General features: G+C 37.1%; 1 protein-coding gene and 1 long non-coding RNA gene across 8 annotated transcripts; one reads left to right on the forward strand and one right to left on the reverse strand.

Moving 5' to 3' along the window:
- Nucleotides 1-42,346: 42,346 nt before the first annotated feature.
- LOC126933201 (uncharacterized) lies at nucleotides 42,347-52,776 on the reverse strand. Of its 2 annotated transcripts, XR_007718453.1 has the most exons (6): nucleotides 52,690-52,776; nucleotides 49,263-49,358; nucleotides 49,082-49,151; nucleotides 47,456-47,524; nucleotides 45,115-45,495; nucleotides 42,347-42,709 (listed from the first exon to the last, which is right to left on the reverse strand). It is a non-coding gene; the product is annotated as an uncharacterized LOC126933201 (long non-coding RNA). The 2 variants fall into 2 exon arrangements; XR_007718452.1 differs by having other exon boundaries at nucleotides 49,082-49,358.
- Nucleotides 52,777-53,033: 257 nt separating this feature from the next.
- Nucleotides 53,034-111,369, forward strand: SLC38A11 (solute carrier family 38 member 11). Of its 6 annotated transcripts, none has more exons than XM_050752908.1 (12): nucleotides 53,034-53,202; nucleotides 53,667-53,781; nucleotides 55,639-55,713; nucleotides 62,693-62,827; nucleotides 63,779-63,844; nucleotides 68,976-69,082; nucleotides 71,129-71,208; nucleotides 92,050-92,120; nucleotides 92,761-92,922; nucleotides 96,345-96,457; nucleotides 99,322-99,453; nucleotides 108,870-111,369. In XM_050752908.1, exons 1-12 carry the CDS (start codon nucleotides 53,107-53,109, stop codon nucleotides 109,161-109,163), a joined length of 1,446 nt encoding a protein of 481 aa, XP_050608865.1. In that variant the 5' UTR covers nucleotides 53,034-53,106; the 3' UTR covers nucleotides 109,164-111,369. The 6 variants fall into 6 exon arrangements, with proteins under 6 accessions (XP_050608865.1, XP_050608870.1, XP_050608866.1 ...); XM_050752913.1 differs by lacking the exon at nucleotides 108,870-111,369 and adding an exon at nucleotides 105,195-105,555; XM_050752909.1 differs by lacking the exon at nucleotides 55,639-55,713.
- Nucleotides 111,370-144,179: the final 32,810 nt, after the last annotated feature.

The following is a 144,179-nucleotide window of genomic DNA, read 5'->3' on the forward strand; positions in this document are numbered from 1 at the left end:
TAAGAAAGTTAAAACTAAGAATATTTAGTTTATTTTAGTAATATTCCAGTTCACCCCCAATAACAACAAAAAATTGATATCTAATATCTAATAATTAAATATCTAATTGAAAATGAATGGTAAACAAAAATCAGTGTTTAGAAGTAGCTAAGCATTTTTAAATGCCTCTCAGAAGAAGAAAAATACACAGCCTAATAATTTTTTAATCGACATTTCAATAATTACATAGTCTCTCCCTTTGAGCTCTTAATCTCATAGTTAAAATTTCTAGTCTTTCTCTGAAGCTTGCCTATTGCTTCCACACTCATCTCAAGCCTCCCATGTCTCTGTTCTTTTCTAATTCTATGTTCATGATCCACAGAAATATATTTTCATGTGTATCTCTAATTGAAAACTTAATTTCCAAATTTTCTAGTTTTAAAACCTCAAATAAAAATAAGAGTGTATAAAATAAAAATCCCTGAGTGCATAGAGAGCATTCAGGGCTTTTTCTGGTCTTTGTGATTTTTCTACATAATTTTATTACATATCTGAATAAAATAGGACACATGCTCTTTTCTCCCTGATGAGTTGAAATGCACAGAATCTTTCTTCATCCCATGTTCATACATTTTTCTCAAAAGTGTATCTGTGCACATTCCTTCAGGATATATTGGTTCAGAGCAATTATGAAGACTACAGGGAATATCTCACTTGCCCTTATGCTGATTGTTCAGATTTTAAATTGGTTTTTGAACTATGTTAATGTCTTTCCTTCACAAGAATCTTTGCGGTATGATCTTAGAGATGGAAACTAACAGTTCAAACATCTGTATTAGACCTGCAGTCTTCTTACAGAATGACAGAGACTATTCAGGAAATAGTTTTAAAATCACAGACAATTGTTACCAGAATAGACTTTGGTTCCAAATTATGCAAAATAATTAACTACACAATATGAAAATCTCAGTGGATTTCAGAAGTTATAATCGGTCAGGGCAAAGAAAAAAATAAATGAGGCAATATTTCCTGGATAGGAGTCTGGGACTTGCCTGTAGGATAATTAATTTTCAATTAAACAGAAGGCAAAGAAGGGCTATTGAAATGAAACTAGGTGAATAAGGAAAGATTTCCAAGCTAAAATAGTTTATGGTCTTGAAGAATGGGTCAATTATGAAAGGGTCATTTTGTATGGTCCAAGATGCAGATATTTCATAAATAAATAATTTTTTATCAGTCTCCGTGGAATGGATCTATATAGAAGTCATTTTCACCCTCTCCTCTTGTATCAAATGACATATTAATCTCTATAACTCTGTGCTTACAATGAAATAGGCGTGGTTTTACTCCCATATCAGAACAACATAAAACTTACCTAGTAGGTTTAATTTCCTTGGTTCCCCCACTTTAAAGATTCTGTTTCAGCAAATTATGGTGATATAAATTCCTCGTTTGGGTTGTTCTTATTTATTTTTCCTACAAAATTGCTTTGTGGAAATTGTCTGGTGTAGAGAGACTTTCAGCATGCGTCCTTAGTGGAAATAAGCATTGCCCTTTTCAATTCTGCCATACATGCTTTTTACGGCAGAAATGAACTTTGAACAAATTTCATTTCTAGCAAATGTAATATCCCTCAAAATACATTTTAGCACACCAAAAGAGTTATATTCAAATAAATGGCATTTTAAAATCTTGAAGATCAGATAATCTGCCTACTACTTAAACTATTCCATACAACAGAAGAAGAAAATTCTCTAATTATTTCATAAAGTTATGACAGTCCAAATTTTAAAATCCTGACAAAATAGTTTCTAAATTTATAGATAAAATTATCTTATGAATACAAATGCAAAAATTATAAATGATGCAGTAACAAGTCAATTCAGCAGTTATGTTGAAATAATAATATGATAACAAAATAGAATTTTCATTAGGAATAAAAATATTGTTCATTACTGGAATATACAATATACATATAACATAAATATAAGCAAAAAGTCATATGATTCTATAATTAGACATCCAAAAGTCCATTGAAAACAATCCATCAGTTAGCCCTGTGTAAGAAATTCTAAGCAAAACATGACTAGAAGGAAAACAAGTATGCTAAAGAATATCTAACATAAACAAACTGGCAGGCCGTAGTGGCTGTAATCCCAGCTACTCGGTAGGCTGAGATGGGAGTATCTCTTGAGGTCACGAGTTCAAGACCAAATTGTGCAAAATAACAAGACCCCTATCTCTAACATGACATTTTTTTAAAAATTAGCTGAGTGTGGTGGCATATACCTGTTGTCTAAGTTAATCAGGCTGAGGCAGAATGATGGCTCGAGCCCAGAAGCTTGAGGCTGCAGTGAGCTATGTTTATGCCACTGCACTCCAGTCTGGGCAACAGAGCAAGACCCCTTCTCTAAAAAATAAAAAGTAGCAAAGGCAGAAAGGTAAAATACTGATATGGTTTGACTGTGTCCCCACCCAAATCTCATCTTGAATTGTAACTCCCACAATTCTCAGGTGTCATGGGAGGAACTCAGTGGGAGGTGATTGAATTAGGGGGGCGGGTCTTTGCTGGGCTGTTTTCCTGATAGTGAATGAGTCTCACAAGATCTGATGGTTTTAAAAAGAGGAGTTCTCTGCACAAACTATTTTTGTGCCTGCTGCCAATCATGTAAGAGGTGACTTGTTCCTCCTTATCTTCCATCATGATTGTGAGGCCTCCCCAGTCATGTGGAACTGTAAGTCCATTAAACCTCTTTCTTTTATAAATTGCCCAGTCTCGAGTATGTCTTCATCAGCAGCATGAAAACGGACTAATACAAATACTGAAGCCATTTTTGTTCAAATCCAGAACAATGTAGGAATACTCACTCAGACTATGGTTATTCAACATTCTTTTGGAGTTTCTAGTAATTGCAATACTATAAAAAATAAAATATTTGCTATGAATGTTGAAAAAGAAGAAACAAAATCATCTGTATTTGCAGATATAATTATAATGTTACTAGAAAACTAAAGAGACTCTACTGAAAAACTCTTAGAATTAATAAGAAATTTTAATAAGGGCTGCCTATGAGTTAAATTACCAAAATCAGTAGGTTAACTTTTCATCAATACAGTTAGAAATGGAAATGAAATCAAAACATTCGTATAACAATAAAAGGTTGACATTCCTGGAACATGCAGGGGCTATACAAAGAAAACAATAATATATTATTAAATGGAGAGGCACGAAATGATACTGAAATGGAAGACACCATATTATATTCATATCTTAATCATTCCAAATTAATATATATATTTAATATAATTCCACAGCCATTAAAACTTGCTATGAAGCTGTCAGAATAGTATAGCACTGGCACATGAATAAGAAAATCTAGAGAAGAGAGCGGGGAATCTAGAATTACATCCAAGTACACATGAGAGCTTTATATAAGACAAAATGTACGTCTCCTTTAAAAACCCCATGTAAAAATGCAAATGTAGACTATTACTTTATACATTTTTTTTAAGTCCAGGTGAATTCAATATTTTTAAATAAACCTATAAAAATTCCAGAAGGAAGCCCTTGGTGAAGATCTTCTCACTTAAGCAAGACAGAAAACAAACCACCTATTTTATAAACAAGAGAAGTATATCTGGCTATGTAATCCATAAGCAGAAAGACAAACTAAAGACTGGAAAAAATATTTACAGTATATATAATATCCAAAAGTTGATCATTTTAAAATGGACATATGCAAAGGCTACGAATTGCCAATTCATAGTAGATGGCATGCAGACCCATCATTTGAAAAGATGCAAGTAGAATTCCTTTTTCTTGTTCCAACAAAATCTAGATATTCAAATTAAACAAAAATGGCTTCATTTTTAGCCTTCAGATGAGCAGCAACAGAAAACAAAATATTAACTCAGTGCTGGCAAGAATACAGGGAAATTTGCACTCTTATCATTCTAAATCACCATAAATATTTTATAAATAAATTAGCAATTACCTATTAAAATTAAAACTGCATATACCTTTGACCCAGAAATCCTATTTTCAAAAATGTATCTGACAGAAAAAAAACAAAAGCATCAGCATATAGTGATATTTCTACAATGTTGTTTACTGAAATACTATTTATAGTGACAAAAATAAAAACTGAAGACATTCAGATGTCTATTAGCAAGGAAACGCTATGAATAATGTATATTTCATTTTACTTTTTTCAGGCAAGAAAACTTACATATGTTTATTTTTGTTTATATATGTTTGTGTGTGCCAGAAAGGATGATAGAAGGGTGTTTGGTGCATATTAAATTGGTTACTCAGGAGGGTTGAGGGGGTAAGGGGATGCTACTAGTTTTTCTTATATTTATCCTGGTAATATCTCACTTGTTAAAAGGAACATATACTGTGGAATCATGAAAATTCATGCCTAGAATAGACTTTAAAGATATCTTGTCCACTCATCTCATTTTGCAAACCAGTAAACTAAGCCAATATTAAGATACCCAAGGTTATGCATCCATGGCTCAAAATTAAGAGTTTTTGACTCTCAGATCAGCCTTCTTCCAATTCAAAATACAAAATCAAATTCTGAAAATAAGTAGCAGCTAACTCTAGAGTGAACTCCTACTTAAGCCTAGTAATTTATGTACTGAATGCTTTTCTTTCAGTCTGTGTGGTTTACATGCACAAATATACATATTCTTTCCCTAAAAGTTTTGTCTAGCATATGATGTGTTTAAATTCAAATGAATTAATTTTTAAAATCAGTACCCCTTTAGGTAAATGAAGCTATCTCCGTTGTCAAAAGATCAAAGACAAACTACATATTTAAACATTATATATTCAAATTATTTAACAACTGTTATGATACAGGCACCAAACAACCAGCCCTCAGACACTGGCCCAATCAAAATAGGCAACAGCCATTCTGGTGTAAACATCTGTGGGAAACAAAAATGTCAGCCCAGGCCGGGCGCACTGGCTCACGCCTGTAATCCCAGCACTTTGGGAGTCTGAGACGGGCAGATCACCTGAGATCACGAGTTCGAGACCAGCCTGACCAACATGCAGAAACCCCATTACTAAAAATACAAAATTAGCTGGGCATGGTGCCGCATGCCTGTAATCCCAGCTATTTGGTAGGCTGAGTCAGAAGAATTGATTGATCCCGGGAGGCAGAGGTTGCGGAGAGCCAAGATCCTACCATTGCACTCCAGCCTGGGCAACAAGAGTGAAACTCTGTCTCAAAAAAAAAAAAGGAAAAAAGTCACCTTGCCCAAAGCTTAAATATGCTGTCATATCTTCAAAAAGATTAGAATATCTTACCTGAAAATCTCATACTACACTAAACTCAATTTCCTACTAATGAACTGTTTGAAAAATACATTTTCGTTTTTACTATGGCCTCATTGTTAATGAATATGACATTATAATATTAATCTGACATAATACTGACATCAGAGTTTAACTGATTTGTATAATAAATGGTTTTTTCACATATAGAACAAGAAATATATACATTCACTCCACAAGTATTTACTGAATGCCTTCTACTTCAGGTATTTCCCTAAATGCTGGGTGTGCTTCAAAACAGATTTGATTCTTGCTTTCATGGAGTTCACAATCTGTGAGTGAGATAGACATTAATCAAGTAAACAGGTGATAATACAATTATAAATTGTGAACAGAACAAGGTTCTGTAAAGTAGAATCACAGGATGAGGGGTGTTCAGTCTATAAATTAGATGGTCAGAAATGGCCTTTCTGGTGAACATGATATTTTCATTTGATCGGATTAAGAAGTCAACCTTGTGAAAGTAGCGAACAAGTTCTCCAGCCAGAGCAAGCTGTTTCTTATTAATGCGACTGGCTTGTTTAATCAAAATGAATCACAATGTTTAATTAGTACTTCATCAGTACTCAATACATATTTACTTACTGAATCTAATGATTAGATTCTGCATGCTATTCCATCTCTCTTATGAAAGGGCTTCGTGTTGGACTATGGTACAATTGGGCACTTTAAGAAACAGCAGAATATTTTGAAAGTAAGTTCCACATATTTATTTGCCACTAACACACTGAATGTAAAAGATATGAAGCATATATACAAAAATTACATAGCCAAATATATATGCAATCAACCTTTTTTATAGCTGTGTCTTTGTGGTTTCCATCTTTTCTCCCCCCACCTCTGAAAATGTTTATGATTTGTAATCTCCCTCTCAGGACTGCCTGTAATGATATGGAATGATATCCATCAGGAAGGGGAGGTTGTAAGGGGTCACAGAGGTTTGCATTAGAAGGAGTAAAGTTTGAAAACCTTCCCCCGACGTTCAGTTACACCCTCTTCTAGGGCATATCCTTCCCCTCTTCATTTAGGAATTATTCTGGTCTTTTTAGATGTCATACTTCCATAAATCTGCAGACTATATATTCTATTCATTCATCTCCACTAGCGAAAAGTTCCACAGTTTATATTAATATATATATATTTTTTTTAGAGATAGGGTCTTGTTTTGTCACCTAGTCTGGAGTGCAGTGGTACAGTCACAGCTCACTGTAACCTCAAACTCCTGGGGCCAAAAATGATCCTCCCACCTTAGCCTCCCGAGGAGTTGGGACTACAGGTGCACACTACCATGCTCGCCTAATTTGCTAACTTTTTATAGAGACAGGGTCTTCCTATGTTGCCCAGGCTGGTCTCAAACTTCTCCCCTCGAGGGATCCTCCCACCTTGGCCTCACAAAGCGCTGGGATTACAGGTGTGAGCCACCACACCCAGCTTACATTAATTTCTTCAAATTAAAACATATTTTCATAGGAAAAAATTATCAATGGGTTTTATTGATATAGGAGTTACGAAGAAATTAGTTAAGCAGATAGTGAGGGTAGAGGAGTCCTAGGTAAGGTTTTCCTTTTAATTAAAAGCAGCCCTCAAATCATTTTTTTTCCTAACAAAGAGCAGACTGTAAAATGAAGTTGCAGACATAGGCAAGCAAGGTGGAAGCATGCACAGGCAAATGCCTGAAATTATGCCAATAGGAAAATACTATCTGGAATTACATGTTCAAAATGAGAGCTCTATCTTCCCTTCTCTTTGCCAGCCGCGTGTACAGTAAGGAGTAGACAAGATGGCGCTGAGCAAGTGGAAAGCCCATTTGCGTAAGATTAGGGTGGGGCAACCAGCGTTCCCCACACCGTGTAAACTTCACACCTGATCAAACCAATCTGTGGCCCCCACGTAAATCAGACACCAACTCCTCAAGCCTGCCTCCCTGCTGCTGCCGCCTTCTCCCTTTTGGTCTCTCTCTGTCTCTCTTTGTCTCTGACTCTGTCTCTGGGTCTCTCTCCCCTCCCCCCTCACCTCTCTCTTCTGTCTCTCTCTCCTCTCTCTTCTCTCTCTCTCCTCTCTCTCACAAGAGAGAGATTGCAATACCATCCAATGCCGTTCAAGAAGCAGACCGTTTATTGTGTACCTTTTACAAGTTCAGCACTGTGCTAGCCTCTGTGGGGATTCCCAAAGCAGAAAGTAGACGGGTGCCATAGGATGCGCAGAAGGAAGCGCTGGTGTAGGTGTGATCCACAGATAACGGGGAAGGGAAACGGAGCTTGCAATGGTGTCATTACCAACAGGTTTGTGATATGTATACATTTCTGGATGCAGTATGGTTAAATAGGGGCATTTAAAACAGCCCCCACCCCAGAGGATGAAAATATAGCCCCCCCCCAAAAAAAAAAGTTAATTAAAAAGCAAATTTTCACTAGTGGCTCTGTAGCTTTGAATTTAAATTTTAAATTTCCTGATAACTTCTCAACCATGAAGACTAAGAGCTTGGCCAAATTATTTGGTTCTCTGCCCAAAGATTGGTAATAGAGTCACGTAGAATGATTTTTTCTCCTCTTTAACGATGAATCAGAGGATGCTGGGTTTCACTGAACGTTTCTGAAGATTTTCCACACCACAAAGCCCTCCAGGCACACACAGCTCAGCATTTTGTAGACCAGCATTAAATCTTAAAAGAGGTAAAATGCTGCCCTCTCGTGGCCCATGTACAAAACTGATGAAAACAGTATTGTTCTTCCTGTTACTGAAAAGCAGCCAAGTCCAAAGAAGAGAGCAGTATTTAGATTTTAAATGAGTTTGCAAATAAAAAGACTAGAGTACCTTAATATGACGTGAGTAAACCTTTCAGGAAGTAAAATTTTGAATCAGATCAGATTAGAGTGTTCCAAAATGGGGCTTAATATTGTAATTACCACCATGACTCTGCATATATGCAGATTTTCCCCAAGGAGTTCAAACTTTGACTCAAAATCCAGTAATCTTGAATCCTGGTCTAATCCTTACCATCTAAAGAAAGCACACTTATTTAGAGTAATTGTTCAAGAGAAAATTCATCAGGTCCTTCCTCATCCTGCCCCCAGCCAGATGTGTTCTCTTCCTGCTCTGAATTCCCATAAGACATCATGCTACATGTATATGGGTCTCTGTTTCTGCTGGCAAGTAATAGTTTTAGAACCTTTGTGACCTCTAAGATGGGCATGACACATGGTGCATGCTTAAGAAATGTCTGAATAAATGAATGATAAATAAATGGGAATTAAATGATGAATAAATGTATATCTATGATAAATATTCCCTATTTCCCTTATTTAAGAAAAAAAAAAAACTATTTGTTGTGCAAACACCAATGCCTGCAAGCCTTGTTGCACTGGCTCAGAGGTCATGCAACATATCTTTGAAAACAGTCGGGAAGGCAAGAGTGGCTCCAAATCAAGCCTGGGTGCATTGCTATACTTTGTGGAAATCAGGAATGGGTACTGTGGCTCTGCCTACTCCTGGATAGGCCCTACAAGGATTTTACAGGTTCTGACACGTAAAAGCAGGGAAGTAGAATACCTGAGAAGCAGATTAAGACAGGGTTCCTCACCCCACTGCCCACAGGAAATTCTCTTCAGTGGGCCACAGAGCTAAATGTACAAGCCAAATGCTTCCTGAAAGGTTGGTGCAGATGAAGTAAATAATAGCCTATGTAAGCACCACTGAACCACACCAGTCTAGAAGTTTCTGTTTCTGATTCAGGCACTGTTCCCAGGTCAGGTGCTCCATGAGTGCTAACTGGGAGTGATGATGGTGGTGGTTGAGATGTAACAACACGTAACAATATCAGATGCCTATTAGGTTCAGGCTCTAAATGACTCCTGCTTGCCCTTGGACAAGCAAGCTGGGAATGTGTGAATGTCAGCAGTGGGTATTTACACTTGGCTCCAAACTTCTCCAGACAAGTTCTTACTTGTTCCCCTCCACCCGTGGTTGTTTGAGCCTTTCTGCTGTTTAGCCTCATTCTTTTATAAGCTGTGAACCCAGACTCCTATTTTGGGTCCTTTTGTGGGTAACTTGATTCAGTCACAATGCAACAGACTCCAGGACAACTTTTTTTGTCTCTATCTCTGGCTCCCAGCACCACAGCATACATTTAAAAAAAAGAAAGGAAAAGAAATAAAAGACTCCCTGCTGCGCGCTTCTTGGGCACTGTGACAGCTGAAGGACAAGCCTGCCTTTCAGCCAGGATTCCACTTCCCTAGAGAATATTAGGTATTGGACGAGATATGAGATGAGAGGTAAAAATGATGAGTGGCGCGCGCGCGCACACACACACACACACACACACACACACACACACACACACACACACACACAGGATTGTAATTGCCAAACTTCGCTAAAGGATACTTGAGACCTGTCCCACTTTCTTTCTTTTTTTTTTTTTTTTTTTTTTTTTTTTTTTGAGACGGAGTCTGGCTCTGTCGCCCGGGCTGGAGTGCAGTGGCCAGATCTCAGCTCACTGCAAGCTCCGCCTCCCGGGTTCCCGCCATTCTCCTGCCTCAGCCTCCCGAGTAGCTGGGACTACAGGCGCCCGCCGCCTCGCCCGGCTAGTTTTTTGTATTTTTTAGTAGAGACGGGGTTTCACCGTGTTCGCCAGGATGGTCTCGATCTCCTGACCTCGTGATCCGCCCGTCTCGGCCTCCCAAAGTGCTGGGATTACAGGCTTGAGCCACCGCGCCCGGCCTGTCCCACTTTCTTTAGCATTTACTAATTCCTTGACTTCCTCTGACCACAATACCCAGGCCTCTCTCTTGTGGAGCTCTAGCGGCCCCCTTGCTGCACATCATGGTCTTCTCTCAGCTCTTATTCTCTTTGACATCTTGCCAACATCTGACTTTTCTGACATCCTCAATTGCCTATTCCTGGAATAGTCTTCTAATCTTCCTCCGAAGACTAATCACAAGTTAGTAAGAATCTAAGCAACTTTTATTTCTTTTATTTATTTATTTATTTATTTATTGAGACAGAGTCTTGCTCTGTTGCTCAGGTTGCAGTGCAGTGGTGTGATCATGACTCACTACAGCCTCAAACTCCTGGGCTCCAGCAATCCTCCCATCTCAGCCTTCCAAGTAGCTGGGACTATGGGCATGTGCCACCAAACCCAACTTTTTTTTTTGTAGAAACAGGGTCTTAATATGTTGCCTAGGCTGGTCTCAAACTCCTGGGCTCAATCAGTCCTCCCACCTCAGCGTCCCAAAGCACTGGGATTACAGGTGTGACCACTACACCCAGCCCATTTCTTTTAAAACATCCCAACATTTCAGTATGTTTTAAATATTTATTGCTTCTAAATTAAAAGTTTAATACATATTCACAAAATATAGAGACATGATTTCATTTAGAGATCCAAATGTGAAGCCTAGGTGAAGGCCCACTATGATGGGGCCATTGTAATAGGTTTCTCTTACCTCTCTACCTGGCTTTCATATCTCCTTCAATAACTCTCTTCCTCTTCCTGCGGCAAGACTGGGTCCTCAATCCCAATCCCAATCTCTCTCCACTTACTTCCCCTTTGCCTACCAATCCTGCCTTCTAGCTCCAGTTGCCGTTTTTGGTTTTTTTCTTTTTTTGGGGGGGGATGGAGTTTCACAATTTTGTCCAGGCTGGAATGAAGTGGTGTGATCTCGGCTCACTGCAACCTCCGCCCGCCGAATTCAAGCAATTCTCCTGCCTCAGTCCCCCGATTAGCTGGGATTACAGGCACCCACTACGACACCCATCTAATTTTTTGTATTTTTAGTAGAGATGGGGTTTCATCATATTGGCCAGGCTGGTCTCGAACTCCTGACCTCAAGTGATCCACCCGCCTTGACCTCCCAAAGTGCTAGGATTACAAGCATAAGCCACTGCACCTGGCCCAGTTGTCATTTTTATACTAATGACTGCTCAATTGGTGTACCAAACCAAACCTCTCATCCAAGCCTGGATTCCAATACCACTAGTTGTCTGCAGAACATCTAAATCTTACCATTTGGAAACTGAACACATCATCCTCCCTCTGGTTGGCAAACTAGCTTTTCTCTTTCTCCTATCTCAAATCTTATCTCAGCAGAAGCCAAGGGATCCATATAAGGCTATCTGTAGAGAAGAGGGTGCTCATCCTATTTCAGCTTTCAGAATTATGATGGGCACGGTGGTCTGAGACAGAGAAATTAATTTAAATCAATTTGAAGGAGTTTGACAGAATATTACAGCTAGTTATAATGGGATGGATAGTAAGCTGTTAGACCTTTCCAGAAAAGAAGTTCTCAAAGTAAAAGGCAGAGTTCTGACCTTTTATACAGAAACTGGTGCAATGGTTATGGGTGGAGGGGCAGCTGTTAAGGATGCCCAGTTTAGACACCTCTTAGCAAACTGGGAAGCTATCTCCTTCATGCCTATACCCAAGACCCATTTGTTAATTACATGTACGTTGCCTTAGGCCCTTTGTGCTCCTATAACAAAATACCACAGACTCTTTTATAAAGAAAAAATTTACTTTCTCACAGTTTCAGTGACTGGAAAGTACAAGGTCAAAGCTCTAGGCATTTGATTTAGTGAGGGCCTTCTTGCTGCATCCTCACATGGCATAAGGTGGAAGGGCAACTAGCCAAGCACTGCGTGATGCCTCTTTTATAAGGGCCTTTTAACTCCATTAGCCAGGACGAGACTGTAAGGCCTAATCACTTCTTAAAGACCATCTTAATGCCTATCTTAATCACTTCTTAATACCATCACATTGGCAACAACTGAACTTTGGAGGTGACACATTCAAATCATAACATATGTTGTAATAAGCTGCAAAATATAAGTTTTAATAGAATAAACTTTTTTTACCTCTATGATTTGTTCACTCTATGAGGTTTTTTTTGTAGTAAATTTTTACCCCAATATTATAATGATCTCTCAGGAAATCTCTTTATGGTCTGAGATCATCTGACAGCACCATGTGCAATCTGTCCTTCTCATAAAAGATGAAATCAACCAGTGGTATTGATGGTTATCTTTTCTTAAGCCGGTTATTGCAGGCATCTGTCTGACTGTTTGTGGAAGACTCCATGCACATTACCACAGGAAGGAGATCTTGTGATGTAGGCAACTTCCTGGTTAAAGCTCTTGTCGGTTTAAACATCATTACTTACTTTCTGACGTTTGCACTAAGTAGAAAAATATGCTCCTTAGAGTCCTAATGAGTATCAACTTTAAGCTACCCCAAATGAGGTAAGATCATTGGATATAAGAATTGGAACACAATTTATGTCCTGAAGAAAATAATGAGAAAGATCGAATAAGAGTCATGTAATCTTACTGCAAAAACCTAGCTGTAGGAAATAGACACCCTCTATCATCTGCCCCAAAAGATGGAGTGGTCTAAGCCACTAATCCAATTCTAGGGCTCCAGATGATTCAGGTAATTCGTGAATCCCATCTTCAGACAGAAGGCAAGAGCAGTGCATGACATATCTCAGGATAGCATGATATTCCATTTTATAGGACCTAAGGGAAAACTGAAACTCTGTGTAGATCTCTGTCTCTTAGTGTACTGAAATTTCTCTTTCACTGTAATAAAAAAAGATCTGGCCCAAAGGAAAAAAAATTGTCACTTTTTTTTGGTATTTCTCAAGGCCCCTGAACAAATATACTAGAGCCAGCTGGGGTTATATTGTCACCACTAGTTGTGTAATTAAAACAAACAAAAAAAACCTTTAAAATTAAGTATCAGCAAGATATAATTAAGAAGAAGAATGTCCTTTTATGTATGACAAATCAGTATGTAAATACTTAAAGACTATAGCTAAGTTATTTTTAAACTATTTATTTTTAAACGATTTGTACAAACATTCCTCTAGGATATGACATTTAAAAATAAAATGTGATTCTATTTATAAAGTCTGTATTAAACAGAATACTGTATTAAATAAATATATCTAATATGAATGGAATTGGAACTAAATTTTAGTTTTGGACAATAGATATTTGTCCAAAAAACTTAAGATTAGAGAAAAGGCTATAATGGCTGATTTCCTTTGGCAAATGGTGGCATACTGCAAGAACATTTTATCAGAAAATTTTTGTTTTGTCCTTATTTTAACCTGAGAAACTTGTAATTCAATTCCCCTTACAGATATAATAAAGATTAGGCGAATTTACCTTGTAAGAGGAAACTTGGAAAAGAGGAAATAACTCAATATCATGTAATTTATAACAACATTTGCAAGGAAAATTCTATAATGAATATATGCCAAATATATTTAGTGAAACCAGAGTTTATTGTTTACCATGAAGCTAAAAGTCCTAATACATCTTTCTTTGCTTTTTTGCTATTTTTAATATTAATATAATCTATTCCTAAAAACTGCCCAAGTCTTCACCAGCCAACTTAAGTTGGTTTCGTGACACCCCATTAAATTGCCACTTATCCTCATTGATCTCATCACCTGCAAACTTTTCAAAGATACTGATACTCTACCTGTCCTTCCTGAATTACCATAGTCCCCTTCATCCCAGTTTCTACTACTACAAGTCGTTTGAAACTTACTTAGGAAGATTGTTACTAATAACCTAATCCCCAAATTGAACCACCTTTCTCTCTCTCTTTATCTCAGTCAAGTTAATTTGGCCCTATTAATGTTCCTCTTTTTCCTTGAAATTTATTCTTTAGGTGTTTTATTCTAGCTTATCCCTTACATTTCTTCTTGACAGCTCATTTTCAATCTCTACCTCTTCTACACTAAGGGCTTTTCTTCGGTTCTGACTTTTCCTCTTATCCACAGTTGACAGTTGACATGACCTCGTTCTGTATTTCCCTTCTCTCATTTTCCGGGCTTAAGCACTTGGAGACATTTTCTCTTACCACTACCCTAAAAATGTGAGTTTATCTAACGGAGATTTGGTAAAGCAAATGCTCTCTCCACAAAGAGATATCGTTGGACCTCCAAAAATTCAACACTGCTCTCAACTAAATTTTCTCCATTTGTATTATTAAGGGAGACTAACTAAACCCCGAATTCTCCATAATGACAACTGGCCTTACAGATTTGCTTTAAAAAAGTGGTCCATATATTTGCTAAAATCTAGGGGATATTTAATAATACAAATATGAGTGCAACTCTTTTCTCCTTTAGGGTATGGACAGGAACTGTCATTCAAAGTCAAGGCAGATGCCTAAAACATTGCAGTAAGACAATCTTCTCATTGTCTGTAGTAGATGCAGACACTGCTGACTTTTTCCCAAAATTCACTCATATGATACTGAACTAATGCTATGTTAAAGCAGAAATATGCAAGAATGTACTCTTAATAAATAAGGTCCCTGCTTAGTTGTAGTGGTATAACGTGAAGGGAAACTCAGGCAGTAAACAGGATCAGAGAGAAAAAGGAGGCAAGGCAATCATAGTTGACAATAGATCTGTTCTTAGTTTCAGTTCTGTCACCAATATCTCAGAAACCCAGAAGCAAAGGATGTGTGGCTAATTCTACCTGAGAACTTCAGTGTAGCTCCATTTTGATGCAATCAAAACTTGAACTCATCTTCCAAGATTGGAAGCAATAGTCCCCCTACATACTACATACGGCTGTCATTGTCAGTGTCATTTCCCCTTAAAATCATTTCATCCCCCATTGTATGTTCTATTTGTGAAGACCTTGCTCGGTCCATGAATCTGCCTTCACTCTCGATATTCTTCTTCAGACCTAGACAGTAGGCTCTTAAGAATTGAGTAACTTCATTCAGGATATGGCCACTACTACGAATGACTTTTGGACAAAGGAATGGTTTTAGGAATCCTGAAAGTTTCCAGCAGACTTTACCAGTCTTCTTTCTGCAAGTCATGATTACCACACATTGTGTAGCTAAACAATTACTGTTCCTACACTGTAAGATCATCATCTTGGTAAGTGACATTTTCATCAGTATGGGTTATTCTTTTCATTCCGTGATATCCTATGACCCAGGATTTTATTAATAGACTAGGCCTTCAAGTTCTGGTTCACCCTTAGATATTTATGTTTTATGTTCTCCTTTGATGGTTAATTTATCTTGAGCATGTCTCAGTCCCAAAAAAATGCTCCAATTTTTAAAATATTTTTAAATGACTGTCACAGCAGCATTATTCAGAATAGCTAAAATGTAGATGCAACCCAAGTATCCATCAGTGAATTAGGAATAAAAAATTCCGCAGGCAACCAAACTTTTATTCAAGTGAGAGGAAATCAGAAAATGCAAGGATCCATTTACCATTCATGGGGGAAACAATTCTTTGATACTTGAGAAAATACCACAGCTGACTAAAAGAATAAATAAAACTATTAAATCTCAAGAGGTAATAGGCTATTAAAAATTGATTATGTGTACTGCACCCATTAAAATTCACATTAATAAATAATTACTAGTTTTTAACATAAATATGTTACATAATTCTTGTATCAAATACATTCCTTGGAAAAGAAAATACACAAAATTAAAACATAATATTTGTAATACAAAGAATTTGGCCTAAAAAACTAATTAACTAATACCTATCGAGCAGGAGTAGAGAGGAGGCAGGTAAGAGTGTGATAAGTCTGTTATAAAGGAGAACCAGTAACAGTCGTCTATTCTTATAATTGGTTGAAAATTACATATATATGTTAATCTGTGTGTATATGGTGTGTATGTATATTTTATATACATATAATATGCATATGTGAATATATGTATATATAACTGTAGAACAAAAATGTGTATTCTACAAATGTGAATATAGAATAAAATTTGTAGAAAAAATAAGTAATAGGAAAAAAGAAGAGCTATAATGACATATAATGTATAGGGAAGAAGAAAACAGTAAGTATAAACCACAAAGAGTAAAATAAAATGGCAAAAGAGACCATACCTGACTTAGCATAGTGAATATAAATGACTTAAAAGGTAACAATAAAAGGCAAATACAATCAGATTATATCAAAAGGTAAAAATCTAAATTTACTAATTATAAGAAGCACATATATAAACAAGTTCACAAAGAAACGTTGAAAATAAAGGGGTTCAAAAGTTTCCCTAGTCAAAAGTTAGAGGAATAGAGGGGTAGAAATATTAGAATCAGACATAGCATCATGTATCATGGCAAAAAATATGAAACGGATAATGATTATTATATACCTGTAAAAGTTACAATGCACAATGCAAACATAAGCATCACAAATAATCCATACACTGAGGAAATACATAAAATAAAAACTGTTAGCAAGGAAAGGAAACTTTACATAAAACTTAAACATAACTGTAACAGATACATCGAGGAGATATAACAGAATTTCAAGAATGACAAAATATCTTTAATAGGCATAGCTAAGCTTTACGCTATACAGAGAATATGCCTTTTTCTGTAACATTCACAGAACAAACAGTAAAATTCACTATAATGGTTCTTTTAAAATTTGTTTTATGTTTTATTTATATATTTTTATTATACTTTAAGTTCTAGGGTACATGTGCACAACGTGCAGGTTTGTTACATATGTACACTTGTGCCATGTTGGTGTGCTGCACCCATCAACTTGTCAGCAACCATCAACTCGTCATTTATATCAGGTATAACTCCCAATGGCATTCCTCCCCAATCCCCCATCCTAATAATAGGCCCTGGTGTGTGATGTTCCCCTTCCAGAGTCCAAGTGATCTCATTGATCAGTTCCCACCTATGAGTGAGAACATGCAGTGTTTGGTTTTCTGTTCTTGTTATAGTTTGCTGAGAATGATGGTTTCCAGCTGCATCCATGTCCCTACAAAGGACATGAACTCATCCTTTTTCATGGCTGCATAGTATTCCATGGTGTATATGTGCCACATTTTCTTAATCCAGTCTGTCACTGATGGACATTTGGGTTGATTACAAGTCTTTGCTATTGTGAATAGTGCTGCAATAAACAGACATGTGCATGTGTCTTTATAGCAGCATGATTTATAATCCTTTGGGTATATACCCAGTAATGGGATGGCTGAGTCAAATGGTATTTCTAGTTCTAGATCCTTGAGGAATCGCCATACTGTTTTCCACAGTGGTTGAACCAGTTTACAGTCCCACCAACAGTGTAAAATTGTTCCTATTTCTCCACATCCTCTCAGCACCTGTTGTTTCCTGACTTTGTAATGATTGCCATTCTAACTGGTGTGAGATGGTATCTCATTGTGGTTTTGATTTGCATTTCTCTGACGGCCAGTGATGATGAGCATTTTTTCATGTATCTGTTGGCTGTATACACGTCTTCTTTTGAGAAATGTCTGTTCATATCCTTTGCCCACTTTTTGATGGGGTTGTTTGTTTTCTTCTTGTAAATTTGTTTGAGTTCTTTGTAGGTTCTGGATATTAGCCCTTTGTCAGATGAGTAGATTGCAGAAAGTTTCTCCCATTCTGTAGGTTGCCTGTTCACTCTGATGGTAGTTTCTTTTGCTGTGCAGAAGCTCTTTAGTTTAATTAGATCCCATTTGTCAATTTTGGCTTTTGTTGCTGTTGCTTTTGGTGTTTTAGACATGAAGTCCTTGCCCATGCCTATGTCCTGAATGCTATTACCTAAGTTTTCTTCTAGGGTTTTTATGGTTTTAGGTCTAACATTTAAGTCTCTAATCCATCTTGAATTAATTTTTGTATAAGGAGTAAGGAAAGGATCCAGTTTCAGCTTTCTACTTATGGCTAGCCAATTTTCCCAGCACCATTTATTAAATAAGGAATCCTTTCCCCATTTCTTGTTTTTCTCAGGTTTGTCAAAGATCAGTTGGCTGTAGATGTGTGATATTATTTCTGAGGGCTCTGTTCTGTTCCATTGGTCTATATCTCTGTTTTGGTACCAGTACCATGCTGTTTTGGTTACTGTAGCCTTGTAGTATAGTTTGAAGTCAGGTAGCGTGATGCCTCCAGCTTTGTTCTTTTGACTTAGGATTGTCTTGGCAATGCAGGCTCTTTTTTGGTTCCATGTGAACTTTCAAGCAGTTTTTTCCAATTCTGTGAAGAAAGTCATTGGTACCTTGATGGGAATGGCATTGAATCTATAAATTACCTTGGGCAGTATGGCCATTTTCACGATATTGATTCTTCCTATCCATGAGCATGGTATGTTCTTCCATTTGTTTATGTCCTTTTTTATTTCACAGAGCAGTGGTTTATAGTTCTCCTTGAAGAGGTCCTTTACATCCCTTGTAAGTTGGATTCCTAGGTATTTTATTCTCTTTGAAGCAATTGTGAATGGAAGTTCATTCATGATTTGGCCCTCTGTCTATTATTGGTATATAGGAATGCCTCAGATTATTGCACATTGATTTTGTATCCTGAGACTGCTGAAGTTGCTTATCAGCTTAAGGAGATTTTGGGCTGAGATGATGGGGTTTTCTAAATATACAATCATGTCATCTGCAAACACGGACAATTTGACTTCTTCTTTTCCTAACTGAATACCCTTTATTTCTTTCTCTTGCCTCATTGCCCTAGCCAGAACTTCCAACACTATGTTGAATAGGAGTGGTGAGAGAGGGCATCCCTATCTTGTGCCAGTTTTCAAAGGGAATGCTTCCAGTTTTTGCCCATTCAGTATGATATTGGTTGTGGGTTTGTCATAAATAGCTCTTATGATTTTGAGATACGGTCCATCAATACCGAATTTATTGAGAGTTTTTAGCATGAAGGGCTGTTGAATTTTGTCAAAGGCCTTTTCTGCATCTATTGAGATGATCATGTGGTTTTTGTCTTTGGTTCTGTTTGTATGCTGGATTACATTTATTGATTTCTGTATGTTGAACCAGCCTTGCATCCCAGGGATGAAGCCCACTTGATCATGGTGGATAAGCTTTTTGATGTGCTGCTGGATTTGGTTTGCCAGTATTTTATTGAGGATTTTTGCATCGATGTTCATCAGGGATATTGGTCTAAAATTCTCTTTTTTTGTTGTGTCTCTGCCAGGCTTTGGTATCAGGATGATGTTGGCCTCATAAAATGAGTTAGGGAGGATTCCCTCTTTTACTATTGATTGGAATAGTTTCAGAAGGAATGGCACCAGCTCCTCCTTGTACCTCTGGTAGAATTCGGCTGTGAATCTGTCTGGTCCTGGACTTTTTTTGGTTGGTAGGCTATTAATTATTACCTCAATTTCAGAGCCTGCTATTGTTCTATTCAGGGATTCAACTTCTTCCTGGTTTAGTCTTGGGAGAGTGTAAGTTTCCAGGAAATTATCCATTTCTTCTAGGTTTTCTAGTTTATTTGCGTAGAGTTGTTTATAGTATTCTCTGATAGTAGTTGTATTTCTGTGGGGTTGGTGGTGATATCCCTTTTATCATTTTTTATTGTGTCTATTTGATTCTTCTCTCTTTTCTTCTTTATTAGTCTTGCTAGCGGTCTATCAATTTTGTTGATCTTTTAGAAAAAGCAGCTCCTGGATTCATTGATTTTTTGGAGGGTTTTTTGTGTCTCTATCTCCTTCAGTTCTGCTCTGATCTTAGTTATTTCTTGCCTTCTGCTAGCTTTTGAATGTGTTTGCTCTTGCTTCTCTAGTTCTTTTAATTGTGATGTTAGGGTGTCAATTTTAGATCTTTCCTGCTTTCTCTTGTGGGCATTTAGTGCTATAAATTTCCCTCTACATACTGCTTTAAATGTGTCCCAGAGATTCTGGTATGTTGTATCTTTGTTCTCATTGGTTTCAAAGAACATCTTTATTTCTGCCTTCATTTCGTTATGTACCCAGTAGTCATTCAGGAGCAGGTTGTTCAGGTTCCATGTAGTTGAGCAGTTTTGATTGAATTTCTTAGTCCTGAGTTCTAGTTTGATTGCACTGTGGTCTGAGAGACAGTTTGTTATAATTTCTGTTCTTGTACATTTGCTGAGGAGTGCTTTACTTCCAATTATGTGGTCAATTTTGGAATAAGTGCGATGTGGTGCTGAGAAGAATGTATATTCTGTTGATTTGGGGTGGAGAGTTCTGTAGATGTCTATTAGGTCCGCTTGGTGCAGAGTTGAGTTCAATTCCTGGATGTCCTTGTTAACTTTCTGTCTCGTTGATCTGTCTAACATTGACAGTGGGGTGTTGAAGTCTCCCATTATTATTGTATGGGAGTCTAAGGCTCTTTGTAAGTCTCTAAGGACTTGCTTTATGAATCTGGGTGCTCCTGTATTGTGCACATATATATTTAGGATAGTTAGCTTTTCCTGTTGAATTGATCCATTTACCATTATGTAATGGTCTTCTTTGTCTCTTTTGATCTTTGATGGTTTAAAGTCTGTTTTATCAGAGACAAGGATTGTAACCCCTGCTTTTTTTAATTCTCCATTTGCTTGGTAGATCTTCCTCCATCCCTTTATTTTGAGCCTATGTGTATCTCTGCATGTGAGATGGGTCTCCTGAATACAGCAAACTGATGGGTCTTGACTCTTTATCCAATTTGCCAGTCTGTGTCTTTTAACTGGACCATTTAGTCCATTTACATTTAAGGTTAATATTGTTATGTGTGAACTTGATCCTGTCATCGTGATATTAGCTGGTTATTTTGCTCGTTAGTTGATGCAGTTTCTTCCTAGCATCGATGGTCTTTACACTTTCAGATGTTTTTGCAATGGCTGGTACCAGTTGTTCCTTTCCATGTTTAGTGCTTCCTTCAGGATCTCTTGTAGGTCAGGCCTGGTGGTGGCAAAATCTCTAAGCATTTCCTCGTCTGTAAAGGATTTTATTTCTCCTTCACTGATGAAACTTAGTTTGGCTGGATATGAAATTCTGGGTTGAAAATTCTTTTCTTTAAGAATGTTGAATATTGGCCCCCACTCTCTTCTGGCTTGTAGAGTTTCTGCCGAGAGATCTGCTGTTAGTCTGATGGGCTTCCCTTTGTGGGTAACCCGACCTTTCTCTCTGGCTGCTCTTAACATTTTTTCCTTCATTTCAACTTTGGTGAATCTGAGAATTATGTGTCTTGGAGTTGCTCTTCTCGAGGAGTATCTTTGTGGCGTTCTTTGTATTTCCTGAATTTGAATGTTGGCCTGCCTTACTAGGTTGGGGAAGTTCTCCTGGATGATATCCTGCAGAGTGTTTTCCAACTTGGTTCCATTTTCCCCCTCACTTTCAGGCACACCAATCAGATGTTGGTTTGGTCTTTTCACATAATCCCATATTTCTTGGAGGCTTTGTTCATTTCTTTTTCCTTTTTTTCTCTAGACTTCTCTTCTCACTTCATTTCATTCATTTGATCTTCAATCGTTGATACTCTTTCTTCCAGTTGATCAAGTCAGTTACTGAAGCTTGTGCATTTGTCATGTATTTCTCGTGTCATGGTTTTTATCTCTGTCAGTTTGTTTATGGCCTTCTCTGCATTGATTATTCTAGTTATCCATTCTTCCATTCTTTTTTCAAGATTTTTAGTTTCTTTGCGCTGGGTACATAGTTCCTCCTTTAACTCTGAGAAATTTGATCGACTGAAGCCTTCTCCTCTCAACTAGTCAAAGTCATTCTCCTTCCAGCTTTGATCCGTTGCTGGTGATGAGCTGCGTTCCTTTGGAGGGGGAGATGCACTCTGATTTTTTGAATTTCCAGCTTTTCTGCCCTGCTTTTTCCCCATCTTTGTGGTTTTATCTGCCTTTGGTCTTTGATGCTGGTGACGTACTGATGGAGTTTTGGTGTAGGTGTCCTTTCTGTTTGTTAGTTTTCCTTCTAACAATCAGGACCCTCAGCTGTAGGTCTGTTGGAGATTGCTTGAGGTCCACTCCAGACCCTGTTTGCCTGGGTATCAGCAGCAGAGGCTGCAGAAGGTAGAATATTGCTGAACAGCAAGTGCTGCTGTCTGATTCTTGTTCTGGAAGCTTCATCTCAGGGGTGTACCCTGCCATGTGAGGTGTGAGGTGTCAGTCTGCACCTAGTGGGGGATGTCTCCCAGTTAGGCTACTCAGGGGTCGGGGACCCACTTGAACAGGCAGTCTGTCTGTCCATTCTCAGATCTCAACCTCCGTGCTGGGAAATCCACTGCTGTCTTCAAAGCTGTCAGACAGCTGTCAGACTCCACTCAGAGGTGGAGTCTACAGAGACAGGCAGGCCTCCTTGAGCTGCGGTGGGCCCCACCCAGTTCGAGCTTCCCAGAGGCTTTGTTTACCTACTTAAGCCTCAGCAATGGCGGGTGCCCCTCCCCCAGCCTCACTGCCACCTTGCAGTTAGATCTCAGACTGCTGTGCTAGCAATGAGGGAGGCTCCGTGGGCGTGGGACCCTCCGGGCCAGGTGTGGGATATAATCTCCTGGTGTGCCGTTTGCTAAGACCCTTGGCAAAGTGTAGTATTAGGGTGGGAGTTACCCGATTTTCCAGGTGTTGTGTGTCTCAGTTTCCCTTGGCTAGGAAAAGGGATTCCATTCCCCCTGGTGCTTCCCAGGTGAGGCAATGCCTCGCCCTGCTTCAGCAATCGCTGACCAGCACCGATTGTCCAGCACTCCCCAGTGAGGTGAACCTGGTACCTCAGTTGAAAATGCAGAAATCGCCCATCTTCTGTGTCACTTGCACTGGGAGCTGGAGGCTGGAGCTGTTCCTATTCGGCCTATTCGGCCATCTTGCTCCAGACCGCCCACTATAACAGTTTTAATAAAGTGTGAGCATTTTGTCTCATCCACCTCAAAAGGGCATATTCTTTCCACACTCATTGTATAGCCCAGGATGTTAGGAATTAACCAATATTCTTCAGTCCTTGAAAGATCTTAACCTTGAAGACACTCAGAGACAGCATATAAATAAAACTCACACCATCCTCTCTATGTGCTTTATCTGACTGTAGTAGGCTGAATAAAGGCCTCCAAAGATGTCCCCATTCTAAGCCCTGGAACCTGTCAATGTTACTTTATGTAGGAAAAGGGACTATGCAGATGGCAGATGTGACTAAGAGTCTTGAGCTAGGGAGATTATCCTGGGGATTATCCAGGTGGGCCCTAAATGCAATTTCAAGTGTCCTTATGAGAGGGATTGAGAAGGTAACTTCACCACAGAACAGGAAAAAATCAATGTGACCATGGAAGCAGAGATTGAAGCGATGTGGTCACAAGGCAAGGAATGCTGGCAGCCACCAGACACCCGAAGAGGTGAGGACCAGATTCCCCACTGGAACTGCCAGAGGGGAGATAGCCCTGCTGCCACCTTGATTTTAGTCCAGTGATGTTGATTTCAGATTCTGGCCTCCAAAACTGTGAGTAAATAAATGTGTGTTGTTTTAATCCATTAAATGTGTGTTTTAAGCCACCTACCACAGGAAACTAATACTCTAACCTCCAGCTAGTTTCTCTCTCTGGGACTCTCCTTGTATCAGCAATGGTACCATTACTTTCCTTGTCACCCAATCACCATGAACTTCTTCCCCTCTCACACCCATACCCAAAGTAAGGGGTGGTGGCAATAGGGTGGATTTTCATCCCACCTCTTTTTTTAATGAATAAGTTAAATAAAAGAGCATCTATCTCCACAAGTTTGCCTACCTATCATTTTAAAGTAAAACCACTTTAGTTTGATTGTTGACCTCTCTGGTGAAATTGCTAGAAGTGAAGAAAGTATCTTACCAACCTAAAGGAAATGGAGATAAAAGAGTTGGAGAAGAAGCATGATGCCTAAGTCAAGTCTTTAAAAAAGAGTTTTTTACATATCTTTCTCTTACCAAACTATAGGTTGCTAATACATTTATCACTGTAATTTTATTTTTAATTAATATTCCTGGAGAAAAAATGACACATTTGATAGATTCAAGACTGTAATAAAGTCATCTATCCTAAGAACCAAGAAGTACACACAGTGATGTAGTTTACTAAAGATTTCCCCCACCTCGATTTACATGGGCCTTAACTTTCAAGAGAATCAACATGGCAGCTTTAATAATAATAATAATAATAGTAATAAAAGAGGATCTTGTGTGTTCTTCAATAGTTGACTGAATGTATTGCAGGCCAGGTCTCACTAACAGCTGAACAGGCAGGCCTCCCTGACAACTGTTTGAGCACTGACTGAGTGGTGAAGTTAAATATTAAACACTGATGGGACCAGTGTCCTAATACAAAGACTGGAATGTAACAAAGCCCACCAAGATTTTGCCTAGGTCTTTCCTGGGCCTTGAAGCATGGCAAGATAATGAAGGAATTCTTAACAGGACCCATTTGGGATTAAACAAGTTTTATTAGGGGTCTAAAGGAACTCCATAGACCTCCACAAACAAGTTTTATTGGGGACTAAAGGAACTCCCCAAACCTCCATGATTTAGCAGGAGACAAGATAAGGTAATACCCCCAGCACCTGGACCCATTTAGATTAAGAAAATTTACTGAGGCTCCAGAGGAAGGTCTTCAGTACTCAGATCTTAGTTATAGATTAGAAGTTGATTACTTGGCTGAACGCAGTGGCTCATGCCTGTAATCCCAACACTGGGAGGCCAAGGCAGGTGGATCCCCTGAGGTCGAGAGTTTGAGATCAGCCTGACCAACATGGAGAAACCCCATCTCTACTGAAAATACAAAATTAGCCTGGCATGGTGGTGCACACCTGTAATCCCAGCTAGTTGGAAGGCTGAGGCAAGAGGATCTCTTGAACCCAGGAGGCAGAGGTTGCAGTGAGCCAAGATCGCACCATTGCACTCCAGCCTGGGCAACAAGAGCAAAACTCCGTCTCAAAAAAAAAAAAAAGAAAGTTGATTACTTATGTCTTTAGATGAATGCACATTTACACGTAGACATATAGCTTAGAAGGTATATAAGCTCTGGAAAACTTTGTAATTTTGAGTTGGTCTGGCAACATTTCCCAGCCTTCTCTCTGTACCTAGTTATAGAAATAAGCTCTCTTCTATCCCAGTTCATCTGCATCTCATTATTGGGCCGTGAGAATAAGCATAAAACAAACCTTCCTTTGATACTGGTATCTAAGCACCAAACAATAGATGCCAGCATCAAAAGAAGGTTTGCATACAACCTTCTTTCGTTTTGTTTGGACATAACGAACTAGTTTGGGTCTGCTCAGTTAATGTATCTATGCTCATATTTTCCTTCCTCAATTATAGAATAAATGAGAGGTGAACACTGTAGTTAGCCATAGAGTAACCAAGACAGCAGAAATCATCTCAAATGTTCACAGTAGAAGGAATGGAAAGCAGAGGTGGGTCCATGAAGAGTGGAGAGGTTGAGAATTAAACAGTGGGCTCTAAAATAATCCTGGGAGATTGATGATAGCAGGAAGTCTTTATCATTCTTGGGCTGGAGAGACAAAAGGAAAACATGCAATTACTGGTACCAAGAGGACCACTCTGGGAGACTGGCTCTCTGGTGGCCTTGATACAATGGGGGCTGGAGTCACAGAGAAGATGAAGCCATTGGAGAGGCCACCTTAGGTTGAAAACAGGAGGGAGTGTCTTGATGTCTTCCTATCTTAAAAACCACTCCTCACCCTGCCCTCTAATTTCCCATGGTTGATATAATCCTGCTGACCATTGACTCAATCCTACCAGAAATTCTCTGGAGCCTGAAAAAGTCACTCTGCCAAGGATCAACTGCTTCCCCCCAGAACAAAGCAGAACAGAAGGATGGGTCTGAGTGCAAACAGGTCCAGGACCAGCACACTGTATGTTACAGTGTTTTCATGGTGTTATATAATAGAATATATCATTTAATTCAACTATTTCATTTTACAGAGAGGAGCTAGGGTCCAGGGAGATTAAACTGTTTACCTAAATGCACACACAGAGCAAGCTTTTAGGTCTGAACACACAGCATGCTTTTATTACGATTGTGTTAGTTATGACACTGCTTAAGCCCTATTATAAAGTGCTTGGGAGCTGAGTCATTTCATAGTCATCCCTAGTACCTGCTACAGCATCTGGTGCTTAGAAAACCCTCAATAAAACATTTATTGAATTCATACAGATTGAAAGAGAAAGCATAGCCTATCAACTGATCTAAGGTAGCTTTAGAAAATTTCCAGTCATACAAGAGTTATTAAGCCAGTTAAACAAAGACTGCCAAAATTATGTCTCTTAAAAGTTTTAAAAGGAATCATACATTCTCACTGGCCTGTGACGGTTTAAGTTTTATACGATTCAAAACAAGAACAAAGATATATTCCTTTTAACTATCATACTAAACTATCATTTGAAATAATAAAAAGGATGTCAGCAATGCAAAGCTGTACAAGTTGTACAGAACAGATTGATACAAATAAAAAACTAATAAATATTTATGTGGCCACATGTGGGAGGTGTTGCCTGGAGTGTTTCCCCCACAGCCCTGACTACGGAATGAAAAAGGAAACTTAGGAAAAAATATACCCAAAGAGGGAGATTTAAATAGCACAGTGGGCAGCGGGGGAAGTGATGACTAATATTGCTGTTAGTAGTGGTTTAGGAACAAAAGAGACAAGTCAGCTGGAAACCTTCTGGTGTCTTCTGCTAAGGCTCCTTGCTAGAGCTGATGCTGGAAAGGAGGAAGGAAGGAAAGAAGGAAGGAAAAGAGAGAGAGAGGGAGTGAGGAAAGAAGGAAGGGAAGTCATTAGAATGTAAGCTGAACACCCATTTCGTGCTTTCGGCCAAACAATAATACACATGTTTAAAAGGTCATTTTGGGCCGGGCGCGGTGGCTCAAGCCTGTAATCCCAGCACTTTGGGAGGCCCAGACGAGCGGATCACGAGGTCAGGAGATCGAGACCAGCCTGGCTAACACGGTGAAACCCCGTCCACTAAAAAAATAGAAAAAACTAGCCGGGTGAGGTGGCGGGCGCCTGTAGTCCCAGCTACTCAGGAGGCTGAGGCAGGAGAATGGCATAGACCTGGGAGGCGGAGCTTGCAGTGAGCTGAGATCCGGCCACTGCACTCCAGCCTGGGCGACAGAGCAAGACTCCGTCTCAAAAAAAAAAAGTTCATTTTGGTGGGAACCCAACTTAAGTAGAATTAATGAAATTCCTACAGAACTTGAAATTCACTACCTAAAATTATTCTTTAAAAATGTAACATGCGCCAGGAGAATGGCGGGAACCCGGGAGGCGGAGCTTGCAGTGAGCCAAGATCGCGTCACTGCACTCCAGCCTGGGCAACAGCGTGAGACTCCGTCTCAAAAAAAAAAAAAAAAAAAAAAAATGTAACATGCATTGAATTAATTTAGCAGCACCTGAAGGAAGTCAAAGAAACTCCAGTTTGAATTTTGGGAGAAAAGAAAGTATCATTTAATCTGAAATAAATGAAGAGAACCTAAAAGAGCGAATGGCTAAATAAGTAGAAGAGGTTTTTGCAACCTGTAATTACTGGGGGATTTTTTTCAGGAAGCTTCAGGAAAGAAGCTCTGACACTCAGATTAGTCATTCGTCACCCAATCACTGGCTGCTAAATTAGAGATCAAACATATGCAAGAAGAAAGAGATCAGAAAGAGGAAAAAAAGATCAAACATGTGCAAGAAGAGATCAAAACATGTGCAAGAAGAAAGAAGAAGAAGGAAGAGGAGGAGAAGGAGGAGGTGGGGGAGAAGGAAGAGGAAGGGAAGGAAAGAGGAGCAGCTGTCGCTTTTTTGTTTCAGCGAAACCATACAGGGCAAAATCCCATTAGAGCTTTCTGAGAAGTTATGTCTGGGACAGATCTGATGGTAGGCTTCAAACTTCTGACAGAGTCCAAGAAAAATCCTTTTTTTTTTTTTTTTTTTTTGGTTTTATAGAATTTAGAACTATTTTTCTAGTGGCGGAAATAAAATAAAATTTTAAGTAGTTGAAATGTTAAGTAAATTGTTTTCAACAACTTGCAGATTTATGTCAGAATATGTATTATGGGATTAAGCAGATAAAATAATAATATTAAACATCAAAGTAAGAATAGTGTGAGAGGTGAATAATTTAAGGCAATTTCAGTTGCATCAGGGTTTTTTCTTTTTCTTATGAATAAGAATGCTTTATTACTCTGTAGAGAGGTAAGTAAACTAGGAGAAATTCAAGAGGAGAAATGCAAAGCATAATAAAATGGAATACATTGGATTTTAAAAGAATGTCTCTATTTCATTTGAGTACTGGCCAAAATATAATGACATTTCTTGGATGAAAAGCAGTTATCAGAATTTAAAATTTCAAAAACCTGTATTAGGAAGACACATCATCACGTATGTAGTAGGTAGTATTCTTGTCACCAATATTTTGTCTAAATCTAATCATGATGAAACAATCAGAAAAATCCAAATTGGGAACAATCTGTAAAAGGAATGGTCTTTGTTTGGTTACATATATACATATGTTATATGTGTAAATATATATCCCCAAAGCTGACCTTGAGAAGGAAATTCACTGAGCCATTCCTTACGAGTGTTCCCAGGAGAAATAGGAAAGGGAGGAGTCAAGTCAGTCTAAGAAGAATAAAGAGGCCAAGCCCAGTTGCATATCAGCAATCTCACAGAGAGAGCTGCCTCAGTCCCTCAAGGCAAGTAGATGACCTCAGAGTTGTCCCATCAGTTGGTGCTTGGGAGCCACACTTTCAGCTCATCCTTGTACTTCATGCAATCTGTGAGCCCCACAGGCAGAGCAGGTCCTGGCTGCCTGAAGTTATTCCCTAGGAGAGAAGCAGATCTAGGTTCCCACAGCAGAGTCTCTGCTGTAACTAAATAGAAGGCTTCATTCATGATTGGATTAAGGATGGGGGAAGGGCAGGTGGCTATGAAGGTTATTACTCGGACAACAAGGACAATTTTTAAATGAGCTGTACATTAAATATTTAATTTCATTGTTGTTAAATTTTGAATGTGATAATTATGTCATGTTTATGTAGAAGAATATCCATGTACTTATAGGATACATACTGAAGTATCTAGAACAAAAATGCCATGTCTAAACTTATTCTCAAATAGTTTCACAAAAAAAGTAATAATAATGTGTATGTGTGAGTATATGAATATATATACAAACATACATGTATACATACATTTAGTATGTATATGTATACATTTATGTAGACAGATTAAAATAGAGGAAAAAATGTAAACAAATGGTGACTCTAAGTAAAAAGATACATAGATATTTGTTATACTATTATTTTAACCTATATGTTTAAAATTTTTCAAAACAAATAGGAGAAAAAAGTTAGCACTTGTCATGGTAACTGTTTTTCAAGAAAAGTTGTGTTTAAGATCAAACCAGGTGCGGTGGTTCATGCCTGTAATCCCAGTGCTTTGGGAGGCCAAGACAGGAGGATCACTTGACCCCAGGAATATGAGCCCAGCCCTGATAACGTAGTGAAACCTGTCGCTACAGAAAATTTAAAAATCAGCTTGGCATGGTAACCTGTAGTCCCAGCTACACAGGAGGCTGAGGTGGGAGGGGTCGCTTGAGCCTCTGTGGGCGAGGCTGCAGTGAGCCATGGTCATGCCACTGTACTCCAGCCTCAGTGCTTTTATAAGTGTTCTTATATAAGCAATAAGTAAATTGCTTATATAAACTCTTATATAGCTATTTATTTATTTTTTTGAGATAGGGTAGGCAATACTCTGGTAACAAACCATCCACAAATCTCAGTGAATAAAAACTTAAAATCATTGCATTATTGCACTGAAAACCCAATAAGGAATGTGGTGTAAATAAAATGAAATAAAAACGGGAAAAATGAAGCCCTTAAGATCATTGTATTAGGAAAAATCGTCTACTGACTTCTTGACAACAACAGGACTTATTTATTTAGTTATTCATTTTACTTACTTACTTATTTATTTATTTATTTATTGAGATAGTGTCTCTCTCTGCCGCCCAAGCTGGAGTGCGCTGGCGCGATCTTGGCTCACTGCAGCCTTGACCTCCGGAGCTCAAGTGATCCTCCCATTTCAGCCTCCCAAGTGGCTGGGACCACAGGGGCGCCACCTGATTAATTTTTGCATTTTGTGTAGAGACAGGGTTTTGCCAGGTTGCCCAATCTAGTCTCAAACTCCTGGGCTCAAGCCACCCATCCACCTGGGCCTTACAAAGTGCTGGGATTATAGGTGTGAGCCACTGCATCCAGCCAGGACTTCTGATTTCTTTACTGTTTATTAGAGGGTGGACCCTATTCCCTCCAATCATACCTCACTTTTTAAAGCAGTGATTCTCAGCCTTTTTGGTTTCAAATTTTTGGTAGCCTATTTAAAGAAGAGATTTAAGATACCCAAAATATCGCCAATCAAGTCTTGTACCATTACAGTGCTCATACTTCCACCATATAATTCTGTCCCAGAGTATCTGAAAAATATCCAAACAACTGGTCAGCTCTATGTAACTAACTGCTTCAGTGGAAATCATTATTGTCTTGACCTCATTCCTTTATACTTAAAAAGACAAATTGCTCATATGTTCCAGAAAATATGCCATCTTTATTTGGTACCATGCAGCTCATCTCTTACTTGTAGCAAGTTGTACCCAGTCTACATAATTTCTGTAACCTACTACTTCATCCAGCAGTTATTTTGACCAGCATTGCTGCAGTAATATATATATACTTGTTTAAGCAGAAGTTAATCTTACACATTGGTTTTGACAATACCACTGTTTCATAGGTATTTCCTGTTCTGTCTCCTTACATCCATATGGTAAGATTGTACATGCTCGTCCCCTTGTGGTGGGGTTAGGTGACCAGTTCTAGCACTTGTCACCCATAAGTGTTGAGTAGAAGTGACAAACCACTTCTGGGCCAGAGTATTTAAATGTTGAGGGCAAACCCACCACATTTCTCTCTTTTGCTTCCAGCACAGTGACCCATGATTTTCAAGGTGGCGGCTGATTTGTCAGATGAATTCCTGAGCGACCATAAGCAGAGATCTCCTAACGACCCATGATGGGTAGTGTGAGCAAGTATGAGCCATCTAGTGGAGCAAGATCATCACACACCGGGTCCTATTGTGGGGAGGAGTCGGGGGGAGGGATAGCATTAGGAGATATACCTAATGTAAATGACGAGTTAATGGGTGCAGCACACCAACATGGCGCATATATACATATGTAACAAACCTGCACGTTGTGCACATGTACCCTAGAACTTAAAGTATAATTTAAAAAAAAAAGAGAGAGAAATAGTGCCTATATAGCACTGAGATTTGAGGATGGTTTGTTACCAGAGAATTGCCTACCTTATCCTGACTGATAAATTAATCAGATTTAATAATATACCTCTGACTGGTGTTGGCTCCATCATACACCAGGGAAACAGCCATTGTCTGGTACTTATATTGCTTAAACATGTAACTCAAAACCCCTGGTTTAAGTGGACTCCTAAGTGCATTATGCATAATAATTGTATAATTGGCTTTTGTAAACAAGACATTGCTATAGTTCTTTACAGAATTATGTTAATATTAGATAGATTATTCTTCATTTATCTATTCTGAGCAACTGGAAGATGAAAGATTTGCTATGAGAACACATAAATATAGTATCATGAAAGGAAAAGAAAAAGCTCTGTTCTGTGGAAGGCATTAGTCCCCTTTGTTAGTCAAATGAAGAGAGACTGTTCATTATACTTTAATCTTAAGGAATCCAAGATTGCTAAACTAATGGATAACATGTGACTAAGGAATGAATTAGTTGAACTTTATTCTATGAGTTGCCACCATGAACTGTGTAATTATAGCCAGGTCCTTTAAATGCCTTGAATGTTTTTCATGTGTGGATAAGATTACTTCAGACCCACCAGGCCTTGAAGAAGGATCAAACTCTTACCAGTCCTTTGCCTAAAATTGAAAATATCATGTTACTCGGATTATTTATTTATCCCTGCACCTTGTTTCAAAAAGGATTTTAAGTAGATGGCATATTATTATTTTATTAACACATTTAAAAAAAACCCATAAGAGGATTATAGAGTTTTTCCCTATCCTACTTCTCAGAGTGTTTTAAGCATACTGTAGAATTTATTCACTCATGAATTTGATACAAATTAAAGTGAAAATCTCTTCTGTAGAACCTCATAATGCTTAGAAAGCATCGTAACACGTTCAGAGAAAGAGGAAGATCAAATTTAAAGGAAGCTCTTGAGTTTCCGCCACAATGAGTTTCCCATTCTAGATATTAAAATAATAGTATGTACCCCAGATAACATACTCAAGTTTCTGTGGATTGTGACTTGATTATATGCATTTTAGATTTAGAGCATGCATAAAAAAAGATATCCTTTTTCACCTAGTAGAAAAAAATTCAAAATAATGTTATGATTTTACTCTTCCATGGTATGTATGTAATCTAAAATTTCAAAACATCACTGACTTTGCATTATAATTAAATATAAAAGGCGACTGACTTGAGCCAAATTGGAAAAAAAAAATTGAGACAAGGTCTCACTCTGTCACCCAAGGTGGTTAGCAGTAGTGCAAACACAGCTTGCTGCAGCATTGACCTCGTGGGCTCAAACTCTCCTCCCCTCTCAGCCTCTCAGCCTCCCAGGTAGCTGAGATCACAGATACACACCACCACACCCAGATCATTTTTTTTTTTAGTAGGGACAAAATCTCACTATGTTGTCCAGTTTCCAAATAAATTTTAACTGCCTAATTTTAACTATTCAAAAACTAAGCAAATACCTGAAATTTATTTCTTCTGAAAAACACGTACTGAATAAAAATCTACTATATTTACGGATTTTCAGAGGTCTTCGTAAATATTAACTCATAAATTCTTGTGGCTTTCCCAATTGTCACATGTCTCCTTTCATGAAATATGGTGTAAATATGGTGTAAATATGGTGTAAATTTTGTAGTAAACAATACTACAAAACTGTAGTATTGACATAGTAAACAGAACATGAACCTCAGAATTACCCAAATCTGAGTTCACTGACTTAATCAAGCACATACTATTAATATATAACCTTGGATAATTTATCAATTTAAACTGAAGAGCTTCATCTTCAACATTTCTAAATTATGGGTGTTATAAACAATAAATCAGGTTATTCCATTACATTTAATAACTAGCAACCCACACTGTGATAAGTGTCAGTAATGCAACACAACAGTAATATATAGGCAAAGCACCAACCAGAAATTAAGTATCTGTTGAATTTCTCTACTTTCCTTTTCCCCCAACCAATTCCTGAATAATTGTAGGGAGAAACAGGAACGTTTTAAGAAATCTTCTTCAACTAATATGAAATAGGATATCTGAAGACTCACCCTTCTATCTTCCTAGTCTACAGTTTGTTCCACAGCTATTTTTGTGACTAAGGATACCAAAATTAGACATTACTTTTACCTCTACATTTCAAGGCAGTTGTTAAGAACTATGATTAAACTACCAAAATAAAGAAACGTAGAGGAATAATGAACATTGACTACAAACTAAACTGATTGTCACACATTCTATCTGGTGATTTGAGAGGCTCCTTCTCATACACTATAATTCAATGAAAAAATAGCGTATACAAATGATTACTTAGTAAGAAAAATTCAAACTTAAAACGAGTTGTCAATGTGATGTGCCATGATAGAAATGAAAAATAAAATGTGTGCCAAGGGCTAGTGATGCATTTTCCCCTTTTTTTCTCTTTTAAAAAGTACCACAAAAGAGCAGTTTTTTTGGTTAAAAAATTAATCAAAATTGCTAAATCAGTGATGCTTTCAGAAGTTTCCTGTTTTTGACATCAGAGTCATATTATAATGCTCTATTTCCTGTTTCCTCGCCTAAATAGAATTTTGCTTCGGGCAATATTTTATCTGAACTTCTGTTTGTAGAAACCAGAGACATTTATTGAATTGTTTCTTGCTGGCTATTTGATCTTAACAAAGCATTTAAATGGTACTGATGCCCTGGCTTGAGCAACGGAGCATCCCAGACTTTCAGTTAATTGCACACAGCACACATACAACTCATTTGAGTTACAGCTAAATGCAATTACAGGCCTCAGAGCTGATACATAGATCACTTCTTATTTAAAGCAATTCACCTTTGAATTGGTTAATTTTTAATTGTTTATAAAATAATAAGATGGGAAACAAAGTTGCTACCTAATATGTTAATTTCCCCAAATAAACACTTATTTAAAGGTTCATTTGTTAATCAAGTATCTGGAACTTGAAATACATTTTTATGAAAGGAAATAAATTTTAGGTGATTAGGTTTTTATCAAGAGCTGAAGTTTTTAATAATGAACAGGGAGAGATACTGTGGCAAAACAGTAATTGAATAAAACATAAATTCAATAAAATGATATGAAAAATCAATGTTTCACATTTATCCTGAGTCAAATATAAAGAGAATTAAATTGAGGATGACGAAATGTGGTTTCTAATCATTGTTCCACCACTATTTGACCTTGAGCAAATTGCCTGGGGGCCATATTTGGTAGACAGATGAGGCTGTACACTTTCTTTTAAATACTTGAGAATTAGCTTAAGTGCTCTCATTTGGTAACTTGCTCAGTATTTCATAAATGCCAGGAAATTAACTCAAATCCTTCGATGAGCTGCATTTTCTGTATTTATTTGTATAAGTTCAACAAATATTTATTGAGGGTCTTCCATATGCTGGGTATGTGTCTTAGCAAAATAGTTTTAAAGTACATTATGAAAGATCTGATGCTCAATAGTATATCATCAGTGAATTGCAAATTAAAATCTAAATGAGATATCACTATATATCCACTGGATTGTCTAATATTTTAAAGTTGTCAGTATTAAATATTGAGAAAAATGTGGAGCAGCTGGAACATTCACACATTGCTAGTGGGAGATTAAGATGGTGCAGCACTTTGTAAAGCTAAACATATATTTACTATATTACCCAACAATACCACTAAGTATTTACCAAGAGAAAACAATTGTCTACACAAAGACTTGTAAACGAATGTTCACAGCAGCTTTATTCATCATAGCTAAAAACTGGAAACAACTCAAAAACATATAAGTAAATTGATGAGCAAATTGTGGTACATCAATTTAGTGGGATACCATCCAACAATGAAATAAATCAATGAATGGTAACACTGATTGACATGAATAATCTCAAAATCATTATCCTACATTAATGAAGCCAGACACAAATGAATATTTAGTATATTATTTTATTTGCATAAAAATTTATCACAGGAAAATCTAATCTATAATGACAAAAAGTAGATTCATGGTTGTCTGAGCTAAGGGGTAGAGGAAGATTGATGGACTGCAAAGTGCAAAAGGGAACTCCTTGGGCGTGATGGAAATAGTCTATATCCTGATTAGCAAGATGGTTACATGCATGTATACCTTTTTCAAAACTCATAGAACATACACTTAAAATGTGCAGTGCTGGCTGGATGCGGTGGCTCACACCTGTAATCCCAGCACTATGGGAGGCCGAGGCGGGTGGATCACCTGAGGTCAGGAGTTCAAGACCAGCTTGGCCAACATGGTGAAATCCCATCTCTACAAAAATACAAAACTTAGCCAGGCGTTCTGGCAGGTGCCTGTAATCCCAGCTACTCAGCAGGCTGAGGCGGGAGAATCACTTGAACCCAGGAGGTGGAGGTTGCAGTGAGCAGAGATCGTGCCATTGCACTCAAGCCTGAGCAACAGAGAGAGACTCCGTCTCAAAAATAATAAACAAACAAATAAATAAATAAATAAAATGTGCAGTGCTTCGGTTTTCTGAAGATTTCCAGGAGCTTCGGAGGGATTAAACAACCTTTGAGGTAATGACAGGAATTTGAGTTGAGAAACCACCAGGGATGTCAAAGGAATTTTCGGAACCCATGAAATCAATTCACAAGAGAAAGGGAACACTTTCATCTTTTAAGAAGTCTGCTTATAGTAATACCAGTCATGTATGAACTTGAAAGAAAGGCTTTTCCCAGACTTTCAAATGCCAGAGCTGCCAAAATCTGAGTTTGGCAAAAATGAGGAGGACAGGGGGTCAAGAAAGAGATGCGAAGCCAACCAGCCTTCCCACTGCCCTCTCAGAGCACAGGTTCCCACCTGCTTCTCTGCAAAGCCTTAATTACTAAATTGAGACCCTCTGACTCTATTGCATAGTGGTTATGGGGCCTGTTGGAAATGTCATTCAGTAGCAGGAAAACGTTTCTCCATTGAATACATTTTAAAGGGAAAAGTAAGAGAGAAAAATAAAGTAGTGTCTTAATTACACTATGTTTGCTATGCTAGTACCACTTCCAGACAAACAAGTAACACCACCAATCACCCTCACTCTCCTCCTCTCTGGTTCCAATCGGATTGCCTAAAAAAAAAAAAAATCTTGATGCTTCCACCATCTCAATCAATTTCATAAAACTGCAGATGCTGGTGCTTCTTGCTTTGAAGGATGTATGTGGGGAGGGGGAGATGTTACAAATTAAAATGGTGAGGAAGGAGTTTTCAGAAGAGAAAATAGAAACTGTGCACATGTGAATACATAAGTAGCGGTTAATAGTGTTGAGAAGCATCAGCCTTTCCTTGTTCCACTGAGCACAGTGATAAGGATCTAAATCTCCTGACGTGAAATAGTAAAGACTCAATACCACTCCATCCAAAATGGAATCCTGTCTCTGGGAAGAGAGAAGAAAGGATAGATTGAGGAAATTGATAGATGGAAGGGGTGAAAAAGGAAGCTAGCAAAGAAAGAAAAATTAATTCCTAGATTTCCATCTCAGAGAGATTATATTTGGGCTAGCTGGTGACATGATGAAAAAGTTTTTAAATGTTTGCACCATTTTCTGGACCCCAAATGCCACTCTCCAGAGATACTGTGTAGCCCAATTGACTAACCCAGAAGATCTGAGCTCTTCACAATATTGATCCGGGAACCCGGACTTCCTGTTTCGTGAAGGACCAGAACACGGTATCATGCATATGTATTATTAACCCTTTAATTACTAAAGACCATGTTTCTTGTGCATATTTTTATTATCACTGAAATCACTGAAGGAGTTGGCTCCTTTGAATCTTATCAGCTGACACATCCCACAAAAAAATGTCAGTAACTTACCAGAAAGGTAACTAGAGATAATTTGAACCAAGACAGAACCTATAACAAATGAATAATGGAACAATAATAATTCCAGAGTTTGTTGTGGAATAGAAAATCATTTCAAAAGAAATTTCTAAGAGGAAAATATTTCTTCTAACTAGGGCATAGAAAAATATACAAATGAAAAGTTTTTTCCCTCTAACTGAATCTAAAAGGAGTTATGGTGCCTTGATAGCTGCTGGCTATTTAAGCTAAAGGGAACAGTGTACATGGTTTATTTTCACTCTCCTTCAGCATTTAAATTCTGTGTGAGTATGTGTATGTGCACATATGCGTGTATGCGTTAGATTCCTCTTATTTTCCCCAAAAGGCACCAAGTGGTAAAATATACAGGCTTTTCAGTAGGACACGCCACCTGATTCTTACAACACACACACACACACACACACACACACACACACACACACTCCACACTGTCTTCTTATGGTTTAGTTTGGATTTTGCTACTTTTAAACATGTCCAATCTTTCAGTCTGTAGCTTCTTTCCTTTAGATAATTTACATTTTATTTGCAATATGTTTTACATTATTTAATCACCATTTTTTAAGTCATTGTAGTAGGGACATTTAAGGCCAGGTCAACCTCATGCATAAAAAGATTCAGAAAGGGATTTGCTGTCCTGTGCTTCCCACCACATCTGGGTCAGGGCCCTGTGAAGCAAGGTCATGGGAAGCAAGTTCATGGGAATGTGGCTGCCGTCTGAGCTGTTCCTTTTCTAGCCCTTAGGGACATGAAGGTCCTTTTGGACATTGAGTTGAAGAAGGTAGTAGTATTTATAACATATCTAAATGGATTCATATCATTCTTACCCACACTATTTTAAAACTTCTTTTAAAAGTCAGGCTGAGTTCCTATGGCAAGTGGTCACTCTGTTCATACTGACATTTTTTAGAAAATACGTTAGGGTCTCATGTTAGTAAGAAATAGATTGCAAGAACTTTGAGAAAGGAAGACAGCTAAGGAAGGGGTAAAAGAAAGATGAACTGAAATAAAAAACAAACATTTTCTGTAAATTTTTTTAAAAGATAGAGATACCAAGAAATCAAGGGGAAAACATGCCTTGTTGCATTCTTGCTTTCACTTCATTTTCTCACATGGCCGATATAGAGAAACTAACCACCAATAAGAAGGAAGCCACTTACTATGACATATTATTTTTAACTCATGAAACATTCATAGTGCTTCATATCTCAAAAATATATTTTACATCTTTGCAAATTGAGCACCTTTGCTACTGTTTGTCTAGCAATAGGCCCATGGCACCCCCAAAGTTAACAGAAGGAAAGTATGTAATAAAAGACAATATTATAAACTAAAAAGTAATGAGAAATGATAATAAAACTAATCAGAATCTACCTTTATTTGGTTCCAAACACTCCTTTCTCCTTACTATTTTATGATACATGTTTCTTATTCTCCATATCAGGAATCGACATATTCTTCCTGAAATGGTTAGGCTTTGTGTCCCCACCAAAATCTCATCTTGAATTGTAATCCTCATAATCCTCACGTGTCATGGGAGGGACCTGGTGGGAAGTGATTGAATAAGGGGGTGGTTTCCCCCATGCTGTTCTCATGATAGTGAGTGAGTTCTTACGAGATCTGATAGTTTTATAAGTGTCTGGCATTTCCTCTGCTGGCACTCATTCTCTCTCCTGCTGCCCTGTAAAGAGGTGCCTTCTGCCATGACTGTAAATTTCCTGAGGCCTCCCCACCCATGTGGAACTGTGAGTCAATTAAATCTCTTTTTTTAATAAATTACCCAGTCTTGGGTAATTTCATAGCAGCATGAGAATGGACTAATACAGTCCCCTTATCTCATTTTTAATGATAAGGTCGAATTCTAATCCTACTAGTGAGAGACAGGACTAGCTGGATTTCCTAGGCTGATTAAGAATTCCTAAGCCTAGCTGGGGAAGGTGACCACATCCACCTTCAAACATGGGGCTTATAACTCAGCTCACACCTGACCCATCAGGTAGTAAAGAGAGCTCACTAAAATATCAGTTAGGCCAAAAGCAGGAGGTAAGGAAATAGTCAAATCATCTATCACCTAAGAGCACAGGGGGAGGGACATGGTCGGGATATAAACCCAGGCATTTGAGCTGGATCAGGCAACCCCCTTTGGGTCCCCTCCCGTTGTATGGGAGCTCTGTTTTCACTCTATTAAATCTTGCAACTGCACACTCTTCTGCTCTGTGTTTGTTCTGGCTGGAGCTCAGCTTTCACTCGCCATCCACCACTGCTGATCGCCGCTGTTGCAGACCTGCTGCTGACTTCCACCCCTCCGGATCTGGCAGGGTATCTGCTGCACTTCTGATCCAGAGAGGCGCCCAGTGCCACTCCTGATCAGGCTAGAGGCTTGCCATTGTTCCTGCATGGCTAAGTGCCCTGGTTCATCCTAGTCGCCGAATACTAGTCGCTGGGTTCCACGGTTCTCTTCCGTGACCCATGGCTTCTCATAGAGCTTTAGCACTCACCGCATGGCCCAAGGTTCCATTCTTTGGAATCTGTGAGGCCAAGAACCCCAGGTCAGAGAACAAAAAGCTTGCTGCCATGTTGGGAGCAGCCGCCACCATCTTGGGAGATCTGAAAACAAAGACCCACCAATACCACTAGCATCATGGAATTGAGGAATTACAAGTGGTAGAGGAATTTTAATGCCATCTAGTATTTCCATGTATATGAACCACACTGCAGGCCACTGCTCAAACCCACCTTCAGCTCAAGCTGTTTTCTTCATTCCCACTCCCCTTGCTTTGTAGGGAAGTCACTGTAGCTGGCACAATGGCCAATTGACTGGATGAGAGATTGGTAACTAGCCCAAGAAGAGCTCATCCCTAAGCTGTGTTAAAATAATTAATTGGGAAACCATCAAACTGAGGTGACTCTAGCCCCCTGAGTTCATCACATATGAACTCAAACCCAGCTCAGAGGGAATGGTCATAGCCTAGGAAAATGGAACTTAATCTTAACCAATCAGAAACTGCCAACTAACCTCTAACTAGGGACTTTAAGGCTACTTTAGCCAATCAAATATTTTCTTTGTCTTGCTTCCGAGAACAACTGATAAAACTTTTTCCCTTATTCCCCTTCAGTGGAGCCCAACCTGGTTGTGCTTTGGCACTGTCAATTCATGAATCACTGTCTGCTCAAATAAACTCTTTAAAATGTTAATGTGCTTAAGTTTATCTTTTAACAGCTGGCAGCCTCCTAGGAGGAGGTGTGGTTCAACAAGCTGTGCTCAATGGAGGCAAAGGTATGTAGCTAAGCCTGTCAGACTCATTTGCTCTGGAATTTTCCCCAGAGAACTCAGTGACTAACCAGTCAGTTGCAAGAGAATAATGAAGTAGACCTACAGAAAAAAAGCTAAGATTCCATGAGAAAAAGATCATGCTGGCCATGATAGAGAAAAGAAAAATCTAGGGATACCTGGAATCTTGACAAATTTTCTAGTCCTAGATTCATTACAAAAATTGTTCTAATCACCACTTTCCCCACTCCTAAAGAAGCGCAAGTAGGTTTCTGTTTACTCACAAGCAAAGAACACCTAGCACCCTTTCTATCCTTCATCATCCCCTACAACGTCCTTGCCCAGTGGTCATGCTCAGGTTTAAATACCTCTAGTAACAATTTACCACTCAATTTATCCCAGGACAACTCTAAGTAATTAGGTTATAAAGCCATTGGTAATATTGAGTGAGCCTCTCAACCTCTGAATCTTAAAGCACTGTGAGACTCAATATCCTCTCATTATTCTGATCCCTCTCAATTGTAAATGTCCCAGTTTATCTGTAACTTTCCTCAAATTGTGGTTTCCAGAGCTGAAAACAATAATCCATGTGTGGTGTGACCAATACAGATGGTCTGGATTATCATTATTCTTGTTCTGTGTAATTATTACAAGTACTTTACCTGACTGTGTTAGACTTTTTTCTCAGCCCCATTAAATTGTTGCATTATTTAAACGTCTTGTTAATTAAAAACAGTATTACAAATGAGTTGGAGATAACCCACACGTTCTTACCTTGCACCTATACAGTTGGTTGTTCAGATTCAAGATCAGGATGCTATATTTGTAAGTTAAATTTCATTTTTGCTAGGCTAAATTTTATGTTTCCAGCCTTCCATCAAGTACTACTGACCACCCACACCTCACCCTCCTATAATTATCACTTCCTCTAAATTGCTCCAATAAATATATCTATTTCACTCAATTGGGACATCTCTTATACTACCTAATCAAGTTAGTCATCTTGTGATGAAGGTTGGTTCCAAACTATAGAGCATACATACCTTGTTTTCAGAACCTATAGAATACCACACACACAAACTTTATTGGTAATTAGTAATGATCAAAAGTGGGAAACGTAGACATATTCAATAGATCCTACATTGTTTTTCTAATCAGAGCGTGTGAGCTTTCACATATGTTACTGGGGCAATGTCAGCACTGGGGCTGATTTGTGGAACCTAGTACATCCTTTCCCCTCCTTATAGAGGATGAGTAGATAATCCTTTTGAAATGTGAGTGGATAACGTGCAACCTCAGTTGCTAGTCTTTTGGGTGTCCTTAGTATCTTTTTAATACATTTCTACTAAACACTTCTAAGACAGACAGTGTCTGTCACAGGCAGTTGAGAAGGGCCATTTGGTTTGAGCTTTCAATGTTTGAAAAGCTTCAGATTTATGATGTTATACCTATGAAACCACTTTTGCAAAAACTGTATCAGTAAGAAAATACTGGCAGTGGGGGAGATCCGATCTAGCCACCCAGTTTTGCCTTTACCCTTCAAGCTGTACTTAATTATTCCTGGACTTGGGTGAAGCTAACTTTGGGAAACATTTAGTTTACAGTTTAAGTGATAGTAGTCCTTCCCATAAACTCAACTGCCTTTGTAAAGCAAAGGAAAGACCACCAGACTAAGAGAACAGAGGAGCCTGAATTCTGCTAATGTGCACACATAAAGGATTGCCAGCCATTATTCTGGAGATTACAAAATATGCAACTTCCCCAATTACTCCTGCAGATAGCATCACTATTTTAGAACCTATGATTGGCCTTTTGAGATATCTTTTAAGGGTTTTTTCATGTTTCATAACCAAAGGCCCCACCTAAACCCACCAAACACTAGCTTCTGTGGCCCCACCCAGAAGCAAGTCAAGTGCACAGGAAGACCATTTCCACACCCCTATGATTGCACCCTCAGCCAATCAGCAGCAAGCACCCATTGCCTCGCGACCCCCACCCTTTCCCCAAAACTACCTTTGAAAAACTCCAGCCATAAAATTCTTGAAGAGATTGATTTGAATAACAACTCCATCTTCCACATAGCAATGGCTGGCCTCATGTCAATTAAACTCTTTCTTTGCTGAAATGCCATGGTCTCTGTGAATTGATTTTGTTTGTATAGCAGGCAGGAAGAACCCACTGGGCAGTTACACCTAGGGCAGCATAGATACACTAAAATTAAAACATGTCACTCTTAATCTTAAACTTATGACACATTATAACACCACCCCATTTTAAGCATTATAAATAAATATATTTTAACACATCCTTTCATTATTGTATGAATAACAGTAATATTACACTACGTTTGGGTTTAAAAACAAAGTGTTAATTTGTCAAATGGTTAGAAATGTATCACAATTTTGTGTCACTCTTTTCTAAAATGTATTTTTCAAAATATTCTGCTTGCATTAGTAAGTGGAGATGAGCCAGGCTTTTCTCAGTCTCTTGGAAGCCCTAGAGGCAAATGAACATCATAATTTCATTACTTAAATATTCTCCTGATGGTCCTTATTGCTGTCCACATGAAATTTACTGACACTTAACAACAAGGCTTTTTAGTTGCTAATTCCTGTTTGGATTGTTTCTTCCATTTGGAACATTTTTAATGAGCAGCAGTGACTGTGTGAATCACTATGCTAGGTTCAGTGGGAAAAAAAATCTTCATCAACAGCAACATAAATGTGATCCTTTCCCACAATAAGCTTACCATTCCCACAGATATGACCATACTTAGCTACAGCATGCAATAAAGGATTGAGTGCTGTATTTTAGAAGTAAACAAAATTACCCAAGATCAGAAAGAAAGAGACTTAAGTCAGATTCAGAGATTTGGGGAAAGTTTGCCAACCTCATATTTCTACACTATGGGCAATATTGGCTCTGGCCACAAAGTCTTTTTGGTCCCTTTGCTCCCACTTCCTGATTTTAGCACCACTGCCCTTCTTTGTGGTGAAGAGTATTTCCGGCAAACATCATGTATAAGGCACTGCTGTAGCTGGGAGAGGATACACAGTCACAGTCATCCCTAATACTTCTACTGCCAAGGTTCCACCCCACTCTGTGCCCCAGGTTGCATGTTCTTTAGTTGTCACTGTCAAGTGTACTATCTTGCCAGAATCTGGTCTTCCCGGCCAACCTATCCAAAGGGTATACAATATCCTTTCTCCAGGCCAAATTGAACTGATACAGGGATGACATAATGCAAATGGAACTTCAATAAAACAAAAGAAGAAAAAAGATCAAAATCGGTAAATGAGCTCTTACTTATTCTAGTGTAACCTTCATAGATCACATTGATTAAAAGATACTAAACGATACCCAGCCCCCAATTTTGGTTCTTCTACCTTGTCACTTTGGGTGTGTTTTGGGCATATTTATTAGTGAGTGATAAAAGCTGATACTATTTGAAGATAATCACAGTTTGCTTACCTACTGTCTTGTATCATGTTATTCATATTATAGCTGGCATGAAGATGTTACAGAAAAGCAGTACCAATCCAGACCCCAAGAGTTATTGGATCTTGTGCAAGAAAGAATTCAGGGTGAGCCCATAGAGTAAAGAGAAAGCAAGTTGATTAAGAAAGTAAAGGAGTAAAAGAATGGCTACTCCTTAGAGCAGCCCTGAGGGCTGCTAATTGCCCATTTTTATGGTTATTTTTTGATGATATGCTAAACAATGTGTGGATTATTCATGCCTCCCCTTTTTAGACCATATAGGGTAACTTCCCAATGTTGCCATGGTATCTGTAAACTGTCAGGGCGCTGGTGGGAGTGTAGCAGTGAGGACAACCAGAGGTCACTCTCATGGCCATCTTGGTTTTAGTGGGTTTTGGCTGGCTTCTTTAATGCAACCTGTTTTATCAGTGAGGTCGTTATGATCTGTATCTTGTGCCAACCTCCTATTTCATCCTGTGACTTAGAATGCCTTTACTCTCTGGGAATGCAGCCCAGTAGGTCTCAGCCTCATTTTGCTCAGCCCCTATTAAAGATGGAGTTACTCTGGTTCAAACGCCTCTGACAAAATGACTAAGCTGTAACAGTCACCTCCTCCAGCTTCTGAAGTCAGGAAATGGTACATGATCTCACAAAGAAAATATTCTGAGCTGAAAAAAAGAAGGATCAAATTTCAGTTTGGATTTCCAGTAGAAATACTTTTTTCCACACAGACTTTAAAATTATATTCTCTATCACATATGCAGAGAATACAGGCAGTAAAGTGAAAGATGCTGAGAGTACACTCAAGTCAGTCAGAGCTTCAGTTTTGCTGGGTCAGTCCTCAAGTTAATGATCAAAGACTAAGAATTCTCTGTAGGTCCCAAAGTAAACCTTTGACGGTTAAGGTTATATGGATGAGACACTTAAGGATATATGGATGAGACCAACAACAGAGGATACAGAGAAGGATCCATACCACATTGGAGAGAGAGAGTATTATTCTAGATATGTTATCCAAGGTTTCTTAGCAGTTCATTAATGAGACTAAACTAAAAAAACCAGAATCCAATGATTTATAGCTTATTATATTTGCATGTAATTGTAAACCATATATACTTACCAATACAACATTTAATGAAGCACAAGGAACTCTCCTATTACTTGCATAAGAAATTCAGCTAAAGAACTTCTTTAGGTCCTGTTCTAGAGAAACATCTAGACGGAATGAAACCTTTTTGACTATTAGATCAGTCTTGGTACCCAGCGGAGGTGTATTAATCCAGGTCAGATTTGTCCGTAAATGACAGAATGCCCCAAGTAACAGCTATTTAGGCAAAACTGAAGTTTACTGCTTTCTCATATCACCATGAACACCCAGATCTGGAATATCTACCAGGGACCCAGACTCCCTCTGTCGTATTACTCAGGCATCTTCGACATGAAGTTTCCAACAGGTGGTTGCTTCAGAGAAAAACTCCAGCTTCAGCCATCTTCATTCATTCTGGCCAATGAGAAGGAGCAAAAGAAAGGTAAGGCATTATTTTCCTTCTCATTAAGGACTTACAGTCCACCTGCATCTTCTTGGTCAAACTTAGCTGTATGACCACAACCAGTTACAAGTAAGGATGTACATTTCAGTTCTCTTTCCAGGTAGCCACAGTCAAGACCAAAATCAGAGTCTCTCTCAGGGTGGAGGAAGGAAAAATAAATGTTTAAAGCCAAATAGCAGTTTCTCTTGCAGTGACCAAAATTCCCTCTATCTTATATGATTTTGGCCTAACAAAGTGTTTTTCTGTTTGGATATATCAGCAGAAAACATCAATGAGAGCTTATTATGGGCCAAGCAAGTAACTAAATACTTTAAAAATAGTATTATGGATTAAATTGTGTCTCCCTGAAAAGGTATGTTGAAGTCCTAACCCCTACTACCTCAGAATGTGACCTTCTATGGAAACAGAGGTAGGTGCAGGTGTAGTCAAGTTAAGGTGAGGCCATTAGGGTAGGCCCTAATATGATAGGTATCCTAATTAAAAAAATGGAGAGGATAATTTGAACTCAGATGCAGACAAGACATGCACAGAGGGAACAGTGTGCAGAGACACAGGGAAAATGCCATGTGAAGATGGAGGATTGTAGTGTTGCATCTGCAAGCCAACCACAAGAAGCTAGCAAGGATTCTCCCTGTAGGTTTCAGAGGGAGCATGGCTCTGCTGATGCCTTGATTTGGGACTCCTAGCCTTCAGAACTGTGAGACAATAAATTTCAGTTGTTTTGAGTCACCCAGTTTATGATACTTTATTACAGCAGCTTTAGGAAACTAACAGAAGTCTAGGTCATCTCCAAAATTACTAGGTAGAAGAAATAAGTTCTACTGTTCTATCATGCTGTGGGGTGGCTATAGGTAACAATTTATTATCTATGTTCAAAAAGATAGAAGGGAGGATTTTGAATGCTCATAACACAAATAAATGATAAATGAGGTGATGGATATCCTAATTATCCTGATGTGATCATTAAACATTGTATACATGTATCAAATATCACTCTGCCCCTCATAAATATGTACAATTATTATGAATAATTTAAAAAATAGGTTATCTCATTTAATTCCTACAACTACTGCTTTGAGAGAGGTGCTCTTAGTTTTCCCTTTTTACAAATAAGTACATTAAGGCTCAAAGAATACAGCAACTTGCCAAGATCTCTTGAACTTTGATTCAGACCCAGTTTTTTTTCTGATTCCAGAGCCTGAGCTCCCAATACACTATACTAACTAAATAACTCAAAGCACATGTCTTTAAAATCTGCATCCTTTCTCAACTTGAATACCATAAGAGATAAATGTGAAGTGTTAAGTACATATTAGGTGAGATTAGTACCCCATAGTTCCCACATCCTACCCCATAGGTCCCCCCATCCTACCCCATAGGTAGCATGATATTGTAACCTATCATCCAAACAGGGACACTTCTGAGAATGACAAAGATGCTTGATATAGTTTGGATGTATGTCCCCACCCAAATTTCATATTGAAATGTAATCCCCGTGTTGCAGGTGGTGCCTGGTGGGAGGTGATTGGATCATGGGGGCAGATATCTCATGAATGGTTTAGCACCATTCCCCATGGTACTGTCCTAGCCACAGTGAGTTCTCTTGAGGTCTGGTTGTTTAAAAGTGTATAGCAATTCTCTAGCTCTCTTGCTCCTGCTTTGCCTTCTGCCATGACCTTAAGCTTCCAGAGTCCTCCCCAGAAGCAGATACCAGTGTTATGCTTCCTGTACCTCCTGCAGAACCATGAGCCAATTAACCTCTTTTCTTTATAAATTACCCAGTCTCCGGTATTTCTTTATAGCAATGCAAGAATGGATTAATACAATGCTACTTATGATTACATTGGGACAGGAAGCCTAAATGAAAACTATCTTGGGCAAACCAGGGCTTACTCACACAGTAATACTTACCTTATTGCTCAGTGCCCCATCCACACTGACTCCTAACCAGAAATGTCACTGTAGCAGACTTGCAGAATTCTAATAATTACAGTTAGAAAACATGAAAATACCTTAATTAAGCAATAATAATAATATGGTACCACACAAATAAGGTATTATTTCATGAGTAATATATAGAACACATAAATTACAAAAATGATGTTTAAGGTGATTAATCCTAAAAAAGATATATTTTGATTATTTAGCTGAACATATTGGAGAAGACTTTCCAACAAAGATTGAGAACTCCTACCTGTGGAAAATTTAAAAAGACAGAAGGTAAGGTCTATCTTGTTTGAAACGCTACATATTGGTGCTCTGTTTGTTACAGCAATGAAGCCAATAACCCAATACTGTAAGAATGTCAAGCATCTGGTTTTTCACAGAAGAACAAAAGCACTCCTCTTACAGACTCATTTCTAGGGTTGAGGAAAAAGTCACTCTTTCCTAGAGATATGGATTGAAAGTCATTGTCTCTAGTCTCATCCAAATTTGGACTTTAATAATATCAGAAAGGAGTCAGATTAGACATCAGGAAGAGCTTTCTAAACTCGAATGTCTGCCAAGCTAGAGCCTTCTTTTATTATTTCTAAGAGAGCTAGGTACCCTTGGAAGTCACTTCGCCTGGACTGTAACCAAATAATAATGAAACATAATAATTCTACAAAGGCTTAGTATATGATCTACATAATTGTATAATTTGATAAAAAGCTCAAATTAGGACTCTCTATATTTGTGAAAGTCCAGTTCCCACAGCCTCTGTCTGGGGCTAAGACAGACTCAATAAAACTATTTTTGTGCATGTGAATATGCACTTCAACAAACTAAATACTGTATAATCTGACTAAACTGTAGGGTTCTAAAATGTTAACTCTGCTTACCTCTGCATGGGAGGATTGCCAGTGATTTTATGTGTCTGTCTCTTTCTTTGTTGAGTTTTCTCATTGAGAATATAATATTTTGAAATTATATTAAATATTTATGAAATTAAGAAAAATTTCTTTTAAAAAGATCATCAAAAATATGTATAGAATGAGCCTATATCAGTCATCTATTGGTGTATAACAAACAATGCCAAAACCTAGTGGCCTAAAAAAGCAAATTATCTCACATTTTTGTTGGCCCTGTCTTTGGAAGCAGTTTGGTTAAGGGGTCCTTGCTAGGGTCTTTTTTGTTTTGAGACAGAGTCTCACTCTGTCACCCAGGGTGGAGTACAGTGGCACGATCTCGGCTCACTGCAACCTCTGCCTCTGGGTTCAGGTGATTCTCCTGTCTCAGCCTCCCAAGTAGCTGGGACTACAGGCATATGCCACCACACCCAGCTAATTTTTGTATTTTCAGTAGAGATGGGTATCACCATGTTGGCCAGGCTAATCTTGAACTCCTGACCTCAGCTGACCCGCCCGCCTCAGCCTCTCGAAGTGCTGGGATTACAGGCATAAGCCACCACACCTGGCTATTGCTAAGGTCTTTTATGAGGTTGCAGTTAGGATGCTGGCAGGGGCTGCAGTCATATGAAAACTTGATTGGGGCTGGAGGATCCCCTTTTAGTATCTCTCAGTCGCTTGGTATTGGCAAGAGGCTTTACTTCCTCACCATGTGAGCCTCGCTCCATAGGTGGTTTGAATTTCCCCATGACATAGCTGTTGGTTTCTCCCAGAGTGGTCTGAATGAGAACAAGGCAGAATTCACAATGACTTTCATGACTTAGTAACAGAATGTACACACATCACTTCTGTCATATGCTATTCATTAGAAGCAAGTCAGTAAGTCATACCTGCACTCAAAGGAAAGGGAATTAAGCTCCACTTCTTGAAGAGAGGATGTCAGAGAATTTGTGGATATATTTTAAGACCACCACGGAGCCTATCATCTACAAAAAGAAAAAAAGAACAACACATACATACAGAGACACATATAATATTAGGCTGGTGCAAAATATTAGGTTTTGTCATTACTGTAATGGCAAAAACTGCAATTATTTTGTACCAACCTGATATATTGAAAAAAATCTTTAAAATAAAGTTATCACTGGGAGTGGAAATAACTGAACATTTAAAATTTATCCTTTTCATTTTATTTCTACTTTTTAAAGAACAAAGATTTTTCTTTTGTAACTAAACAGAAAGGAAAGGTTTTGACAGAGATTTGTGGTCAATGTAGTGGTGAAAATAATTGTATTAATCAATAGATCAACTTGGTCAGATTCGATATCTTTAGAATATTTATTTTTTCTGATTCATGAATAAGGTGTATCTCTCAATTTATTTAGGCCTTCTGTAATGTACCTTGATTGTTATCTTTTTTTTTGAAGAGACTGTGTACATTTTTCTCTTTGGTTGGATTTATTTCTTAGTATTAGATATTCTCTGACACTATTATAAACTTTTTAATTACAATATCTAGTTGTTTGCTGTTGCTGTAGAGAAATTAATATATTTTTAGTCTAATCTTATGCTAATAAGCTCTCTATATTCTCTATTTCTAATTTTTTTCTCTTAGATTATTTTGGATTTTTCTATACAAACAATTTTATCATGTAAAAATGATGACAGTTTTAATTTTAGCTTTCCAATTCTCATACCTCTGATTTCTCTTTTATTTCTTACTACTTTAGACTAGGAACTCCAACATCAAGTTAAATAAAAGTCACAAACATTGATTTTTTTCACTTCTGATTAAATAGGAATGCTTCCAAAATTTCCTTGTAATGAAAATATTTTCCTATAGTTTATCACTATCAGGAAGTTGTATTATATTTTTGATTTACAAAGTTTTTTTAAATCAATAATTCAACATTATCAAGTGTTTTTCCTGAATATAGTGAAATAATAACATGGTTTTTTCTTACCTGTTAATGTTGGAAATTATATTTATGAACTTTTTTGTTAATTAAGCCATCCTTTCATAGTTGGGCTATATTCAACTTTTTTATGATATTGTTAACTTTTTGTGAACAGATAGGTTCAACTTGCTAATAGTTTGCTTGGAATTTCTGATTCTATTCTTTTGAGTAAAATAGGGTTATAATTTTTGTTTCTCAATGCACTTGTATCAGGATTAAGATTACTAATATTAAAACTGTAACTTCACAGAATTAGAAAAAAGTTTAAAAGAGAGAAGCTGGGAAAAGATACGTATAAAGCATATAAATGACACAGGGTTGCCACCCCAAATATATAAATTATGCTTACAAATCAATAGAAAAAATTTACAACCAAAACCAAATGGGAAAAAAAAAATTCACAAAAAGAACAATGGAAATATTTAACTAGTATGTAAAATATCTTCCATCTCAATGTAAATTAGGATAATACAAATTTATACAATAATTATACACCACTTAAAAATCCAGCAGAACAATGAAACTTAAAAAATAGATTAAGTAAATCCTGGTGTTGCAGACAATGTAGAAAAACAAGAATTTCAACTCTGTTGGTAGAAGTGAAATTCATGTTATCAATTTGCAAAGCAATTTAAAAATATTTAATGAAGGCCAGGCACAGTGGCTCACACCTGTAATCTCAACACTTTGGGAGGCTGAGGAGGGTGGATCACCTGAGATCAGGAGTTCAAGACCAGCCTGGCTAACATGGTGAAACCCCATCTCTACTAAAAATACAAAAACTTAGCTGAGCGTGGTGTGGGCACCTATATTCCCAGCTACTCCTGAGGCTGAAGCAAGATAATCACTTGAACCCGGGAGGCGGAGGTTGCAGTGACCAGAGGTCACACCATTGCTCTCCAGCCTGGGCAACAAAACTGAAACTCCGTCTGAAAAAGAAAAAAAAAAACTAACGAAGATGAAAGTGCGCATGACCTACTATATAACACTTCTACATCTAGAGAAACTGTCACTTTTATGCTCCGTAAGAGTGTAAAATGAGAAACAACCTTACTATCTTTCAGTAGGGGGAAGGCTGACTTAACTGTTAGATATAATGAAAAAAAAAAGCGTATCTGCATATATCTACATCATACATGCTGAAAATAAAAATGCCAGTGGAAAAATAACATGTACAATATGGTACCATCTTCGTAAATGTTGAAAACACAAAAGCCAATATTATATATTGTTTATGGCTATAAATGAACAGATTAAAATAGAAAGCATGAATAGCAAAGATAACACTAACTTGATGAACCGATGACTCCAGGGCTGAAGGTCTAGGGAAAGGAATGGAGAAGGTCAAGGGGGTTCCTATTGTGACATTATGTTTACTTTTACAATTTGAAGAAAATATGACACCATGTTAACATTTGTTAATTTGATGGCAGAGTGTATATAAAGTTTATAAGTCTTTCGTTTTCCCACGGTTTTAATTTTTTTTCATAATTATAAGTAAATATGTATGAAACAGAACCTCTTTAATTAGGTACAGTTGGCCTCCACATCCCCAGTTCTGCATCCATGCCTTAAACCAATCCCAGATCAAAAATGTAGTTAGGGCTAGGATGGGTGTGTCTATACTGAACACATAGGGACTTTTTTTCTTATTTCCTAGACAATACAGTATAACAACTAGTTAAATGGCATTTACATTGTACTAGGTATCATAAATAATCTAGAGATGATTTAAAGTATGCTGGAGAATGTGCCTGGGTTACATGTAAATACTATGCCGTTTAGTATCAAGGACCTGAGCATTCCTGGATTTTCGTATCTGCAGGGGTTCCAGAACCAATCCCCTGTGGATATCAAGGGAAGGCAGAATTTGGTAAGTATGATGGCATATCACCCCTCTTACTGCCCCTGAAACTGTTGTCTTATGCATTCTGTCTCTGATATTGAATACTCTCTGGACTTGTTGCTTCATCTGTAATGTATAGGTGGTCACTGAAGATTCCTTCTAGCTCAGACACTGTAGGTGCCATCCCTTTTCCAAACCCTTGTACTCCTTTTTCCCTCTTCAAGGTTCATTACCTGAATCCATTAACAATCCACCTTCATTTTCTCTATGGCTCCTTTTTCTAAAAAGTTACCAGAAAGCGTTTGACCAAAGCATGCTCAGTAGTCAAGTTTGCTAAAACCCTAGGAAAGTTTTTTGTTTTGCTATTCATTTTCTTATGAGTCTTTCCATTTCCATTTACGATAAAAGTCCCAAATTTTCACCCGTCGTCTCTGCCGTTGAAAAGGTGTAGCGAGGAGGAGATGCTAATAGGGAAGATGTCCCACGGGCCCAAGGGTGCTTCTGCGCTCTTACCTGGGTTTCGGACCCAGCAAAGGCGCAGCTAATTTAGGAACGAGCTGCAACGAGGCGGTCATAACTCTGTGCAATCTAGGCAGGGCAGCGTGGGTGGAACAAGTTGTCCTCTGCAGCTTCGGGGAAGAGTAGCTCTCCCTGTTCTCTGAGGAAGGCGGGGGTGTGGAGGCGGGAGGCGGGGAGACAGGGCAGCCCGGATCAGAAACATCCTGCAGCATCTCCGCATCCGGAGGAAAACTATATTTGGGCGAACTCCGGTGGAAAAGTGCCCCAAGCTGTCACAGCCTAGAGATCTTGGGGCTGCAGCCCTCGCGGCCTGCCGACGGGGCAGAGGGCGCCGGTGGAACTGGCTCTCTGCAGCTCTGCGGCGGCGCGCGGACCTCGGCTGTGTGCGAGGTGGCGGAGGAGGCTGGCGGGATGCGAGCCGGACCTCGGCGCCAGCATCTTCTACCTCCTCAGGACAACCGCGCAGCCATGGGCTACCAGAGGCAGGACCCTGTCATCCCACCGCAGGTAAAACTAGCGACTGGGCGTTCTGAAGCCAGTTTTCCGGAAATTTCATTCACCTTGCAACAGGTCAGGTCACCTACCTTCACCCGGGCTCTTGGTTTAGCACCGCGAAAAGTTCTCTGGGAGAAAAAGTTTTGCCTTAATCTGACTTTGTTTTTTTTTCCTTAGCAGGCAATTTAATTTCACACAATCACATCACCGAATTCCTAACAGATCCTGTACTTAGCAGCTGGGGCAGCTGTAATCTGGAAATTTTAGGGTGGAGTTAGCTTACCAAGCTCTGTTGAATTACTAGCCATTATTGTTATTCTTTATTACTGTTATCCTGGCATTATTTTATTTTCATTAGTGACATTACTTATTATTACTAGAAATATCGTGCTAGTATCCTGCATTACATATTTGTTACTTTTCTAATTTTCTGAGCTAGTATTTGCTTATAATTGCTATTTTATCTATTAAAATAGAGAGATCTAGATGACAGAGAAACCCTTGTTTCTGAACATGAGTATAAAGAGAAAACCTGTCAGTCTGCTGCTCTTTTTAATGTTGTCAACTCGATTATAGGATCTGGTATAATAGGTAAGTGTATGTTGTTTTGGTTTCAATTTTAAGTGAAAGGGCAAAATTTAAGACTCGCTATGCTGCTAGTGTTTATTAATTATTTTTAAAGAAAAAAAGACTTAAATAAGAAAATTGGAAATTTTCTTCCATAAAAGCCTTCCTTTTTTTCTAGTGTAACTGTATGTGTGCGTGCCTTTTATGCTGAAGATGGGGCTGTCATTCACACTGCTTCCACAGTTAAGAGCATCTTCCACATGTAGTAGATTAAGGTGAAACTGCATATGGGCGGTGCTGAATCTTTTTTCTGTAGGCTGTGTGGTTGATTGTTAATGTTACCTAATGTATTTTTTCCCACTTACTGAAGGGTCCATCATTATTTGAATCATCTTTCTTTAACCTTATAGAAGTATAAAACTTCCAGATATTTGTAAATGTTAGAGGTGAAAAGTTTAATATGAAAACATACCAATCTTATGAAAAATTAAATTCATACATTCTTTACCTATCTATACAATGTTAAATTTTAAAGTACAAAATTATTACAATATATTAATTTTAAATATCATTTAGTCAACAATGCAAATTTGTTCATTGAAAATGCATATAATTTTCCTAGCAAAGGAGCCATAAAATCAGAATTAAAAGAAATAAATAGCTCAGATTTTCCCATTGTATTAGAAGCAAGGGAAATTGTCTGAAAAACGTTAAAAGTGTATTGCATTATAGTAATAAAAGCAGCTCTATTTTCAGTGGTTCTTATTCTTTTTGGTACCTGAAAACATTCTATCTCAGAAAAGACAAGAAGAAAACAAAATCCTGCAAAATGCAATACTTTTTTGAGAATACAAGGTTTTATAAAGTTGTGACATTTTTGTCTCTGTCATCATCTTCTGAAAATTAAACATTTATCTGGATTGAGCTACTTTTCTTACTCTTGAGTTACTTTTACTTTTCACAAGTTAATATGGTTCCTGATTTTACATTTTTCTATGGATAGTCTTTTTTTTTCCTCCAAATGATACATAAAATGGCATTACCTGAGATAAAGTAGAAGGAAACAGGGACAAAGGCTTGTTTACAATTCTACCTCCATGTGCAATGAAGGTATGGGCAGCTGTACTTAGAAGAATTCTAGAGCTAATTCCTGATGTGAACATGCTAAGCTAAGCCATGTCAGCAATGCTAAACAGTACCACTGAATCCTGCTCAGCGGCTTGTTTTCTTTTCTTTAAGGGAAAACTTTTCAGAGAATAAAAATCTTGGCTGCAAATATTTTAACTGTGTTTGTTTTAGATATTTTATTGTCCATAATCTAAAGTTGCCCATTTTCCCCAAAGTTACAAGAAATAATTATACGTACCCTTGTCAGCATTATAAAAAAGACTTTCGCCTTCTCATTTTTCTCTCATTTTTTTCCTACATAGTAGCCCCATTTTGACTCCAGAGTCTGTCTGTCTTAATATTCCATAACCCTTCTGTGCTCTTTATTATCCACTCTGCTTTCTTGGCTAGCAGGTAGGAAAGGATTTGAGGTAATGATTTTCCACATATTCCAGGGCTGTGTCACTCTTACCCTGAAGTAAACGTTATTTGTGTGAACTGGCATTTGTTTTTCATTTGCTGCTTTCTAATTCTTATCCCATCACCTCATAAACTTGCTCTCTTGACTTGTCCCTAAGCTAATAACATTTTATTCTGAAATAAGTATTAATGCCTAACATTTAATGTTAATACTGTCCTATGTGCAACTTACAAGTATGTCATATAAGTTTATAAATTGACTTTACCTATTATATGCAGAAATTGAAGGGGGGAGTTTCTGTATTTCTAGCTTTCTTGTTAATGTGAGGGGTGGGGCATTTTATGTTTTTTCAGGATTGCCTTATTCAATGAAGCAAGCTGGGTTTCCTTTGGGAATATTGCTTTTATTCTGGGTTTCATATGTTACAGGTAAAATACTATATAATTTCTTATATCTGCAACTTCAATTGTGCAATAACTACACACACACACACACACACACACACACATGCTGCAGCTGAATTTCCTAGTTAATTAGAAAGTGCATCAAAGAATCCTAAAGAATTTAAGCATTTATGCCTGAGGAGATTTACTTTTCCTACTAATCCTTTAAACAGATTAGAAAAAGTAGAAGAGCATTATATATTACCCAGCCTAAATCCTTTTCATGTGCCTTTTTCACTTTATGCAGAAAGTAGTAGATGGGGAAGTCATTTTAAAGCTTCATTAAGGCTAAGAGAGGACTGTGCTCTGAAAGTGCAGACAGCAGGACTTCGTGGGCAGGTGCATGTGAATGAACAACCTTATTCAGCTGTTGCTTGTAGAGGTAGAACTGAAGTTCTGGTGATCAACCAGCAGGGCTCATCAAGCCTCTCCACCTGGCTTATGCCTGCCCACACTCGCTGCCCGCTACTATCTTTAAATGCAGCAATAAGTTGCTTCTATATCACATCTTCTGTTCTGCTTCCGCTTCTTCATGTAAATAGTTCATTCACACCCACCTTTTGTCACTCTCCCATTTAAATGCAGGGTTTACAACTCATAATCATCTCCTCTTTTTGCTGTCCTCGTCCCCGCCCTGTCATCCCACCATCTCACCTTATGACAAACACAGCGTCTTTCCTCTGTCTTGGGATCACTGTGAAAGAGGTGGCAATGATCGAAAACAAGCACCACTCACAGGAGTTGCTGCTGTGGTGGATTAGATGCCCTTTTACCAGCTAGTGAGTGTTGCCCTGAGCCTCAAGGGGGTCTCCTTGCCTCCATGAGGGACCAATGTGCGGTACGGTTGGAGCTCCAGTGCTCCACCACCGCAGTACTTGCTGAGCTCTTTCCCCTGCCCTGTCCTCTCATTCCCCTTCTTCTGGAGTACTTCATCCACAGACCCCTTGCCCGGCAATGTCTGTCTCAGCTCTGCTTCTAGAGATCCTGCCAAGATGCCATCCCTCGTAAAACCTCAGGCTTCCAAGACCTGCCCAACGCTCAGCTATTTTTTCTCAGGCTGACGAAGAGACAGTAAAGCATGAAATCGTTTTCAGATTCAAAGCTAGACAGGCATTGAACTCCCTGCCTTCTTCCTACCCCCCACCCTCAAGACCTAAACTGCTTCTAGTTATTACAGCTCTTTATTTATAACGTAAGCACCTATAATTCTGTGCTTATTAAGAGTTGCTGGTGTTTAAAAATTGCAGTCTACTTATTGGGGCATTTATTACACTAAAAAAAAAAAAATCTGATTCAAGGATTTGTCCCTGTCATTCTTAAATTTCCTGTTTCCCATCAGCACTGACAAATAATCAATTTCCACCATAATCACCATCGTTTATTTAAATGCATTGTAAACATTTACACACATTGTAAACAGGTAGGCAGAAAAAATTTAAAAATATGCGTCATCCACGAGTTCAGGACTTGAAGAGAATGAACAGTATGCTAAAGCCAATCATATTATACATGAATAAATCATAATGTGAATAACTTTTTCAACTAATGCCATATATAAACCTATAACAATAACTGTGAGAAGTCCTTTGCAAATTCACATGTTGCAAATTTACTTATTAATGAAAATTACCAACTCATAAATTTACTTGCATGATCCAAATTCTTAAATAACTGATAAAGGATGACCACACAAAATTGAAAAAAATATATAGGCTGATTCATTTTTTTTTCTTAATTAGGCTTTTAAGAGCAAAATCTACATGTAGGGTATAATGTTGAATTTTTCTTTAGATTGGAGCTATAATTAATCAGTGGTTTGCCTCTAGAATTATTATTTTGCCTTTTAAGGCCACTAATGAGGTATGTTCAGTAAAACAAGTTTTTCTAAGTTCTGTTTTCATGTTTGTGAAATGCTGGGGAACAAAAAGAATTATGAAAATTTACAACAAATAATTCTAGTTTGCTTTAAGATTTTCAAATTTGTTGATTAATGTAAAATAATTTTTATTGTCTGAGCATACAAAATGATTTAAAAGAAAATTCCTCTGTTAAGTAACATAGATTAATTCATGAAGTTTTTAAAAAGTTGCATATAATATATTTAAAGGGAGATCAAAATATTATAGTAATTAATACTTAAGATACCTAAAACTGTTAAGGGAATGTATTTGTAGCCTGTATTTTATAAGCAGATGAAAGCATTTACATTTATTATTGACTAAATTCTTAACATATTCTTACCTTTAAGTGATCATTTTGAACTTTTATTAAATGCTCAGCGTTCTCATCCCAACCATACCCTTCTTCAGCAAGCCTTCATACCATCTTTGAAATTGGCTGCCTCCTCTCTGTGACATAAGTATATAAATTGTATATAGATTACATAAGAATCAATGAGAATCAAGGAGGAGAATCAATGCCAACTCTGTTGCCAGTAACTTCAGACCTTGGCTAAGCCATTGTAACCAACTGAAGTCTCAATTTTCTCCTCCAAAAAAGTAAAACATGAACATCTACCTCAAAAAGATTTCACATTATGGCTGCATTATTCTCAGCATCTAGCTCATTGATTCTCCTTCTTGGTCAGTGAGCTGCTGCTCAGTTTTCCTGCCTCCAGCATCTGTCTACTTTCTGATCAGTCCTCCATACTGCTGCAGATTATTTTTATAAAACCTCAGGCTGAACTCTGTAAACTCCCCTAATCAAAACATTCTGAGACTCTGTAAGGACAACAACAACAAAATATTGCATGTAAATTCCTTCATAGTTTGGCCATAGTCTGCATTTTTAGTCTCATTCCAATTATATTAACTGCCCTCTCACTCTGTGACCAACAGTCACGTGCAGACATTCTCAGCCATTCCAGAGAATTCTGTTACCCCGGGAGAGAATAAGCTTTCACACCATCTTCCCATTGATAGTCCTCCTGCCTGACATTCCTTTTCTTCTCTACCTGGTGAAACCTTGTTCTTCCTTCAAGGCATTATTCAACTTTTTTGTGAAGCAGTTTCTAATTTTAAGCAAAGGAAGTAGAATTTATTGATATGTCCTTTGTGTTTGCAGGATATTTTAAAATCTATTAATACTTCTTAGGGCTGGGCACGGTGGCTCACCCCTGTAATCCCAGCACTTTGAGAGGCCGAGGCACGTGGATCACTTGAGGTCAGAAATTCGAGACCACCCTGGCCAATATGGTGAAACCCCATCTCTACTAAAAATACAAAAATTAACTGGGCGTAGTGGCTCACATCTGTAGTCTCAGCTACTCAGGAAGCTGAGGCGGCTGAGGCAGGACAATCGCTTGAACCCGGGAGGCAGAGGTTGCAGTGAGCTGAGATTGCGCCACTGCACTCCAGCCTGGGCAACAGAGTGAGACTCAGTCTCAACAATAAATAAATAAATAAATAAATAAATAAATAAATAAAATTAAATAAATAAAAATGTATTTATTAGGTCATTTATCACATTAAATTGGAATCCAATGGGTAGACATATAGCAATCCTACTATATTGATCATTGATTCATTCAACAAATATATACTGATCACTGGTGTGCCAGATATAGCAATGAGAAACATTATCCCTGCCTTTTTGAAGCTCACAATATAGTCAAGCAGAAAAAAAACAAAACAAAACATAATTATAGTACTTCATAAAAAATACTATAATAAAAATATGTACGTGACAGAGACTGGCATTTAACCTAGCCTCAAAAGAGCAGGAATGTTCTAGGGAGGAGGAGACACTTCCTCTGCGTATTTATCAAAAAAAAAAAAAAAAAAAAAAAAAAGTGAGTTAGCAGAGAAAATGGAAGCAGATGGAAAAGTGGGAATGCAAAATGCAACTGAACAAATGATTTAGTCTGGCCAAAGTGCAGGGTTGGTGTTTGCAAATGGAGAGAGGGGAAGTTGGAGAGGTTTGCAAAGGCAGATGGAAAGCCTTTCATGTAATGATAAGCATTACCACTTCCTGAGCTAGATGCTGAGCACAATGCAGCCATAATGTGAAATCTTTCTGAGGTAAGTGTTCATGTTTTATATAATGTGAAATCTTTCTAAGATAGGTATTCATGTTTTACTTTGTTGGAGGAGAAAATTGAGACTTCGGTAGGTTAAAATGACTTAGCCAAGGTCTGAAGTTACTGGTAACAGAGTTGAGATTTTAATTAAGTGCATGGATTCTGAGGCCAGACTACTAGGGCCTAAGTCCCGATTCTTCTTTTACTACTTCTGTAGAGATCAATTTACTTAACCTTCATGCCCCACTTTTCTCATCTGTTAAATGGTCATGATAGTAGCACCTACCTCTGGTTGTTGTGAAGATTAATTAGTATTTGTAAAGTATTTGGAAAAAGACCTACCAAACAGAAAAGCATTGTGTAAGCATTTGCTAGTAGTTTATGGTTGTTATCATTATTATCTGACTCCAAATACAATAACTTTTCCCACCGTCACATGCAGCTTGTCAAAAATAAGTAGAAATAGCGTAAGTTCCCACTCAGCTTCTAGAAGACAGTAGGCATTGTGGTGGATATTTAAACACCATAATCCTCACACCACTCTTCAAGGGTGCCATATTGCCTTACTTTACAGATGAACTCAAATCTTTCATCCGAGGTCACACAGCTATAAATAATTTTTATCCAAAGGCATTAATGGGTCTCCCTGAAATATTTTAAGCAGAAGACACAATTAGTTTTATAGTAATCTATGGCCAGATCCACCTGGTGGAGGGAGAATGCTCCGAATGTCTTGGTAGGGAGGAGAAATCAAAGGTATCTTGGTTGGGGGCCAGATTGGTGGGTAAAAGAACTATTAGTGGTTTATTTCAGTACTCCAGACAAGAAATTATGAAGTCCAAAGCGCTACCATAAGGCAAGTCAAGATTACAGATTAGGGGCTACATTTGAATATTTCTGATGCAATCGTTAATAGACTTAGTAACCACAGGAATATAGAACGTAATGAAATAAGTTAATGATTAATAAGATAAGTCTGGGGAAATTCTCAAGTTTCTGTTGATACTAATTACAGATTGGAGAAATATGGATAGAGAATCAAATTCCAGAACCAATAACCAAATTAGAATTTATATATTTTAAAAGTAAGATGTCTATGAGATCTTCAAGGCAAAATATTTATTAGGCAGCTAGCTGTAGAAGTCTGAAGTTTTGAAGGGGGTCTGACCTGGAAACACAAATTTAGAGGTTATTAACATCTGAATGAAAATTGCAACCACAGCATAAGTGAGATCACACTAGTACATCTTGAAGGGTGAGAAAAAAGGCTGGGCGCAGTGACTTACACCTGTAATCCTAGCACTTTGGGAGGCCTAGGCGGGTGGATTACCTGAGGTCAGGAGTTTGAGACCAGCCTGGCCAACGTGGCAAAACTCCGTCTCTGCTAAAAATACAAAAATTAGCCAGGCATGGTGGTCGGCACCTGCAATCCCAGCTGGTCAGGAGGCTGAGGCAGGAGAATTGTTTGAACCCGGGAGGCGGAGGTTGCAGTGAGCCAGGATGGCGCCACTGCACTCCAGTCTGAGTGACAGAGCAAGACTCCATCTCAAAAAAATAAAAAAGTGAGAAAAAAAAAGTCCAAGAATCCAGGGCTTGAGCAGAGTGAAAGAAACTGGTGAAAAATTGAGTATAAATGACCAAAAAAGTAGGAAGAAAACCACAAGAAAGAGATGTCACAGAGGCCAAAGGAGGATGGTTGAGAAAATAAGGAATGACCAACAACAACAAAAAACAGTGTTCCGAAAGAGCGAATAAGAGTGAGGTCTAGGAGGTATCAATTGGATTTATCAACTTGGAGATCACTGATGCTCTTGTTGAAAGAAGTTTCACTGACCTGGGAGGGAATCAAGGGGAAATCATATTACAATGACTTGCATTTTTATGCATTTCCATATTACTTAATGGATAAAAATGAGAAAGAGAGAAAAGAGAACAAGTATCTCACATTGTGTGTAGCTGTGTACCAAATACAACTGCAGTGTCTTTCTGTAAAAAACATTGAGTTAAATGAAAACAATGAGGGAGGCTGTCTTTTCATTATATAATTTCTGTATATATCTATCTTTAACTTCAATTGAAGTTTCTTAAAATGTAATTTTTTTTTTTTTTTTTTTTTTAGACAGAGTCTCACTCTGTTGCCAGGCTGGAGTGAAGTGGCAGGATCTCAGCTCACTGCAGCTTTTGCCTCCTGGATTCGAGCGATTCTCCTGCCTCAGCCTCCCAAGTAGCTGGGACTACAAGTGTGCATCACCACACCTGCCTAATTTTTGTATTTTTAGTAGAGACGGGGTTTCACCAGGTTGGCTAGGATGGCCTCGATCTCCTGACTTCGAGATCCACCCACCTTGGCCTCCCAAAGTGCTGGGATTACAGGTGTGAGCCACTGTGCCAGCCACAAATGTAAATTTCAACAGCAAAATTTCATAGAGTGTCTCTTTCTTAACCATAATAACTATAAAATAAAGTTACTAATTTTATTATATTATAAAACAAATGCTCTGACTCTCCTAAATGTATTATTTTCTAAATGCTACCACACCTTTAATTCTCAGTCTTCACACATTGAATACCTATGAAATATTTGATTACCTACATACCTACAATTGAGCCTCAACCTGATGATATTTGCTGCATTGGTTACATCAGGAAAGTAAAATGGAACACTGGCAGTTTGACTTGAGTCTGTTTTCTTTTCTGCCCTATTCTTTGCGTGGGTATGTTAAGTATATATTTGCATCTTGATTGAAAAATATGTAACTGGAAACATTACTGTTTCATAAAAGGTAATGTTTTATGAAAAGAAAGCCTGGCTCTGCTAGTACTGTAACATTAAATTAAATGCTTCTTTAAAATTTCCCTTTTTCTCAATGGTAATTAAGTTAAAGCATGAAAAATATTTGTATTACGTGTAATCTGACATTTATTTAATTGATATTATTGCCATAGACTTTTCCCTCATTTTATTGATAAAAGGAGGGGCCCTCTCCGGAACAGACACCTACCAGTCTTTGGTCAATAAAACCTTCGGCTTTCCAGGGTATATTCTCCTCTCTGTTCTTCAGTTTTTGTATCCTTTTATAGGTAAGTTGACTGTGAAGATAAATATTGCAATTATGTGCATAAGCATATGGTCATTTCTGAATAAAATACTTTTAATAGTCTTTAAAGAATATCATTATAGCAGTTGAAATCTTTTCCAAATTAAATATTTACTTCTTTAACCATTTTCTTCCTTACTTTCTGGTCCTTTTGATTTATTTTCTATTTCTTTTAAATAAAATGAGGGTTATTTTCACTGAGTTAATGTTTGGGCTTTCTGTACTTGGTAAAAAATTGAATGATCTAGAATAAAGAGTGAATAAGAGAAATAACCCATTTCTTGTAAGGCTTAATACTTAAAAAAAAAAAATGCTAAGGATTTGTGGAAGCCATGTACTAGGCCAATGTGCTATTTAAAGTTTATACCATAATGGTGAGAATGTCACCTAACACTTCTTGAAAAATGAAATGTTAATATTCGCCAATGGCCAAATTGACTTCATTTTTAAAAATCAGTACTATGGAAGGTATTGTTCAAACCACTAGTTCCATATGTCTCCACAGAAAGCTAAGAATATATTTCCCAAAAAAGTCTTACTTTTTCAATGGAGGGGATATTTTAGTGCCTTCAAAGTTTTCTATTATTATTCCCCACTTTACGCAGTACATGTGTTCCTGAAAAGAGGTTTGGAAACTGAACTTTAACAACAAAATAAATTGCATTTTTAATAACTAGCAGAACTTGCTACTTAAAGGTATTCTGAGATGAATCAACCTGTAAAGAGAAAATCCTTTTTAAATACAAATTGATACTCTGCCATAGATCTGTTGTCCGGTTATCTTTAAAGTTGTCCAAATGGGTAATCATAATATACATTTGAAAGGAGTAGGGTAATGCCAATGTTTGGGAAGTAATAAGTGATTGCTTTCAAATTATTTAGGATGAAATATGTGATGGCTTATTGATGACTCTTATTTTAATTATGTTTTTAGCGATGATAAGTTACAATATAATAGCTGGAGATACTTTGAGCAAAGTTTTTCAAAGAATCCCAGGAGGTAAGTCAAAATAAAAATTGGGAGGATTTAAATATATTTATTTATATAGTTATTTATAGTTAACATGGTTCATAATAATTTATAAATAAAAAAATTGAAAGTGAAATTATTGGATTACTTCAGGTATCTCACAATTTCCGTGATCCATTTTGATTTTAAAGTTCAGATCTGCTTTTATACATAATTTAGTTCTTATTTAGCCGTTTGAAAAAATGTTTTTACTATTTATATACTTAGAATACTTTATCTTTTAAATTTTTTATGCTTCATATCACCAGCTCTCTGGGCTAATATTTTTTCATGTACTATTTAAACTATGTGATTTCTTAAATAAGCAAGCAGACTATTTTACCCATTATTTGTATTAAGGTATAATTTAATAGAGTAAAATTAACCCTTTAAAATCTATATTCTGTGGCCAGGCATGCTCACGCCTATAATCCCAGCACTTTGGGAGGCAGAAGAGGGTGGATCGCTTGAGCTCAGTAGTTCAAGACCAGCCTGGGCAACATAGTGAAACCTCATCTCTACAAAAAGTACAAACATTAGCAGGACATGGTATCTGCACCTGTGGTTCCAGCTACTTCGGAGGCTGAGGTGGGAGGATCACTTGAGCCCAGGAGGTGGAGGCTGCAGAGAGCTGTGATCATGCCAATGCCCTGCAGGTTGGGCAACAGAGTGAGACCCTGTCTCAAAAAAACAAACAAACAAACAAACAAACAAACAAACAAACCCCAAAACCTATATTCTGTGAGTTTTGACAAAGGCATATAGTCATATAACCACGTCTGCAATCAAAATACAGAACAACAAGCCAGGCACAGTAGCGTGCACCTGTAGTCCCAGCTACTCCAGACACTGAAGCAGAAGGATTGCTTGAGCCCAGGAGTGTGAACCACATACAGAGAGTCTGTCTCTAAAAATAATAAAAATAATGCAGAACAATTCCATCACTCCCTCCAGTTTCTCCCATTTCTCTTTGTTGTCAAACCCTAATCTCCAGCTCCCCCTGCCAACCTCCTGATGAGATTTCTCTCCCTATAGTTTTGCTTTCTTCAGAATGCCAGGTAAATGACATCATACCATATGTAGCTTTTTTGAGTCTGGCTTCTTTTATTTAGAAAGGTGTATTTGAGATTCAGCTGTGTCTTTAGATATATCAGTAGTTTGCTCTTTTTAACAAATTATTTCTGAGAAGCATTTCATTTTATGGATGTACAATAGTGTATCTATCACCACAAATGAGGGACATTTGTGTTGTTTCCAGTTTAGGGTAATTGCAAAAAAGCCAGTGTGACCATTCTCAAGTAGACCTTTTCAACATATTGCTACAACTCCACTCCCTGTTCAACTTTTCACTATGTGATAGCTTTTAGAATAATTCAGAGATCATGTGTCTTTTTGCTTTGAAGAGCTTCTCATCCAAGCTACATAATCCCTCTTTCATTGTGACACTCTCTCTAGTTGCTATTACAGTTGAGGAGATTGATGCAAAAACACCTTTCCTCTTAGTGCTTGAATCACTCATTTTAGAGACATACAAAACAAAACGAAACAAAATCTAGAGCCAGAAAGTACACCTATTCCTCACACATGGTTTAGTGGAACTTGAGATCATGGAGACATAGCTGTCAAATCACAGACTCACTAATGACCAGCTGTGTGACCTTGAGAAGGTTAGTTGTCCTCTCCGAGTTCCAGTTTCCTCATCTCTAAATTATGAATCAGAATATCATCTGCTTCATAGAATAGTTGTGTGAAGCAAAAGAGATGAGACAGGTAGTTCCTAGCACACAGTAGACTTACCCAGTACTGTTAGTCATGATTTTTGTTACCCTGAACTGTCTGTAGCTTCTGTGCCAGCTCCCAAACTCCAAAGCATGAATGCATAAGCTGAGGCCACATAAGTGGGTAGAATGCTAAGGGAAAGTGGTCAGAATATAATACAAGACATACGATATAATCTAAATTATGTAAATTTTCTATTTGCATATACAAGTAAGAAAAAATAAGAAAGAAATACTTTTATGTATAAACTGTGGTTATCTTTTAATCATGAGATCCATGGGATTTTTGTGGCGGTTTTTCTATGTTATTTTTCAAGGTTTTTCTTAAGGGTTTTTCTTTTCTTCTCTGTTTTTTGTTTTTGTTTCTCTTTTTGTTTTTTTTTGAGACAAGGTCTCACTATGCCACCCAGGCTAGAGTGCAATGGCATAATTGGCTCACTGTAGTCTTGACCTCCCGGGTTCAGGTGATCCTTCCACCTCAGCCTCCCAAGTAGCTGGGATTACAGGTGCACACCACCATGCCCGGTTTTGTAGAGATGGGGTTTTGCTATGTTGCCCAGGCTTGTCTCGAACTCCTGAGCTCAAACGATCTACCCACCTCAGCCTCCCAAAGTGTTGGGATTATAGGCATAAGCCATCTCACCTGACCTCTAAAGTTTTTCAAAAGAGAATTACTAATTTAAAAATATATTTTATTACTATATTTTCCAATTCAAAAAGTAGCACCGATTTATTGGAAAAATATTAGAAAACACAGACAAGCAAAATGGAGAAAATAGAAAAGACTAATAATCTCTTCCTCTTGGGACAACCAGGTGGTAACCATCCTTTCAACCCCCTCCTGTTTTTCCTCTTCCTTCCATCCTTCCTTTTATCTTTTAATGTATACTTTCAGAGTTTTAAGAATACATGTAATTTCAGATATTCGTAAGAATAATATAACATCATACATCTTGTTCTGTAACATGCTTCTTTCTCTTAGTAATATTTTAAGAACATATTCTCATATCAAAACATAAATATATAAATGCTTTAATGCAAGTTCAGTATTCTGTACAGTACCTACTGTACAGTTAGAGTGGCCATAATTAATTTAACTTCCCTTGATAGAAACATTTTGATTGTTAATTTTTATTGATTTTTAATTATACAAGCAATGTATGTATAACACTCTTCATAAAAACAAAACATTATAGAACAGGCTAATGGTCCCTTGAAGCCCTCTTCCAGGTTATCAATTTTGTAATCATCAAAAATGATTTTTAAAAATGTAGGTCATGTGGCAAGGAACACAACTTTATTCTTACAGCATCTTCACCCTTTTGGGGTGTGACAGTTTATAATGTTCACTCTGTTTATATATCTTGTGAGGCATAATATTATGCCAGAGTATTTTTAGAAGCAGATACTATAAAATTCTTATCAAAGTTCTATTTTTATTCTGAAATACATCACTAATAAATTGGCAAGTAGGCAATTGCTTATACTTTTCTCTGGTAGCCAAAACTTTAGCTCTTGATATAAGTCAAAGTAACAAGAAATGTTGGGAAAAAAAATAGTATGTTTACATGCTTTTAAATTTTTACAAAAATTTTATTTTCAAAAATTTCAATTTTCACCTTTCTTTACTGTTGTTTAAACATTTAAAATGCATACTTGGTTGCATTTTTGATAGGTCCATTTAGGTAATAGATCTCATCATTAGATCATTAGTGAAAAACATCCTTTATGCAAATGGGATCCTCAGTTATTAGGCTCCTACCTGTTGATCACAGCAGTCTGTGTCAGCGTTTATCTAGCCCTTCACTTTGCCAGTGAAGCAAAAGGTGTAAAGAGTAAATAGAAATAGATACACAAATAATTTGGTTCAAATTATGTTCACCACAAATATGTAAATAGTGAGTTCAGGGATTTTGGAATTGATTTTCCTGTTTTGTTTCAATTCTTAATTTTATAATGACTAGTTATGGCTGAGTTCAAGTATTCCATTAATATTAATAATTAAATATTCCATTCCATATATATAATATATATGTACACACATACACATATATACACATCATATACATATATATACACATATAGAAAATACTAATAATCTATTAACCATATATATAATACATATATGTGGTAAAAACCTATGTCATTTTGAAATTTCTTTCTTGAAACTTTCTTGTAAGTTTATTAGCCATCTAAGAAAATTAGTGTCATTGTTTAGGATAACAGCTTTTATTTTCTTACCACAGTCATTCACTTATTTAAGACTGGATCTCTGTAGACTTTAGACTATGCAGAAATTGATGCACAATGACTTGGTACCACTGAAGACATTGCAACAATATAATGACATGATCTCTGAGTGAAATTTAATATGAGCTCAAAATTTAAACAGTAGTGTCTTCATTGAAATAGATATATAGCTCCTTAAGTGACTATTTTAATTAGCACACCTTTAAAAATATATAAATCCTTGTATGTTTCATTTTAGATTTAAAACTTCTGTTTATATTTGATTATACAAACAACACATATAATTATATATGTTATATATGATATAATATATTATATATTAATTTATATGTTGTATATTAATATATAATGTATATTATATATTTATAATCACACAAATATAATTATATTATATTATATATATATGATTTTCGATATATATAATTTTCTATTTGTATTTGACCATAGCCAAGAATCTGCCACATCTACCAGTTACAGCAGCTTCCCTGTGACTTTTGCCCTATCCAGTATGTTGCTTCTGCCAATCAGGGAAACCACTTTTTTCTTGACAAAAGTATAGAAATATATTAAATATTTTTATCTAAATCTTTATTTTTGAAATTTTGTTAAAGTATTACTGTCCAAGTCTCTTGCATACAGAAAACAAAAACAAAAACAAAAAACCTTAGAAAATGCAGCATCCACCTATAGCTTACTTTCTACCTGAAGGATTTCGTCATTAAAGGGTTTTGGGCAGGGAATGACATAATGTTTTTTACCTTAGAAAGGGAATTCTGTAGTTTCTGGGTTAAGAGTATACCGTAAGAAGACAAAGGAAGGCAGAAGCATGAAAACTGGTAAGGAGGCTAGTAAAATAATTTCAGTGTGAAATATTATAACATCATTTGAAGTATAAGTCATCCTGAAGTTTTTTTGTATTTGTATTGTGATTTATTTTTATTTTTACATGGTTTTATGGAGAGTATTAACTCAAAATCATTGTCATTGAGGTAGTATTTATGTTTAAGTAATGTTTATAATTAAATGCTGGGCTATTTAGTGTGTCACCAATGTGTTACTTATACCTGTAATATTTAATATTTATTGTGTTTTAGTTGATCCTGAAAACGTATTTATTGGTCGCCACTTCATTATTGGGCTTTCCACAGTTACCTTTACTCTGCCTTTATCCTTGTACCGAAATATAGCGAAGCTTGGAAAGGTAATTTTTACATTTTAAATTGTCATAGAAAAGTACCTTGTTGCCTGCAGTAAGCTACTGTCTACTTGACAAAGTTCTTAATTACAGTATTCATCTTTAGTTTCTTCTAGTTTATTTAATGGTTATGCTAGAGTAAACTGTTTGAATCATTAGTTGTGAGAACCGATGGTTAAATAGTTGATGAGTATGAACTAAATATATTCTTCCTTTTTCTTTTTTAAGGTAGATACCCTGATGTCAGACAACACATTTTAAATTTAGAAAATAAAAATAACTATATTTAAAGCAAATCTAATTTATTGGAAAAGTGTTCCATCTTTTGTGTAGGTAGTTTAAACAATTTAAAATTAAGAAGCAACAATGAATCACTTCAATGGCTTAAAATATATTTATTTGTAAATTACAATGTCTATTGTGCTTATTTTTCATCCAGTGAATTTGATTTTCAATGTGTTGATTGGTCAATTTTTGAGAATTTTGCCAATATTTATGATTCGTATTACTAAAGAGGAATACTGAACTCTTCTAATGAAAACAATTAAATAATTATTCAGTTCACTACAGATACTCATTTGCACTTACTCTCAAGGAATATTTGTATTTTACCCAAAATATTATTGGTACTATGTCTACATAATGCCAAACATTCTGACAAGATATTTTTTAAAGAGTTATTTATATAATATTTTTATATTCTATTTTGAAAAATCCAACATTTGACTGAATTTTACTTTTCACTGTGATGTTTGATGTTGTGTATCCAGTTATGAAGTTCATCCTTCCAGGTAGAGCTGAGGGTAGACATAATATATCAGAGTATTCTGACCATCCCTAATAGCCATCCAGAAACAAACAAGTCTGTATCAAAACATGCCTTTTTGTGAATTATATAAAATGTTTGAACTATTTTCCGTTTCACATATTCAGTGTACACATAAATGTTAACTTCTGAGCAGAGAGCGAGGCGTTCATAAAAGGAAGGCTATTCACATTCTGTCATATTATTAATACCTGGGCATTTTTTCCTAAATCCCCCTTAAAAGTGTCATATTGAGATAGCTAAATAAATCGCTCAATGAGCAAAGCAGAGTGGTTAGGAGCCCTAATCTGCAGTCAGGCTGCTTGTATCTGAGTTCCCTCTCTGCCACGTTCCAGCTGTGTCACCTTGGGGATGTTGTTTAATCTCTCTCTCCCTCAGAAGATAAGCCAATTCCTAATAGAAACTTCTTTCTAGTTAAAAATTAACAACTTAGAAAACAAGGTTAATGAGACTCACATAAAATACAAGCACTTTTATATTTATTTTTTCTTATCAGAGAAAGGATCCATAATGTGCTTATTCATTTAAAAATATTAAGACTAGACACACAAACCTAGCATAATGAGTGCACAGGGCACAAACACACACAGACCAGTTTATATTTTAACCAGTTGACATAATGACAGAACAGAGAAGAAGAAGCAAAACAGGCCTAGAAACACAGACCAAAGGGCAAAACCATGTAAGAAAAGTAGAGCTGGAGAGCAGAGAGGAAAAAACTGAGGTACTCCTCCTCAAAAAAAAAATAAATAAAAATAAAAATAAATTTTAAAAGGAGGGGAGGAATGTGTGTGATGTTGGAAGAAAGAGAGTAAGACAAGTAGAAGCAGCAATTATAGATAGTGAAAAAGCACATGTCAACACTAAAATAGGACTTGAAGAAAAAAGGAAACATAATTTCACTTTTACTTTGATAAGCTAAAATCACCAGTTTTGTATTCCGTGCAGGAGCCACTAAAAATTTTCAAAGCCGTATTGCATGGTGATGACAGTCATATATAATACTTGCTCACTTACTTGGGGTGGGTGCGGGGACCAACACTATGATCTGATAAGAAGTTACCTGCCTGAGATTATCAACACCAAGCTTCAAGAATAACCTACTAAAGAATTAGGCAGAAAAATCTATACGTAAGTTTACCCAATTAAAAACGAGAAAGACTTAACATTTAAAGTAAAATAATTTCTGTCCTAAACTGGCAATATCCTTGTATTTTCTTTGACAGGTCTCCCTCATCTCTACAGGTTTAACAACTCTGATTCTTGGAATTGTAATGGTGAGGGCAATTTCATTGGGTCCACACATGTAAGTTTTGTTGTTATATTTGTTAGTCTTTGGTTTATAGCCTTCACATAGATACTTAGAGGGCATAGATGCAGAAATATAAAGTAACCATGGTATCAGAAATATCATTTATCTTTGGTATTTGACAAAATGAGGTAAAATAATTACAGGTCGGTAAACATGCATTTTTCATTTGGACTCTACAAAGCTACAAAAAATTAAACCAGGTTTACTTATTATTTTAATGGCCTAAACAATTAGAATAAGAAAGAATTAGAATAAGAAAGGAATTTTGAATAGTTGAAAAGAGGAACAAAGTTTCACTAATTTGGACTGAAATAAGAAGAATAAGGGACATAGTGGATGTTTTTATCCACTAAACAAAATGAGAACACTTTGAAAACCACACTTTATTCTCTTCTGATTATTTTCCTTAATTATTTTGTGTTAAAATACTCCATCATTTGTGAACTAAAGATAAAGACTGATAGTGGTATTTGTTTCTTTTTACTGTTATTATTTGGTCAGGTAAAATGTTGACAAATTGGTATTAGTTCCCCCAATTGTAAAAATGTTATTCATTCATGAAATTTAAAAGTGTGTGTATTGTCAATCTAAACTACACTGTGTGTATGCTTTGCTTATACAGTACATTCCCCAGATACGGACTGGGCAGTTCATAGTCACGGTCCCAAGAAAATGCTGGAATGAAACCAGCTTAGATAGGCTTTAAACACTGAATTTGGTTTCCACAATTCACAATAAATATTAGTTGAATAAATAAATAATACATTAAGGAGTTTCCAGGGTATCTTAAATGTTTTCTCTAAGCAAGACAAAGAAAAATTAATTTAAGATGTAATATTTAGCACAGTGCAAGGAATACTGGGTTTTTAATGAATGACATCTGTAAGAAAAAACATAAAAGGAAACCTAATGAATAGCCCTAATTGATTAATGCAGTGGCCAAGGTAATTTATGTTTTCTCATTGATTAATTGTTGCTCTGCAAAATTAATTCATTTTCCACTGATAGGCTTCTTAGTTTATCAGGAAAATACCAAAAAAAAAAAAAAAAAAAAAGCCTCAGGCTAATTGGGGAAAAAGCATGAAATATCTATGAAATATCCCGTCTAAGTGCATTTGATATAGCCTTTTCTTTGAAAAAGCAAATGCGTATTTTTAAAGGATTGAAGTAAAGGAGAGAAAGCATACATATCTGTAATGTTTATATTTTTTTCTTCAAATAATTTAATCCTGATTCACAGTTGTATTGGTCATCTCAGAATAACAAAAAAATATATAAACCAAGTAATGTGAAATGACAGAAATGTTTTTTCTCAGTTCTGGAGGCTGGAAGTCAGAGATCTGGGTGCCAGCATGATAGGATTCTGGTGAGGGCCATCTTCCTGCCTTGTTGAGGGTAGTCTTCCTGCTGTGTTCTCATATGGCAGAGAGAGCCAGCAAGATCTCAGGTGTCTCTTCTTATAAGGGCACCAGTCCCGTATTGAGGGCTCTACCCTTCCCTCATGCACTTATCTAACCCTAATTATCTCTCAAAGTCTCCCGAAGGTCTCAACTCCAAATGCCAGCACAGTGAGAGTTAAGGCTTCAACATGTAAATTTGGAGGGACACAATTCAATTCATAGCATTAGTGGTTTTTTTGTTTTGTTTTGTTTTTACCTTTTTTTGGAGACAGCGTCTCATTCTGTCACCCAGACTGGAGTGCAATGGTACAATCATAGCTCACCGCAACCTTGAACTCTTGGGTTCAAACAGTCCTCCTGCCTCACCCTTCTGTGTAGCTGGGACTGCAGGCATGTGCCATCACACTCGGCTAATTTTTTCTTTTATTTTTTTGTAGAGATAGAGTCTTACTATGTTGCCCAGGCCAGCCTCGAACTCCTGACCTCAAACAGTCCTGCCTCAGCCCCACGAAGTGCTGGGATTAACAGGTGTGAGCCACCATGCCTGGCCTAAGTTAGTGGTTTTGAAATGCGCCTCTTTCACTTCAATATGGCCATTTATTCATTCACTTTAGTAAACACTTATTGAGTTTCTGTTGTTTCCAGTGATTGTGTTGTGCCCTGAGAGAAAAAGCAGAGAGAGGCCTGAATTAGCACCTGCTTCCAATTATTCACAATCAACAATGGAGAAAGGGCTTATATTAAAACCAAAAAAAAAAAAAAGGAAGAAAAATCGATGACAGTACAAGGTGATAAGTGCAAAGCAGAAGCATGAAAGGGAAGCAAAGACAGTGCCAAAGTAGAGGGTGCTTAATGATCTATCCCCATCAGGGAAGGTTTCCTGGAGGAAGAAAAATATGATCTGTGTGTTTTAAAAGATGAATTGCAATTGTTCCAGATACATAGAGGGTGTGAGCCTGTGTGCATTACAGACTCAGGGAAAAGTATGTATAAAAGCACAAAAACATATACTTAATTCTACTGATATTTATTTACTGATTCTACTGATATTTATTTACTGTCTGTTATGTTGGTACTGTATTCAGCTCTGGTTTTTTTTTTTTTTTTTTTTTCTTTTTTTGAGATGGAGTCTCGCTCTGTCGCCCAGGCTGGAGTGCAGTGGCCGGATCTCAGCTCACTGCAAGCTCCGCCTCCCGGGTTTACGCCATTCTCCTGCCTCAGCCTCCCGAGTAGCTGGGACTACAGGCGCCCGCCACCTCGCCCAGCTAATTTTTTGTATTTTTTAGTAGAGACGGGGTTTCACCATGTTAGCCAGGATGGTCTCGATCTCCTGACCTCGTGATCCGCCCGTCTCGGCCTCCCAAAGTGCTAGGATTACAGGCTTGAGCCACCGCACCCGGCCCAGCTCTGGTTTTTAAAGCTGAATTCACAGTAACAGAAAGCTAATAAGTATATTAAACAGAATACTATAAATGATAATTTGGGCTAAAAGTTTTAATTGTGTAAGACCAAACTGTTTTAATTGATACTTTTTATTATAAAAAGTGTTTACAGGGAAAAATCATTGGGTTATAACAAAAGTTCTTATAGGTTTGCTAAATATAGTATTATGAGGCAATATTGCGGGGGAAATATAGCTAACACAGGAAGTAAATTAATCCTCAGTTGCACCATGGGAGAACTGTGTAAAGCAATGATTCTCAACACTTGTTTCACATAAGAATCATCTGAGTAACTTTAGTAAATACTGATGCCAGAGCCCCACCTGTAGAGATTCTGAAGGAATTGATCTAGGGGGCAGGCAACTGGATTCATTATTTCGCTGTTGGGGATTCTATGAACAAAGATTCTAAAGTCTCTTGGTTTAAAGAGATTAAAATCATGAGTACATATTTTTAACTGATACATTGTTTCTAAAATTAAACCAGAGATTTTGTTATTTTAGTTACTGTTTTGTGATCATTTTTCATGATGCATTCTCTGCTTGTTTTTTTCAGTATTTTTTATGTACAAAATATCGTGTGAAATACTGTCATGAATACATAGAGAAAGAAAATATCTCTGCTTTCCAGGGGCTCGCAGTTTAGTGAAGAAGACAAAGCTATACAAATGACTCTCATAGAGGCAGTGTACCTTGATATAGAGAAAAAAGAAAGGGCAGTCCACTTCCTGGTGGGGCTCAATGAACTGATTTTTATGGCCAAAGAGCTATTTAGTTCTGTTGTCAACAAAATGTGGCCTACATCTGTCTGCCCTTCCTCTAGTAGCGATACAGTATTTTATCTGAGCCTTTGAAATTTAATAACAAGGATTATTTACTTAACTCTTTCAATATTTAGATGTTAAAGAAGTATGTTTTTTAATACTGTGCCACCTTTGATGTCTGTTTGAATACTACTGCAAACAACTTCTGTTCATCCTGGTTTACAATCAGGCTAATCAAATCCCAAGTTCAGGAGTTGGCATGGTAGCTAGTCAGGCAGGGCTTCTTTCTGAAAATACGACAGCGATGAATGCTTGTCATCCATAAAACATGAGAAATTCAATACTCCATGTGTGGTTTTCTTCATTTTCGGTTCAGATGAATGATCAGAAAACCTGTGTTTTTTTCATAGGTCTTTTAAAGTGGTGTTTGAAAAAGATCTTTAAACCCACCATCCGAAAAGGGGAAGGTCTGTAATGGCTACTGGTATTGACCTTGTTACTATGGAAACACCATTTTAGTGGTTATGTTTTAAAAATAAAACACAGTTCCATTTCCTTTTCCATAAGTCATAGGGCTATAAATTCTGCTTTTTGATATGATTTCAAATATCTCACAGTCCAATGACTTTCAGGTTTTTTGGAGATTATGTTCAGTTTTATTGTATTTTCTAACCTTTTGCTTTCTAAAAACTGAGGTGGCGAGGAAATTTAATTGCTTTTCAGAAAGTGTGCTAATATAAAAATGCAATAACAGTTCTCCCATTTTTTTAAACTAGAATCAGAGGCATTATCACTGTTTAAAAAAAAAAGCCTTCATTTAATGCCTTATTAATATTCAATTCTTTACATTCAGAATGGAAATTATAACATGCAGTCCAAATTTACAACTATTTTCCCCTCATATGACATCTTTCTTTTAGCATTTTAATCGTGTGGTATTCTAAACAAAATTCCAAAAAGCGAGTCCATACCTTAGGCATTTATACATATAAAATGTGTCTTCCATGAGGATCTCAATGCACATTAGTTTCCTTAACCCTTATACATTCAAACCCTGAATTCTGCAGTTTTATGCTACACATAAAGAAGAAGTAGAGGGGGTTAAGAAAAGGATTTTTTAAAATGGGTAAAGACAGAGGAAGGCTACATATTTAAGGAAATAAATGATTCATTCTGACAAATATTAGCCACTGAACTTTTCTTTTAAGTGCACAGGTATGTGTGCAGATTTGTTATATAGGTAAATTTGTATCATGGAGGTATGTTGTATCGATTATTTCATCATCTAGGTATTAAGCATAGTACTCATTAGTTATCTTTCCTGATCTTCTTCTTTCTCCCAACTTCCACCCTCTGATAGGTCCCAGTGTGTGTTGTTCCCCTCTCTGTGTCCATGTGTTGTGATCTTTTAGCTCCCACTTATAAGTGAGAATATGTGTTCTTTACTTTTCTTTTCCTGCATTAGTTTGCTAAGGATAATGGCTTCCAGCTCAATCCATGTTCCTGCAGAGGACATGATCTTTTTTATGGCTGCATAGTATTCCATGGTGTACATGTACCACATTTTCTTTATCCAGTCTGCCATTGATGGATATTTAGGTTGATTCTATGTCTTTGCTATTGTGACTAGTGCTGCAATGAACATAACACATTTACATGTTTTTATGAGAAAACAATTTATATTCTTTTGGTATATACTCAGTAATGGGATAGATGGGTCAAATGGTAGCTCTGCTTTTCAGATCTTTGAGGAATCACCACACTGTCTTCCACAATGGTTGAACTAATTTTACACTCCCACCAATGGTGTATAAGTGTTACTTTTTCTCTGCAATCTTGCCAGCAGCTGTCATTTTTTTATTTTTTCAATAATAGCCATTCTGACTGGTGTGAGATGATATGTCGTTGTGGTTTTGATTCGCATTTCTCTAATGATCATTGATGCTGAGGTTTTTTTCATATGAATGTTGGTCACATGTATGTCTTTTGAAGAGTGTTCATGTCCTTTCCCTACTTTTTAGTGGTTTATTTTTTTCTTGTAAATTTGTTTAACTTCCTTATAAGACGTTATATATTAGACCTTTGTCAGATGCATAGTTTGCAGAAATTTACTGCTATTCTGTAGGTTGTCTGTTCACTTTGCTGATTGTTTCTTTTGCTGTGCAGATGCTCTTTAGGTCGAGTAGATCCTATTTGTCAATGTTTGCTTTTGTTGCAATTGCCTTTGGCATTTTCGTCATGATATATTTGCCCATTCCTATGTCTGGAATGGTATTGCCTAGGTTGTCTTCCAGGGATTTCATAGTTTTGAGTTTTACATTTAAGTCTTTAATCCATCTTGAGTTAATTTTTGTATATGGTATAAGGAAGGGGTCCAGTTTCAATCTTCTGCATTTGGCTAGCTAGTTATCCCAGCATCATTTATTGAATAAGGAGTCCTTTCACCATTGCTTGTTTCTGTCAGATTTGTCAAAGATCAGATAGTTGTAGATGTGCAACCCTAATTCTGGGCTTTTTATTCTGTTCCATTGATCTATGTGTTTGTTTTTGTATCAGAACCACGCTGTTTTGGTTACTGTAGCCCTTTAGTGTAGTTTGAAGTTGGGTAGCATGATGCCTCTGGTTTTTTTCTTTTTGCCTAGGATTGCCTTGGCTAGTCAGGCTTTTTTTGGTCCCATGTGAATTTTAAAATAGTTTTATCTAGTTCTATGAAGAATGTCATTGGTAGTTTAATAGGAATAACATTGAATCTGTAAATTGCCTTGGGCAATGTGGCCATTTTAATGATATTGATTCTTCCTATCCATAAACATGGAATTTTTTTTCCATTTGTTTGCATCATCTCTGATTTGTGTGTGTGTGTGGCAATTGTGAATGGTATTGCCTTCATGATTTGGCACTCTGCTTTACTGTTGTTGGTATATAGGAGTGCTAGTGATTTTTATACATTGATTTTGTATCCTGAGGCTTTGCTGAAGTTGTTTATCGGCTTATCTTTTTTTGGCTGAGACTATGGGGTTTTCTAGATATAGCATCATGTCATTTGCAAATAAGGATAGTTTGACTTCCTCTCTACCTATTTGCATGCCTTTTATTTCTTTCTCTTGCCTGATTGCTCTGGCCAGGACTTCCTGTACTATGTTGAATAGGAGTAGTGAGACAGGGCATCCTTATGCTGGTTTTCCAGTGGAATGCTTCCAGCTTTTGCCCATTGAGTATGATGTTGGCTGTGGTTTAGTCACAGATGGCTTTTATTATTTTGAGGTATGTTCCTTCAATTCCTAGTTTATTAAGAGTTTTTAATGTGAAGGGGTGTTGAATTTTATCAAAACTCTTTTTGGCATTTATTGAGATAATCATATCGTTTTTGTCTTTAGTTCTCTTTATGTGATGAATCACATTTACTGATTTGCATATATTGAACCAACCTTGCATCCCAGGGATAAAGCCTACTTGATTGTGGTGGATAAACATTCTAATGTGCTACTGGATTTGGTTTGTCAATATTTTGTTGAGTATTTTTGCATTGATGTTCACCAAAGATATTGGCCTGAAGTTTTTTTTGTTGATGTTGTTTCTCTGCCAGATTTTGGTATCAGGATGATGTTGGTCTCATAGAGTAAGTTAGGGAGGAGTCCCTCCTCCTCAGTTTTTTGGAACAGCTTCAGCAGGAATATACCAACTCTTCTTTGTCTATCTGGTAGAATTCAGCTGTGAATGTCTCTAGTCCTGGGCTTTTTTTGGTTGGTAGGCTATTTATTATTGATTCAATTTCAGAGCTCGTTATTGGTCTCTTCAGGGATTCAGTTTCTTCCTGGTTCAGTCTTGGGAGGGTGTATGTATCCAGGAATGTATCCATTTCTTCTAGAGTTTCTAGTTTATGTGCATGGAGGTGTTCATAATATTCTCTGATTGTTATTTTATTTCTGTGGAGTCAGTGGTAATATTCCCCTTGTCGTTTTGAATTATATTTATTTGGATCTTCTCTCTTTTCATCTTTATTAGTCTAGCTGGCTGTCTATCTATTTTTTGAATTTTCAAAAACCAGCTCCTGGATTCATTGATCTTTTGAATGTTTTTTGTGTCTCAAATCCTTCAGTTCAGCTCCGATTTTGGTTATTTCTTGTCTTCTGCTAGCTTTGGGGTTAACTGTCTCGTGGTTCTTTAGTTCTTTTACTTGTCATGTTTGGTTGTTAAATTGAGGTCTAACTTTTGGATGTGGAGCCACTGAATTTTTTGATGATGTGTAAATTGTCATCCTTTATGTTGCAAATGTAAACAAGCACAGAACCTTAACTGGTTGAAGCAAAAGAGAGTTTACTCCCTTAACTGTAAGTTCAAGGTTAGTCCTATTATTAGGATTATTAGTATGCTTGGATTTAAGAGCTCAATTAATGAAATCAGACATCGTCTCTCTTTTACCATCTCTTGCCTGTACTTCCTGTTTTGACTCTAGTTTCTGAAAGCTTTTCTCCCTGACAAGATGGTGGCAGCAATCTCAACCTACATCAATTCCAGTTCAAATCCATAGAAAGAGAAACAATTTTCTCTTTTAAGGTACCTACAACCTCACTCACAGAATTAGTTCTGATTGGCTCTAACAAAGATGTATGAGGATTATAGACCCTATCATCATGGCCTATATTGAGTTGTTTGCCTTTAGGTTACATGCCCACACCTGGATCTAGGGATAGGATGAACCCAACTAAAGCACTTGGAATAAAAATACGGAAAAGGGTGTCCCAAAGGACAGTGATGCCAGCAGAAGGGGGAGTAGCCATTGCAAGGTGCAAACTACATATGTCCACTTCAGTGATGGGAATTTCAATCAAATGATATGGGTGGAAGCCAAGTTAGATGAAATTAAGATGTAAGTGAGTGATAGGAAAGTGAATTCGGAATATCCTTCCTCCAATTTCCCCCTTCCCTGCCCTTCTCTTCTTCTTTTATGAAGAACATCTATGAATGAAAGTAACATGGTGAAACAGTGGCTTGAGAGAGTAAGAGCTCTAAAAAAGTACCATCTTTATCATGGAATATATTGAGCATGTGACATAGACTAAGCTGAAACCTAGAACCCAAAGTCCTCCATAAGTGATGAAAGGCTAGACTTTTGGATACAGTTAGGGTGATCTTGGAGAGCAGTTAAAATACTTTGTCCTTTTGAAACAATAGGATAAGAATATAAGGAGTAAATTGTGAACACATTCTAAAGATCAGTGAAGGGAATTTGAGTATTCATGCCTGATAACCTATATTTTTTCAAAGATGAGATGATTATCGGAGAGTGCAGTAAATAGGAGTAGGTTCACAACATGAATATTCTGGTTGGTTAAATTTCCTGTTGGTCTCACCATAGGAAGTGAGAAGGATCTACACATAGAAATAAAATAATAATGTATTTGTTAAATTATCTTTAGTTATATTCTGTGTGTTTTCTTCTATGTGTATTTTCTGTCTCTCACTATATTGTAAGCACTGTGAAAAGGGAGATTACATTTGCTTTGTTCACACTATATACCCATTACTCAGCAAAGTGCCTAACAAAGAATTAGAATTCAGCAAAGAATTGCTGAATCATCAATTGGATGCATGAATGAATCCATGTGCCTTCTGGTTTTAGTTCATTCAACTTGGGGATTAACTGACAAAAATTTTGAAGTAATCAGACAATAAAACATTGTCTTGAGAAAAATAAAAATTTCATACAAACACTGTCAAAGAAAATTTGCCTAAGGCTACTTTGATGCTAGTAACATTTGCTAACCAATTTGCTAAAACACCATTTGACTCCAGGCTCTGCAGCACTCACTGTTAGACTATTGGTATGTTTTACCAGGAAGATTGCCTACATGAAAGAATGCATAGAACTATTGCTTTATCTAAGTCTACATAAAAATAGGAAAGATATTTGCAAGATAATATATGCTCAGGGAGGATTAGTCCAGTCCCTGTGTTAGTGGAGCTGGAGGAACAGCCTAGGCTGCTCAATATTAAGTACTTATTTCACTCACTGTTAGTTATTTTATAAATGGAATCCATCCATAAATGGATGAACCTGTTCTTTGAACCAATAACATTTTATTAAATGTATAACTGATGCCAGTCACTCTTCCAGGTACTGGGACTATAAGATGAAGAAAGCACAGTCCTTGACCTCAGATCCCTATAGTTTGTGGAACAAACTTATGAAAGACAATCTCAATATAATAAGTAATAGAATTATGAGTAAGTGCTATGGAAACAGAGGAAAGACCCTTAGCCCAACCTGTGCAGGAAGGTAATATTTCAGGATAAGAAAATATGTGGCTTTTTGCTTTAAAAAATAAACAGGCATAAGCTGAGTCAAAAAGGGATATGGGGGACGGGAAGTTGGTAGGGACGGGTTAGAAGATACTGTAGGCAGAAATGTGTGTGACCCAGAGATGGGATACATATAACAGCAGATGGAGTTTGATGTTCTAACACTAGGAAGAACTTGGAGAAGAGGGTTATTTTGCCATTGGCTGGGGGAGCTACCATATAAAAATAAAGGCCCTCCTTTGATAATTTTCTCCAAAACTCTTTTTTTCACATTGTTTCTCAAATGCATTTTATCATAGTTTTAACAAGTGTCATATCTCCATATTATCTCTTTTGAAAAACTGCTGAAAGTGGTTCTGTACTTACTCAGTCTTTGTATGCTGCAGTAACAAAATACCACAGACTGGGTAATTTATAAAGAATAGAAATTTGTCACAGTTCTGGAGGCTGGGAAGTCTACGATCAAGGCACTGGCGTTTGGTATCTGGTGAGAGCTACTCTTTCTGCTCCCAAGATGACACCTTGAACTCTGCTTCCTCTGGAGGGGACAAATGCTACATCCTCACGTGAAGGAAGGGATGGAAGAACAAAAAGAGGCTGAACTCACTTCCTCAAGCACTTTTATAAGGGTGCGAATCTCATCTATGAGGGCTCTGCCCTAATTGCCTAATTACCTCCTAAAGGCCCCACCTCTTAATATTGTTTCACTGGGGATTAAGTTTCAACCTTAATTTTAGAGGGAACGCAAACATTCAAACCATAGCACCCACTGATCCTGACTTCCCTATCACCACAAGCTATACAGCTTCTGTATTTAGAAAGTAACTAGGGTTTTGGTGATTCTGAGCTGAAAGCTGTAGCAGTGTATAAAAGGAAATGAGCCTAGAGAGTTTGGCAGAGACCAAGATGAAGGAAAGCTTTACATGTGGTGGTGAGAAACTTGGATTTATTCTTTAGTTAATGGGGCATTGAAAGTTCTTATACAGGTGAGTAACTAGATTGAGTCTCAATTTTAATTGGACTTCTTTTGCAGTGGAGGCGAGGACAGATGGGAATATAAAGACCTGGAAGGAGACTATCTATAGCAAGGCAAGCATCCAGGCAAAAAGATTCCATTTGCCAGTGGAAATGATATAAGGATAAGACTGGTAATGAAGAAGAGGGGAAGCTCAAGTAATTTTAAGCTGGTAAAATCAGGAGAACTTAGTGACTGATCGAATGAAGGCACTAAGGGTATAGGAGTTACCTAGGGTGATGCCAAAGTTTCCAGCTTGGAGAACTATGTGGGTAGATGGCCCAGAACTCACTGCCAATGGAAGAAAATAGAAGAGTCTGCCAGCAAACTAACACTTATTTAGTGTCTACTGGGTAAGTCACTCTTCTACGTACTGGGGCTATTAAGACCAATATATCACACTCCTTTTCTGAAGACCTCTTACAGCTTATTAGAATGTGGGGTGGGGCAAAGGTCACCTAAAAGATAACCTCAGTGGACTATTTAATAGAATTATGAATATGCTGCTAGAGAGACATACAGGGGTCTACCTTTTTTAATGTGATTTACCAGGATATGAAGGAAAGATGATCTGGAAAAAATATATAGTATATTTTAAATATATCCTCATTTTGTGGAATCCTTGTGGGAAGAGGAGTAGAAGTCACTCATCCTTTTGGAAATGCAAGTCTGGATTTTGGAAAGGGTATGCGGACAAAACTGTACAGGGACTGCATATAAGGTGAAGAGAGGCACAATCCAAGTAGAACCCCAATGACAGAGAATTATGTGGACATCACATCTGAAATTACATTTATTTTTGATTTAAATTCACATGATATTTTAATTCTGTTTTGTGAAAAAGCACAAAAAAGAACCAAAGCAACACCCATAATTTTCACAAGTTTTCATTGTATTGAAAAAGTGATATCCTGCCCCCTCCCACCTATACTCTGCCCTTTTAATCCAAACCCACAGAGGTAAACACAGCTAACACCAATTTTTAAGTGTTAACAGAGGAATTAGAGACCACCCAGTAGGTGACAGAATAAGAATTAAAAGAGACTGGTGTCCCAAATGGCAAAAATGAAGTATTTGTGATGTTTATGGTGTCAAGCTGTGCTAGCTTTTTATGTGATTCGTATTTTAAAAATTTATATTTCAGCAAAAAAAAGCATAAAGTTTTATGTAAATTTTAACTAGAAATCAGTTTTTAAATAAATTTATTTTTAAGGTTTAATGAAAATTTGATCCATTGTCTTTTTAAATTAGATATGATTTACATCAAGGTTTTCTTACAGGATGTACAGAACTAATTAGAATATATACTTTTTAAATAATTTCAACTTTTATTTTATATTCAGGGGGTACATGTGTAGGTTGGTTACATGGATTTATTGGATGACACTGAGGTTTGGAGTACAAGTGATCCAGTCACCTGTACAAATGATCCCATCATTACTGTGGTAGTGAGCACATTACCCAATGGGTAGTTTTTCAACCTTTGCCCCTCCTTCTTTCCCCTCTTTAGTAGTCTGTGTTCCCAGTTCCAGTATCTGTTGTTCCCATCTTTATATCCACATGTACCCAATGTTTAGCTCCTACTTATAAGTGAGAACATGTGGCATTTGCTTTTCTGTTCCTGTGTCAATTTGCTTAGGATAATGGCCTCCAGCTGCACCTATGTTGCTGCAAAGGACATGATTTCATTCTTTTTTATGGCTGCATAGGATTCCATGGTGTATATGTACCATATTTTCTTTATGTAATCCAATGTTGATGGGCACCTAGATTGATTTTACATCTTGGCTATTGCGAGTACTGCTGTGGTAAACATACAAGTACATGCGACTTTTTTGTAGAGTAATTTATTTTCCTCTGGGTATGTACCCAGTAATGGAACTCCTTGGCTGAATGATAGTTCTGTTTTAATTTATTTGAAATATCTCCAAACTGCTTTCCACCATGGCTGAACTAATTCACATTCCCACCAATAGTGTATAAGTGTTCCCTTTTCTCCACAGCCCCACTAACATTTGTTATTTTTTTATTTTTCAAGACAGGGTCTTGCTCTGTCATCCAGGCTGTAGTGCGGTGGTGCAATCATGGCTCACTGCAACTTTGACCTTCTACGCTCAAGTAATCCTCCTACCTCAGCCCCCTAAGTAGCTGGGACTATAGGTGTGTGCCACCACGCATGGCTAATGTTTTTATTTTTGTAGAGATGGGGTCCCAGTTACATTGCCCAGGCTGGAAGCATGTTTTTTTGTTTGTTCGTTTGTTTTCACTTTTTAATTATAGCTATTCTACTAGTGTGTGATGGTATCTCATTGTGGTTTTGATTTGCATTTCTCGGATAATTAGTGATGTTGAGCATTTCTTCATATGTTCATCGGCTGTTTGTATGTCTTCTTTTCAGAAATGTCTGTTCATATCCTTTTCCCACCTTTTAATGGAGTTATTTGGTTTTTGCTTGTCGAATTAAGTTCCTTACAGATTCTGGATATTGGAACTTTGTCATATACATAGTTTGTAAATATCTTCTCCCATTCTGTAGGTTGTCTGTTTAGTCTGTTGATAGTTTCTTCTGCTGTGCAGAAGCTTTTTAGTTTAATTAGGTCCTACTTGTCAGTCTTCGTTTTTGTTGTGATTGCTTTTGAGGACTTAGCCATAAATTCTTCACCAAGGCCAATGTCGGGAAGGGTATTTCCTAGGTTTTCTTTAGGATTTTTATAGTTTGAGGTCTTACATTTAAATATTTAATCCATCTCGACTTAATTTTTGTGCATGGAAAAAGGTAGGGGTCCAGTTTCATTCTTCTGCATGTGGTTAGCCAGTTATCTCAGCACCACTTATTGGATAGGGAATCCTCTCCCCATCGCTTATTTTTGCCGACTTTGTCAAAGACCAGATGGTTGTAGGTGTGTGGCTTTATTTCTGGATTCTCTATTCTGTTCCACTGGTCTATGTGTCTGTATACTAGTACGACACTTCTTTGGTTACTGTAGCCTCATAGTATAGTTTGAAGTCAGATAATGTGATGCCTCTGGCTTTGTTCTTTTTACTCAGGGTTGTTTTAGCTAATGGAGCTTTTCTCATTCCATATGAATTTCAGAATTTTTTTCCTAAATTTGAAAAATGATGTTGGATAGGAATAGTGTTGAATCTGTAGATTGTTTTGGGTAGTATAGTCATTTTAATGATATTGATTCTTCCAATCCACAATCATAGACTGGTTTTCCCATTTGTGTGTGTGTGTGTGTGTTTAAATGAATCAGTTTTAATATTCAGAGTGATTCCTAAGAAGAATTTTCCTGAGCAGCTTTATATATTAATGTAAACCATGGTTGTCTATAGAACAGAATCAGAATATAAGTGAGCTGAGAATGAGGAAGTGACAAGAGCTTTCAGTGGATGCAGGAGCTGGGGGAAGTGGCCAGATCTGCTTGTCATTAATAACTTGTGGTGTGACAGGCAACATGGAGCCTTTGTTTTGTGTCATCCAAAGCACTTAACTCCCAGGTGTGTCTGGCTAAAAAGGCTAATACATGAGGCTCTTACAACAAAAATGCAGGCTCTGCTGGAATTGTATATTTGAAAGTGCCTCTGTTTAACTGAAAGGGGTTGGGCAGGTAGCATAGAGAAGCATGATGTTTTTTGATTCTCCTGATCCAGAGGTTTAAGTTCGGAGGCTCCTTTTTATCAGTCTGCAGAGACTGGAGCTCCCTTTGATAGGACTTGCTTCCTACTACGTTGCCTTATTGTTATTCACCTGTTAAAATCTAGGCTAAAATTTCAGAATGCAAGAATCCAAACTGAGACAATATTGTAAAATGAATTTAACTCCCCAAAGCTCTCCATCTCCCACTGCAACCCCCGTAAACACAAACGGTTTATTAAAAATATATAATGAAGCATTCGTTTAGATTTTCCAGGGTAAGGGAAGCAATTAATTTTAAAAGTGTTTGCTGTTCTAAGGCTACAAACTGCTGTAAGCCAGTTCCTATTTTTGTTAGTACTAAAATATTTTGAAACACTTGAATCATTGCTGTTAAAATGATCTAAATTTTACAGTAGCCTTCATTATTTGCCTAGATCTTTTTAAAGCTTTCTAAGGTATGATAAGGAATTCTGCTTCTTCTCAATGTTGTTTTTATTTGCATTTATTCGATGTATTTATTTTTCTCAAAGAATACATTCACAGGCCAGGCAAGATGGATCACACCTGTAATCTCAGCACTGTGGGAGGCCAAAGCAGGAGGATCCCTCAGACCAATGGTTCAAGACCAGCCTGGACAACATAGCAAGACCCCCACCTCTGCAAAAAAAAATTAAAATTAAAAATATAGCCAAGTGTGGTGACATGCACCTATAGTCCTAGCTTACCTGGGAGACAGAGGCTGGAGGATCTCTTGAGGCTAGGAGTTTGAGGCTGCAGTGAGCTATGATCACACCACTGCTCTTCAGCCTGGGGTTACAGTGAGACCCTGTCTCACAAATAAAATAAAGTAAAAGAAAAGAAAAGAAAATTTATTAACCTGATTTTATAAAGTCAAAGATTAACAATGACTTTTAATGAAATAGAGTAGCCTCCTACCAAAACCTGTTTTATTTCAACCCTTTAAGCCTCCTTATCTCTTGGCATTCACATCTCTATTTCTAAGTAATGTGATTCTAAGTGCCTTTTTTGGTGTCTCACTGTTATCTTCTCTTACAGTAGATGAAGATTTAGCTCTCTCAAGCTATCCTTCCTCTTCTTACATACATGGAGAATACCACAACTTTTAAAATTAAGTTTAGGTTTCTCTTCTTGTACACTTTTCCCTTTGTTTTCTCTACAATTACCACTTGATTTCGGTTTTGTGTTTATCTGGATATTCAGTTTAGCTTTTAAATTTGGTCATTTTTGTTCCTTCTTTTCCAGATGCCAAAACATATAATCTATTAATTTTATTATTTTTCCTGAAAACCTCCATCCCAGAGCCTTCTGTTCTGCCCTCCATTCTAGGCAGATTGCTTTCTCACTTTGCTCCCCCACGATCCTCCTAGGACTTCCTTTTACCTCCTTTTTGTGTTATATACCCTCTATCCATGATCCCAGCTCTTCCATTTTCTTTCCTTTCTCCTTTTGTTGGAGCATTCTCGGTTGCTTTCTGGTATCTCTGAGTCCTCCACATCCAGGGGTTTTGTAAAGTGAATCACCTCTTTCTCATCATGAGCTCCCTCTACACGGCTGCAACATCTTCTGCTCTCAATAGTCACCACAGAAGTATGCAGTTTCCTTTTCACAGAGTGTCTTCTCCTCGGATATCTCTTCTTCCACTATCCTTTCCCTCGTGAATTTATTCCTCTTTTAAATTTCTTTAGTAGCATTTTAGTGGGGTCTCAGAAAAGAGAAAAGATAAACTTATGTGGCCCATCTACACATGTTTAATTGGGTGTCCAAGTTTAACTTTTGATTATTAATTTGCATGGGGGTTTAATTAAAATTCAAACATTTTATTTAAAATATATTTTCTGCCTTAGGGAAGTTCCATCTTCCCTTCCTTCCTTCCTTCCTTCCTTCCTTCCTTCCTTCCTTCCTTCCTTCCTTCCTTCCTTCCTTCCTTCCTTCCTTCCTTCCTTTCTTTCTTTTTAGACAGAGTCTCGCTCTGTCACCCAGGCTGGAGTGGAGTGCAGTGGGGCACAGTCTCTGCTTACTGCAACCTCCACCTCCCAGGTTCAAGCGATTTTCCTGCCTCAGTCTCCTGAGTAGCTGGGATTACAGGTACACACCACCACGCCCAGCTAATTTTTGTGTTTTTAGTAGAGACGGGATTTCACCATGTTGGTCAGGCTGATCTCAAACTCCTGACCTTGTGACCCACCTCCCTCGGTCTCCCAAAGTGCTGGGATTATGGATGTGAGCCACCACACCTGGCCTAGGGAAGTTATTTCATTTGGGCAGGGGGCATTTGCTAGGCTGTAAATAGGATACCTTGCAAGGTTATATCTTGGAACATATACCCTATAGATAAGAGGGGAGTACTGTGTATAGTATTTCTTGATCACAGCCCTCTGTATTCACAGCTTCTGCATGTGCAGACACAACCAACTGTGGACAAAATATTGGAAAAAAATTAAAAATAACAATATGACAATAACAATGATACAAATTTTAAAATACAGTATGACAGCTATTTACCTAGAATTTACACTGTATTGGATATTGTAAGCAATCTAGAGATAATTTAAATTATATGGAAGGATGTACTTAGGTTATATGCAAGTATTAAACCATTTTATATCAGGGACTTGAGCATCCATGGCTTTTGATATCCATTGGAGGGTCCTGGAAACAATCCCTCCCACGTACCAAGGGACAACTGTGTATGCATGACCAATGTCATCTTCCAGCTTTTAGCTTACCTGTATATTTTTAAATGTGTATATAAATAATTTTATCATACGGATGTTTTATATTTACCTTCCATTGATTTTATTATCTTTAACTTTATTATGATTTTTAATATTATGGGTTTTTTTGAGTTTTAAATTTCTTTCCCTCCTTCAATATTTTATTTATTTTATTTTATTTATTTTGAGGCAGGGTCTTACTCTATTGACCAAGCTAGACTGCAGTGGGGTGATCATGGCTCACTGCAGCCTCAACCTTCCAAGCTCAAGTGATTCTCCCATCACAGCTTCTCAAGTAGTTGGGTGTATAGGCACACACCATCATGCCTGGCTAATGTTTTAATTTTTTGTAGAGCCTGGATCTCCCTGTGTTGCCCAGGCCAGTCTTGAACTCAAAGCAATCCTTCTGCCTCAGCCTCCCAAAGTGCAGGGATTTCAGGCGTGAACCATCATGCCCAGCCTCAATATTGTATTTTATTCTTTGATTTATTTTTTTCTGTATTTTATTATATTTGAATTTAAAAATTAATTGGGGTAAATTGATGTTTATATGATATTGAGTCTTCCCATTTGTATGTATGGATATGGTGTATTTCTCCATTTATTTGTGTCTTTAAATAAAAGTTTAACATGACATTAACATCATGCACATCTTTTAAAGTATTTAGTGTTTTTGTTGTCACTGACACTTAAAAAAACATTTTATTTGGTTGTTGTTAGTGTACATCCACCCACTTGATGTTTTGTGTGTATTGAACTTGTATCCAGTAACCTTGCTGAATATGCTTATTTTCCATATGCATAATTATATTGTGCACAAATAATTTACACAATCTTTTCAATGATTACACATCACTTATTTTATTGAATTAGCTAGGAATATCAATAATATATTCCAAATGCAGTGATATTGAACATCCTATCTGATTTCATTCCTTAAGTAGAATATTTTGAACTTTTCACTTTTAAGTACGTCATTTGCTGTAGGATTTGGTGGACATTCCTTATCCAGTAAAGGAGTTCTATTTTATTATTAGTTTCCTCAGCATGTTTTTCAAAGTAAATACTGAGTTGTATGCTTTTCTATATATTTTGAAATGGTCATAAGCTTCTTTCCTTCATTAATCTGTTAATGTGGTAAATTACACTAATATCTATTAATATAACAGCTATTAATAAATATTGATTATAATAATCTTTTGTTATTAAACTCCCCTTGCATTTATTGAAAAAAATTCATAGTCATAATTCCTTATCTTATAAATTGCTTGATGGCATTTGGAAACATTTTATTTCATATTTCAACATTTACAGTTTAAAGTCAAAAGGTCTATAACTTTATGTTTTCATCCAGGTTGAGTTTCAAAGTTTCAGCAATCTCATAAAATATACCCAAGAACTTTCTTCTCTCTCTTTTTTTTTCCTGTACAACTGGTTGTATCTGGAACTCAATCGTAGGCTATTTTATAAATGATTGGAAAGCCATACTCAATATCTGTTTCCTTCTCTTTCCCTAGATTTAGACATATGCATTTTCCTATCTGTAACATCTTTTTTGGCACTTTCCATCTTATAAAATCATCATCATTATGATGAACAGAGAAAATCCAAAATTATCTCTAGGTATTGTTTCACACTCCGGGAATATACCCAAGGAACCATATGGACCTAAGGAAAAAATTTAAATGGAAGAGAAAAAATGAAAACTAAACTTCTACATTTTATTACTAATATAAGATTTAAAAAGTAGGACACCACCACAATCTGTACTGGGGTTGGGGAGTAAGAGGGAATATTTTCCAAGTGCAAAAACCATAAGAGGGAAAGCATACCATTTAAAACATATTGTAAAGTTAGAGAATCCTCAAGTTTCTACAACTGTTAGAGCTGCCTGATCTAAATCATTTTCTAAGGATCATGTACAAAATATGTATTTTTTTTCACATTAACTTTGGAATTTAACAGGTTATGCTACTTTTAATGTCGACTGCATTTAGAGTAGTGGAGGCAGCAGGTGGCAGTAGTTCCCACTCCCAAAACTGGGACTTGGAGCAAGTCTTATAACAATCCGTGGCCTACCCTTACAGGCCAGCCTTTCTGTAAAGTTTCTTTGTGTCTGTAACTGCTTGTTTCATACATGGGAAAAAAGATAACATAATGCATAAATCCCACAAGGTGTGGATAACAAACACGATTTTTTTGTGTGTACCTTCTTTACACAGAGAATGAATAAACAAACTTATGAAATAGATGGGTCTTCATCTTTAGAATGAATTCCTGTTTTTTATTGAAAACACCCAGTGCCTTTTCATGCTTCCTAGGAATCTCCCTGTTCCATTCTTCATGCATTGTTCTGAGTCTCACTCGAGCCTTCCCTTCCCAAGGAAGTTGACCATACTTTTAGACTTTTTGCTACCTTTATTAATAATGCTGGATAATAATATTAATACTAATGACTGTTTATTGAACACGTGCTATGTGATAAACTCTCTTCCAGAAGTTTTACATATTTTATCTCATTTAATCTACACAGTGACTTAATGAGTTAGATACTACAATTATCCTCAATTTATAGATGTTGAAATTGAAGCACAGAGAAGTCACGTAACTTGCCTAAAATCACACAGCTAATAAGTGGAAGGAGGCCAGAAGAACAATTTAGGCTAATGACCTTAGAGCCTCTGCTGTTCATCATTACTCAGGGTGTGTGAGCCAGGTACACCTATCACTGCCAATATCAAATATTTTAATTCCACTAGGATGTAGCCTGTTTCAAGCTGTTTAAAGTGCATATATTTCCAAAATACCCTTGAGAAATATATCTACAGGTGGGAATTTGAGGCCACTGTCAGATGGTACAGCCCGGAAAAAATATGGCAATGAATAAACCAAGAAGATAAATCTCAGCTTCTTCACTCATTATTTGTGGAAGCTTGGCAAATTATATCACCATCCAGAGCTTGATTTTCTTCATGTGTTAAATGGTGATAATAATTCTTAAGTGTTATTGTGAAAATTAAATGAGATAACACAGTAGAGTTTCTAGAAGATAGTACATCCTCAATTAGCATTAGTTCATGTTTACCTCCCTCAACAAATTTTAGTGCCAACTAAATTTTTCTTGGATAGGTTAAGCCTGAAAAAAATAAGAGCAGAATGAACAGCAGTAACTGGGCATTATTAATTTTTGTATCTCCCTCAAAAAGTAGCTTCACTGGTGGGTGTATAATCAGTGCTTTCTGTTAAATTGATGAGCAAATAAACAAATTCACAAGATTACAGAGTCTGGATATTTTACATATGTAAAAATAGAATCCGTCCAAGTATTTGAGATACATTTTAGAGGACTGGGGTTAAGAGATAACACTCATGCTCCTAGGAAATGTATTCATGGTGACACAAGATTAATGGGAGCCCCTTATTAATTTCTGGCTTAAAGACACTCAGTTTATATTTGTGATACTATTTCTTGTTATCTGATATACTGATGCTTGAATTTATTTAATAATTTATCAAGTTAACTGATTTTTCTTCTAGACCAAAAACAGAAGATGCTTGGGTATTTGCAAAGCCCAATGCCATTCAAGCGGTCGGGGTTATGTCTTTTGGTGAGTATTTGGTTTCAAAGGCCCTTTCTCAATGTGGAGTTCTCTGTTCCATGAAAAAAGTGCTATGTTTCATATTTATGTCTGGATAGCAGATGTCCTAAGTTTTAGACTTCCTATTAGCAGCATATGATCTAGTTTGTGCCAATATAAAATTAGGCTCAAACTTTTCTCACTCATCACTAAAATTTGCTTCAATTTGAAGAAATCTATTTCTCATGCAGAAAACTCATTACAGTCATCTTGTTTCTTAACTTGGAAAGCTAGCAAGTGTTATGGACTTCTTCAAACCCTTTATTATGTCCCAAATGGCAAAGGAAGCCACAGAATGAAAATGATGGTATTTAGATTTTCCTTAAGATGGGAAGGGTCATTAGGAAAAGGAAAATGGGAGAGAAGGTTGGACTGGCCTGGTTTATATCAAGAGTGACGTGAAAAGACCATATAAGCCTGATGTGAATGGTCTCATTTCTAGAACTATTAGAAAAATTATTTGCTGACATATTAATAAATTTGTATATTTAAACTGCAGTTCATTGGCATCTAAAGTAGTACATGTCTCTGAATTTCAGAACTAAAAAAGAAAACCCTGGTGCTTGCTTTAATAATGCTTTTTTGTGTGTGTGTGTTTTTTGTATTGCAGCATTTATTTGCCACCATAACTCCTTCTTAGTTTACAGTTCTTTAGAAGAACCCACAGTAGCTAAGTGGTCCCGCCTTATCCATATGTCCATCGTGATTTCTGTATTTATCTGTATATTCTTTGCTACATGTGGATACTTGACATTTACTGGCTTCACCCAAGGTAAAGTGAGAGATTCAGTTATAGTGTTATAGTGTTGATGTGCGTTGGTACCAGAATACCCAATGTTCTACTCCCTATTGTACAAGTATGCCCAGTGTTCTATTTCCAAGATTACTCTCTTCCACCCATTCTCTCTATCCTCCTGCCCCCTGCTGTCTATTTCCTAATTTTTACCTTTTTAAACTGCTCAATTTAGTTCTGTAGCCCATACTCTCTCCTTCTACACACTGTCACTTCCCAGGACATGACTTTTGGCTTTCCTCCACTGCAGCTTGATTTTCAAAGGTACCAGTGGCCTCCCAATCTTCAAACAACCTCGATTTGGATTCTCCTGAATCTCTCTGAATCACTTACCAATACTGAACTTCCTTTCTTTGCTCAAATTTTCCTCCCTTAGAGGAAAGAGTATTACTATATTATCATTGTTATTCTTTCTCTCTGTTAATTTTTTTCTCTTTTCTTTTTCTGTACCCTCTCTAATCTCCCACTCCACTCCATCCCACACCACCCAGATAAAGGTCTCAAGCGTATTGTTTGCTCTTCTCTCAAACAGTTTTCCAGATATTTTCGTTGTTTTAACTCTAACCCAGACCTTCATATTGTTTGCTCTTCTCTCAAACAATTTTCCAGATATTTTCATTGTTTTGACTCTAACCCAGAGCTTTCTCTTTGTCTCCAACCTGCTGCCTGTAGGACATTTCTACTCAGTTGTTCTGTATTTGTTTTAATCACAAAACATTATGTTTCCCTTAAAACCAGACCTTTTCTTCCTCCCTCCAAAGATACTTCTCTCTTTTTTTGCATTCACCCAGGCCCAACAACTGAGCAGTCCTCTCTTCTACTTCCCTTGACCCTTACATTCAATCATCAATGTAGTGTAATATTCAGGACAGTCCAGCAATAGGCTGCGATTCACGTATTTCACAGCTCTTGCAGGTCTATTATCTCATTGACCTTCAAATAACCCTTTGAAGGGAAGTGGAATAACTAGTTCTACCCCCTGATTAAAACACAAAGAGATGAAGTAACTCGCTCATGCTGGCTGGTGACAAACCAGAAAACAAGTCTTCTGACTCTCAGGTTCAATTTTCTTTCCATCCCCTTTCTGCCTCCCCTATTTTGGTCAACTGTGACCCTCTGAAAGTTGTGCCTTTGCCTCAGCTCCCATTAGCTTAGTTTTCTGAAAACTTGGGTGCTGTTGGAAGGATGGCAGCCTTATTCTGAACAGAGGTTACAGATCACTATGATTTTAGGCAAATATTTCTCAGGAAATGAAGGAAGATGACTTCAAAAAATAATGTTTAGCAAAATTCAAATGCAGTCAAAAATATAATACATGCGTGTGCCACTAGAGTGCGGTAACAAAGTGACCTTGAAAGTTCTGATAAGAATTGTGTTTCAAAGCATTGCCATGTGTCACTATTGCTACATAGTTTGCCAATGCAAATGGCCTGTGGGCTCTGGTCTGTACAGGACCTTCATTTTAAAATGCCTTTTCTGTAAGACATAAACCTTTTTTGTTAGTTATATCTTCCTGGAGCTTTTATCAGTGGTAATTGCTCAGATATAATTAAATCTCTATAAAACAAAGCTGACAGATGTTTGATGTCATTTTCCCCCTAGCTGTAATTCTTTAAAATATACTTAGATTCAAGCTGCAATAAGCTGACATTGTTTCTCCAGGCCACCTCTCCTTGGGTAAATCTAGTCTAATTGGTGTATACTGCATTCTTCTTTTCTAACCTCTTTCAGTAGATAAATTTCAGCTTGTGAGGCAGTGGGAACTCAAGATTCTCCGACATTTCTATTGGAAAGACGGTAGGGCTTATTTTTTTTTAGTGGAGGTTAGTGAACGGGGAACTTCAGTCTTTTTTTCTTAGAGTACTGGAATCTTTTCAGTCAACCTTGAAGCAGGTTTCTGCCACCTTTGTGTTTTAATCCCCTCCTGCCCAAAAGGGATGTTCTAAAGTAATGTAGATTTGTTCTAGTTGATGGGGGGAGGGGAGAGAGCCACTTCAAGTAAATCTTGGGAAGAGGCAAATTATTTAGGATATTCAGCTTTGTAATGAAAAAAAAAAAAAACAGTTCAGAGGTATAGTTTTTCTTCTTTTTAAATGGTGTAGTATTGAGTGACTTTGACCTAATTTTCAATTAAGTTTAATTTTAAAAAGGTAACCACAAGTTTAACATCTAAGTGTGTTATATTCAGAAAATAAGCAAGCCTAAATACTCTGTTTCGGCATTAGTCATTGTTTTATTTATTTATTTATTTATTTTTTATTTCTTCCATGGACTACTGTACAGTTGTAGGTAATTGTTTTTTGATGACATGACATCTGCGCCCTACTTAGATCCCTGTATTTCTTCATAGGCAGCTGAGAAATATAGTGTCTAAATAAGAATTGTTTCAAGGTCTATTTAGTCCATCATCTAGTCTGGAACTTATTAAATTTAATGTTCTTTCTGGGACATAGCCATATTTTCACAGTTTTGAATCACTGCATTTACACTTGGGCTCATGAGATGCCATGAAAGGCAACATATGTTTGGAATTTCTTGCTGTGGCCCCAAGGTTGCAATGAAACCCTATAGCATGATACACAGGAAATTCACCTCCCCAGATGTACTGGTCTACTCTTCCTTTCAGGATTGTTCTTGATCTAAGAATAGCATTTCAAAATGAAATTTGTTTATTTTAACAGACATTTTTAAAAAATAATGAAGTCACTTACTCACCAGAAACAAAGACCAGAAACCAGTTTACAAAGCCAGTGCCCAAGAATTTAGGGAGTTGATTCTGATGTAAGAAGACAATGGATAAAGTATTTTTCAGAAGTCAGTACAAATTTGCAGCAAATCTACCAAAAGCAAATAATAAGAGAAAAACTATCAGTGATGGATTTATCTTCACATGGAGCATGTACTGGTTCAAATCAGTGAAAAACTACATAGTTATTGGATTCAAAAACTTGTATTTAGACCTGGTCATCTATTCTCTTAATTAAATGAAATGAAGTTTATGGAGATTCACTTACAAGTCATGTGTTGCTTAATGACAGGGAAACATTCTGAGAAATGCATTGTTAGGTGATTTCCTCATTGTGCAAACATCATACAGTATACTTACGTAAACCTAGATGGTAGCACCTATTACACATCTAGGCTATATGGTATAGCTTATTGTTCCTAGGTTATAAACTTGTACAGCATGTTTCTGTACTGAATTATGTAGGCAACTGTAAGAGAATGGAAAGTATTTGTGTATCTAAACATGGAAAAAATACAGTAAACATACAGCATTGTAATCATATATGTGGGCCATTACGTGATGCATGACTGTAATATCTAATATTTCATTTATTAGATAGTTATCTCAAACATTTAGTATCTAGTAAATGAACTTATTTTACATTATTATCTAGGAGACTTATTTGAAAATTACTGCAGAAATGATGACCTGGTAACATTTGGAAGATTTTGTTATGGTGTCACTGTCATTTTGACATACCCTATGGAATGCTTTGTGACGAGAGAGGTAAGCACAGTTCCTTCCCAACGCTTTACCCAGGTGATCTCTCTGCCACATTTAATTTAGGAAGATTTATAAATAATACAGTTTGGCAAATTCCCAAGGGCACGACAAATGGTATAATTCATAAAATTTTCTTTTTTGACTATAAAATGTAGTCATTTATGTAGTTTAAAGATGAATTGATATTCAGATGTTTACAAGACAATTTTTCAAAAGTTGGGTTTGAAAATTAGGTTTGGTGGATTTGGCTTATATTACCATGAGCACAAATATTTATACAACTGCATTCCAAAGTGACTGCCAACCTTTAGCAATAGCCAAACTAAAGTTGTTGCTTTTAAGGCATTCTTACAAATAAATTAAGTACCAATGTTTAAAACATGTTTTACAAAACTGTCTTTTTGATTAGATGTTTTATCAGTCAACGTGTATTAAAGGCACTGTAGAATCTACAGATTCTAACTGGTTTTGTTATTTTTTAAAAACTAAAATATCTTATATTCCATGGAGAACCAAAGTTCAACTGAAACTTTTAGTTTTACAGATATATTTTATTTATGTATTTATACATGTAGATGTATATATTTACAACTATACATAACATAAAATAATAATATAAATAATAACATAAATATATAGGATATTATTTACATATACATATATTGTCAAAGTCAGCTCTAAATTGTGTTATATATTCCACTTGGATTTGTAGAGAAATATTTTCTGAAAGAGAATTCATTATTTGGTGTAAATTAGATAACATGGCCGTCAGGAATCCCTTATGCTGTCAGCTGAAAATCCACTCTACCAGTGAGCAGTAAAACGTGATCTGGCTTCACAGTGGATCTTTCAGGGACCACACTGAAAAGGGCTCAGATCTAGGATCTGTTCCTAGAGGCTGTTTACACAGTGCACCATGTGAAAGGGTCTAATGAGAGACGTGAAATGTCTACAGAGCTTTAAATACACTAAGTAATCAGCAGGCTTCTTGAGGCAAGCCAGGGCTTACTTTAAGTCAGTCCCAGTGATAAGGAACTGACTGCACAGGGAAGCAGAAGAGGGAAATGTTCAGCACTGTGTATGTCCTTTACAACTAGTACTTCTCTCCCTCACACATGTACAACTCACAGGCCAGTTCTCTACCTTGACTATAAAGGAGAAATAGACTGAACTAATTTTTTTTTTAAATTTAAGAGCCTTTTGAAACTTTACTAGCTATTATTAGTTTCAGGAAATGGTATTATTTTAGCTTCTGCCCAGTATGTAGGTTCAAATTTGATCTCTAGATCAACGAGTAAGAACAGATGGTGCATTCTCACATGGTTGCTGGTAAACTCCCTACAGACGGGCTGAGTCACTTCACCTGCACAACTTCTGTCTTTAGTACTTGAAACTTGAGTTTCCTTTCCAGCTGCAGTGGCAGGAAGACAGAACTGAATCAAGATCTCTGCCACAGTAGCAAAGACTCAGCAGACGAATGGTGTCTATAACTTTCCCTTCTCTTGCTCTTTATTCTACATGCATACACACGTACACACACAAATGTATGACTGACAAAAATATAATCAAACTGTTTCAATTCATAAAAGCACTAAAAAGGCTGTCTACCCTTAATAAATATCTCTTACTAGCTGCCTCACTACGGGATTTTTTCACTCTCACAAGGATATCATAGAGGCATCTGTAAGAACGGATCTTAAATAAGATACTATTTGGAGAGACATTACAACTTATGTTATTAATATCACCATTAAGTTATTAACAAAGTCATGGTGGTATGTGACACGTGGGAGATGTTGCATATCCAGGCAGCACTGCTTAGAGAGATGGCTTCTTTATGATACCTCAGTATCTGAACTTCTGTCATTTCCAACTCTTGTCTCACTGTTCTTTTGCACAGGGTCACTACTTATTCAGACTATCTTCTCTTTATCCTCCATAGGTATTGTTCCTGTTCTTACTTCTTTGCTCTTTTTCATGCTCTTGTCTCAGCCTGTAATTCTGCTCCAAATCCTGTGCATGTTTCAAGCCCTACCTCAAGCCAAGGTAGGTCAAGCATATTTCAGGGATGCTGTAAAGGAGATTACTCTAAGGAGACAGCTCTAGATACCTAAAGCTCCTTCTAGTCCTAAATCCTCTTTGATCTTTTTTGTCCTGTTATAAATTGATCTCTACTTGCTTTTTTAAGTTTGGTTGTATGCCTCCAAGAATTAATTCCTGAGAATAGGAATCATTTGCCTGACATTTTATCTTTGCAAACCATATCACAGTATGGGACACATTAAGTCGGTAATGTTTTATTGCTTTCCTGATCTGAGTAGTCATGAAAAATGGTGATGAACTCTTTCCCATTTTTGTTGAGGAAAGGCAAGATAAAATAGACTTAAATTGTAACAAATAGGAATTAGTTTATACAGAATTAATTTCCTGTTAGTAAAGGATATTACACATCCAGTATTAATAAGGGAAATGTGACAGCTATTTCTTAGAAGCCCTGCAAATAATCTAAATAGCATGTTTAGTTTGTTTAAGTAGTAACCTGTTGGACTCAAGAAAGAAGGATAAGATAACTTTCCAAAGTCTCTCTTATACTTGAAAGATACATGTATTGAAACATCGGTATGCCACACTATAGGTCTGTAATGTAATCCACTGACTGATAGTTCAACAAAGAGTACTTGTTATTGATATGTGTGTCTATATGTAAGTACTTTGGAAAAGATAGAACATTCCTAGTGACTTGAGATTTGATTAATAGCCTTGTTGGTGGTATTTTATACATTCCTAAAGACCATTGTGAAATACTCCCTCTACAAATCCTGCATGCCTTTAAAAGTCCCTCTCAAAATAATCTGTTTATTTGGCAGGTAATTGCCAATGTGTTTTTTGGTGGGAATCTTTCGTCGGTTTTCCACATTGTTGTAACAGTGATGGTCATCACTGTAGCCACGCTTGTGTCATTGCTGATTGATTGCCTTGGGATAGTTTTAGAACTCAATGTGAGTACATTCTAAGATTTACCCCTTCACTCTAAAATTCTCTGTAAAAGATAATGATTACATTTAACATAAGATTTATTTTCCTTAACAAAAGTATCACTTTTGAAATGGAATGAAAATATGTCTATAATAGTAAATATTTTCAATGATGATTCTGTGCACTTTATGGAACTATATAGTTTTAAAGCAGTGGTTGTTTAGAGACCTATGAGGTTGTCACAACTGGGTAGGCAGTGCTATTGGCTTCGAGTGGGCAGAGGACAGGGATATACATCCCACAATGTGCAGGCCTCTTACAGCAAAGAATTATCTGATCCAAAATGTCAATAGTGCTGAGATTGAGAAACCCTGGTTTAGAGTTTATCTTTTGTATATCTCATTTACTACAACACATAAATGTTACTAAAAATAGCTATAAATTAAGGGACTATGGACTTTGCTGAAAAATAATATATCTAGTGAAATTTATGAAAAATATGAAAGGATTCAAGTTATATCCATTCACTTGCTATGACACAATTTCTTTTTATTTACATATTTTTCTCTCTCCAGACCTTTCTTTTATAGTCTGCACTGCCATCATCCAAATAGAAGTCCTCATAATATCACAGTTGAATTAATCCCAGCTCTGTTTCAACTATCATATATTTAAGTTCTGCTTTCAGTTTACCGGCATTTTCCTACTAGAGCAAGTATAAATTCTGTTGCTTCTACAATCTTGTCTTCTATGTAAAACTATTTCCCATTTACTTCCCAAAAATCTATGCTCAGCTCTAGTCAGTCTTATTTTTTGGCCTGTGAATAAGCCATATTAATTCTTTCCATTATTCTTTGTCTTATCTGCTTTTTATTTCCTATAACAATTATTTTTCTTTCATTTCTGTCTACATTTTACAAAGACTTTAAGATCCAGTGCAACTTCTAATTCCTTTATTCACTGATCAAGTATTTATTAATTACTATGTGCCACACAATAGAATATAAGGATGAATGTGATAAGAAAGGATCTATGCATTCTCACAAATAAACATAAAAGTTCAACTGCAATATAGGTGATGAAGACAGAGGAGGCTGGGAATGGTGGCTCACACTGTAATCTGAGCATTTTTGGAGGCCAAGGTGGATGGATTGCTTGAGCCCAGGAGTTGGAGATCAGCCTGGGCAACATAGTGAAACCCCGTCTCTACAAAAAATTAGCTGTGTTTGGTGGCACGTGCCTGTAGTCTCAGCTACTCGAGAGGCTGAGGTGAGAGGATTGCTTGAGCCCAGGAGGTAGAGGTTTCAGTGGGCTGCAATGGCACCACTGCACTTCAGCCTGGGCAACAGAGTGAGACCCTGTCTCAAAAAAAAAAAAAAAAAAAAAAAAAGAAGAAGACAGAGGGAAGTGAATGGATTCCCAAAACACATTTTTGAGAAAAGATTGGCACAATTTGGTGACACAGATTCCATTGGGAAGACGGGAGCAGAATGACATCTTGGTTTTATTTTGTGGAACTAGAATAATTATACCATTTGCTAAGATAGGAATGGAAGTTGTTCTACCACTACAAAGTGGCTAATCTTCTCAATCCTTACAGAATTTCTCATCGGAATCACCCACCGGTTAGCATTTATTGGTCATGCACCACAGGGAGGGCAAACCTGTACAGATGGGATCCCAAGTCATCATTTACTCATTTCATTGAGAATTGAGGCATAGGTGAAGGTGTTAGTGTCAATGCCCAAGTTACTATATCATCCAGATACCATTTTAATTTGAAATTCCATACAAAGGCAGGAGGGAATTCATTCAGGGACCCTACTGGGGACTTTCTTGTAAATGGAAAGTGAGGAGTAAGCAGTTTCCAAAACCTCAGGAGACTGGTAATTATCTATTCTACCAACAGTGGAAGGAAAGCTCATAGGAAAGTAAGCAAGTGTCAAAGGTAACTTTTACCTTCTGCCCAATTTTGCATAGGCCAAAGACTAGATCTTTAGATGTTTTTAAAACCTGATTATATAGACATACATTAAAAATTAGAGTGCCAAATTGTTATGACCTGATAGCCCAAGACAATTACACTAGTTTTAAAGCACTTTGTAAGAATTAATAAACTCTAGGATCTCCATTCTCAGACCACCTGAGAATAAGTGTTTTCCACATCAGTACGTCTTTTGGTGTGCATAAGAATGTATTCACATCTTTACTCAACTCTTTTTTGTGTGGATACTTACCATGTCTAATCGAGCCAAATCAAGCGTCATGTCTGTTAGTAACTAATACATGCTGGATCATGCAACACTTTAGAAATAACTTAAAGCATGCTGTGCTCCACTTCATAATAATAATGTGGACAGGGCGCAGTGGCTCATGCCTGTAATCCTAGCACTTTGAGAAGCTGAGGCAGGCGGATCACCTGAGGTCAGGAGTTCAAGACCTGCCTGGTCAACATGGTGAAATCCTGTCTCTACTAAAAAATACAAAAAAAAAAAAAAAAAATTAGCTGGGTGTGGTGGCACATGCCTCTAGTCCCAGCCACTTGGGAGACTGAGAGAGGAGAATTGCTTGAACCCAGGAGGCAGAGGTTGCAGTGAGCCAAGATTGCGCCACTGCACTCCAGCCTGGGTAACAGAGCAATACTCCATCTTAAAAAATAAAAAATGAATGATAATAATAATAATAATAATAATAATGTGAGCTACCATGTATTGAGTACTTACTCTGTACCAGGTGCTTTGCAGTATCATCTCCTTTTATCTATATTAAATTGACAGATGAAGAAACTAAGGCACTGCATGATTAAATAGTCTGAGGTCATACTAGTTACAAGTAAAAAAATTCAGATTTGAGCACAGGCATTTGGACCCTAAAGCTCACATTTTAAACCATTACACTACTCTGAGATTTTCTAAGCATAAGATTTTATTTTTTTATTTATTTTTTTATTTTTATTTTTTTGAGACGGAGTCTCGCTCTGTCGCCCAGGCTGGAGTGCAGTGGCCTGATCTCAGCTCACTGCAAGCTCCGCCTCCCGGGTTCACGCCATTCTCCTGCCTCAGCCTCCCGAGTAGCTGGGACTACAGGCGCCCGCCACCTTGCCCGGCTAGTTTTTTGTAGTTTTAGTAGAGACGGGGTTTCACTGTGTTCACCAGGATGGTCTCGATCTCCTGACCTCGTGATCCACCCGTCTCGGCCTTCCAAAGTGCTGGGATTACAGGCTTGAGCCACCGCGCCCGGCCCAAGCATAAGGTTTTAAATTGTGTAAAATGATTATGCTCATTTCTCTATCCACTTTCTAAAGTTATAATATCTATGCATTGAGTTTATCTATAAGAAAGGTTAAGAGTAATCTATGATACATATGGATAAACTTTAATAATGGGTTAAAACGTACCAGGAGATGAAATAAAATGAAACTAAAAGGTTTTTGTCTTAATAATTTTTAGTTAATAACTTTCATCTTAGTAATTGTAGGACTTTAGAAATGTAGTTAATAGCTTTTATCTTAGATAACAATTTTAGTACTTTAGGAATTCTTTTTTATTTTGGCTTCTGAATAAGTAGAATAATGAGCTTCACAGATGAGATGAATCAGGTCTTGCAAAGTAAGGAAATGCTACTATTTAGTATCACCAAATAAGATAGAATAAAATGAATTGAGGTAATATTAGTTATTAAATTAAAAAAATAGAACTTTGCTTTCCTTTTTTTTCTTGTTTGCATGGCAGTAGACAACAGTGAAATATTTTTCCAAAGCAAACACACACTAAGTTTTAAAGGTTTCATTTTAGAAGCAAATCAAATAAATATAAGCACTATTCTTGGTAACAAGAATCCAGCATCTTAGCACTAATGTTGCTATTGGAGAAAAGAGGCATCCGCAGTAATTGGACCCTATGGGTTTCTACTTGCAGCAGTACAAAGAGAGAAAATGAAGCAGCTGGTGCCTGTGGCCAGCGTAACCAGCTCAACAAGCCTTATGTGTGGTTTACAGTGGAAGGAAGAAAGCAAGCCAAATGCCAGCAAGGGCCCAGATAGAGAAATACAGTCTTTGGGGTGAGCAAGCCATAGTCCCAATTGCCAAAGACTCCCTGAGCAAGAGAGAGTTTCTTTTTGAAGTATTGGAGTGAATTTCATGAATTTAGATTGATTATTAAGTAGAAATTTAAAAGATGTATAAGCATTATTTTATTTAGTTTCCAGCTTCCTTGCATCATTTGAGAAATTTCTATTCAGGTAGGAAAATTCAGACACTTTTTCAATCTGTACTGGCAATAAAAATGTTCAATAGCTTCTGTCCTTTCTCTCCAGCAAACTGCAAAATGCCCTGACATCCATAGTGTTGTTATCAATTAATAAGTATTATCCCGCCTTTATAAATTAGACTCTATTTTATTGTCTTTTTAATAAGCAGTTATGATTTTACATCCTGTCAAGCAATTTCAAAAATTATTCCAAAGCCAGTGGTGTATCCCTAAGCAAGACTAATTAAATAGAGCAAATAATCTGGACTAGTTCGTAGGGAATAGATCAGATGCGACCACACTATCATTTTACTCCTGATCTTGACTTCTAGCAACAACCTTTAGTAAGATTGAGTGTTTAAATATCAAGAAAGTAGCTGGTATCTAAACAAGATACTCAACTGGAATCCTTCTAGTAGAAATATGAGCTATATAGTCTTTCCTCTAACTGCTACTTTCTCAACACTTAAGAATTATAACAAACAGAACACCCATTGCTTCGCGCTGCCCAGCAAGTTAAGTTTGGAAGAGTACCAAAAGGCTGACTGATGACAGCTTCTTAGCAGAAGCTGGGGGCAGTTTTCATTCTGATAGTACTTTCACAATCTACAGTTCCAGATGAATTAGCCACATGTTTGTGCCTACAAAGAGGAGACTACAACACACACACACACACACACACATATACAGACACACACACATACACATATTTGTATTTGAATTACTTTTTGTTGTTTTCATAAATTGTTATTTTAAAGAAATCAGAGGGTAATACTTTTTGTTATAAATACAGACCAAGTGTTACAGTATCTTTCATAATTTCAAAAGCACTGTTAATTCCAAATATTATGATAGAATCTATGGAATCCATAATACATTTCATTCTAGTCATATAACAACTAATTGTTTATTTTTTGTGTACCTTTGTAGATATTAATTTGTATTCAGGTGCTATGAATGGCAAAAGTATATTTTCCATATATTCTAAATTAGAACATGATTTTGGTATTTTTTAGTATTTTCTCATTCTTATGTCTCTTACTTTGGAAATATTTTCCATGCAGTGTGGTCCCTACTACTCTTTCTCTGGATACTTCTGTTTTTGTAAAAATTCAAAAAGTTGTATAATTGGGATCATAGTCATAATATTTCTGGTATGGAGAGATTGCTTTGTATAAAACACACAGCAATTTTATTAACTGGTGTGAGAATATGGTTATTTTAAAGCAATTTTTAAGGTACAATTTATAATTTTACATCATCCAACTTCAAATTCACTTTGCTGTTGTTTTCCCTGGAGAAAATTTACCAAAATAATGTGTCAAAAAGCTTTTAAACCGTAGGTGATAGTTGCATAGATTTTCATTATACTATTTCTTTCTACTTTTGTATATGCTTACAAATTAACTTTTAAATTTAGAAAAACATAGTTTATGAAAACTTGCATTTAGTTGTAAAGTAATAATCACATTTGTTATTGATTTTATATATTAAAAACTTACATTTTATTATTTCAGAGAACAACATTTGTGAAATGTCATATTAAGGGAATGAAAACCAAAAACCACATGATCAGATGGGTGCGGTGGCTCACACCTGTAATCCTAGCACTTTGGGAGGCTAAGACAAGAGGATTACTTGAGCTCAGGAGTTCAAGACAAGCTGGGGCAACATAGTGAGACCTCGTCTCTGCAAAAAAATTAGCCAGGCATGGTAGCATGTGCCTGTAGTCTCAGCAACTCAGGATGCTGAGGTGGGAGGATTACTTGAGCTTGGGAGGTCAAGGCTGAACTGTGATCATGCTAGTGCACTGTAGCCTAGGCAACAGAGTGAAGCCCTGTCTCAAAAAATAAAAAAAAAAATTAAAAAAAAAAAAAAGAGAGAGAGAGAGAAAACAAAAAACACGTGATTATCTCAACTGATGCAGGAAAAGAGTCTGACAAAGTTTAGCATCATTTCTTGATAGAAACTCTTTTAGCAGTTTAGAGAAAGAAAAGTCCTCAACATAATAAAGGCTATTTATGAAAAACCCACAGCTAACATCATAATTAATAGGGAACAACTGAAGGCTTTTCTACTAAGATCCATTAAAAGGTAAGGATACCCACTCTCACCACTTCTCTTCAACATAGTACTGGAAGTACACACCACTTCTCTTCAACATAGTACTGGAAGTACTGGCAAGAGCAATCAGACAAGAAAAAGAAATAAAAGGCTTCCAAATTGGAAAAGAAGAAGTAAAATTATTTCTATTTGCAGATGACATGATCCTATATGTAGAAAACCCCAAAGGTTCCAAAAATAGTGTTAGAACTGATAAATTAATTCAGTAAAGTTGCAGGATACAAAACCAACATACAAAAATCAGTAGCATTTTATACACAAATAATAACCTAGCTGAAAAAGAAATCAAGAAAACAATGTCATTTGTGATAGCATCAAAAAATATACTGGAATAAATCTAACCAAAGAGGTGAAAAATTTGTATACTGAAAACTATAAAATCTTGATGAAGGAAATTGAAAAAGACACAAATAAATGGAATATATAAATGAATGGAAAGATATCCTGTGAATGGAATTAATATTGTTAAAATGGCCATACTACCCAAAGCAATATACAAATTCAACGTAATTCCTATCAAAATTCTAATGGCATTCTTCACAGAAATAGAAAAAACAATCTGTATTGAAAGGAAAAATAAAGTTGAAGGCATCACACTTCCTGATTTCAAATGATATTACAAAGCTGCAGTAATCAAAACAGTATGGTACTGGCATAAAAACACAAATATAGACTGATGGAACATAAAAGAGAGCCAAGAAATAAATCCAAACATATAGGGTCAACTAATTTTCTATAAGGGCACTAAGAGGACACAATGGGGAAAGGATAGTCTTCAATAATGATGCTGGGAAAAATGGATTCCCAAATGCAAAAGAGTGAAATCGGACCCTGATCTTACACACCATACACAAAAATCAATTCAAAATGGATAAGATACCTTAATGTAAGGCCTGAAACTAAAATTCCTAGAAGAGAACATAGGGTAAAAGCTCCTTGATATTAGCCTTGGAAATGATTTTTTTGAATATCAGACTAAAAACTCAGACTATAAAACCAAAAATAAATAAATAGGACTACATCAAACTAAAAGGCATCTGCAGTGAAAAAACAACAAGAACAAATGAAAAGACAACGTACAGATTGGGAAAAAAATATTTGCAAACTGTCTGACTGATAAAGGGTTACTATAAAAAAGTTACAAATAATTCTAATAACTCAATAGCAGAAAAATGATTAACTTGATTAAAAAATGGGCAAAGGACCTTAGCAGATATTTCTCCAAAGAAGACATGAAATGGCCAACAGGTACACGAAAAAGTGCTCAACATCATTAATCATCAGGAAAACGCAAATTAAAACCACTAGACAATATCACTTCATAACCTTTAGGATGGCTATAATCAAAAAGAACAGAAATAACAAATGTTGACAGAAGTGTGGAGAAAAGAGAACCTTAGTACGTTGCTGGTGGGAATGTACATTGGAATAGTCAATATGGGAAACAGAATGGAGGTTCCTAAAGAAATTAAAAATAGAACCACCATATGACCCAGGAATCTCTATTATGGGTATATACTCAAAAAAAATGAAATCATCACCTCATAAAGATATCTATACTCCCATATTCATTGAAGCATTATTCACAATAGTGAAGAGATGGAAACAACTTCAGTGTTCATTGATGTATCAATGGATACAGAGAATGTCATATAGATCTGTCTATAACATGGAATATTATTCAGCCTTGAAAAAGGAGATCCTGCCATTAGCCACAACATGGATAGACCTGAAGAACGTTAAGTGAAATAAGCTGGACACGTAAAGCAAAATATTACATGATCTCTCTTATGTATGGAATATTTTTTTAAATGTCTAATATATAGAGTTAGAGATAAAAGGATAAAACCGTGATTACTAGGGGCAGGAAACAAAAGGAGGAAATGTAGAGAAGTAGGTCAAAGAATTCAAAGTAGCACATAGGTAGGATTAACAAGTCTACAGATTTAATGTACAATATGAGGGCTGTAATTTATAAAATTGTATTATATTTGGGACTTTTGTTAAATAAGTAGATATTAGCTGCTCTCATCACCAAAGAAATAATTATGTGAGATGATAGATATGTTAGTTCAATACAATAACCATTTTATGTATTCTATGACATCATGTTATAAACCTCAAATATACACAATAAAATTTATTTTTAAAAAACATGGTTTGTGGTTTAAGAGAATATTGGTCATAAAATTTTAATGTATGTTACATTGTTAAATATACTATAATTAAAATTTAACATAATTAGAAAAACATATTACCTAAAATGTATTAAATGTTAACATTTGTATTATTTGGTAAGTTTCTGTTGCGAATTAGGCCTACTCAAGGGGAAAGTCTCTTCCTTTGACGTCAATAACTGTTGGTATTTTTTATAATAGACAATTCTACCACTCATTATTTTAAATCTGACATTCCTCCTTAGGTTGAGTTTATTCCTAGATAATGCAGGCAACTGTGAATGAGTTATAGTCATTTAGCTCTGCTGTCAGCTGTCTCAGTAATTAATGTGCTTAGTTTTATTTGAAAGATCATTTAGAAATGCTATTTCACGTTAAATGCCTTAGGGTTATGGTTTTTCTTTCTCACACAGATAGGCACGACTTCCATACAAGCTCAGGTAAAGAAGAAAGACATTGTGGCCCCTATACAATTTCCCAAAATTTCCCTCTTATTCACAAATGACAAATAGACCATTCATGTTTGAAGGGCATAGTGGATACACAGTAGTTTTAATGAAGCATATAAGGAAATACGATGAACTGAAAATACAGGAAATTTCAAGAGTCCTATTATCTGCTTTATTTTCTATATTATTTTCTGATACTTTCTTAAGTCGATAAGCTGTTGTACTATTTCATTATTTTCATTTGTAAATATGCCAGTGGAAAAGGCAACGCCTATTTCTAAGTCTTTCTTAGAATTATTTTTCCTCCCTTTGTTTGATTCATCTGAACCTATCACATGTTTAACATGTGCATGAAAAACACATTTTGTAAATGCTTTTCAAAGCTGTCCAAAGAATGTTTCCATCTAGTCACATTATCTTGTTTCTTGTTTTCAACATGCAGGGTGTGCTCTGTGCAACTCCCCTCATTTTTATCATTCCATCAGCCTGTTATCTGAAACTGTCTGAAGAACCAAGGACACACTCCGATAAGATTATGTCTTATGTCATGCTTCCCATTGGTGCTGCGGTGATGGTTTTTGGATTCGTCATGGCTATTACAAATCCTCAAGACTGCACCCACGGGCAGGAAATGTTCTACTGCTTTCCTGACAATTTCTCGCTCACAAATACCTCAGAGTCTCATATTCAGCAGACAACACAACTTTCTATTTTAAATATTAGTATCTTTCAATGAGTTGACTGCTTAAAAAAATATGTATGTTTTCATAGACTTTAAAAAACATAACATTTACATGTTTTAGTCTGTCTTTATATTATATAAAATTGTTATTTTGGCATTTTTCAAGACTTGGCTTTCATGACTCTTTAGTGCAATATCAAAGATAAAAGAAAAATTGAATGTATTTCACCTTTAACTGGAACAAAATAAGTGTTTTGTTCTAATGACTGCACTACACTAATGCTGATTGAAGAAGGGAGAGTGAAGCCTTTAGCATTTTCCCCCTTTTATTTAATATGCAAACCAGTATATTGTGCTCCAAAATAAGTAGGCGATTGTGGGTTGGAATTTTGTGTAGATGTCTTTTGGTCGGGGGCGGGAGGCATTTTATTTGTCTTTAAAAATCTGTCGAACTGAAGAGAAGGGAAACCCACAACTATTGAAAAGAAGACATATCCCAAGAGCAAAGAGATCTCCATTATAATTTCAGCAGCATCCCTTATTTAAAGGGAAGTGGATCCCTGGAGAAATGAGCACAGACCTCTCCTTGTGAGGAAGCCTGAATCATAAACTGGCTGTGAGGAGCGAGGTGAGTGAAGAATCAGAATCACCTCCCATCTTCTGCTGCTGTGGGAATACAATGGTAGCACCATTCTAAAACAGAAAAAAAAAAAAGCAGTTTTCTGTGGCAAGAACCTAAGAGACTGATGATATGGACCAGTTGAATTTTCAGTGCTGTCAGGAATATACAACAGGAAGCTGAACTTTGAAACTAGAAACGTGTAAGAAGAATCAGGGCTACCGAAGAAGCTTTCTCAGTCCACTGGGGGTTCCTCAGAGAGATTTCTGGGAGCTCTTGTTGACTGGGTCTTTGGGAGCAGATAGTGAGATGGAGTTTATCATAACTAATGGGAGAGAGGGGAAAGCAGGAATGGTAGGGAGAGGTAGAACTGCAATGCAGGCTGACCTCAGCCAACTCCACAGGGAAGCTGGTGCGTACATGACCCATCAGAGTTGTCCCTGTTCGGGGGTAATAACCCGGTTTTGATACGGCTGCCTCCATCAGTCATTGAATGTGAGCATCTGGAGAAGGGTGAGTTCTTGGGCTGGGCAGCTTTTTGCAGCAGAGCAAACCCTAAAGGAACTGAGAGCTGGAGGTGGTCTACTGATAGCTTCGTCACCACATGCTTCCTTACAGGGGTATCTGGGACACACAGCTGTGCCCACCACAGATGCCCTCGGTTTACTGACGATTTTTAAATGATTTTTTAATGAGGATTTTGTGTCTTTGTATCTATGACAGTCTTTAAAAAGTAACATGAAAATTTGGGGCCATCTGGATGGCTTCCTTATATAGAGTATCACCTAAGATTTTCATTTCATTTGTATTCCAATCAGGTTGTCCATCTGTGGCACTATATTAATTGTTATCAAATAACAAGAAACTATCACAAGCAGAGTTAATACATATATGATAAGTTCGTACAAATCAAATGCAAAAAAAAAAACCTACAGGAAGTGTATAAAGGGTAGGTTCATAGTAGTTTGAATAAAGTGGCAAGAGCTGAGTCACTGTGTGACTCATAGTGGGAAAGGCCTATTGAACACAAAGGAGGATGCATTTTAGCAGGTAGAACCATGCTCAGGGTTTTAGTGGTGATTTGTTTTTTCAATAAAATATTATCCTTGCCACTAAATTAATTTAAATTCTGTTGAGTAACTTTTCTGTATTTAACTTATAAATTTGTTTTTTATAGTTAAGGGTCATAGGCTAAGCAGTTTGTGCCTGTTTTTAGATTGGTACATGCTTAGGTAAAATATAATAAAAATGCTTTCATTCCATGTAAGAAATGAGGAAATGTAAGCAAGTTTTGCCACAGTCTGTCCTTACATTGCTCAAGACTGAGAAACACTGACCTACATAGTTATTAAATAAAGTCATGAGGGATGAGATCTCTAAACATGTACAAAGAAAAGTATGTCAAGGATAACATAATTTAGCACGTAACCATCTCTTATCTTGTACTTCAGTGTTGCTTCATACTCTTCAAGTAGATGAAAGCTCCTGGTAGGAAGGGAGCGCATCATTAGTACCTAATAAATATGTATTGGTTTATTTGTTTTTAATCAGCTGTAGAACAAGACTGCTTATGACCCAGTTATTAGCTGCATGAATTACCGACATCTTTCCAATTATAATTGAATAAATCTTAGGAACTCACATTTATTTGGCAAGAATACTTGTATGCTTATTTTGCCATCATGCATAACTACAAGAACCCCACCCTCCCAATCTATTTTCTGCCTCAGTTCAATAAGAGATTCCCCTGAAAATCTTTCCATCCCTGCCACTTGTTGCCCCTAACAAAGCAACTTGAAGGTTTTAAACCAGTTTTTGAAGCTGTCACTACACTTAAATGTATAAAGTGCTTCTTAACTTTAAAAAGGTGGTGGTAGGCAGGAACCATATCTTTACACACAAATGAGAACATCTAGCAATACACTTCCTTTAAGGATATAAGTTGGATAGCATCTGTGTAATTTAGAAATTGAGTCATTGTTCGCTTATTATAGAGTCTTTATTATCAACACTAACTTGAACCATCTTCAAACATCAGAATGGGTAAACTGTCTATGACCATACCACCCTGAACACACCAGATCTCATCTGATCCTGGAAGCTGAGCATGGTCTGGCCTGGTTAATACTTGGATGGAAGAACAGGTAAACTGCCTTGCCTGGACTATTTCCAATGATGCCAAACAATAATTGTTGCCTCTTGTCTTTCTTAAACGAAGACTGCATCCATTTTACCAAACTAAGAAGTTTACAGTTAGTCCTCTGCTGAAGTCATACTATACACATCTACTTAATTAAAGATACATTTATTGAACAGAACAGGTCTCCTCCTGGTTTATGTGCTGTAGCCTTGCTTAGGAAAGGAATTATACCCTGTCTTTTAATTAGGGGTGGCTATTGACTGGAGCAAATGTTGTCAGGTTGTCCAAGAGTGGCCCAAGCATGAATCAATGAGTGACCATGAGTGAACTCATCAGTGAGGGTCACTCATCAGTGATGAGTGATGGTCACTCATCAGTGAGGGTCACTCATCAGTGATGAGTGAGGGTCACTCATCAGTGAGGGTACCCATGAATGCTTTACTAACTGTGGCAAGGATTGCTACTTCAATAGAATCAGTGCTCTTAAGAATTTATGCTCATTCTAAAAAATGTGTAAAGAATTTGCCATGATAGCAGAGCAAGTATGTAGAGTGGCCCAGAGATGCTGTGAGCTAGAGAACACATAGACCTGGAGAGAAAGAAAAGAGCCCAGTCTTTGTCTAGAGTAGTGGCTTTTAAACTTGGACATGTGTCGGAATCACCCAGAGGCCTTGTTGAAACACAGATTGCTGGGCTTCACCCCCACAGTTTTTGATTCAGTACTTGGAGTGGGGCCTCAGAATTTGTATTTCTGAAAAGTTTCCAGGTGATGCTGCTGCTTCTGCTGGCTCAGGGATCACGTTTGAAAAAGGTTGGAAGTTGGACATAAGAAAGTGCTAGATGGAGCCATTTATTTAGAGGCTGGGACACAATACAAGCAAGATGTAGGAATACCATGCTAGATCTCAGGGAAGAAAATGAGACTGGAGATGTAGGAGGGAGAGCAATTGGTACATATTAAATGTGTTATACTTTGCCTCTTTGAAAAATCATTTAGAGACACAGTGAGAAGAGGAGAAACCAAGACAATAATATTAGTGAAGAGCAATGACAAAGGACATGGGAGGAGAATGAACACGGGAGAAAATAGAGATTACAACCCAAAATCAACACAGCTATGCTGGTTAAGCTACAGGCCTGGTTCTGAGCCTGCCAGCACTCAGGGAAGGTTGTCTGAGCTTTATGGCTACCATTGTGAGAAGGAAGAAAATATATCAGTTTCTCAAAAGAACATCAAGTTTTCCAAGGACTAAACTCTCAGCAGAATGGCTTACTTGGAAAATTACATAGGGAACATGAGTAAAACTGGGTTATGAACAATAACATCCTTCAGATAAAAAATTTATGTGGTTGTCTTTTATAAGACACTTTTTCATTCCATTAATGTTTGCTCATTGATAATAAAGATTATCAATACATTTAGCTTTGGCATTTTTATGATAGTATTCATGTATGGTAATATGTAAATGCTCCATTAAAACAAAAACAAACAAAAAATCAGATTTATTCTGTTCTTCATTTCTAACTCTCACTTGATTCTGGTCCTTACCAAATGATATGATTTGGCTGTGTCCCCACCCAAATCTCATCTTGAACTGTAGCTTCCATAATTGCCGTGTGTTGTGGGAGGGACCCAGTGGGAGATAATTGAATCATGGGGGCAGATTCCCCCATACTGCTCTCATGGTAGTGAATAAGACTGACAAGAGCTGATGGTTTTATCAGGGGTTTCTGCTTTCACTTGGCTCTCATTCTTCTCTCTTGTCTGCCACCATGTAAGACATGCCTTTCACCTTCTGCCATGATTGTGAGGCCTCCCCAGCCACATAGAACCATAATATGAGTCCATTAAACCTCTTTTTCTTTATAAATTAGCCAATCTCAGGTGTGTATTACCAACAGCATGAAAATGGACTAATATACTAACTCACACACTAACTAATGCTATGGCCACTTACCTGAGCATACTGCCTTCAGACTCCTCCTGCCAAGATAATTTATGTATCACTTCAAGAATCTTCTTATTAAACAAATACTTTGATAACTAATGCTTTCTGACCACTTGCTTGCTCAAAAGCTTTCCATGAAACTCTTTTGCTTGTAGAATGATGTACTAACTCCACAGTCTCTACTCAAAGCTTTCCTAATATGTCCTCAACATGCTATTTTGGTCTTATCACTCATGACTGCAGGAAGGAACAATTTATTCTAACATAACTAAAACATTTCTTTACCCTAAAAATGTTCTGTACACCTTTAACTTTTACCCCTGAATTCTTATCATTCTTTCATCTGAAATGTCCAATACCCCCATCAAAATTCTATCAATACTCCTGTCTTCCCCATGTGCCATTCCTGACAACTCTTACTGCAAAATAGTTCTTCCTCCTCTGGAATTCTTATAGTAGTGTTATACGAAGGAACCTTGTCTGGCTAATCAGTCTAAAAATTCCTTGAGAACAAAGAGTGTGTCTTAAAGCCTCTTTTTATTCTTCATAGCCTATAGTGTGGCACCTTGGAATGTAGTAAATGTAGTAAACACTTAAGTATTTGATGTGAGATTCATGGTATAAAAGAGAAGATGGTTCATTGCACCTCTAGCCACACAAATTATTTTATTGGATGTTTTCAGCTATAATGATTGTCATTCAGTAAAGTAGCAATATGACGTGATCATTCATCCAACAAGCCAGCTTAGATAATTAAATTCAGTTATTTGTTTTTCTTTACTATGCATAGACCCTTCAGAGAAGTTACTTGAAATATTCTTAAAACCACTCAAGTACACACCAGTCTGCACATAATTTTTTTCACTTTTCTGTCACTAAATAAACATGTACCTGTATTTTTCTTAATTATAAGCTCCTTGACACCTGAGACAATGTCATAGTTTTATTTTTTGCCAGTGTATGCTCATATATCTTACTCATTTAAGATGCTTGATAAACATTTAATGACTTGAATTTATCTAATTTATGTGTATTTAATCCCTTTTAATTTATACCCTAGCAGGAAAACCTATATTAATCCCCTTCACTTAATATTATTTCAAAAGAAACAAAGAGTCAAAACTTTAAACCCAAATGCATTTATGGTTTAGGCACAATCATCACCTTGCTTAACTTCAGCAGACAGCTCAGTAATTTAATATAGTGCCGAGAAGAGGCAGTTTAAGAACAATTTAAGAAAAACACCTCAAGCTATATCTCAGCTTGCAGTTTAAATTTTCAAAGACTTTGGAAACGTATTTCCAAGGCCCAGTGGCAGCTACATATTTGTCATTTTCAAAATTTTGTTTTGCCAGAGGATAGCAAGGCCAGTTCCAGAAAAAGGAATTCAGTTCGGGCTTCTTACAGTCAAGTCCCATCACATAACAACATTGTTCTTTAAATCTTTAGGTACTGGAAGATAAGACAATAAAGTATCTTCTAAGAAAAAGGAAAAATTATTTTATTTCAGGAAGGCAGTCTTTGAGTGATTCATGACTTCTCTAGCAAAATTTAGCCTTCTTGTAAAGTCTTAAGAATTGTCTAAGCTACAGTTTTTAACTACTGTGTCCCTACGTGAATGACATAGAGTGGAAATTGAATAATATGACCTTGAGTTTTACGTGCTCTATGTCTCAAAGCATTTCAAAATAAATTTAGATTTTTTTTAAAGCTATAAATATAGACAAGGGAAAGGAAATAAGCTTAAACATTTAGAAAAACAGGGCTTAGAAAATCCTAGGACTTTGTAGGGGCTACTCAATTGTACAAACATAGTGGGAGATGTTCCATATTCTAGAAGATAGCCTGACCTTTCCAAGTAGACATTTCTTAAAAGAAAATAAGCAATTAAAAAAAATGTTAGCTTCAGGTGCAGAGTTTCCTAGGAGCAAGCAATTTTATATGTGAAACCTAAATGTCAGCTGTGGACATGCCCCTTCCACAATTCAAAGCCTACTCCATAGTTCCTGCAAATTCTTTGGGCTTTCTTTCTCATATGTCCTTATGCCGCCATAAACCATTATTATTTTGTTCCGTATCTGTAAAGCTCCATAATATTTTAGATGCAAAACACAATCCTTTCATCATTTCCATGAAAATCCACTTACATCATGCAGCATGTAAATGTTTTGATACTGTTGTTGCATCTCTTGAAGATTTAGAATGCTTGCAAGGAAGGGTCATATCCCAGAGAAAGGCCTTCCACCAGTTCTCAGACTTCCCTGTCTGAGCTCCTCCTCTCCTCCTCTCATGTTGCATCTCCTTCTCCGAATTAACAAGGAATATTTCCCTCTAACTTCCTCAGGGAGGTCCCAGCACCTCCAGACTTCTAGGAGACCCACTATACCCCCTCAAAAAACAAACAAACAAAAACCTTTACCCCACACCTTATCATTGTTTTAATCCCGACACAAATGCTAATCGCTTTCTAAAAAAAAAATCACAGCTGGGCACGGTGGCTCACACTTGTAATCCCAACACTTTGGGAGGACGAGGTGGGTGGATCACCTGAGGTCAGGAGTTTGAGACCAGCCTGGCCAACATGGTGAAATGTCATCTCTACTAAAAATATAAAAATTAGCCGGGCGTGGTGGTGGGCACCTGTAATCCCAGGTACTCTGGAGGCTGAGGCAGGAGAATACTTTGAACCCCAGAGACGGAGGTTTTGGTGAGCTGAGATCGTGCCACTGCACTCCAGCCTGGGCGACAGAGTGAGACTCCATCTCAAAAATAAATAAATAAATAAATAAATCACATAGAAGCTATCAATACAAATATGTTTTCCATTCCCTTAGACGTATGTACTCTGTCATTTATATTCTGAATTACATTTCTGGTCACTTTGTTCTCCATGAAAAGAGAAGCCCAGAAAACTTCTGCCTTGCATAAAACTAAAACTTGGGTTAATGGCTTTAAATAGAAACAGTCCCATCCAGATGGGTAACAGGGTTGACCAGCTCCCACTGTGGTTTCCCGATGCAGTGAAGCCACATGGCTTAAAGCTGTGCTCCAACAGATCTATTGAGCTTATCTTTAGCCTGTGTTATTTTTCACCCCAACACTGTACTGTTCTCCAAACAACAGCTGTGTGTCTGCCTACTTCGTTTGCCCTCTGGATAAATCTAGCCTTTTAGAATTAGATTAGAGCAGGCCCAGCTGTAGTGGGTGGATAATCATCTGCTTTATGAGTGAGGGGAATTTGAAAAGCCTACATGTTTTCTCAAATATCATCTATGGAATGATACTATGGTGTCTGACACATTGTTGATGGCTTTTCAGTATTCAAAGTAGGAATATCCATTAACACTGGAGCATAATTAGAGGATCTAGATGAAGAATTAGAAAGTGTAATTCTAAGAGAATGAGAATGCTGCCCTCCCAACTTCTCTCTACTTTCCTAAATTCTGGTAGAGTATAAGATTCTGTCCAAATACCTCCTACTCTAAGAGGTTTCCCCAGCCTTCACCAGCAGACGATAACTTTTCTTCCTCTGTAACCTGTGAGTATATGTCTTGCTAGAAGGAGTCATCCATTATAAATAAGAACTTTCTAACAATTAGAGCTGACCAGTGTTGGCACAAACTACCCCGGGTCTTAATGAACCCTCTGTTCCTGGAACAAATTAAACAAAGGTTTGACAAACAATTGCCCGCAATGTGCTGGATAAGAATTGAACTTGATGATTTTTAAGTTCTCCTCTCATGCTGAGCTTCTAGGTACTGCGTTGTGTTTTCTGTTGAAATAAAATACAGCTGTTATGGAACACCTTTAATATTTACTTTTGCATGTCTTTTATAGAGAGAAGCCACTCATTTCTTTTCCATGTTTAGACCACCTTGTACAAAATAAGTGTTCAAGAAAATGGATGGATTGGACAATGCCAGATGATTTTTGAAGGGGTCTTAAGAAAGGGAAGGGAGGACAACCTGGAGACAATAAAGCAGATATACAGCAGTGCCATGAAGCACCAGATTTCCAGCATTTAGGACCCCAAGGAAGCATGGGATTTCACAGGGAGCTAGAGACACCCTACAACAACTTCATGTTTATTTTACCACTGGGCCTATCCATGTGCTAGAATTTTTGTTGCCACTGCTGAGAAGCATGCAAGACTTGCTCTTATTCTCTTCCTTCTTTTCATAATTCCTGCTTTCTTCCTCAAGGAAAGGATCATTTGCAGGAAACGTTAAAGAAACTTTAACAATTGTGGCAAATAGATCCGCAAATTCTGTAATTGCTCCATTTGAATGGAGAAGATTTACTAAATGCAGAATGAACCCTAACCACAGATAAAAACAAATGCATCCAACCCATAACTGGGTGCACAAATGTGCGGCATCTACTGGTGATTAAGAGCTTGGAGGTGGTTGTACTGCTTTTTCCCAAAAACTATAGTCTGTGGACCAAAAGTGTTGGCATGACCTGGGGTCTCTAAAAATACAGAATCTCAAGCCTTGCCTCAAACCTACTGAACCAGAATCTGCATCTTAATAGGAGCCACAGGTCACTCATGTGCACAGTCAAGTTTGAGAAGCACTAGCATAAAAGAGACCTTGTCCCTCGGGAGCAGGACCTATCAGAATCAGCTAGGAAACAGTTACATAAGCAGTCACTTATTGGAGAGTCTATTACGCCCACACTGGGGCTTTTGTCACGCATGAGAATGTGGGGTAGCCTTTCAGGAACCTGGGGAAGAAAAAAGGTTCTTGGCTATAACACTTAAACCCATTTGTATCTGTTCTACCTGTATTCATGTGGTCAAAAACTTTTTTTTCCAATTTAGCCAGGCAGAGTGGCACCCACTTGTGGTCCCAGCTACTCAGGAGGCTGAAGTGGAAGGATTGCTTGAGGCCAGGAGTTTGAGATCAGCTTGGGCAACATCATGAACCATGCCCCACCCCATCTCTACAAAAAAATATTCAAAAATTAGCCGAGTGTGGTGGCTCAAACCTGTGGGCCTAGCTACTCACGAGGGTGAGGCAATAGGAAACCTGAGCCTGGGAGACTGAGCCTGCAATGAGCTGTGATCACACCACTGCACTCCAGCTTTGACAACAGAGCAAGACCTTATCTCAAAAAGATAAAATAAAACTTTTTTTTTTTGCCATCATTGCCTAAAATTGAAACATACCATCCATACCTTTTATTTAGGTCACACTGGCAAATTCTTTTTAACTATGGTAGAAATAATGCTACAAATAAAGAAAGCTTGAAGACAACCTGTTGATTTCTAGTTTGTATTTTAAAAACCCTAATGAATAAGTCAGTTAGAAAGTTTTCAGGATGGGAATATGCTTTGAATTTAGAGTAGTCATATCTGTTATCAAACAAATAGGAGATGGGCTGTGGACGGGGTAATCATTGAGATAAACATTTAAAGCCTGAATATACTACTTACTTTGAATGCAAAAAGAGGATAACTTAATAGTTAAATATATGAGAGTCATAAAAATTACTCTAAAATTTATGTTGCTTCTAGATTAAGTGGTTGACTAAATATAAAATATTCAATATCATAAGACATACTCTCCAAGTTGACTGAAAAGCCACTTAAAATACATTTTGACTTTAATAATAATGAACATGCAATTATTTTGGTGACATTAATAGCTTAATAAAAAATATAATCTATTTATAAGCAAGCAGTAACTGCGTCACATAATTTAATTTAAATTTAGTGAGGGTCTGGTGTTCAGGGAAAGGGGAATATTCCTCATTCTAACCTCAAGAACTTTTGATAATAAGGGGAATCACAAAAAAAAATTTCCTTAAAAAAGAGAAAATCCTGCCTTTTGCAAACGTGGATAAACCTGGAGAACATTATGCTAAGTGAAATGAGCCAGACACAGAAAGACAAATACTGCATGATCTCAGTTATATGTAGAATCCAAAAACTCATAAAAGTCAAGAGTAGAATGGTGATTGCCAGGGGCTGGGAGGGGTGTGTTGGCAGAAATGTTGGTCAAAGGGTAAAAAGTTTCAGTTATGCAGGCTAAAGAAGTTTTAGAGACCTAATGTATACCATACTGGCTATAGTCAATACCAGATTGTATACTAGAAATTTGCTAAGAGACCTTAAGTGTTTTCACTAACATGAAAAACAAAAAATAAGTAACTATATGAGGTAATAAATATGTTAATTAGCTCAATTATGGTAATTATTTCACAATATATACAGACATGAAAATGTCTTGCTGTACATCTTAAATATATAACATTTTTGTTTGTCAATTGTGCCTGAATAAAGCTGGGGGAAAAGGAAGTAAACCCAAAGAAGTCACATCTAGATGAAGGCCAGTTGGTTTCCTAAGTCCCGATTGTGACAGAACATGAGATCCAAAGTTCCAAGGCTGAATCTGAATTTCGTCACTGTTTATGTAAGCAAACGATATGACCTTTTTGATCTTCCTTTCCTCATCTTTAAAGTGAAGAAATTATCATATGCTAGGTTTCTCTGAGAGTTTTTCTTATGTTTATTGATCATTTGAATTATTTTATACACCGTATTTTACTTATTTTCTCCCACTGGGTCTTGGTTTTTTCCTTGATGAATTAATAGTATTATACCATTATGAATAATTTAATAGTAATTAAAATAAATTTTGTATTTGTCTTTTAATTTTATTTTTTACTTAATGAAGTTTTTCATTTTACATGGTCAAACATTTTTTATCTAAGAGTTTTTAATAATTTTTGTAAAAGTCATTTTTCAACTCGAGTAGATATTTTACACTTACTGTCTCCTATTTTTAATTAATCACAGTTTATGTTTATGTCTTATTTTATTAAAAATTATAAAATGCACATTATAAGTAAAACATAATAACATAAATATTAAAAAGTTAGCACACTTCATATTTTGGTTTATTACCCTACAGTCATTTTTCTATGCATATTTTCACTAGATTGAAGTAATACTATATAGAGGTTTTGGGTCGGTTTTTTGACTATCATATTACGAGCATTTCCTCTGCCATTAAAATTCTTCAAGGGAGACCTGGTTTTTAACAGCTGCATAACATTCCACTTTTCCTATGTTCCATAATCATTTTGCTATTGTTCTGTTTTTAGGGTATTTCTCATTTGTGTTATAAATAAACTTAATGAACATTCTTTCATGTGAATCTTTTTACCATATTTCATGTTATTCTTAATATAATTTTTTAAAAATAGAATTACTGAATTAGAGAATATAAAAATTTTAGGGCTCTTCCTCTTTTGTACTGTAAACTCAAAATCGAGGTAAACTATACTAATTTAAAATGTCACAAGTATACATGAAGGTCCATTTGCCACACATCAGCAGTGAATACTACCATCCAAAAATATTAAGTATCAGGCAAGATCTGTTCCAAATGGATTTAAAGCATAATGTTTTGACTCTATATTCTTAGAGACATACTTTAAGGGGGAAAAGAACCTTTTTTAAAACAACAAAAACAAGCACCATTTTCTGTAACCTTATTGTAGGTACCTGTGGTGTTGTAGGCATTGTATTCCATGGCTGCTATGTGAGCATATGGTTCAAGGCAAAGGAGTAATTATAATGGTGTCCTTAAAAATCAAAATTTTGGACATGGCATAAAGGAGATGCAGATATAACATCAATAAATTTTGTAAGCTGTGCGAGATGGCCCGTGCCTGTAATTGCAACACTTTGGGAGGCTGAGGCAGGCGGATCACTTCAGCCCAGGAGTTCAAGACCATCCTGGGCACCATGGCAAAAACTCATGTCCACAAAAAATACAAAAACTAGCCAGGTGTAGTGGCATGCACCTGCAGTGCCAGCTACTCAGGAGGCTGAGGTGGGAGGATCCTTTGAGCCCAGGAGGTTGAGGCTGCAGTGAGCAGTGATTACACTACTTCACTCAAGTCTGAGTGACGGAGCAAGACCCTCCTCAAAAATACATAAATAAATAAAATACATACATAACATTTGGTAAAATTCCTGTCATCTTAAAATTGAACAGGAAATATGTGTATGAATTCAAAAATATTTTATCTCCAAAAATTTAAAAAACATATTTCCTTGTTCTATAAACTGCAATGACTGAGAAACAATGACCAATGCATAATACAATGAACACAGCAATGCCAATATTGTGGTCTCCAAATGCCTTTCCCACTGAAAAGGACCAGGGCTCTTTGGAGAAGTGGTTCCTTGTAGGAGTGGGACAGAAAAGTTACAAGATAAAAATGGAGAATCATTTGATGGTAGAAAACAAAGAGGCAGATGTACCAAATTAACTTGCAAGTCATCTTGGAGTGGTCTGTTTCCATTAGTCAAAGATGGGACAATATGAGCATCAATCAGAATAGTAACACCAGTGGCCTAAAATACGATTTGTATATGTTTTTAAAACAAAACAACAACAAAAACCTCATTCATTATCCTTGGAGAATTCCAGGGAGCCAATGCATTATTTGAAAACTGGTGGCTGGGCGCGGTGGCTCACGCCTATAATCCCAGCACTTTGGGAGGCTAAGGCCAGTGGATCACCTGAGGTCAGGAGTTGAAGATCAGCCTGGCCAACATGGTGAAACCCTGTCTCAACTTAAAATACAAAAAAAAAAAATTAGCTGGGCGTGAGGGCAGGCGCCTGTAATCCCAGCTACTTCGGGAGGCTGAGGCAGGAGAATTGCTTAAACCAGTGAGTCGGAGGTTGCAGTGAGCCGAGTTCTCACCACTGCACTCCAGCCTGGGTGACAAGAGCGAAACTCTGTCTCAAAAAAAAAAAAGAAAACCAGTAAAAGGGGGAAAATCAAGCATTTTTGTAGGCTTTCTTCTAAAAGTTCTACTGCTGGCTAACCAAAGAATTCATGGGAGAAATTTCTCTTTATTAAAATATTCTGGATAATAAATGCAAAGAGAATGATAGAATTAAAATATCATCATTATATCACCCTCTAATGAAATATAAATCTAAGCAATGATCACCAATAGCTCCTAACATCAGCAAGAGAAAAAACTTGATAGCATTTGTCATCAAAGGAAGATTGTGACTCCACCTATATAGGAGTGTAAAAAGAAAAAATCAAACTTGAATTATCAAGCCTCTAAATCTAACTTCCAATCTGTAAGAGATAAAGAAGGGAAATTATAGATTAAAAGAGACTCAAAAGGCCTGTTGATCAATTACAATGTATGAATCTTCTTTAAATCCTGATTACAACAAACAAGTTGAGTGACAGAGTGAAATAATGGGAAAATGTAGATACTGATAAAATCTTTGAAGATATTAAATAATTATTTAAATTTTTATGGGTGAAAATGATATTGTGATTATGTTTTGTGAAGGATCCCATCTTTTATGCACACTGAAATATGTATAGGTGAAATTATACCTGAGATTTGCTTCAAAATAATCTAGCAAGTAACAAGGGAAGCAGATGAGGGTATAAATTAAACAAGATTGTCTTGGCCGGGCGCGGTGGCTCAAGCCTGTAATCCCAGCACTTTGGGAGGCCGAGGCGGGCGGATCACAAGGTCAGGAGATCGAGACCACAGTGAAACCCCGTCTCTACTAAAAATACAAAAAAAAACTAGCCGGGCGCGGTGGCGGGCGCCTGTAGTCCTAGCTACTCAGGAGGCTGAGGCAGGAGAATGGCGTGAACCCAGGAGGCGGAGCTTGCAGTGAGCCGAGATCGCGCCACTGCACTCCAGCCTGGGCAACAGCGTGAGACTCCGTCTCAAAAAAAAAAAAAAAAAAAAAAAAAAAAAAAGATTGTCCATAAGGTGATAATTGTTGAAACTTGGGGACAGGGACACAGCATATTATTATTAAACTATTCTCTTTCTTTTTGTATATGTTTGAAGTTTTCCATAATATATATATTTTTAAAGAATGAAACATTTTTGAAGTATCTTTTCAGAGGGAGGAAGAGGGATTGAGTCTAATTACAACCTTCAAGGGAAGAAATTGCATAGTCTGCCCCTTTTTGGAACGTTAAAGAAAAATGTGTGAATTCATAGTCTTCTGGTCATTATGCAAGAAATGTTCTCCTTGAACCAGCATCTGTGCCAACTTCATAAAGAATATTATCATTAAGAGGACAGCATAGCTCTTGCAACCCAGGTGATACTTATTTTCTTGGGTACAAAAATGAAACAGAATACCAAGAACTCTTAAAACTCAACAATAAGAAAGCAACCTGATTTTAAAATGGGCCAAACACCGTAACAGACACCTCAACAACAAAGGTATACAGATAGCTAGTAAACATATGAAAAGATGATCTATATCATATGTAATCAGAAAAAGGCAAATTAAAACAACATTGAGATACCATGATGCACCTATTATAATGCCCTAATCTGGAACACTGTTAACACCAATTGCTGGTGAGGATGTGGAGCAATAGAAACGCTCATTAATTGCTGGTGGGAATGCAAAATTGTACAGCCATTTTGGAAAACAGTGTGGTGGTTTCTTATAAAAATAAATATACTCTTACCATATGACTCAGCAATTGTGATCCTTAATAATATATTTACCCAAAGGAATTGAAAACTATGTCCATACAGAAACCTGCACACAGGTGTTTGTAGTAGCTTTATTCACGACTGCCAAAGCTTGGAAGCAACCAAGATGTCCATTACAGATGCATGGATTAATAAACTGTGGTTCATCCAGACAATGGAATATTATTCAAGGCTAAAAAGAAATGAGCTATCAGGCCATGAAAAGACATGGAGGAAACGTAATTGCAAATTATTAAGTGAAAGAAGACAACCTAAAAAGCTTATTTACTCTATGATTTCAAGAATATGCCGTCTGGAAAAGGCAAAATTATGGACATAATAAAAAGAGCAGTGGTTGCCAAGGGTTATTGGGAAGGGAGTGAGGAGTAGGTGGAGCTCAGAGGACTCTTGAGGCAGTGAAACTACTCTGTATGATAGAATAATGATGAATTTTTTTTTACACTTGTTGAAACCCATAGAATGTACAAAAGTAAGTGTGAACCCTAATATAAACTATGATCTGTGAGTAGTTATGATGTGACGGTGTGAATGTACCAATCTGACTGGTAACGTTGAAAGTTGGGAAGACCACACATATGTGGGGTCATGAAGTATGTGAGAAAACTCTGTACCTTTCTCCTAAGTTTGCCATGACCCCAAAACTTCTCTAAAACATTTATCTTAAAAAGATGAAATGGAAGTAAAAATATCATCATTGAGGGTTTTCCTTTATTTGCTTTCTGTTGTTTATTTTTTAATATTAAAAATAGAGTATTCTATAATTTAGAAAAAGAAAGCTTATCACGTAACTCTGTTGAAGACTTATAATTATTACCTGCTGTGAACTAAAAAAAAAAAATAGTTTGCCAGCATAAAAATATGACTAAAAGACATACAATGTCCAAATGGAGCACCCAAGTGCAAGGAGTGAATCCAAGTCTCTCCTTCATGGGTTCCTTCTGATACTTACTGTGGACAAGTTTCTGTGTAATCACAATGGCAAGAGAGCTCCCTCCAACATCACACAGGGAGAATCGCTATCTTCTCTTTTCACTTTTCATCTCAGCAGCACCCAGTCCTGGCACTGTTCGCAACACAGTATCCTCGGGATGCACTAACATCCACGACTCCTTTAGGATCACGGAATCATAAGTGGAAAGATTCTAAGGCTCTGAATCTTTCACAGGGAGAGAAGATTTCAGCATACAAATTATATAGTGTTGAGGTAATTTGCAAGTACACAGTCTCACATTCTTCAATAAACCTGGCACAGGTTTAAAGTCTTAAACCATCTGTTCTTGGATGGCTTCACTTTTATTTCCCTTGGAGGCAGCTGGCCTCTCCTTTGGCCTTGACCCAGAGGTCAATGTTCTTTCTTGCTCAGCCTACCATCATCCCAGGCCTCCTCTGAGTTTCACTTCCACAGATTTCCTAGGCCCTTAGAGAGCCAGGGTCCTTTCCAGCCTGGAGCCCAAGTCAAGTTCACTGCACTCAAATGGAAACTGTTCTAGTAGTTCCAAATGTGAGCTGAGAGTTTTCTGACCAACCTTCCTCTGGAGCCTGGGCAACAACACAGTTTACCTGAGCTAAGCATCCTCCCATGATAAATGTGTTTTGGGTTTCTCTTATTTTTTCCCTTTCCTTCCTTGTACTTCAAAATTTTGCAGAACTTGTAGTCTCCTCTTCTTTATACTTCTGATCACTTACACCTGAGGATTCCCCACCAGCAGGTCACATTCCAAATTGGAATCACAGTTTCTTTGAAAATGCCCAACCTCTCAGTGCACCATTAGACCTATAAACTTGGCCTCAATGTTGAACCCTTACCATAGACCTTTCGGCTCAGTAAAACATGGAGAATCATCTTTCTAAACTTAAATGCAGATTTGTGACAGTTGTGTGTGCATATTCCTGGTACCCACCCTGATCTCCTGGGGTCCCCTCTTCAGAGGACTGGCCTTGAGCTGCCTTCTGAGTGCTGACCTTCTGCACTTGTACTCTTTACAGAGAAGCAGAAGTGCCTGAGACACTACATTCCTGAGGAAACCCATAGCCAAGTACTGACTTGTGTGGGAGTTTAACAGCCCAGTCTTTGCCTCAAAGAGGGACAAATCTGAGACGTAATATATATTCCCTGTGGAATCACTGTGAGGCTGAGAATCTACCTGAAATGTCTCCCATTTGTCTTCTTTTGCCTTCTCAGTCCTACTTCTTCGCCTAAGAGTACATCCTGAATAAATCACAAATATTAACACATGAATTCTTATCTCAGAGTCAGCTTCTCAGTAACTCAACCTAAGAGTCCATGCCGTCAAAATACCAACATGTAATTACAGTCAATGCCTGGATTCTGCAAAACTGATCATTCTAGATTTGGCGAACTTTAGGAGGGAAAGTTTGTACCTCCATTCTAGACAAAAGAAATATATAGAGATAAAATTATCCCACTGTAATTTTTTATATTGTATTTTCTTTGATGATAGCTTTTTAAAAAAAACTTGCATTCAATTTTCACATTTTTAAAGAATCAAAGTTGACGTATGTTTTTTAGCATACATTTCAAGAAAAGGGAAGGATTTAACTTTTCCATATAATTAGTAGCCTGAATACAGTCTCTTAACCTATAATTAAAGTTTTTTCATGTTACAAACATGTTTTCAAGTACATGAAAATAATATTAATGAACATTTTTTGGTGAGTAAATTTGCCTTTATTTTTATAATTTTTCAGAATTATAAACATAGCATATTGTAAACATTTTATACTATGTATAAAAATCTGGAAGGAAATATGCCAAAAGATTATATGGTGAGGCTGTTTTTCTATTTTTCTATTTTTGAGATTTTCATGAAAATATACTATTTTCATAATGACAAATTGTAAATACAATATAGATAATATAATCAAGTGAAATAGAAATGTTTAAAAAACCAAAACTTTCTAAAATAAGTAAGCTCACATAATTTGTATAGATATTCAAGGTATCTCCTACACTAGCTCATTAAAAAAAGTTCTGGATTCTGGATGTTTATATTTAAAAATTACATACTATGTATCTTCCACCTAGTAGATTGCCTAATACTGAAGCATAATTCATATTTGCTGAATGAATGATTTTTATGATAGAAAATTATAGAAGAAAAACAACTTTTATTTAGCTTTGTGTTCATTAGCTGATTAAGCAAAATATTCAATAAGCATCACTAGGATATGAGGCAGAGTTTTTTGGTGCTCATATTACATGTAGAATTTCAAAATTCATATTTACATGTAAAAAAAATCTAAGCAAAAAGGAGTATCTACTTACATAAGCAGACTGAACATTAAACAGAAGATATAAAAGTTTAATATTAGCCATCCTTAAATGCAAACATCAGTACATCAGTGATCTGTTTGAGATTTACATTTATTGTCATAATCTGGTTATCATTTTACATGTTTGGTCACTGCTTACAATATATAGCACAGTTCCAATGAAAGCCTTTAGTCTAGAAGCTGCTTTACACACTGTTGAGTACTTTTGATTTTATTTTCAGACATCTCATGCTTCAAATGTGAGCTACTCTTAACCCATTGGAAAGAACATGGAGATTTTTAGCTAATTTAAGAAATAGAGGACTTCTACTGAGAAAAGAGTTATGTTCTCAGATCAACACTAGATATAAAATGAGGTTGTTAGCCAGGCATAGTGGCATGTGCTGCAGTCTCAGCTACTTGGGAGACTGAGGCAGAAGGGTAGCTTGAACTCAAGAGTTCAAGGCTGTGGTGAGCTATGATTGCACCACACCACTCCAGCCTAGGCATCAGGGTGAGACCCTGTCTTGAAAAATAAAAATAAGCTTAGTGTTGAGGCAGGAATTTCAGTCATTTGTCAGAAGAATGTTCCCCATTATCCTTCTTTTAATTTTTTTCAAATAAATATGTGACATCTCAATATCAATATTCAAAAAAACTGAAACATCTAAAATAGCAAAATGTCACCAAACCTTAGCTTCTGTTCACTTTTCATTTTGTAATCACTGTCAGAGCACATTTTTTGATCAGCTGTTCTGTATTGTAATAGCAAAACCATAGAAAGAGTCATAATTTTCAGTGACATAAATTAGACATCATATAAGCTTTACAGAAAAAAAAAGGATGATTTAACATTAGACAGGTTACCATGGCAAGACTCTAGATAGTCTGTCTTGGGGGTCTGAACAATAAAATAACTGTCAGTGTGCAGTGGACCCAGGTGGATTCAGGTTCAACTGTGACATTCCTTAAAGATCTTTCGAGTTACATGAGCTTGTGATTATTCATTGAAGAAAGATTTTGGAGCATCTACAAAATTTGACCTCTGCAACTTTAACCTTATGGAAAAAGTTTAGACAAACTTATTTTCCAGGCAATGATTTAAAAAGGACAAATATTTATGAGGTACTAGATTGTAACGTCTTAAAATGCAAGGTACAATCAAACACATGAGGTTTTTCTTCACCTAAGAGGTATTTATACTTGCCTCAGACAAAAAATACATAGTCTAATACACATGGACATTACTGAGATATTTGAAGGGATAGTAAACATTTTATAGCACATATAATTAATGATGTTTTACATGAAGCCAAAGCAAGAAGTCAGTGTGAATGACCTTTGAATTGAAAAAAGACAGGCTGAAATGTCTTCAGTAATTATTTTGGCTGCATAAAATCTGAATCAATAAAAGAGATTCCAAAGTTCTTTTACAGAACCCATAGGACTCAATATACTTTGTATTCAATGAAGTCTTGGGCAAAATTATGACAAATCATTTGTATTAAAATACGAAAACTTTTAATTGTGGTCCTCATGCATAGCTCACCTTTGCCACTTTCATGAAGGAATTACAAATCAAACACTTTTTCTTGGGTTATTTTAGTAATTTTGACTGGTATACATAGTCTATGAGAAAAATATAAAGTTTTTTCCTAAGATATTTTAATATGCTTATTTAGCAGTTGATAAATATTCCTTATATTTTTATATCAATTAATCTTTGTTTTGTATTTCTTAGAAATATGAATGAATGCAGCTAGATAGGCCAGAGACAGTGCCAGGCTTTTCACTGTCCATTATTTCTTAATCACACATACAAAACATCTAAGATATTCTCGCTAGTTAAGAGTAGCAGTTTGGTTGAAATTCTAGCATGATTCATTGCCACAGGGATAACAGGTAAATCACCCAAGGCACCGAAACTTTCTCCCAGCATGTTGAGGCTTTCTAGCTTTTGCTGTTTGTTCAAATATAAGCAAGTAAGTTGTGAAACTTAGCTCATCTGTGTCAATGGCCAGTTTCCTTTGCCCTATATCCTATCACTTAGAGATTCACCCCAGCTGACTCTTCCAACTCTAGTCCTAGTACTGCCCTTTGTTGTTCTGGCTGCCCAGCAAACTTTTCCACAAAAGGCCAAAACAAATAGGACCATTGACAGACATTACAAAACGGCAGTTACTCTGCCAGCAGACTTACAAACCCTCAGGGGGTCTCCAGTGGTGAACTGAGTCTAACATAAGCCTGGAGCTCTCTGCTGCCAAAGGGCCAGTGCTCTTCTCATAAACAAAAGGTGTACTATAATTTCAGGATGATTTTTCTGACTCATTTATAGATCTTACTCAAGGCCTAAGTATAAGAGAGGTAAAGACAATGTCCCTCCAATAGGAGATGGACTGGTAAATAAATGATTGCCCAGCCTCATCAGGATATCAGCAGCACTCCAAACACACCTGGCTACACCTGTCCAGTAAAAACCCACTGTACAGTACTTTTAAGTAAAATATACTTTACTAACTAAAAATGGGAAACCATCAGAGGACTCTGAGAAAAAGAACTGTGGTTTCAAAAAGTTATTCTAGCTGCTCTGAGGAACATTGGCTGAAGAGGACGAGAATGAGAGTGAGGGGATGGGTCCAGAGGCCATTGGTATAGGGAAAACAAGATGGTGGCTTGGTTTAGAGTGCTGGCATATAGATTATGCCTAGAAGAAACAATGTTTCATGTTAGAAGAGTTATAGGAAGACCTTCTTTGTGGCTAAAATGACATAGCAGAGCTGGTTACTAAGGCTACTTCTAGTACTCCCAGATACAACTATGTAATCTGTATGCCTATTAGCTAAACTCTCTGTGCCTCAACTTCCTCTTCCATAGAATGGGCAGATAGAAATGCATGAGGTTGTTTTGAGAATTAAAAGCATTAATACATGGAAAGCTATTAGAAAAGAGTTTTACACATAAAAATTATGAAAAAATACCAGCTATTATTATTAACTTTCCATTCCCTATGTTACAAAGTTTCAGATAAGATGGCACAAATCAGTCTGTCATGATTTACATTAAATTATTAAGGTATAATGTAAAAAGAAGGCTAATAAGAAGACATCCTTGTTCTACCCCACTGGTAAATATCGTATATGACGAGCCATTCCTTCTGCTTACTCTGGTCTTACAGCACCATGAATGCCTCTATTCAACATAACTCCATTTCACTCACTGCTGATTTCTGCCCACACAGTCATAATACAGAAAGGGTCTTTAAAGGACACAGACAAGAATTTGTTATACCAACAGCTTTCATTTCCTTTCAGGGAGAAGTTAGGGTATTCCTTCCTCTCTCTCTTTGGAATCTCCAAGGAATCTCTGATGGTGCCCATGTCTCCTCTTCATGTTTCCACTCCTGCTAGGCAGCACGCCTCCCCGCAACCTCTTGTCCCCAGCAATCACTGGGCCGCCCCCATCATGGTTCTAGTTCTCACCTGAGTCCAGTTTGTGGTTTCTGGTAACCACACATTCATCTGATATCCTTCCATTCCAAGAGAAATTAGAGCTCCCTGAAGGATAACCTCTGGGCTGCTTCACCCACATAGAATTTCTGAGTTCCTAATGTATGTCTGAGTTGTTCCCAGTTTCACTTCTCTGTTTTTTCATCATCTGAGTGATCAATTCTCCATATTTAATTCCTCCTCTTTGAAAGGCTAAGGGTGATTTCTATTTTCCTGGTTAGACATTAAATGCTATTTGGAGAGTTATATTTGTACTGCCGATAATATTTGTAGAGTTGATCAAGTGAAACACATTGGCAAAGATCAGGGCCCACCATTTACAACATTACATAAACAGCTAGAAGCAGGAAATCTGTTTTGAGTACTTTATCTACCATAAATTTTCAAAATAATTTTAAATAATGTTTAAAGTTTTGTTATGAAGATAATAGCTGCTTATATTTTTTTAAAAAATAAGGAAGTTTGAAAAATAAGACTTTAATTACTATTAATATAACTCTCCTATATTGTTCTTGTGCACATCACAGTAGTTAGTGTTGGGACGTGGGGGAAAGATGCAATATTTACATTTAAACTAACTAAATTTCACCCTATTAAATGAGCCATTTAAGATCACAGGGACACCAATTTAACACTGAATCAAGATCACAGAACTTGAGAGGGGTGGGAAGAAGGCAATGGGGATTTATTAATCAAGACTCATTTGACCCCTCTCCTATTAACAATGGCAGGGACAGTTACTACAGAGGAAGACACCAGCTTTGTAATCTGGGAGCTTTCTGCTAGCATGGAACAAGAAAAGACAGAGGCAGAGAGCAAAAGAGAGATGAACCGCAGGGGCAGAATGGATGTACTCCTCTGAAATACACTGAGGCATCCAACTCCATTATTCCACTCTAATTCCTGAATAATTTCTCCCCAAAGACACATCTCTTGAGCTATTTCTTCTTATCCAGGAGCACAGAGCACTGATTGTCCTCTGCCTATGACAAAACCAGGATGCTGCTCATGTGACTAATTAAATCTTGCAAAATTAATTATACTCTGCATGGTAATTGAAAAGGCCTCAAAAAATATAAACCAAATGTTACAGGATCATCCGGTTTGAAATAACTTATCTCAAAAGATATAAAACATTCTGGAATTAGAAAAAAATTAGAGTTTATCACATCTGTCATCTAGCCAACCAAAAAGGTCTATATGCCAACTAACAATAACTATGAATTCGCCTCTAAAAATCATCATTAAAATGCATTTCTCGATTTCTTTTCATTACTTGCTTTCTTGTTAGTCCGTATCTATCGTATCACCTCCAGATTCCAGGAAAGAATCAGATGACAGCCTTGTCCTCAAAGGAAAGAACTACCCTGAGTTGTACAAAGACTGCAGACAGCCTTGACTTCTGTACTGACAGCCAAAGAAAAGTAAAGCAAACTTACCGCCCTGTTGGTGAGGACGAGTTGGCAGCTCTCTCTTAACGAGTGAAATCCAAGGCCAAATACTTCTGTAGCTTCTAGTTGCATCAGCCTCACTCCCATGGAGCAGATTTGGAGAGTTTCATTTAAAAAAAAAAAATTTTAATTAACAATATATTTTACAAATGTCTACTGTAGGTTGTTCAAAATCAGAATATATTATAGAAGTCTATCTCAGTTGGAAGTTAATAATAAGATCGGGTGCGGTGGCTCACGTCTGTAATCCCAGCACTTTGGAAGGCCAAGGTGGGTGGATCACTTGAGGTCAGGAGTTCAAGACCAGCCTGGCCAACATGATGAAACCTTGTTTTTACAAAAATACAAAAATTAGCTAGGCATGATGGTGGGTGCCTGTAATCCCAGCTACTTGGGAGACTGAGGCAGGAGAATCGTTTGAACCCGGGGACAGAGGTTGCAGTGAGCCGAGATTGTGCCATTGCATTCCAGCCTGGGTGACAGAGCGAGACTCCATTTCAAAAAAATAAAAATAAAATAATAAAACATCAAAAAGTATTACAAAATTATAAGCAAATTGACAAACACAAAGTTGAGAAAATATATACAGGCTTATGGTATAGAGTGTTAGAAATGTGATGTATCTGGAAAAAAAAATTATTTGAATGGTTTCCATCTTAATTCCTAAACAAGACATATCTCTTGAGCTCTCTTATCCATGAGCATAGAGCAGTTTGCACACTGTGTATAAGGACGTTGCACCCTGTGTATGAGGATACTAAGATGTTACTCTCATGACTTCAATTAAATTTTGTCAAAAATCAGTTATAGTCAACCCTTGAACAACATGAGTTTGAACTGCATGGGTTCACTTATACATAGATTTTTTCTGCCTCCATACTTCTTAGATAGCAAGACCAAGCCCTCCTGTTCTTCCTCCTCCTGTGGCTCCTCAGTGTGAAGGCAATGAGGATGAAAAACTTGATGATCTACTTCACCTTAATGAACAGTAAATATATTTTATTTTCCTTATTTTCTCAATAGAATTTTCTTTTCTCTAGCTTATTTTATTCCAAGAACAGAGTATATAATGCATATAACATACAAAATATGTGTTAATTGATTGTTATCAGTAGGGCTTCTGATCAATAGTAAGCTATTAGTAGTTAGGTTCTATAAGAATGAAAAGTTACACATTGATTTTTGACTACACAGTGGGTCAGCACTCCTAATCCCTGCATTGCTCAAGGGTCAACTGTATACCAAATAATATTCTCCACTGGAAGGGTCTTTTATCTTTTTAATCTCTCCTTTCCTTCTCTTTCTCCTCTTCTCCTCTTTCATCCCATTCTCTTCCTTTTCCACCTCATCTTTCTTCTTCATATTTCTTTACTTAGCATAAGTCTGGTCCTTAACACTCACTCAAGTTTCTACTCCACTCCTGGAGTAGAGTCTTTTCACCCAAGAAGAATTTCTGGACTGAAGACAGTGCAGCAACTCTCAGTACCATCAATGTCAGTTTCCTCATGTGTGAAATGGTGACAATAACGACTTCCTAGTAGGTATTGGGGTGAGGATTAGAGATTATATATATGGGATGTTCAGTATGGTCTTGACGTGTTAGGAATCCACAATTAAATATAGCTGCTGTTATAACTGGTTGGTTACTGGACTAGGAATTGAAGGAGTTGAATTTCAATAGGTAAATATTAAATTAACAGAAATTAATAGGAAATTTAGTGTGTGTTGAGGAAATTTTGCACAGTTTAGCAAGACTGCCATCCACAATAAAAAAAAAAAAAAAGTGGTAAAGCTAGAAAGGTAGGTTGGAATTGGGGGATAAGGTGTGTGTTGGCAGTGGGGAAAGAGAGAGCCATGTCAAGGGGTTTGGATGCCATCCTGCAGAAAGTGTGGAACCAGTGAAGGTTTGAATGTAGGGTCAAGTGAGAGCTGTGCTTTATTCGGAGGCCACTCTGGCAGCGACATATAGGATGCTTGGGAGCTAGAGAGAAACTAAAGCAAGGACAGAAGAAGAGAGGGAGCTAATTTATATCCAAGCAAAACATAATAAAAGGCTGAAGTATGATAGTAGCAACAGAACTGAAAAGAGAGATGATTCAGGAGTCATTTTTGAAGCATTAATTACAAAATTCAGCATCCAATAGAATATAGGAAGTCAGGAAAAAATGCTGCCAACGTAGTGACCTAAACTTTGAGTTTAATGGCAGCATTTCTCAGGGTGGAGTGCGGACAACAGGCAAAGGAGAAAGAAGACCTCATAAAAAATGTGAAAGGAAAGAATGGAGAGGGAAGTTGACAAGAGGGAAGAGATGGAAAAATACTGGGAATGGAAATGATGATTAATATAAAATAAAAATGATTACATTCTATGGTGGTGTTTAACCCATAAAAGGAATTTTCTCAGGTAAATTAACGAATCTGTAAAACCTAGATGACTAATCCAGGGTATGTACTAATTTGACTGTGTGGGAGGCACTGCCAATGTACACTTCAGGACATTTATTTGCTCTTGCAATTACATTAGCATAGAAATAGTCAGAAAATATGCAAAAATGTTTCTGAAGGAAATTCCCACTCCTTAGTTTTTCTGCTCTGATTAAGATACAAAATTATCCATCCGGAAATATTTGGGCACAGTTCACCCTTCCTCGAGGCAGAAGGATGAGTTAACTTACCTCTTGGTGCCCCTTGCAATGCTCAGATCGTGTGACCAAGGGCTCTGGGCTCAGTTTCAGCAGTTAACAGTCACAGTGGAAACCCAACACTAAAGCAGGATGGAGAATCACTGCTAGAATCAAGGTACTTTGTCACTTTGAGCACAGAGTAAGGAACATAAACAGTCTATTGACAAAGTTGTTTGCTTATCATTTTCAGCACCAGACATTTAAAACTGGGCAGGAAACACTTTTGAAAAATGATAATCCCAAAAGTCTAGAATTAATAGAGTGCTTTCATCTGCATTTCTGGGATTTTTGGTCATTTGGATTTTGGCACCAAATTATCTAATGCATTCTCAGGGTGATAAAGAGGAACAATTAAATTTTAGAATTTTCCTTTTTTTGTTTTTTGTTTTTCGTTTTTTGAGACGGAGTCTCGCACTGTCTCCCAGGCTGGCGTGCAGTGGCGTGATCTCGGCTCGCTACAACCTCCGCCTCTCAGGTTCAAGTGATTCTCCTGCCTCAGCCTCCCGAGTAGCTGGGATTACAGGTGCCTGCCACCACGTCCGGCTAATTTTTTGTATTTTTAGTAGAGACGGAGTTTAACTATGTTGGCCAGGCTGGTCTCGAACTCCTGACCTCATGATCCACCCTCCTCGGCTTCTCAAAGTGCTGGGATTACAGGCTTGAGCCACCGCGCCCAGCCTAGAATCTTATTTTCTTTTCTTTTTTTTTCTTTTTTTCTTTTTTTTTTTAAAGACGGAGTCTCGCTCTGCCGCCCAGGCTGGAGTGCTGTGGCCCGATCTCAGCTCACTGCAAGCTCCGCCTCCCGGGTTTACGCCATTCTCCTGCCTCAGCCTCCCGAGTAGCTGGGGCTACGGGCGCCCGCCACCTCGCCCGGCTAGTTTTTTGTATTTTTTTTAGTAGAGACGGGGTTTCACCGTGTTAGCCAGGATGGTCTCGATCTCCTGACCTCATGATCCACCCTCCTCGGCTTCTCAAAGTGCTGGGATTACAGGCTTGAGCCACCGCGCCCAGCCTAGAATCTTATTTTCAAATAATTATTCTTAAAATGCCTTTAGGGAAAGCTTTTATACAAATACATTTTTTTCAGTAATTAATCAGTATTATTTCAAGTAAAATATTTCAGCAAAATGTCCACTCATTTTAAGCCTCAGAAACCTCTTTTTAAAATGTTATGTTTTCTTTCAGTACTTTGGTTGAACTTACACATAATCATTTCTTTACTAAATGAAGTCACAAGGATTTATTATAGCAATTAATTTTGTACTTGTTCTGCCTAAGGCACTCAATTAGCATGGATGTAAAAGACACAATTTTATTATGCTAAATTATCTCACATATAATATGTGATTAGGACTAAATAGTGTCAGAAGTCAAAGTGGCTATAAATAAATTCATATTAGAGGACTGAATGAATGAACATCATGTTTTTCTCATCTTTCGGAATTTTATTACCTGTGAGGTTGCAAGATTCCATGAACGTATGACACCTTAGAAGCAGTAAAAGTGCTAAGTTGGGGATATAAGGATATTCATAAATAGCCTTATAATAGTGAAGGCCTCTTAGTGGTGCATCCTCACATTGGCAGCTATCTGAAATAACACTAACCAGTTCTCTTTCCTCCTTCAGCTTCATGGAAGTACTCTGCTAAGTCCTTAAGTCTCACTCTGAGATTTCCGACAGCTGAAGTAATAATGTCTTAAATGTATATAATGTATATAGGACTTTCCTTGTAGGGTTCACTGGCGTAAGTACCATTGAAGGAAATAGTATGTATCTGCTATAGTATATCCATAGTCTATAACCACATTCCCATAACCAAATATTTTATAGACTTTAAAAGTAAGGGTTAAGTCAAGCTCATGCAGTTAGAAATTAATTTTTTTAACACTAAGTCTAGTGTTCCATTTATTACCTTATTTTTATTAACTTAGAAGGCACACTCAGCATGTACCATAATGTTAAAGTTTGCAAAACACAGGTTAGTGTCTGAATCAAGATAGCATGTCTTCCAAGCAGCTTGCTTAATTTGCTCAGAACCTAATGCCAACTTAAAAGAATTCAAAGAACTTGGATTAGGTTGCTTTTAATAGTTCCCATTATGACCTACTAAATTAAATTACAAATTGAAATGCAGCTGAAATAACTCTGTAACTAGTGTTTTCTTTTTTTTTTTTTTTTCTTTTTTCTTTTTTTTGTGACAGAGTTTCTCTCTATCACCCAGGCTGGAGTGCAGTGGCACAATCGCGGCTCACTGCAACTTCTGCCTCCCGGATTCGAGCGATTCTCCCGCCTCAGCCTCTTGAGTAGCTGGGACTACAGACGCCTGCCACCATGCCGGGATAATTTTTGTATTTTTAGAAGAGACGGGGTTTCACCATATTGGTCAGGCTAGTCTCGAACTGCTGACCCCAAGTGATCCACCCACCTCGGCCTCCCAAAGTGCTGGGATTACAGGCATGAGCCACGGTGCCCGGCCAACTAGTGTTTTTATGGCTGATGAAAAGCCTTCAGCTTAGCATGGAGGCTCACGCCTATAACCCCAGTGCTTTGAGAGGTTGAGGGAGGAGGATCGTTTGTGCCCAGGAGTTCAAGACCAGCCTGGGCAACATAGCAAGATCCCTGTCTCTACAAAATGAAATAAAATAATTAAGCCAGACATGGTGGGGTGTGCCTATAGTGCCAGCTACTTGGGAGGATAAGGCAGGATATTTGCTTAAGGTTGAGGCTGCTATCTCAAAAAGAAAAAAAAGAAAAAGAAAAAAAAAAGCTTTCAATGTCTAACACCCGTATCTGGAACATTTATTTTCGAACATGAGTTCCATTTGCCAAACTCTAATGAGATATTTTTAGGGCTAAAACTTTGTATTTGGGTTTTTCTTTTTTTCTTTTGAGACAGAGTCTCACTCTGTGGCCCAGGTGGGAGTGCAGTGGCGCGATCTCAGCTCACTGCAACCTCTGCCACCCGGGTTCAAGTGATTATCCTGCCTCAGCCTCCCCAGTAGCTGGGATTAAAGGCACCTGCCACCGCGCCTAGCTAATTTTTGCTTTTTCAGTAGAAATGGGGTTTCACCATCTTGGCCAGGCTGATCTTGAACTCCTGACCTCGTGATCTACCCACCTCTGCCTCCTAAAGTGCTGGGATTATAGGCTTGAGCCACCGTGCCTGGCCTGGTTTTTTCTTAAAAAAATCACAGCACCAAGATCAGAGAAGCGTGGGATATGGATGGGATTCCAATTAGTGCTATTCCAATTAGCGTCTATTTCAATTAGTGCTATTGATCTTTGCCACATGCCAGAGTCTGTGCTAGGCCCCTTCATGAACATTATAACATTTAATTCTCCCTGAACATGGTGGGATAGGCATGGCAACCAGCTTCACAAATGATGAAATTTCAGGATTATGAGACTTTTTGATATTTTGTCCAGAAGCTTAGTAGCAAAATAAATTGCCGTTACCATCTTACATTGAAACTCAAGGATAAGCTAGCATATCATGCAATTTTAACATTTATCATGAATGGGTCAATGCATTTATAAATTAGGCTGACATTAGCAAAATAACTTATGTTTGAATAAAGTAGAACTTTGGCTGGGCTGTGGCAATGGAATAGGTTGTGGAATTTCATTTATATACTGTATAACCATTTATTAAGGTAAATACTACTTGTAACTACAAACAATGTAAATATAAGAAAATAGTAGGAAGACTTTAATTAGATTTCTCTGAAATCTGTCAATATTGACTTATTTTAATTTGATTCTGGGTCTCCATGATGCTATGGTAGAAATCAATAATGATTATTATTACAGAAAACATGTATATTGTACTTACTACATGCCATATACATCCTTTGTGTTCACTCATTTAGTACTCACGACAACAATTTGATTTATGAGTTATTATTGTTCCCATTTTAGACATGAGAAAATTACAGCACAGAGAGGTTAAGGAACCTTCCAAATTTACACAGCTAGCAAGTGACACATAACCCAAGCAGTCTTCCTCCTAAACAGAGGTCCTTTAACCCTACTCTATATGTCATATATTTTGGACTTCTTATAGTCTAGTTCAATGACCGATGAGGTAATATGTGATTGTCATAGTTGTGCTTCGAAACTGCAGTTCCAAATTGCTAGTCCTGAACTCAGAATTGGAGAACCAAATCACTTTCAATTAAATTCAACACATATTTATTGAGTGTCTGTCATTTACCAGAAAATCTTCTTAATGCTAAGGATTGATCAGGTACCTCTGTGCCACTGAAATGGCAGAAGATAGAGAAAAAAAAAACAAAAACAAACAAAGAAAACCTTTCACCTGGATTCTCCATGAAGCAGAGTCTAGACAAAGGCTGCATTAAGTGAAAGTGGTTAATTTAGAAGTCTGATCTCAGTAAACAGGAGTTAGGGACGGGAGAGTGAAAGAAAAACCATGACGGAAACAATCAATGGACGCAATAAGCCGGCCACCCCTCTGGTTGACTAGGTGTTCTATCTATCCCCTGGGACACTTTGTGAAAAGCCTTCCTGGTTACCTGTCTGAACTCATCTCCTGCACCTGTTTTGTTCCAAGCAGACACAATTCCTACCTTTAAGCCTTTGAACTTGTGATTTTTCTCTGCCTAAAATGGTCTCCCTCCAGATACAGGATGATTAACTCCTTTCATTTCTTAAGATTTTTCTCAAAAGTCATGTTCTCAGTGAGGTCTTTATCCCATCGAGAAAAGCACAACTCCCCACAACACTTCCAATTGCCCTTCCCTCCTTTATTCTTCAACTTAGCATTTATCACTTTCAAATATTTTCCTTAACTCTATTGCCTATTGCTTGCCTCTGCCACTAGCATGCAAGCACCTGAAACTGTGCCAAGCACATAAAATCTGCTCAGTAAGATTTTGCTGAGTGAAAAAATAAACAAATGGTTTCAGAGGCATCCATATGCCTTTGGGGGAGTTATGACAATTACAACAAAGATCTGAAAAAGTAAAACATTCAGCTTTTGACAACAGACTGTAATTTTTGAGTTCATAGATAGTCAATAAGCTTCTGTATCAGAATGTTTTGAAACAAAACATTTTCTAAGTTTATTTCTGATTAATATATTAAGAACAATGCCAAACAAATTGAATGGCAGGGTTTCATTACAGACCACAGAGAAAAGGAAACCCATGATCTCACATCAGCAAGTTATTTCAAAGAGCAATAAGGAGCAGAAAGTCTTTCCCTTTCAGGAGAGGTGATATTGGGAAGTAAAAAGAGAGGCAGAGAAAACAGCCTTTCAGATATATCTTATATTCCGCCTATACTTATCAGGGTTAAAATCATGGGAGGATGGAATACTAGGTTGAGGAAGGAGCCAAAAATGGAAAATTTTTGTCCCATGTTCCACTTGGTATCTTGGGAGTATGTTACCATGAAATAAACTTCACACTGATACAGGGAGAGAAAGGAGGATTATAACAGTGGGGATTCAGTGAAGGGATGTGGTTAAACACAGTGGGGAGGCAGTGAAGGGATGTGGAGGCAGTGAAGGGATGTAGTTCCTCCTCCAGCAGGATTTGTGACTCCACAAAGCCTGCACATAGCATAAAAGGGACCCAAAAATTCCTGTCTATAACAAACAGGCACTGCTAGTATTTCAAAAATTAGCTGGGTGCTTACCCAACATGGTTGCAAGATGAGGTCAAAGTCCTCCTATAGCTAAAGATTTCCAAAAGGGCCCAAACTTAAGAGCAAGGGGGAGACACACCAGAACAAATGCAGGATCTGTAGTGCAAACTAGGATTAAGTAAGGTAGGAGGTAGTTATGGAAAAACAATTAGGTTCTGACTTAAGATGAACATACCACAATTTCCTAGCCATAGATTTCATTCATACACACCAGCAAAACACTCAAGAACCGAACTAGCGTGAGCACAAGTTAATAGACATCAACAGTTGCAAATCCATGAGCTGGATCTGCACAAAGACCTTCCTCCAGTGAGAATCTTATGCTTTCCATCGAGTTGCCCTCTTATAAGGGAGGCAGGAACAGGACAAAGTCCTAATAATGAGTTGAATTTGGAATTGACTAAATGTTTACCCAATAGAGTTTGCTTAACTAGAAAGAAACTGTCTAAACTTAAGAAATTGATATACCTTGAACTGGCAAATTGAAATTTTAACCCTTACCCCAATCAACCCCTGTATTAGTCAGGGTTCTCTAGAGCGACAGAACTCATGGAATACATATATACGTGTATATATATATATATGCATTATATATATAATATATATTATAACAATGGGGAGGCAGTGAAGGGATGTTGCTCTGTAGAGGGACAGAACTCATGGAATACATATATATGTGATATATATGTAATATATAATATCTATGATAACAATGGGGAGGCAGTGAAGGGATGTGGTATACATATATATACAAAGGAGAGTTTATTAAGTATTAACTCACATGATCACAAGGTCCCTCAATTGGCCATATGCAGGCTGAGGAACAAGGAGAGCCAGTCTGAGTTCCAAAACTGAAGAATTTGGAGTCCAATGTTTGAAGGCAGGAAGCATCCAGCACAGGAGAAAGATGTAGGCTGGGAGGCTAGGCCAGTCTCTCCTTTTCACATTTATGTCTGCTTATATTCTAGCCACACTGGCAGCTGATTAGATTGTGGTCACCCAGATTAAGGGTGGGTCTGTCTTTCCCAGTCCAGTGACTCAAATGTTAATCTCCTTTGGCAACACCCTCACAGACACACCCAGGATCAATACTTTGCACCCTTCAAGCCAATCAAGTTTACACTCAATATTAACCATCACAAGTCCACCAGTTGTCAACCCATACACATCTTCTGAGATCATACATAATCTTCAAATAAAGACAATAATAAGGTCATAATTATGGCTAACATAATACAACTATCCTTTGAGCAACTGGAAACGCACCAATCCCCAACACAAATACTATTACATAAAGTTAACAATGCTCAAATGCTGATGTGAAGTCAGTAAATCTTATGTCCCATGATAAAAGAGAAAGGAAATAAAATGAAGATATTTTCCTAGTACAAGTGTATACATGCACAAACATGCTTTTAACAAAAGAAGGAGGAAATACTCATGACAGTTACAGTCCTCGTTTCTGCAGCTGGTCATGTGGTCGTAGCTGGTATTGATGACTACCTTCTTCCACCACCCATTCTGTATTCCCTTTGCCTTAAGCAAGCATCTTAGCAGGTAGCAGGTCATGTTTTTTTTGTTGTTGTTGTTTGTTTGTTTTTTTCCTGGTGGAGTGACACTAATTTTCTTTCTTGAAGGGTCTGGGTCATCTGTAGTCCTGCCTGGATTGGGCTGTTATAGTTTCCCATTGACCTTAATCACAGGGCATGGTAAAACTAAGAGACACCCTAATGAATCTCCTATATGCCAGGCAGACTCTTCCTTACCTCCATTGTAGAGTAGTAGACTGATTTTATCTTGATAGTCTGGGTCAGTCACCCCTGCCAACATTGTAATTCCCTTCTTAGCCTGTTGACTTAAAGGTAGAAGAAGCCAAAAGTGTCCAGTGGTAATCTTAACTTCCAGTTTAATGGAATCATAATTGTGTCTTCTGGTGGCAGCATTCCTCCCTCTGGAACTAAGATCGCTAGACCAGCAGAACATAATGTCACCAGAACAGGAAGCAAACATTTTGCTAGTGAATCACTAGGAGTGATGGTGAGTGGTGCCACTTCTACTCCCCCAATGACTGAATTATCAACAAAATTGGATTAGTTATAGATAAATAAAAATCCACACATTCTTTGCACATCTGTATAATGAGTGAATTTTCTACCCTGCAACTATAGCATAAACATTACCACTTAAGTCTGGCATAAACAGTTATAGATTAAAGTACTATGATCCATTCCAGACCAATCTAACTGATCGAGTCCTCATGTGCTACTTCACATTGATTAATATAGGAACAGAACAATTTCTACTAGAGTCTACTAGTCTGAGAAAAGATATATAGACAGAAAAAAATAAGCTTTTTTTTTTTTTTTTTTTTTTTTTTTTTTTTTTTTTTTTTTTTTTTTTTTTTTTTTGAGACAGAGTCTCGCTCTGTCGCCCGGGCTGGAGTGCAGTGGCCGGATCTCAGCTCACTGCAAGCTCTGCCTCCCGGGTTCACGCCATTCTCCTGCCTCAGCCTCCCGAGTAGCTGGGACTACAGGCGCCCACCACCGCACCCGGCTAATTTTTTGTATTTTTTTAGTAGAGACGGGGTTTCACCGTGTTAACCAGGATGGTCTCGATTTCCTGACCTCGTGATCCGCCCGTCTCGGCCTCCCAAAGTGCTGGGATTACAGGCTTGAGCCACCGCGCCCGGCCAAAAATAAGCTTTTATAGTGACTGAAATGTTGGCTGTCAACATAATCAGATGTATATTAAATACAGAAACATAGATATAGGAAAAAATACATACACAAAGCCTACTTTCTTCTTCCATGGTTCCTAATAAGTTAAGGACAGACTTTTCTCCATATTAATCATTCAGTCAACCAATACTCAAAGTAGGAACTGATACCCTGAAGCATTTCCAAATCACTAACCAAATATATTGCCATGTGACTTTAGGTAAAAAGAATGAATCAGGACATCTCTTAATACATGTAATACTTTTGAATGAGAATGTAATACTTCTTCCTTTAATTTAATGTTAATTTTTTCTTTAACTGTGTGTTTGTCTGGGAAAGACTAGTTACATATAATCTATAACAGGATCTCAGTTTTTGCATTGGTCATGTAATGAAGGAATTTAGTACAGCTGTTGGTCAATCTAATTACTATTTTTGAAATAAAAATAAGGAGTTATATCCTGTTGTTGTTTTTGTTTGATAGTCACTGATAGAGTTTCCTGGCTAAGCGACTAAGCTAATGTCATAGCAATTACTT

This window comes from Macaca thibetana, chromosome 12, assembly GCF_024542745.1.
Source record: "Macaca thibetana thibetana isolate TM-01 chromosome 12, ASM2454274v1, whole genome shotgun sequence".
Taxonomy (NCBI): domain Eukaryota; kingdom Metazoa; phylum Chordata; class Mammalia; order Primates; family Cercopithecidae; genus Macaca; species Macaca thibetana.

What these genes read in the sequence shown, in the direction of transcription:
- SLC38A11 (XM_050752908.1), top strand. Translation starts at nt 53,107, where the DNA reads ATGCGAGCCGGACCTCGGCGCCAGCATCTTCTACCTCCTCAGGACAAC. An exon ending in GTTTTTGTATCCTTTTATAG is followed by an intron (nt 62,828 to 63,778) that starts GTAAGTTGACTG and finishes TTATGTTTTTAG; the next exon opens with CGATGATAAGTTACAATATA. An exon ending in TTTTCAAAGAATCCCAGGAG is followed by an intron (nt 63,845 to 68,975) that starts GTAAGTCAAAAT and finishes ATTGTGTTTTAG; the next exon opens with TTGATCCTGAAAACGTATTT.